The 138,418-nt window shown below is 44.5% G+C and overlaps 1 protein-coding gene across 1 annotated transcript; it reads right to left on the reverse strand.

Moving 5' to 3' along the window:
• Positions 1-69,817: 69,817 nt before the first annotated feature.
• Positions 69,818-113,928, reverse strand: spmip7 (sperm microtubule inner protein 7). The gene is made up of 9 exons (XM_078227806.1): positions 112,094-113,928; positions 100,075-100,172; positions 99,851-99,927; positions 85,524-85,662; positions 75,056-75,129; positions 73,056-73,097; positions 72,862-72,969; positions 71,857-71,964; positions 69,818-69,941 (listed from the first exon to the last, which is right to left on the reverse strand). The coding sequence occupies exons 1-9, from the start codon at positions 112,494-112,496 to the stop codon at positions 69,818-69,820; spliced, it is 1,173 nt and encodes a 390-aa protein (XP_078083932.1). The 5' UTR covers positions 112,497-113,928.
• Between the last annotated feature and the right edge of the window lie 24,490 nt (positions 113,929-138,418).

Below are 138,418 nucleotides of genomic sequence, written 5' to 3' on the forward strand. Positions count from 1 at the left end.
CTTGCTGTATAATCACAGCTCTGAAGCCTGACTGCCTGACACTGGATGAAATTACACAACACAGACAACTTCAGTCATTCTATAACAGGCAGGATCAAATTACACATGCCAGATTAACTGGTGGCTGTCTTGTTCTCCAAGCGGGCAAACAGGAAATCTGGTCCAACCCACCTGTGTTGCAAATAGACCCAGTCCAATTTTGGTATGTTTGCAAGCAGCCTTACAGATTTTTTACGAAGTGTGGGATTGAGAACATATCAGTTCAGATCTTCAAAGGAGCGACAATCATTGTCACATTGCTGTTCAGTTTAAATTTTCTCCCGGGTCAATGCTGTACTGCACTTCTTGCTGAGTTTCCTGAGCCCAGCTCTACAAGGAGTCCAAAACGCAGCATTCCTCAGAAAACTCCATCACAGCGGAGTAGAAACATAGACATGGAAAATAGGAACAAAAATTAAAATCACGTGAGATCTGGGGTGGGCTGGCTAGATGGATACACAGCTGGCTTGGTTAGAGAAGACAGATAGTAGCGGTGGAAGGATGTTTTTCAGAATGGAGATCTGTAGTTAGTGGTGTTCCGCAGGGATCAGTGTTGGGACCTCTGTTGTTTGTAGCATATATAAATGATCTGGAGGAAAATGTGGATGGTCCCATTAGTAAGTTTGCGGATGACACAAAGATTGATGGAGTTGCTGATAGTGCCGAGGATTGTCAGAGGATACAACAGGATATAGATAGATTGGAGACTTGGGCGCAGAAATGGCAGATGGAGTTTAATCCGGACAAATGTGAGGTGATGCATTTTGGAGGATCAAATTTAGGTGTGAATTATGCTGTAAATGACAGAACACTTAGGAACATCAACATACAGAGGGATCTGGGCATGCAGGTCCACAATTCCCTCAAAGTGGCAACATAGGTGGCCAAGGTGATTAAGAAGGTATATGGCATGCTTGCCTTTCATCAGCCAGGGTATTGAGTACAGGAGTTGGGAAATCATGTTGCAGCTATATAAAATCTTGGTTAGGCTGCATTTGGAGTATTGAGTGCCGTTCTGGTCACCACACTATCAGAAGGATGTGGAAGCTTTGGAGAGAGTGCAAAGAATGTTCACCAGGGTGGTGCCTGGTCTCGAGGATGTTGACTAAGAGGAACGGTTGAATAAACTAGGATTGTTGTCACTGGAAAGAAAGTGGCTGAGGGGAGAACTGATAGAGGTCTACTGAATTATGAGAGGCACAGACAGGGTGGATAGTCAGAGGCTTTTTCCAAGGGTGACAGTGTCAATTACAAGGGGCACAGGTTCAAGGTGAGAGGGGGAAAGTTTAAGGGAGATGTGTGGGAGAAGTTTTTCATGCAGAGAGTGGTGGGTGCCTGGAACACACTGCCAGAGGATGTGGTGGAAGCAGGCACATTAGCAACATTTAAGAGGCATCTGAATGGGTACATGAATAGGAAGGAAATAGGGCGATACGGACTGAGTAAGGCAGAAGGTTTTTTTTAGTTAGGGCATCATGATCAGCACAGGGCTAAAGGCCATGTGTCTGTGCTGTACTTTTCTTTGTTCTTTGTTCTTTGAACAGGAGTTGGCCATTCAGCTCTTCAACCCTCTCTGCCATTCAACACGATGGCTGATCCTCTATTTCAACACCGTACTCCCGGCTATCCCCATACCTCTTGACTTCTTTAGTGTTTAAAAATCTATTTCCCTCTTAAATATATTCAGTGATTTGGCCTCCAGAAATGTTGGAACCACTCAGCAGGTCAGGCAGCATCTGTGAAGAAGCAGAGATAACATTCGTCAAAGTGTCACGGACTTGAAACTGGAGCAATGCTGCTCTTCATCCCACTTTCAAAGATTTCCAGCCATAACCCTGGCTCCCCATCCCCATTCCTTCAGATCCCTTTTTCCTTAAAAATTGCCATTCCCCTTACAATCACTACTCCCCTTTCCAAACACCTTCCCCCCCCCCTCAATCACCACTTGCATCATAATCATCGATCCCCAAGCCCAATTACTGCTCCCCATTCTTAAGATGCTGTCCAAGTTGGGTTCCTCTGCCCTTAAGTCACGAAAATTATATCTTGTTGCCCAGCTTACCATTGAACTGCATAGAATGGTGTGAAATTAGTGTATATGCCTGGACGGTATTAACTAAACTTGCCACAGAAGGTTAAGCCTTGTCATTTTGAGATTTTTTAATTTCAGTTTATTCAACAATGTGATGATAGCTGTTATCAGAGAAGGCTGAGGGGCGACATGATTGAGGCATACAGAATTATGAGGGGTAGAGATAGAGTAGACAGGAGGAACCTGTTTCCATTGGTAAAGAGTTAAAAAACTAGGGGTCATTGATTCAAGTTAAGTGGCAGAAGGATTAGAGAGGACATGAGGAAAAACCTCTTTTACGGAGCAGGTGTTGGGTATCTGGAATTTGCTGCCATAATTGGTGGTGGAGGCAGATTCTAAAATCATTTAAAAAGTACCTGGAACTGCACCTTAAGTGCTGTAAGCTATAGGGCTATGGGGCATGGACAAAAGGGCCTGCATGGCCCCTTTCTGTGCTGCATCATTTCTATGGTTCTGTGGTTTTAACAATAGACTCCAGAAAGAGAGAGAGAGTGAGCAACTCTGCCAAAGGCAACAAAAGACCCCAGTGGAAGGCCAACAAGAACATAAACAGTTTTTAAAAAATTAATTTATGAGATGTGGGAATTGCTAGTTGGGCCAGCACTTATTGCCCATCCCATTGCCTCCGATTGCAGAGGACATGTGAGAGTCAATTGAATTGTTGAAAGAACAATTGATTGTCCTTCAAGGTGGAATGCAAAAGGAATGTGTGACCATTCAGCAACATGAAGAAATGTAGGCTGTCATAAACAGCAGAATGGAAGCACAACAGAAGACACTTGAGGTGACTCGACTGAATTACAGAAAAGCTTAAGATGAAGTAAGCAAGTTTCATAAAGAAAGGAAAACCTGTTGAAACACCTTCACATGCTACAGGAATTCATAAGATCAAAGTGTATTCCTCTGGAAGTTTACAAAGAAAAGCAAAAATAATTTAATATCACTGAACAAACTGCAAAACCAGTTGGCAGAGAAAACTCAGCAATGTTCCATATTCCAGGAGGAAGCCAAAAGCTACAAGAAACAACTTGAACAACTGAAGAGACAGTTGAACAACAAAGTGGAGGCATTGAGAGGAAAAGCCATGAAAATTTCCAAGCTGCGAGTGTATAATGCAGCCATGAGTTGCACAGTTATAGAACTGAAACAAGTTAAGACATTACTGGTGACATACCAGGCCAACAGTGAAAAATGAAGGAAAGGACAAAGTTCTGCCGCAGATAGAGAAAGAGACATAATTGAGATCAGAAAATGTGACTGAAGCGCAAGGTACCAGAAGAAGAAAAAGCACCGGATATCCCAGACACACTGAAAACCATTGTTGCACAAATGGATTCAGAAGCTTGCAATACAACCGGAGAATAAAACTGTGAACAGATGTTTCGTTTAAACTGTGGCACAAGTGGAAATGAAGGGGGCAATTTTACCATCACATTACGCCAATTTTTGCGATCGTGACCGGCGTCATTTTACGAGCGCCAGATATCTGGCGTGGTCAGCCTCCCATTGGAAATGGGCGAGAGGCAGGTTAATAAATATAACTATATTGAAATGAACATTTGCATCTGCTTATCGAGCCCAGCGCTCAATCGTCCGGACTCGCCTGCCTTTATGACCTCTCTGGGAAAGGTTCGGGTCAGCGAGGAAAAGACATGTTTCCCATGAACAGGGAGCAGTCGACTTGGCCTCGCCAGTGGAACCGGAGGCCATTGAGGAACCCTGGGGAGGCTGAGGGCAAGGGGGTTTCCCTTTGGGCAGTGCCAGTCTGGCAATGCCACCCTGGCACCTGGGTAATACCAGTCTGGCATTTGGGCAATACCCACTGGACAGTGCCAGAGGTGGGGCTAATGGGGGGAAGGGTAATGGTGGCAGAGCCAGTGGGGGTGGGGCCAATGGGGAAGGGCTAATGGGGGGGGGGTTTAATGGGGAGGGGGTCCACTGCCACTCTGCAGTCCGCAATCGGTGGGGGGGGGGCGGAGGGAGAGGGGGCCTGCTGCCACTCTGCGGTCTGCGAACGGGGAAGGGGAGGCAGCTGGTCCGTGATCGATCTGGACGGGGGGGGGGTGGGGTGGGGGGGGGGGGGGGGGGGGGGGGGGTTGGCGGGGGCTGTATCTCGGGCCACAGACACCTGCAATTGCAGGGGGAGGGAGCTGCTTCAAGCAGCCTGTGGTAGCCGGGGCCTGTCAGCTCTCTCTTTTCTGTCTGACCCCTGCTATTGTTAATGCGCATGTGCAGCATCAGAGGCTCCCTCTGTAGGCTTTCAGGCACATTAAGCCTGGCCCACCGGCTTCTCCAGCGTGAATCTGATGTGCTCAAAATTTTGCAGGCAGAATGCACATGGGGGAGGCTAAAAACGGGCCTAAAAGTCGGATCTGAAACTCTCCCAATTTCAAGTCAGCCCAGCACTTAGAATGAAAATGGTAAAATCGCCCCCGAAGGTTCCATTTGCAAAACATGTACATCCAGCGAGATGGAAAAGGAAAATGCAAGTCTAGGAATGAACAGAATGCATATTTCTGTCAGAAGGCACCAGACAAACCCACAGGGGGGAATTTTCCCATCACACCTGCCACAGGAATTGTAATGGGTGGAACGCAAAGGTCCGTTGACCTCGGGCAGGATTTTCCAGTTTCGGGGTGAGTGCGGCCAGAAAACCCCACCCAGTGTCCGAAGAAAGCAGATGAGTTGTTAATAAAGAGAAACACAACTCAAAGGAGCACAAAATGTGAATCAACTGGAGACAACCAAGTACCAGAAACACAGAGTACCACTATCATTCCTCCAAATGTGACAGATCGAGAGGTGGAAGAGATGTCAAGCCTTCAGATCATCTGAATTTGTACAGTCAGAGACTTGAGATTTTATGAGCAGGGATAGCAAGTAAAGATTGTATTGTAATACTGTGTTAGCAAGGTGGGAAGATTTTTTTAAGAGGAGAGCAGGCGATGTTGAGTTATATGCCTGTATGCCACTCTAATGTAAAGGTGCTTGGCAGAGCAAGGGTGGCATGTCAATCCTTGGTACCCTTACCATACATGGTAAGAGACTGAGATAACCTCTGCAAGTAGACAGCCAACTTGCATGAAAGCCACACCATGCATGACAATATCTGGGATCTATTCACCTGTTCTTGAGACTTATATATTTAATCATGAACCATTTATCTGGTGAACAGATAAACGGTTCATGTTTAAATATATAAGTTTCAAGATTTTCTCATTGAGTCATCTAAAGAACCCATAATACAACAGCAACAGCACCCATATTATGACACCAACTTTCTGAATTTGTTGGTGGCATGCTTTTGCATAGTATTTCTTTTTCAGCAATTTCACTTTTAATTCAATGATCAGGTGTTTTTTACTTGAGTTCAGAAAAAAGTACATCACCAAATTAGTGGCCAATATGATTGCCAGAATATTCAGAACTCAGAGTTCTTAAACTGGGGTAAAGAGTGTATGATGGCTGAAAGGCTAACTATGCTTCAATAGTCCAGTGATTGGACGTGAAAACAATCCCATTGAATCTAGGATACAACATACTGTCCCCAGTATTTTGAAGGTTCTGCTACTGCCATGGCTGAATTTATAGGTACGTTCCTGGAACAAAAATATAAAAAAAGTCACAACTATTCAACAGCCAGATGAAAACAGCAACTGTTGGAATTCCTTTTAGCAAATTGATCCACTGTAATTCTTCATTAAAAAAACTATTTTATTCTTTCCGATTCTGATGTACCAGTTCCAGCACTCATTGGTTTTATTTCATATTACCTATGCAGTTTTCATAGAACCATCATAGAAACCCTACAGTGCAGAAGGAGACCATTCGGCCCATCGAGTCTGCACTGACAACAATCACACCCCAGGCCCTATCCCCACAACTGCACAAATTTACCTCACTAATCCCTCTAACCTACACACCCCGGGACACTATGGACAATCTCGCATGACCAATCAACCTAACCCGCACATCTTTGGACTTTAACTTAGTGTAAACATGGACTTCTTATAATGTGTCCAATTAATACTTCACAATTGCACAGTTCAAAAGGCTTTGATGGGGAATGAGTGCTTTATTTACATTGGTGACTGTACGATTTCTAAAACGTTGCTCAAGTGAAATGACTTTGTTCATCCAGTAATGAGTTATTGTTCTGCTTTTCCAACTCTTCCAACTTCACACATGACATTTTACTTCCTTATCTAGTTTTTTCCATATGTTCTATTTGCTATTTTATCCTGAAGTTTTTACTTCTGCTTCCCTCTTCTTGTGACCTTTAGCTCATATTTGAATGTTGCCAAGGAACAGTAGCAGTAAGTTTAACGTATTATTCAATTCAATGTGGTTGCTTCCCCTAATTTTTTCTTCTGTTTCTTTGATGCATTATGGGCAGTGATTAAGCAATCTTTTCCCTTTTTAACCATCTCTTTGCTCTCTTGTAGTGAGCTGTTCCTTCCACTGAACGATATGTTTAAGAGGGATATCTTGCCAAAGCTTTTTGTCTGGCACTCACCAGGACAAAGGCAAGAATGCTGAATTTCAAATGATCACAATAATTTATACTACAGAGGAAAAGAGGCACTGACTTGGGTGTCGACACACATGCTTTGTTCAACATTTGTTAGCTTATTTGCAAACATGCTGTTGAAGGAAGTCATCGGCAATTGCGCCACATTTCTATATCATGGCAATATAGACACACCGCCATTTTCTGAATCTGTATTGATTAAACACAGACCTTTGCAACTCATGCAGTTGAGTTCAGTTTTAAGGGCACCATGAATGCCCAAATAGCTGATTCAACCATCGGATTGCCTCTAGGTCTAACGCTTGTCATTTTTGATGGAATGAGCCCTGACCTCCGATGCCATGCATATTAGTAGATGATACATTTGCGTTATTTGTATCTACAGCCGCATGTAAGGATTTTCCTATGCACCTAAATGCACTCAATCTCACTCACCAATTCACATTTGAGTTGGAGCAGTCTAATGTGCTCCCTTTCCTCAAAGTGCTGGTTGAGAAATTGCTAATGGCTTCTTCGCTACCACAAGCCAATTTTCATCAGCCAATAAATAATTATATTGGAATTTGTATATCTCCAGGTGCAATAAGACTGGTCTTATCACCAATCTTGTAAATAGGCCCCTGGTCCTTTGCTCACAATGCAAGTTCGATACAAAAATAGACTGAATAAAAGTTAATCTGCAGGACAGCGTTATCCTGATCAGATCATTGTTGACCTTGTATCGAGAAAACTCACACAAGAATCAAAAGTAACCACTTCCAGACCCAAAAAAGTGCCTGGCCTACATTAAATTACTTTGGAAAGACAAAGTAAAAGTCTGGTAAAATGAACAGTTTAATCTGAGTCCCCACTCCTGAGGTAAGCCAGTTAGTATTGTAATTTATTTGAATCCTGATCACAGATGATAGAAGAGTCTGGCTAAAGATAAGTATAAAGTTATTTTTGTTGAAGATGTAGAAGTGATCCTCCAGGACCCATGTGTTAAATTATGGGAAGCTGCCACCTTGGCAACCTTACCCTTTACCATTGTGACCATCCCTCCCGATCGGCAACTTATCATGATGGTGGCAAACCTGGTCGCATCTTCAGTCCTTAAATGGGTAACTTCACCAGAATGTCTGTTTGGTGACCTGCAGATCAAAAATTTGAACAGGTTAAGCAAGCTGTTTCATTTTTTAAAAATTCATTCTTGGGACATGGGCATTGTTGATGGTCAGCATAAGATCGTGGCTGATCTGATTGTAACTTCAATCCCACATTCTTGCCTACCCAATAACCTTCCATCCCCATGCTTATCTACCTCTGCCTTAAAGATATTCAAAAACTCTGCCTCATCCACTTTTTAAGATGTGGAGGTGCCGGCATTGGACTGGGGTGGGCACAGTAAGAAGTCTCACAACACCAGGTTAAAGTCCAACAGGTTTATTTGGAATTGCGAGCTTTCGGAGCGCTGCTCCTTTCTCAGGTGAGTCACCTGAGGAAGGAGCAGTGCTCCAGAAGCTCATGATTCCAAATAAACCTGTTGGACTTTAACCTGCTGTTGTGAGATTTCTTACTGTGTCCACTTTTTAAGGGAGAGAGTTCCAAAGTCTCCAATTCTGATGTAATATTGTGGCCCAACATCTCCTACAAGTCTTCCTTGAAGTTATGACATCATTCCTTGTTGTTAAGGAAGTGATGGATTTTAATTCCCTGCCAAGCAGAAAGTAGTTAAGCAATTAAAATCACCTGGGTTACTTGCCCTGTAGTTACGATTGCCAATTTTAACCTGCTCAACTAAGCAGATAAAATGGAAAAATCAGCCAAAGTGGAGAAGTCCTTTCTTTACAGATGTATTTCAGGTACATCAGGATTTGGTTGCAATTTTAACTCTGTTGCCTGAGATGGAAGCTGGATTGGCTTCTCCTGCCAGCGATGCCTTGGCAGCTAATCCCATTGTACATGAGATACATTGAGGATTTCCAGGCCATGGAATTTCCAACTACCAGCAAGGCAGGAAGTCATCCAGTGGGAATGCAATAGGCCCAGGAGTTAAAGTAGCTTGGACCTGATCTTTGCAGTAGTGGGTCAATTTCTAATTCAGTGCCATCCACTTGGCCAAAACCTTCCCAAATTCAAAATGAGACCTGAGGACAGCAATACTAAAAAGGTTCTATTTGGACTACCAGTCGGTCATCTATTCAGATGGCGAAGAAATGGCTGCCATTTTCAGACTGAGGACTCACTTAAATCTGGTAGGTGATCTGCAGACATTCTGGTGAAATTACCCATTTAAGGACTGAAGATGCTACCAGGTTTGCCACCATCATGATAAGTTGCAGATTGGGAGGGATGGTCACAATGGTAAAGGGTAAGGTTGCCAAGGTGGCAGCTTCCCATAATTTAACACATGGGCCCTGGAGGATCACTTCTACATCTTCAACAAAAATAACTTTATACTTACCTTTAGCCAGACTCTTCTATCATCTGTGAAACTGGTTGGAACTATGCAGTGACGGCTCCAACAAGGATCAACCTAAACTGCACATCAGAGTCTTGTCTTCCATATAGGATCCTGATTTTCATATTAAAAGGGACATGTAAGCCTAAGCTTATGTAGTGATCATGATTCAAATAAATTACAATACTAACTGGCTTACCTGAGGAGTGGGGACTCAGATTAAACTGTTCATTTTACCAGACATGGCCAAAAAATCAACCAGTATAAAATAATTAATGTTAAGATGATCGTGTTATTATCATTGGTAGGCACTATGTAGTTTGAAAAACTCAGAATGCTTTGAACTTGTAATTTATCAATAGAATGCTTAATACAAACATTTCATAACGGAACATGTATTATGAATCTTAATTATGCACTTGTTTCCTTGATGCGTGTTAATATTATAATAGTAATTCAAGTGGGCTAACCTTTATTTTTACGTATTTGACCTACCATAGTGTAAATTTCATTTGTCCAATCTTTTATCAAAACTTAAGAGGTACAGTCCATTATTAACTAAAATTTGTGATTTAAATTAGCAGAAATTTCAATAGCTCTAAAGCAATTTAGGAGTTTGACTATGCAAATTGTGATATCAGTTAATTATAATTCTTACTGCAATTTAAAGACTGATGTCCAATAATTAATTCTAGCACCTGAATTAAACGGGCCAGGAAACTAAGTTTGCATTTTTTATGGATTCTAGAAAGTCACAAGTATTGTGTTTGCAAACCAAAACCTTGCTAAATTTCAATTCTATGAATAGTTACTTTTGTCAATTATTAATTGGAGAGTATGCATTGTCTCCAGATGTGTTGGAAGCTATTTTTATAATAAGACACCAACTGAATTTTTACAGTGACTGTTTGACATTAGTCCAGCAATTTCTCAGAATATACAATTCAATAAAAGTTCCAGCACTAATTGCAATAATGGAGCATGAATGTAGCAAATGTCTTAGCGGTGTGCTGTGGGGCCAAATTGTACATACAGGAATTTGTTTATGATTTGGCAAAATGTAATTCTCAGCTAATGTTTAGATTTTTATCGGCATGGACAGTCTATTTAAATTATGCATTAATGTAGAACACAAATAGCTGAATGTTTTCCAAGTTGGAAGCTATTTGGAATCCAAAAATATAATTCCCTACAATCTTAGAAACGTTATCACCTTGAAATTTATTATAATGTATAATATTTGAGTAAATTAAATTTTCACTTACACATTAATGCATCAATTTTGTTATGGTAATTATGTGCTGGATGTGATATGTCACTAGTAGAGAAGGATGCATGCTTGCCATTAAGCCCCTATCTCACGAAAGTTATTAGAAAATTAAGACGAATGAGTAAAATCAAAGGTTCTTCTGGTTAGCTAATAGAAAGCAATCATAGATAAGTTGCTGATAGTATTGTAAATTGTAATAAGCATTTAATGACTAGTCATATAATAGGGACAGTCAATTACAGAGCACAAGAGGGCACAGATGAGTTTGATTCAAACTGGAAATTGAGCCTTATTCAAAGAAAGTTATTTTAAATACACAAAGGACCTTAATAAATGCATAAAGTGCCTCAAAATGTGGACTCCAGTTATCTCTTAAATACATATTTGGCTATTACTAAAATGAAAGTTATCAGCCTTAATGTTTTTATTGGGTTTTGCCTTTTAAAAAATTGGTATCCAAAAAGCAACTTTGCAGCATCAAAGATGTCGCATTAAACATGGAAGTTAGAAAACTCCAAGAGCATAAACTTGGACTCATTATCAGTGTCTGATGTGTGCACACTCACTTCTACTGTGTGTCCCACTGCTCACCATCTTGGTGAGGGTGTTAGGGTGTGCACAGCCTGACAGGAGTAAGTGGAGCATACAGGCAGAACATGACATCAATCAGTGTGTAATATTGATTTGATGTCAGCAGCGGCATTTTGGAACACAGTGCTCCTTACAATGCTCATTCTCTTAACCTCTCATGGCTGAATGAGCGTGAAGCAGGAGCAAAAGCCCCAGCAACACTATTTAATGGGATCATCAACTGTGTACAGGTTAATTGCTGCTGTCTCTACAGTTATACAAGTGTTTGATGCTTCCTATAGTTCTGTCAAGTTGCAAAAGTCTACCGCTATTTTTTATATTTATTTGTTCTCAGGGTGTGGGTGTCGCCAGCCAGGCCAACATTTAATGCCCATCCCCAAATGCCTTTGAGAAGGTGTGGGTGAGTTGCCTTCTTGAATTGCTGCAAACAATATGATGTAGATACACTCATAGTGCTGTTCAGAAGGGAGTTCCAGTATTTTGACACAGAGGCAGTGAAAAAAGAGGATATATTTCCAAGTCAAAATAGTGTGTGCTTTGGAGTGAAACTTGCAGGTGGTGGTGTTCCCATTCAGCAGTTGCCCTTGATCTTCTTGCTGAAAAAAGAGACATGCTTTTCATCTTTCATTCATCCGGACAGATGCAAGAATGCCAAATTTCAAAGGAAGCAACAATTTATTTGGCATGAGAGAAGGGTGCTGATTGGTTGAGACGTTTTCAAGGCGAATGCTCCAGGAAGCTATTGTCCCCGTGTCTTTGTTTAATTCAAAATGTTCCTTTTGCTTACCATCTTCCTTTTGCTTGCAGAGGCAGGTTCTTTTTATGAATACATGTAGCTTCTAGTAAGCGTAAATGAGTCACATCGTGAGCCTTACTCATAATCATAAATTGGATTGTTACTGTAATTCTTAGTGCACTTGGGATTGTTCAGTAAGTGCTATCCAGTCATGAATCACATCTACCATTCAGCATAAGGTTCTGATTTCTACAAGCATGGGCACCTTTTCTCCTAATAGTAACTAAAACAAAAGCATGGTGAGCAACAATTCCCTGGTGCATTCTCTATGGAAACACTTCAACCAACTAGAGTCAACGGCCGGAATTCTCCCCCAAAAAATCTAAATGTGGGATTTTATGACCTCACTTGGGCGAGGATCGTAAAATCCTGCCTGAGGCCAATGGAGAATTCCATTCTGCGAGCCTTGCCCGCCCCAGCCAGCCTAAGTGTCAAATTTGTGTGAAAACTGGAGTAAATCACGTTGGTTTTTTCAGCGTGTTTCCCGAAATGAATCTCCCAGACTCTGTGCACTTCAGAGGCCACTAGCGAGGTTATCATTAAAAACCAGGGGACAGGGCCTATTCCCACTGAAGAGGCTGAAATCGGTACGATGAGCGGGTCCCCGTGCATGCGCATATCTCTGGGAGATCACTAAAAATACCTCACAGCTGGCCTCAATCCCCTACAAACGTTGTTGGCCTTATCGTTGGCCTCACTGCACCAACCCCCCTCCCCACACGTCCCCCATGGACATTGCTGGCCCCTCACCTCCTCCCCACAATAGACATCGCTGGCCTCTCACCCCCCACCCTCCCACCCCCCCACGGACAGCGCTGGCCTCCCCTTCCCCCACTGACCCAGACATTGCTACCCCTGCCAGCCCCCCCCCGCCCCACTTCACACATACTGGCCTCACTGCTGCCTTGGACAGAAATCGCGCTGTGCTGCCACGCACACCCCCTGCCTGCGAGCATTCTCCTTTGCTGAGTGAGAGCCTTGAGCATTGCACCCCCTGGACAAAGTACTTTGTTGAATGAGAGCCAATCAGCAGTTTGGGAGATGGCTCACCCTTCTTTGAAACCAGGTTCGCTTTACATTTCTCGCAATGAAATTTTACTAACGGGCCCATGACTGGCCCAAACTGACTGCACCTGGACTCCCCTAACAAGCCAGAACTGTGTATAAGCGGCAATAATGGATACACAGCCAGTCACGTCAGGAAGATGGCTGGAAAGCAGCCTACCCCTTACTGCTTTGTGGGCCCAGGTGGCACTGTTCATTCAGAGAAAAGATAAGAGTAAGACTTGAGTGGCACAAGGGGCAGGATCCCAGGGTGCCTTACAGCGAGTCATCATCATCCGCCAGCCTTCATCAAAGGATCACTACCAGTGTCAGCCCAGGCCCATTAACCAGCTGTGATATTTCTCGGGGCGGGGTGGTGGCATGAGAGAAGGTGGGGAAGGAACATGTGGGTTGAGGGGCTAGTTTGGGGTTGTGGGGTGGTGGTGGCTGCTGCAGTGGCTCCTGGGGTGTGGTGGAAGTGTGTTCGGAACAGCTCCCACATTGCAGAGCACCAGCTATGTGAAGCGGGCCTTCCTCACTGCCCTGTCCTGCCGGGCACTTGGCATTGCTGCATGCCCTCCATCCTCTGGCTCCCCATATGGTAGGACATCCACTTCGGCCTGTCATTACTCCTCCTCCTCCTGTTCCTCCTCCTCCTCCTGCAACTGGTCTCCCCGCTGCTGCACAAAGTTGTGCAGAGAGCAGCAGACAATTATGATGCGTGAGGCAAGCACAGGGTCATACTGAAGGGCACCCCCAGAGCAGTCCAGGCAGTGGAACCGCAGCTTCAGCAAGCCTGTGCACCGCTCCACTACAGACCGGGTGGCAGAGTGGGCCTCATTGTAGCGGGTCTCCACCTTGGTCTCAGGCCTCCGCACTGGTGTCATCAGCCATGACCTCAGCGGGTAGCCCTTGCCCCCCATGAGCCAGTCATTCCAGCAGCCTGGGTTGGTCTTCAAAGAGCCCAGGGATGTCAGGACATAGCTGTCATGGAGACTCCCTGGATGGCGTGCACAGACCTGCATGATGATCATCCGGTGGTCACAGACCCGCTGGATGTTCAGGGAGCGGAACCCATTGAGGTTGATGAATGGCTGCCCCTCACCTCGCGGGACCATAGGGTGATGTGTGTCCCATCCACTGCCCCCTGGACATGGGGCATCCCTGCATTGGCGGCAAAGCCTGCAGCCCGGGCCTCCTGCTGAATCTGCCCAACATCAAAGTGTATGTACTGGCCTGCCCGGGCGAACGAGGCATCCGTGACCTGGTGAACACATCTGTGGACGGAGGCCTGAGAGATTCCACAGAGGTTGTCACTGGGTGTCTGAAACAACCCTGTTGCATAGAAGTTAACTTCTAACTTCTACTGGCAGCGGGTAGTCGCACCTCCCCTCAGGTGCCAGGTGTGTGAGCACCTCACACAGGTGCCGGACTGTGTCCTTAGATAGGCGGAGCCGATGATGGCACATAACCTCTGACAGCCGCTCGAATGAATGCCTGGTCCAGTATTGCCTTTGCCTCTGCATCCCCCTTCTCCTGGCCACCCTTTGGGTAGACTGCTCTCCCACCTCGTGGCCATCAGAGGCAGGCCCTCCTTCCTGAGGGCCTGCCATTGGCTGCTCTTGCGGTGGCCTCCCCACACCCTCCACCTCCTGAACAGCCTCCTCCTCCTCAGTCGCCACCACAATGGCCAGCTCTAAATCAATAAGTCCAAGATCCATTCTGCACAGTGGGGGTTAGAGAGAGGGATAGATTGATAGATTCATGTCATTGCTTGCAATGACATGGCAGGGACAGACTCCTAATTATCAGAAGATGGTTCCCATTCACCACAGAGTACATGCAGTCTGAGTGTCTGTGTTAATCAGAGCACCCCTCCTTGGAGCACCAGCTGCCTGAACTGATGAGCCCTCAAGTAGCACATGGTGCACTTCCCCCCCTCCCTGAAACTCCAGCAGTCAGTGCTGTCCCTCACCACACCCCACAGGCAGAACAAAGTAACAGTACGGTGGTTGCAGAGAGCAGCCAGGCCAGCACTCCGTAAGGGCCCCACCCAAGAGGAACAGCACAGTGGCTGCAGAGAGTAAGTAGCTTAGCCAGCACTCCTTTAAGGGACCTATCCACCCCACAGGGCCAGGGCACAGCACCTAAAGATCTCCAGGAAGCTCCCCACAGCAAACAGCAAATCTCCAGGCCCTGCTTCCAACCTCCCCAGCACTTCGACAGCTGCAGCCCCATGAAACTTGCCTCCTTACTCCTGTTCAACACTGCCACGCCAGCTCCCGACTTTTATACAGCAGTTGTAAACCAGGCCAGAGTGACATCACGCCAGAGAGGTGGGAGACGCTAACGGGGGCGGAGATTGTTGTCACAGACCCTCCAATCAGGTGGTAAGGTATGTAAGTGCATCCAAATGTCCGTTATGCTGATTTTCAGCGTGGTTCAGTTGGCACTAAAAAACTTGGGTTGGGAGATGAAGTGGGATGGGAGAGTCGCCCCCAACAGCCTTTTCTCAAGTAGTATAAATTTTTGCTTCCTTTGAAATTGGGCATTCTTGCATCTGTCCTGATGACTGCAAGATGAAAAGCTTCAGCAGCATACGTTTTTTTCTCAGCAATTCCACTATACTTCATGCTTTCAGCACTTGCGATGAAATCCTATGGCCCCTCCCACAGACAGGATTGTCTGAAGTCAATAGACCTTTGACTGTTGACTGGCTTGGTGCATCTTCCAGCCTTGCCGCCACCTGTGTTGGGGCCATAAAATTCCAGCCTGGGATGAGTTGTCACTCATAAAACCGTCCACAAATTGGAAGGTCTCTGAGAATAAGTCACAAATTTCAGGAATATGAAAATGTATCAGATAACAAAGGATCTGAACAGCACTGAAACAGATAACCAAAATGACCCATGAATGACATTGCAGATTATCACTCCTATCCTAATTGTGGATTACAGGCTAGTGAAAATTCAGAGTGGCTTCTTGAACAAAAATAAATTGAAATACTCAATAATTTGAGTTAGGTAATGTAAGAAACACAAGTTGGGAACTTTGTGCTAAAATATTCCAATTATCAGACAATTCATAAGCAGCAACTTTGTATCAACAGGACTACATCATTGTATATCATAATTACATAATAACGGTGAGCACAGGAAACTAATTGACACACATTGTTAGTAACACAGAAAATAAAACAGATATATATTTAATGTAAAATAGAGGATTGGTCAGAGGCGCCTGTGGGAACATTTTGACAGAGAGACGGCCGGCAAGACGCATGTTTTGCCTGCTGGATGTGTGCCCTGCCCGCAATGGTGGTCCATTCTACCACCACATTCTACTGCCTGCATGTGGTGGTAGAATGGACACCAGCAGATGGAAGGAGATGGGGTTGGCCAAAGAAGAGCCAGCAAAGTACACTTACGGAGGATCTTCAAGAGCAGCACACCAGCTTGGCTGGAGCGAAAGTGACTATGATGGTCTTTTTTAAAATTCAATCGTCGGACATGGGTGTCGCTGTCTGGCCAGCATTTATTGCCCATCCCTAGTTGCCCTTGAGAAGTTGGGGCTGGCGGTGGAATGTCTTGCATGAGACAGGAGGAACCCAGTCTAAGTAATTAATATTTGATCTAAAATATGGGTGAGACTGGCTGTAAACATAACTGAGGGCTAAAGATAAAAGTTTTTTTCAATGTTTGTATGGAAATGTTCACCACTCGGTGTGCCTGTCAGTTGGAAAGCTCTTGTGCTTAGTGGGATTTGTGACAACCAAAAGGAAAATCTGATTGTTAGGATGGAAATGATGCACAACCGATGTTAATAAAAAGCAATGACAAATGAAAATTAAGTTAGCATGACTGCTGCGGGCTTGAACCATATTTGTTATCAACAATCTGATTTCCTGCTGGGATAAATGGCAGCAGCAACCAGGAGATATCAGCTACGCACAATACAAGGCTTCAGAAATAAATATCTTTGTGGAAGATATTTAGTTAGCAGAGCTGAAATGGTCTTACTGGTCAAAAACTAACCAGATGTGCGCTGGAATTCTCCCATCCTGCTCGCCACTGGAATTCTAGTGGGTGGGTGGGGTGGGGGGGCGGGGTGGCGGGGGGGTGGCGCGGCGGGGGGGGGGAGGAGGAGGAGGGGGGGGTGTTGGGGGGGGGGGTGAACGATGTAAAGGTCCATTGACATTGGGCAGGAATCTCCAGTTTTCTGGCGAGCGCGGATGGAGAATCTCGTCCGTGGTGTCTGGAGATAGTGGAGAGTTAATTGTGGAGAGAACCTTTTGATTTCCCTGCTCTTTGATGGGAATGATTATACAATAACAAATAGACAAATAAGTAAATATCGAAGCTTCTAGTTTATGACGTTTTCTCCTCGTAGTAACTAAAATAAATACTTGTGATTAGTTTTGCATTAGTTATCAAAGCTAATTGAGGGAAAAGAATTTGCAGAGCCACAGGATGGAGAATGGGACTGATTGGATTGCCCACAGAGAGCCAGCATGGATTCTGTGAACCAAACCAACTTCTTCTGTGCTGTAATATCTCATATCACTTTTATGATGTGATAAAATCATGGTAACATAATGGGCAGAATTTTTCCAAATATTGACAAAGGCTGATAGTGGGCGGCACGGTGGCACAGTGGTTAGCACTGCTGCCTCACAGTGCCAAGGACCCAGGTTCAATTCCGGCCTTGGTTGACTGGCTGTATGAAATTTGTACATTCTGCCTGTGTCTGCGTGGATTCCCTCCAAATGCTCCAATTTCCTCCTGCAGTCCAAAGATGTGTAGGTTGGGGGGTTGGGTTGAATGGCCATGCTAAATTTCCCATTATTGTCCTAAGGTGCGTAGTTTAGGTGGATTAGCTATGGTAAATGCATGGGATTACGGGATAGGGCAGTGGGGAGGTTGTGGGGGGTAAGATGCTCTTTTGGAGAATTGGTGCAGACTCGAAAGGCCAGAGCACAACAGTTAATGAGGAACTCCCACACAACCTCTCCTCTGGTACTACCTGGGCGCTGCTCCATGGTACAAAATGGGCACTGCTCAGCTGCTTATTGGATGGGCAGCGTTGGGTACAGTTTGTACCAGAGCGCAGTGCCCAGGTAGTACCATGGGCAGCGACAAAGGGTGACTCTCCCCCTCTCGTGCGATGGATTCTCCTGAACTTCTGTGGAAGGTCTGCTCACCAGGTACACACCTTGGGAGACCAGACGTACTGCATTCCAGCACGCCCTCACGTTGATGTGAATGGAGTTTCTAACGGGAATGAGTGGGGTGGGGGTGGGGGGGGGGGGGGGCATCGAGGCCTAATAATGAGATGTTAATGTATGGAACAACATTGACATCCCATTACATCATTGGTGGAGGATGGGGACAATCGCGTCACACTTTTACATCGGTGTGAAATGTGAGTTGGGTCTTCTGAGATTTTCCGCTTCCAACACTAAACCCACCCCAAAAAAATGGGAATGGAAAATCCTGGCCTATATATTTGCATAATAATTGAGACAATCATTTTGATTAAGTTTGATTCTCACTCTATACCAAAGACCATTCCTGGTGGCACTCCTGAGATGGAAGAACTGCCAGCCCTCTAATTGGCTGACAGCTCTTGGGTGCGGCGCCTTATCCTTCAAAGTTCCAGTTAAATTTCTGGTCAATGGTAACACCCAAGATGTTTATTGTGGAAGGAGTCTGGGGGTTCAGTGATAACAATGCCATTGAGCATCACGGTGAGATAATCTCTTGTTGAAGCTGGTCATTGCCTGGCGCTTGTGTGGCATGAATGTTATTTATTGCTTATCTGGACAAGCCTGAATGCTTTCCAGGTCTTGTTGCATGGGGATACAGACTGCTTCAGTATCTGAGGAGTTACAAATCATATTGAACACAGTGAAATCATCAGCAAACATCCTTACTTCTGAGATTATGATTGAAGGGAGGCTATTTATGAATCAGTTGAAGATGGTTGAACCTCAGACATTACCCTGAGTAACTTCTGCAGTGATGTCCTGGGGCTGGGATGATTGACCTCCAACCACCATACCCACCTTCCTTTGTTCTAGGTGTAAAACCAACCAGCTTCTTAGCTCACATGTAGCCCTGTATTGAACATTCAACAGGTTTGTGCCTCAATTGTAGGTGTGCCTGGTGCTACTCTCGCATGGCTTTCTATACCGTTTGATCCCCAGGCTTGATGGTAATGAAAGAGTGACGTTGCAGATTGTGGTGGAGTACAATTCTGCTGCTGCTGATGGTCCACAGTCTCTCATGGATTCCCTATTTTGAACTGTTAGATGTGATCTGAATCTACCCCATTTAGCATCACAGTGGTGCAACACAACATTTGAAATCCTCAAATCAAGGATAGGATTTTATCTCCACAAGTACTGTGCAGTGCAATCAATATTGTGATGGACAGATACATCAGCTACAGGTAGATTGGTGAGGATGACACAAAGAAGGCTTTCCTGGCAGATTTGTCATTCTGAACTCAGCCAACTCAACCTGTAGTGGTTATTCTGAATCAGTCTTGGTGGTGGACATTGAAATCCCCGACCAAGAGTACATTCTGTATGTTGGCTACCCCAATTCTTTCCAAGTGATGTTTAACATGGAGGAGTACTGATGCATCAGTTGAGGGATGATGGTGGGTGGTAACCAACAGGAGGTTTTCTTGCCCACATTTAACCTGATGCCATTTGACATCTGGGAATGTGGAGTCATTTTTATGACCCCCAGGGCAATTCCCTCCCAACTGTATATCAACGTGCTGTTCACTACCTTAGTCTAGGTCATCTATCTAGGGCGGCACGGTAGCACAGTGGTTAGCACTGCTGCTTCACAGCTCCAGGGTCCCGGGTTCGATTCCCGGCTCGGGTCACTGTCTGTGAGGAGTTTGCACATTCTCCTCGTGTCTGCGTGGGTTTCCTCCGGGTGCTCCGGTTTCCTCCCACAGTCCAAAGATGTGCGGGTTAGGTTGATTGGCCAGGTTAAAAATTGCCCCTTAGAGTCCTAAGATGCGTAAGTGAGAGGGATTAGCGGGTAAATATGTGGGGCTAGGGACTGGGTGGGATTGTGGTCGGTGCAGACTCGATGGGCCGAATGGCCTCCTTCTGCACTGTAGGGTTTCTATGATTCTTTCTATGATCTATCATCTGTCCTGCAGTTGGGACAGAACATACCTAGTAATGGTAATGGAGGTTTCTGGACATTTGCTCTAAGGTATGCTTTAGGATATATGACAATGTTGCTGCTTGACTGGTCTGTGGGATAGCTTTCCTAATTTTGGCACAAGGCTCAGGAGGTTAGTGGGGAGGACTTTACAGGGTCGAATGTGACATTCAGTGCCTAGGTTGATGCCAGATAGACCATTGTTTTTATTCTTATTTGACTTTGCTGTCACATTTAATACAATTGAATGGCTTGATAGGACATTTCAGATGGCAGTTAAGAGCCAATCACATTGTGTGAGTCTGGAGTCACATATATAGGTCAGACCAGGTAAGTATGGCAGATTTCCATCCCAAAACAACATTGGTGAACCAGGTGGGTTTTTACAATTGGTAGCTTCATAAACACTGATACTGAGCGTGGCTTTTTATTCCAGATGTTATTTTTAAATAATTGATTTTAAATTCCCCTAACTGTCATAGTGGGAACTGAACTTATCTTTCTGGAGAATTAGTCCAGGTTTTTGAATTACTGGTCTGTTATGCAACCATTCTAGTCTCTGCCCTTGATCTCCTACTGACCCTTTGTGGTCAACTCACAACCCTTCAAACCAAGCGATGGGATTTTCCAGCCGTGCTCGCCCCAAAGCCGGAAAATTCCAGCCGAGGGTCAATGGACCTTTGCATGATTCCTATGGCAGGAGGGATGGGAAAATTCCGCCCAAGGTGTTTAGATAAATCATCCTGTCATGATCTCTGGCCCCAACAGTTTCCTACATTCCAACAGTGACTACACTTCAGAAGTACTTAATTGGCTGTAAAGCGCTTTGAGATACCTGATGGTCTTGGTGCTATATAAATGTAAGTCTTTCCATTTTTTTTGGCAAGAATCTCCGAGGTTGCAGCCTCATTTTCAACATTTAGCATTTGACAGGGACCCAAGTCTGTCAAACAGGCTGGCTTCTACATGGCGTTAGGGAAGGGTGGTGGGGAAGTGGAAACCAGTTAATGATACACGCATGCATAAATCTCCACAGAGTTTAGAGAAAGCTGGACTTTTAGGTTCAGATCCCCTGTCACATCCCACAACTTGGATATCCCACAACAGCAGAAGTTAAGGATCTTTTAGTCAAAGTACCATTTTCCAGCAAAAAATATATGTTTTGCTGAGCTGCATTGTTGGTCAGTATCAACATCTAACATGTAACTCGATTAAAAAAAGACAAGGTTTGGTCACTATATAAATATGTACTCTATAATCTAAAGGCCCCGGTTTCAGTTTCTGTTTTGCACTAAGCCGGTCATTCACATCCAGAGCGACAATTGGACAACTGGACCAAGTGGAAGGGAAAATCAGTTGGAAATCTGCTTCTGATCCAGTGATACTTCATTGATGGAAGGAGCACTCTTGTGGATGCTGGATGAGAATAGGACTGGCCTGGCCGTGAGCCACTCTGTCCTCCCCTCCCCACTGAGTAGCCTCTCAGTTCTCACTATCTGAGCTCACATCTGTAAATGGACAACTTAGTTTGTGATTTCAGGAGAGCAAGTGAGAAGAGTAGAAGGGGTGGAGAAAATGTATAGAACATGAAACAAGAATTTATTTTCAAGAATAAAATATTTTGTAACAACAACATTTCCAAAGTAGAGGTTTTGGAGAACTTACCATTCCAAATATGCTCCAAACGCCATGCTTTGGTTTAAGTGTCCAAACAACTACTAGGGAATTGGATATTACTGTGGTAAAACTCATGGACTTGCTGAGAGAACAATGAATGGCAATATCACCAGCAAAGGAAGTTAATTGCTACATCTTTTCCTAAAAATATAAATAGGTCAACTGTGGAGCTGACTTGGCTAGAATGAACAGTTCAGTTTCATGAAAATGTGGCTCACTTTGTAACTTGTGTTCAGTCACCTTTTTCCACTTTTAACTGCTAGAGCACTGTGCGCACCAGATTGAGTTACATAAGTGTGGTATTTCATTTCTAGATATCACTGTGATACATTGTAATAATTTAAATCAACTTCCCATTACTAGGTGGACAGTTACTGACAATAGCTAATTCTTAATCATTGCTAGAAGTACCTTAGAGTCATATGGTGGAATTTTCCCAGAAATTCCACAGGAATCGTAGAAGGCGGGACAGGACCATGCACAGGCCCGTTGACCTCGGGTGGGATTTTCTGGTTTTAAGGTGAGCGCAGCCAGAAAATCCTGCCCAAAGTTTTACAGCACAGAAAGAGACCTTTTGGCCCATCGTGTCTGTGCCAGCCATCAAGCACCTATCTATTCTAATCCTATTTTCCAGCACTTGGTCCGCAGCCTTGTATGCTATGGCGTTTCAAGTGCTCATCTAAATGCTTCTTAAATGTTGTGAGGTTTCCTGCCTCCACCACTCTTTCAGGCAGTGAGCTCCAGATTCCCACCCCCCTCTGGATGAAAAGGTTTTTCCTCACATCCTTTCTAAATCTCCTGCCTATCACCTTAAATCTATGCCCCCTGGTTAGTGACCCCTCTACGAAGGGAAAAAGTTTCTTCCTATTTATATCCCTCATGATTTTGTTCACCTCTTTGAGGTCCCCAGTGCTTTTTCATGCCCCTCTTTGCTCTCCTAATTTCTTTTTTAAGTACCTTCTGCACTACCTATACTTCCTTAGGACATCCACTGTTTTGAGCCCCATGAATCTGCTATTAGCATCCCTTTTTTTCCTTATCCAATGCTGTACATCCCTTGACATCCAGGTTCCCTGGACTTTTTTGGTCCCACTCTTTACCCTTACAGGAATGTGTTGGCTTTGTACTCTCTCTATTTCCTTTTTTTAATGATTCCCACTGCTCTGATGTGGAATTTCCACAAATAGCTGCTCCCATTCAACTTTGGTCAGATCCTGCCTTTTCCTAATGAAACCAAACTAAAATAATGCCGTTGAGTGGAAAGATTGGGGTTGAATTTTATGGTCCCGTTACTGTGGGGGCGTGGCTGGAAAAAGCGGCGAGCTGTTCAAAAGTCCATTGACTTTGCCGGGACTGGAAAATCATGTGGTTGGGAGGGATCGCCCTTGGGGTATATTGTCATTTTCAGAGAGAAAGATCAAATGAGTGGAAGTGGGTTGGCTGCTTATTAAACATTCTACCAAGCAAAGGAAAAAAAGGTGATGTATAACGCTTGGCTGATTGGCAACCCCGAGAAAGATAAAATTACCCTCACCTAAGTCAGAAATGGAAGGTGGAACTTCGTACTGCCAGCACAGTGACTTGTGTTTTGAGAATGCAGATTATAATCAGGCAAGAACTGTCTGTGATCTTCCAACTATTTAATGATCAGAAAATTGCGCAGGGCAAATACCAAAATTTCCAAGATGCACTTCTGATCAAGTTCCCCACCGAGGGCACAAAATTGCCCAGCTTGACATACATCTTCTGGTGTCGACTCAGAAGAATACATGCAAATTACATACCGTTTTAACTTTAATGTTATTTCCCAGTCACTTATAAATATGAAACCAATTCCCCATTTTTTTAACAAAAATTTGCATTCTTATAATCAGCTCAAACATATTTCTCAGAAATGGAAGCGTTTTGCGTGAACGTATTACTTTTGAGTGAGGTGTCTATTGTTACATAGGAAAATGCAACAACCACTTTGCAGGTGGCAAAATCCCACTAACAACAATGAAGGGAAGGACCTATTAATGTGCTTTTGGTTGTCTTGGTCGAAAGAGGTATGGCCACGTTACTTGGAGGGCTCCCTACCTTTCTTCAAGGAAATCTTTAACAGGCAACGAGGTCCTCTATTTAACGTTGCCTCTGAAGAGTGACAACTCTGACACTGCAACACTCATTCAGTGCCACACTGAAGTGTCAGCCTAGCTTATGTGCCTAAATCCTGCACTTTTAGCATACAATCAATCTACAAAAGATTCTATCACAGCAAACCGACACTGGTACTGATTGTATGTTAGGTGGAATAACAGGGGCCAATATTGTAATGCAGTGTTGTTACAATGGGGGCACCTCACCTTTGGTTACTGTGTGCACCTAGCAGCATTGAATATTTAGTTAAGTAAGCCGCATTTCTTTTTACTGCATCTCACTTCAAAAGATATGAAATATTAACTGCACATCTCCAGAATACAGTATCGAACATCTTGCCAAATAAAAATTTGCAGCAAAGAATATTCCTTTTCAGAGGTGACGAGAATCTCCCTCTGAAGTGCAGTGTGATAGAAACCCTAATGCAGATAGCAGAAACAGTGAATTTTATTTCATGGTGACCTGATCCTGGGAGTAATTGAAGAAGACATTCGCTTCTCTCTGCAAGATTATGAGGGAACTGTGCTTACATTTTGCTTAATTTTACAATCTTGTCTTAGTTATCTTATCAACACTTCTCTGTTAGTTTGGTGAAGCGTCACAGAGACAAAATGCTGAGCAGGTTCATTCAAATGCATTAGGCATGCCTATGTTTTATCATTTCACTCTATATTGCTGCCATGCCAATGTGCTGTTTTTCCAACTGTTCCATTTCATTGGTCCTTTGCAGGATGAGGTTGTGTAAGGTGTAATTACATTATAATTATCTTGAATACCTGCCCTCCTGTAAATCCTGTCCTTTCTCCTCCAGGACGAACAGATAGAGAGGGATGGCCACCCAAATACCTAGAAATTTTATTTGGACAGAGCTCGATTAGAATTAATTTGACTAACACCCAAAGGTGAGAGGTGAAGTGAAGTTTTAATGAGGTCTGAATAACTGCAATAGTGAAATCCAAAGACACCAAGGAATAAAGCAATGAAATCTCCAGGACAGCTGACAACTGCTTGATGCAAATACAAAGCGGACTTTCTTTAAGAAACAGAAACAAGACCAAATGAGCTCAGCAAGCTTTAAAATTTCAATGGATTCTTAGATTTCTTTATGGAACTACGATGTCATTTAGCTATTTTCTGGGACTTAATAAGACGAGCAAATATCCCAATCTTAGTAACACAGGCACTTCCTAACACATATCTTGGACCATAGCCCTTTCCAGACTTCAACGCCAACAATATTGGTCACCTAATCCCAATACACAGTTCTATTATGTATATATGTATCACATCTTAAATTATTTGAAAATAATTCTGTATAATAAATTGGGGGCAATTTTGACTTTGGCAACATTGTCTCTGCTTAGTTTGTAGTTTTCAGGATACTACAATTCCTTCAATGCTTTGGGATTGGAATGGAAAAAGGAAAAGAGCTAACAATGTGCCTGTACCATTTTTGGGACATGCAAGTAGCTAATTGAGATAGAGGTAAGCTGGACACAAATTTGGGGCTGCCTCCTCATTTACTGGATTGTAGCATCGATCTAAGTGGGGCAATGCTGCTGGCTCTCTGAACACTCAGCAGGAGGGCAGAGCAGCATTTGCTAACAGTATATGGTACATCCAGCCTTTCCTCTTAAAGACAGTCTGTCCCTCTTCAAGGAAAAATGCACTGAATTATGGGAGGTGGCTGCTGAATACTATTGTAATTGTAAACAAGGCAAATGGATCAGGGCAGAGATTAGTGCTGGGCCCCTCTTGCAGCTGAATGCTTGATCTTTGGTGAGTGTCAAACAAAGACATACAATGAACCCACACAGTCCAAATTTGGAAGTTTGAGCATTGTGTCAGTTGGTAGGTCTGACTGATGTCATGACAGCACCAGGATAGACATCTCTGGTCGGAGAAAGGGGTTCCCACATAGCGTTCTTCTCAGCATGTGGTATGCAGGCTGCATCAAAACAGCTGGAGGTGGAGCATACTCATGCCCCATTGTGTCCTTTCCAGCCGCACTCTAGTTCTGAATTTTGTGCCCAATATTCCTGCATCATTAACCATTGGCCACTAAGATAGGGTCAAAATCAGCTCTAATTTCCCAGTGGATGAAATACTGCTTGCTTCTTAAGGGGACAAAGGCCCTCCATTCATTAAGTTTACCATCTAATTAACATGAGCATTAATACTCACACTTTAAGGAGCACATAGTATCTTCCAGTATCCACATGTAAGGATGAAAGATATAATACAGCTGAATGAAATATCTATGAAAGGTCAGTATCTCAGGAAATTTTGGCACAGCAGGGATTATGTCAGCGACATTTGTCCTTTGGACAAGAATTGCAGAAATAATCCAGAATCTAGTCTTAACGTCTCTCGACATAAACTACCAGTCATAATGAAAATCACCACAATATTTAACTTCTACACCGTAGGGTGCTTTAAATCACCCATATGAGTCATTTGTGCTATCATTCTTTTATTGTGGATCTTTACATAAAGTTTGTAGAAATGGCCTTTTCTGCAAGGAAATAGCTACATAGACTTTGGAATTGAGCATCAGAAAGAAAATGCTTTTTGCCTCCTATAATTATAACTTTGCTAGGGTACACAATATAAAAGATTGTATGCATTTAACTATTTGTGCACTAGTGCACTAGTGTATACTTCAATGCTATACACTGATAGGAAGAGCTATTACTTCAAAAACATCCAAATAAATGCAACTGTTACATAAAAATCATGATGTGAATTATATAGTTTGCAAGGAAGTCACATGACTCAAAGACTTGCAATATGTGTGCCTTTGGAAGGAAATCATTTGAATTCTGAGAGGCAGTGATGACATGTTTCAAATGTGTGGATTCACATCCGTGGACTCACTTTCCCCAATCCTCTCCTCAGCAATGCCCCAAGAGCATATAAAAACTTTAATGTTCAAACTTTCACTACCTATATCAACCAAGACACCAAACATGACAAACGCACACCCAGCCCCTTCGACACTGCAAAGTCCTCCTCACTAACATCTAGGAACATGTACCAAAACTGGGAGAACAGTTCCATTATCTCACCAAGGAAGAGCTTGACATAGTCATACTCACAGAATCATACTTGACAGCCAATGTGCCAGATTCCTCCACCAGTGCTCCTGATTATGCCTTGTACCATTGGCAGATCAGAGCCACCAGAAAGGCTGGCACAGTATCATGCAGTAGCTCTGGAAGTCCTCAACATTGACTCTGGGGCTAAGAAGCATCAGGTCAAAAAATGGAAAGGAAACCTCCTGCTGAGTACTACATATAGTGCTCTCTTAGGCGATGAATCAGTGCGCTTCCATGTTGGTCATCACTTGCAAGAATCAATGAGGGTTGTGGGGTGGGTGGCTTGATAGCACCACTGCTGATGTAACCAGACAAGTCCTGAAGGGCATAGCTGCCTGACTGGGTCTGTGACAAGTGGTGAGAGAATAGCATGAGAATAAACCTATTTGACCTTGTCCTCTCCACCACCACACAGTCCTTATGGACATGAAGCCCCATCTTCACACTGAGGACAGCCTGCATTGTGTTGTGTGTCACTACCACAGTGATAAATCGCATAGATTCAGAATGTAACAAGAAGCTTCAAACTGAACATCCATGAGATGCTGTGGATGGAGCAGAATTGTACTCCATCACAAACTCTGACTTCGTGACCTGGTATTTTGCTCACCGTTCCATTACAATCAAGCCTTGAGATTAATCCTGGTTCATTGAGGAATGTTGAACAGCATGCCAGGAGCAGCACCAGGTAATTTAAAAAAAGTATTAACCACATGAAACTTCAACACAGGACTAGATGCATGCTAATCAATGGAAGCAACAAGCTCTAGCAGCAGACTAGACAAGAACCAACAAGAGACACAACCAACAAATCAAATCAAAACTCTGCAGTCCTTGCACATCCAGTTGTGAAATGTGGTGGGCACTTAAGCAATTAACTGGGGGAGGAGGCTCCTTAAACATCCCAGCCCTCAATAATGGCAGAGCCCATCATGTAAATGGAAAATAAATGATAACCATTTACAGCTAGAAGTGCTAACTGGGTGATCGATCTTGGCCTGTTCCTAAGATCTCCACTATCCATGATTTCAGTCCTCAGCCAATTTGATTCATTCCCTATGATATTAAGAAACGACTGGAGGCACCGGTTCTAGTAAAGTCACTGGGATCTGGCAATATTCTCGCTGTCGTGCTGAAGACTTATACTCTAGAACTAGCTGACCCCTAGCCAAACGGTTCCTGTTCAGCTACAACAGTAGCAGGAGCAGCATGCGATAACTGGGCTAAGTGATCCCACATCAGATCAAAGTTCTACAATCATGAATGGTGCTGGACAGTTAGACAATTAATTGGAGAAGGAGGTTCCAAAATGTCTGCATTCACAATGTTTGGGGGATCCCAGCGTAACATTTACAACAATCTTCAATCAGATCCATCTTGGCCTCATCCTGAGTTCCCAGCATCACGAGATGCCACTCTTTTGCCAATTTGATTCACTCCACATTATATTAAGAAACAGCTGAAGGCACTGGATGTGGGAAAAAATCTATGAACCTTGATAACATCCCAGCTGTAGTACCGAAGACTTGTGCTCTAGAACTTGCCACACCCCTTGCCAAATCGTTCCAGTACGGCTACAACGCTGACATCTACCCAGCAATGTGAATTGCCCAGGTACGTCCTGTCAACAAAACACAGGAGAAATCCAATCTGGCCAATTACCATCCCATCAGTCTTCGTTCAACCATCAGCAAAAATGGGAAGGTGTCATTGACAGTGCTATCAAGTGGCATTTACTTATGAATAATCTGATCACAGATTTGGGTTTCACGAGGACTGCTGGGACCAAAGTTGTTGGGAGCAAGGGTGAGGGTAATAGGAGGAGGGTAGAAGGTACAAGAATTAATCACAAGTGTCACACACAATATATTAGGCCTCATGTCAAACACAATGGGGGTGATTCACCCAGCCCACCCAGCACAACGGGTTGGGAGACATCAGCAGAGGCCATTTTGCGGGCTCCCCGCTGAGCGCCATGGCTTCTGCACGTCTCCGCAGCTAAGATTTTTGGAGTAATTGGCTTCGCACCAGAAATCAATATTTAAATTGCGATTAGCATTTCATTAGCAGGTCTAGGACTGAAGTCTCTGAGCCTGCGAGCATCTCCCTCCGCCCCTCCCCGCCCCCCCCCCACCCCCCCCACCCCCAACCAGGAGTGGTTCCTTCCAGTGGGGTTTACAACAGCTCCCCACTAATGGGGAACAGGTGGCCGGACCCTGCTGGAGAGAACAGAGGACGTGGAGGCCCTCCCAGGAGGTCAGGGGTAAGGGGAATGCCCCTTGGGTAGTGCTAGCTTGGCAGTGCCAGCCTGGCCACCTTGGCACTGCCTACTGGGCATTGGTCAGTGCCAAGGGGGTGGGGCCAGAGGAGGCAGGGCCATGGGGGTGGGGCCTGTAGGGACGATTGATGGGGGTGGGGGATCCTGCTGCCACTCATGACCACAGGCTTCATTCCTAAATCACCCAGCCACTACTGCCCTGCATTCAGGGGTTGGTTTAGCTCAGTTGGCTGGACAGCTGGTTAGTGATATAGAATAGTGCCAACAGCACAGGTTCAATTCCTGTACCAGCTGAGGTTATTCATTAAGGCCCCACCTTCTCAACTTTGCCCCTTGCCTGAGGTGTGGTTATCCTCAGGTTAAATCACCACCGGTCACAGCATATGGTTGTCTGGGACTATGGCGACTACTTTGCTGCACTGAACTCATGACTAGAGCAATAGGATGTAGATCAGAGCACATATGGATTGAATGTTCGAGCTGGCTTTGCAAGCAGTTGCTTTCTCCCCATGGATGAAGCCATGCGTTTAAATGCCTGATGCATGGCAGCATCATGTAAATTATTTTAAATCATTATTTTGGAAACTGAGTTTGTGTCTTTATATGCCCTGTTTGTGAACAGAACTCCCACTTGATGAAGGAACAGCGCTCCGAAAGCTAGTGGCTTGTGCTACCAAATAAACCTGTTGGACTTTAACCTGGTGTTGTGAGACTCCTTACTGTGTTTACCCCAGTCCAACGCTAGCATCTCCACATCAATAAAATCTCCTCCAGTGAGTGAAATAAAAAAACCAAACCAGCCACTAAGATTCTAGATTTAGATAAGGCTGATTCCAATAAAATGAACTCGAGTCGGTTCACTGTAAACTGGGTGGATCTGTTCCACCGAAGATCAGTGAGAGGTCAGCAAAAAAGAATTTAATATGATACGAAACCAGTTCGTAAGGGCAATATCTTTATCTCCCAAAAAGAAGACAGCCATCCACAACTGGTATAGGTGACACCATAACCACAGACATCAAAAGGACATTGACAGGCTGGTGGAATGGGTGGACACATGGCAGATGAAATTTAATGCAGATGAACATGCAGTGGTACAATTTGGTAGGAAGATGAGAAGAGGCAATACAAAATAAAGGATGCAATTCTAAAGGATGTGGAAGAGAAGAATCTGGAGGTATATGTGCAGAGGTCATTGAAGGTGGAAGGGCAAGATGAGAGAGTGGTTGAAAAGGCAGAGGTTTCCTTCACTTTATGGAGGCATAGAATACAAAAGCAAGAAAGTTATGATCAACCTTTACAAAACACTGGTTTGGACACGGTTGGAGTATTGTATCCAATTCTGGGCATCACACTTCAGGAAGGATGTGAAGCTTTGAGAGAGGATGCAGAAAAGTTTTATGAGAATGGTTCCGGGGATGAGGGACTCATGTGGATAGAAAGCAGTTAAGAATTCAGCATGTTGCCATGTGTCTGGAGTCACATGTAAGCCACATTGTGAAAGGATGATGGATTTCCTTCCCTGAAGAAGATTAAATGCACAAGGTAGGTTTTTTTAATGACAATTTGGTAGTTTCGTGGTCATCCTTACTTATACCAGCTCCTTATTCCTCTTATTTAATTAATTGAATTTAAATTCTCCAGCTGCCTTAAATTAATGTCCCTGGATCGTAGTGAGCCTCTCGATTACTAGTCCACTAATATAATCCCTAAACTACCTATAACAAAACATAGTACAACTGTATGAATATATTCAAAAACTGAACAGCTCTCTGGGTAGAGAATTCCAAAGATTCCCAAAACTCTCTGAGTGAAGAAATTTCTTTCCACTTCAGTCTGAAACGACTGACCCCTTATCCTGAGGGGATTACCCCCCAGATACTCCAACAGAGATGCAGCCTTTTAGCATTTGCCCTGCCAAGCCCTCTAAGAATTGTATACATTTCAATCAGATTGTTCCTCTGAGCTCCAGAGAATATTCTACTCAATCTTTTATTTTCTTTATTCTTTAATGGAATGTGAATGCCTCTGGCAAAGCCCAGAGTTATTGCCCTTGAACTGAATAATTCAGATGACAGTTAAGAGTCAACCAAATTGTTGTGGGTCTGGAGTCACGTGTAGGCCAGAGCTGGTAAGGATGACAGATTTTCTTCCCTGAAGAACATTAGTGAACCTGATCGGTTTCTACGGCAATCGGTGGTAGTTTCATGGTCACCATTGCTGAGACTAGTTTTATATTCCAGCTTTATTAACTGAATTCAAATTCCACCAGCTGCCATTGTGGGGTTTTGACCCATGTTCCCCAAAGCATTAGCCTGGGCCTCTGTATTAGCAGTCCAGTGACAAAGAACAAAAACAAAGAACAAAAGAACAAAGAAAATTACAGCACAGGAACAGGCCCTTCGGCCCTCCAAGCCTGCACCGACCATGCTGCCCGACTGAACTAAAGCCCCCTACACTTCTGGGGACCATATCCCTCTATTCCCATCCTATTCATGTATTTGTCAAGTCGCCCCTTAAAAGTCACTATCGTATCTGCTTCCAATACCTCCCCCGGCAGCGAGTTCCAGGCACCCACCATCCTCTGTGTAAAAAAACTTGTCTCGTACATCTCCTCTAAACCTTACCCCTCTCACCGTAAACCTATGCTCCCTAGTATTTGATGTTCCCACAATGCAACCACCCCCCAAATCTCTTTGCATAGGACAACTCTCTTATCCCAGGAATGAATATGGTGAACCTTTGTTCCCACCCTAGGTAACAAATCCAAAGGTGGAATTTTGCACTCTGTGCACGGAGTGCTGGCTGAGGTGAGAAAGCTGGTGTGCAGCTCTCCAGCTCCAGAGCCAAGCTTTCTCTTCAAATCTTTTGGCACTCTGTGCACAGAAAATCTGGGGCGTAGCTTTCGCCATCACGCTGGTGGGTTGGATCCTGACAGAGCCGGCAATGCTGTCTCCACAGAAATCATTGTGTCCTTTTTAAAGAGCGCCTTGATCAGCGCTGAAAAAAATACTTCCCGCATCCTCATAGTTAGGGGGAACCACCCCCACCACCCCTACCCCCCCCCCCCCCCCCCGCCCACAGACACTGGGGCAATCTCCCCTCGCCCCCTTGCCCCACAAGAACTGGACCAACTCCACAGAAGAACCAGGTCAACCCCCCACCCCATGCAAACACAGGGACAAACACTCTCCACACATAAAGAGAAACCCACCCAATGGACCCCCACAGAGGGCCTGCCCCAGCATTGTCAGGTTAGCACTGCCAAGGGGCAGCGCCAGGGTGTCACAGGGCAGTGCTAGGACACTGCCCCAGCATGTCCCTCTCCCGCTAGGGGTTATATTTACCTTTGCATCCCCAATGGAGTCCCCTCGACTGCTTCACGTTTTTAAACACTTGTTGTAAAACTCGTTGATGTGGCGTCATGTTGGCAAAGTGGGAATTCTTTATTTTGGGGGATGATATGGCAGGAAACCCCTCTAAATGCATTCAAACTTATTAAAATGGATTTAAACACGGTCTGGAACCTCGTTAGGTCACTGGCGAGGGAATTAGATCTTGCCACCCTGATTCTCATTCCCACGGTCTCACGCCATTTTCCACGGATGTTGCCATTTTACGCCGTGGTGAATGCCAGCAGAGAATTCCCCATCTCCTCCCCCCCTCCAAAATTGTATACTCCAGTTCTGGCCTAATTGAGGCCCTATATATTTGCAGCAAGATTTTCTCACTTTTATACTTCAAGCCCCTTGCAATATTTACTTCCTGATTGCTTGTTATCCTTCTGGACTCACACAGGAAGGAGAGCCAGTTGAGTGAAGGTGGAAGTGGAACCATGATCCAGAGAGGCTCATGAGAAAATGACAGAAAATAAATGATGCAAATACTGGAAATAGTTTCAAAGAATTCTTGGTTGAAAGCAAGCTAGTTAATATGGAAAACATACAATTGTTGGGAAACTGACACTTGCCAGGCTTTTGTAGCCTTTTGGCATAAAGCCAGATAGATTGGAGAAAACAGTTTGAATGTCCTGTGGGCAGCTCTGAATAGACATGGGGATTTTTAAAGACTAAAATAAAGAATTATTTTCATAGAGTCATTAAATTATGGAGAATTTCAGGTTAGCACATCAGTACTCATATGGAGAACAATGTATTCAGAATTGGGGGTTCCAACATAACCTGAACGCAAATTCCACTTTTGATTACAATGGAAGCAACAAGAGAATTAACCACAACCTCACAAAAAAATCTCCTTGGCACAACTAAGAGTGAACAGATGATGCATGAGCACTCTGTGATTAAGTAAATCAATAGAGTTAGTATTCAGCCATTCAACCAAAAATTGATTTACACCCAGGCGTTGTGAAATCTGTAAAAGAGCATTGGATTTTGAAACCTGATAATCTGTAATTTTTAAACAGTGTCGTGGACGACTCAAAGGAATGAAAAAAATGCTCAGAAAATGAAACAAATAATATTCTTGAGTTCAAGTTTATTTTATTAGAGTCACAAGTAGGCTCACATTAACACTGCAATGAAGTTACTGTGAAAATCCCCCAGTCGCCACACTCCGGCACCTGTTCGGGTACACTGAGAGAGAATTTAGCATGGCCAATGCGCCTAACTAGCACAACTTTCAGATTTTTTGATAAATTGATACAGCAGAATTTTATGTATGTGAAATGATCTTGCTCTAACCATCCATTGTATTCTCAAAAGTGCCAGCTTCCTGTCAAATTTACAAGGAAACAGGCCGGCTTCTGTCAAAAAGGAAAGAACCACTCAGGCCTCAATTACATTCTACTTGACTGAGACAGTTTTCATCTTCAGATATGCTCCACATAAGCAATTTTTGGAATATTATGAGTAAGATTGAAAATTTACAGAGCCACTTTTTTCTTAAGTTTTTATCAGGCTCATTTCCCTGAAATGACTGTGATCTGCCCATTTTCTTTTCTCTGAAAGGAACTTCTGATGTTCATTTTCAGCCAGGAGAATTGCACAAACCTGTATGAAACCACAGCAGCCGTGACTGTCAGGGAAGTGGTTTTGACTTGCCAGTGTATGTACAAAAGTGCAATGACAAGTCACTCAGCCAAAAATGAGACCAGACTCTCACAGATAGCGAGCGACCTGTGGAATATATACATATATATATATATATCTATATAGTTAGGAAAGCAAACTTAAAAATGTTTACGATATAGCTTTTAAATTTTATTTTCTGCTGTTCCATCATATGAATTACATACCTAAGGTGACAAATATATTGACATTATAAATAATGTTTTTTTAACATGTGTGAATTATAACATAAAATTAATACAATAGATTCAGGAGCTCTTGGTGTGAACTTGAAGTAAAAGAGCAGTAAAGGTTGTGAGTAGTAGAATCCCTATAGTACAGAAGGAGGTCATTCAGCCCATCGTGTCTGTCCTGACCACAATCCCACCCAGACCCTATTCCCGTAACCCCACACATTTAACCTGCTAATCCCACTGACACTAAGGTCAATTTAGCATGGCCTATCAACCTAACCCGCACATGTTTGGACTGTGGGAGGAAACTGGAGCACGTGGAGGAAACCCACGCAGATATGTGGAGAAAGTGCAAACTCCACACAAACCGAGGCCAGAATTGAACTTGGGTCCCTGGCGCTGTGCTAACCACTATGCCACTGTGCCGTGAAAGCACTCAAAGAGGAGACAATTTCCCTACAATCCAGTTAAAATAATTTATCCTATCTATGGGAGAGATGAACAGTACCATAAATACACCATGAGCTATGGGTGGCACGGTGGCACAATGGTTAGCACTGCTGCCTCATAGCGCAGGGACCTGGGTTCAATTCCCGGCTTGGGTCACTGTCTGTGTGGAGTTTGCGCGTTCTCCCTGTGTCTGCGTGGGTTTCCTCCGGGTGTTCCGGTTTCCTCCCTCAGTCTGAAAGATGTGCTGGTTAGGTGCATTGACCTGAACAGGTGCCGGAGTGCGGCGACTAGGGGAATTTCACAGTAGCTTCATTGCAGTGTTAATGTAAGCCTTACTTGTGACAAATAAATAAACTTTAACTTTAAGCTAGGATTCACAACTATTGGCAATACCAAAATACAGGTGTGATTACTATGTGCCTAATACTTTATACGATTGAATATTTCCTCAGAATAGGCCAGAAATCTTATTTTCATTATTGGCACAGAATGGGCAATTCAAATTTTTAACAAACATTTTAAAGATCAGCCAATAATCTTTTGCTGAAAAGTACTATGCACGATGAACATAAACAAAGGCAGATGCATGGCAAATCAGACATGGGTTTTAAATAATCTTTCTGCAAGGGAGGTTAAGAAATGATCAGTCTAGATTTCAAGCCCTTAGCTGTGAGACAAACTGTTTAGAATTCTTCTAAATTCCCCATTTGTTTTCATTATCTTATATTGAAGATTTCTAATTCATTCTTCCCCATGTGTCTTCTCGATCAAAAGCTTTTATATTTTTAAAGATACCAATTTTCAAGAAAAAAAAGAGACCTGGGGGCAATTCTCCGACCATGCCTTGTCGTTAGTAGATTGAGCCCCTCCCGGAGAATAGCATGAGGGCCTAGAAATCCAATTTGCATCCGGCATCAAACGTTTTGTGCATATCCCAGCCACTTCCTAATGGTGCAAACCAATCAGGGCACGAGTCCAATTAGTATATGTAATATAGCATTTCAATATGCATAGCCTGTTCAAATCCCAGTGTACGGAATTCACAGGCCATCAGACGCAGTGCAATAAGGGTGAAAATCACTACTGGTCTCCACTAGCAGAGACCTGGTGTGATTGTCACCCCTGGAGGGTTCAGAGGTGACTGTAACCCCAGATGGTCGGAGGCATGGCTGGGCAGTACCCATCAGGCAGTGCCCACCTGGTGGGGCCACCTGGCACACTGCAGTGCTCAACTGGCATACCGACAATGTCAGCAGTGGCCACCAAACTGCCCGGCAGTGCCAATTGGGTACCGCCAAAGTACCTGGGGCAGTGCCGAGGGGGTGGGGCCTGAGTAGGGATCATGATGGGGGCCATGCAGGGGTGATGGGGGGGGGGGTGGTTCTGAAGGGGGGGGGTCGTGCAGGGTTGGATCATGAAGGCAGTCATGATGCGGGAGCATGTCCGGGGTCAGGCTGGGGGACCCATTGGGAGGGCCTTGATACTGACGATGCGAGTCGGGGAGCGGGTGGGGGAACATGTCATCGATTGGGGAGCGTCCCGATGTCTGTGGGGGGAAGAAGTGCACTGTGCACTGTGAGATTGGGGCGTCCCTGCAAAACAGTGCTCAAAAGCTCTAAAGCCAGGCTCACCGGTGTGTTTAGGGTCCGACTCTGAGAGTTCCAACATGGAACTCACAACTCTCCAAAAAAGTGACTGAGTGTACAGGGATTGTGGTGTGGAGTGTGCTTGAGAGACCAGCGTGGTTTATTTACGCAGTTATGACACTTAGGCCGGAATGTTACGGCCGTTCACACAGGAGGGATTTTCGCATCCTGCTGCAATGAACAGAGATTTGGCTGGGTGCAAATTCTCTGACCTCACTGCAGCGGGAGCATGGCATGAACGGCCGGTAAGAGCGCTCCCGCACAAATTTTTTGGGAGAATTCCTCCCCTCTCAATCTGTTCATCCTTCCCTGGTAGATATAATCTTTTATTTCTGCTTAATACAATATGGTGACCAAAACTGTACACAGTATTCCAAGTGTGTCAAATCAAGGTTAGGTATGAGATTAACATAACTTCTTCCCTTTTCAATTGAATGATTCTAGAAATAAACCCAAATGAATGGTTTGCTTTCTTTATGGCCTTATCAACATGTGTGACTACTTTTGGTAATTTGTGTATTTGTACTCCCAGATCCCTCTGCTCCTCCAGCCCATTTAGATTCTTATTTTCCAAGTAATGTGTGATTAAGTACTTCATATGTATCTATTTTGAAATTAATTTGCCAATTATGTGCCCATTTTGCATGTTTATTAATGTCTTCGTGTAATTTGTTGCAGTGCTTGTCAGTATTGTTTATCCCATCCCCAAATGTGTCCTCTGCGAATTAAAAAATTGTATTTTTGATTTCAAATGCTAAATTGTTATTATAAAAAATGTGAACAACAGTGGTGCCAGCACTCATCCTTGTGGAAACCCACATTTCATTCTCTGCCACTGCAAATAACTACTCTTTACCACTTCTCCCTATTTTCTCTCTTGCAGACCACTTGCTATCCATTCGCAATTTGTCCCCTAACTCCACATTCTCTGACCTTATATGAGTCTATTATATGGCAGTTTTTCAAAGGCTTTATGGAAATCTAGATGAATTAGATCTGTTGCATTGTCCTTATCTGGTTCTGCTCCTTTCTTAAAGAATTCAATGAGGTTGGTCAAGCAAGACCTTCCACCCAGGCCCTATCCCCATAACCCCACGTATTTATCCTGCTAATTCCCCTGACATTAAAGGGCAATTTAGCATGGCTAATCAACCTAACCCACACATCTTTGGAGTGTAGGAGGAAACCAGAGCACCTGGAGGAAACCCTTTGTCTTTGAGATATTTTTCTGTTTCATTCTTCTATTATTTTCCGGCTACTGAAGTTAAACTGGCCTATATTTCACTAAGCATGCTCCATCTTCCTTTTTAAATATAAATATACTTTCATTCTTTGCAGACATGGAGTCCACATTTGTTTCTTTGGTAATCTTTGTGGTGACATCAGCTGGTAAGTTCTTGATGAGCTTGCATACACAGGAAGACTACATGTTGGTTGTCATCAACTCCTCACTGGAACTCACTATAGGTTAAGCCATGCGAGAACACAGACAGAACACTTTTCACCACAACAATGGCCCTAGTCTACTCTGTTTCAAAATACTCCTCTGCCTCTTGGTCCTGCAACTGTCACACAAAGATTGTGGACATACAGTTAAATGCTACCATGAGGACAGTGTCAGTGGTGCTCAAATGAATAGCTTTTGACTCGGCGCCACAATGCCCCACCTGCCATTTGCCACAACATCGTTGTGCTCAACATGATGGAAAATGTCATGAACAACATCAACCTTCCCATTCACAAAGATCTTAAAATACTGCCAAGAAATCACCTAAAATCACACTGGCTAAGTGGGAGACAGCTGCTAATATTTATACAGCTGATAGCAATACACCATCCACACTGGATAGAATGGTGGTACATGTGGCCTGAAAAAACAAAACCTCATCACAGAGCCCAGAGTAGATGTCCCTGAATTTGACCTCACTCGAAGACAGTGGACAACACTCAACCCAAAGGGCATAGATCATGGACAATTTACTGTCTGCTCCATAGTTGGAAGATGAGGGATGACCCAAAGTGTGATTGTGACCATGAATGCTACACCATGAACACATCACATAAATCTGCCCATTAAAATCTCTTGCAGATGACATCTTATTTCTCTACTCGGCACCTCATGAGACCTCGACTAGATAACCAAAGTTGACATCACATTATCAGCTTTTCCTTAAACGAAAGTAATGGTAACAAATATAATGTCAGTTCTCTCTCTGTCAGCCCTCTGGTACCACACTTTTTTCGTGATGAATTAATAAAAATGTGTACTGGGGCCACTGCTTTGTATTCCTTATACTATTTAAAATGTGTGGATGCAAAGCATCCAGACCAGGGCTTTTAGCCTCATTGAGTTTGATTAGTATATCTCCTTTATATTTTAAAGGTGTTATTTCATTTGTAACGTCACTTTCTGACACAACATCAATCTGATTTGTCTCCCTGCAAAGAAATGAAGTAAAATAATTATTAAACATTGCTGCCATTTTACTATTGTTGCTATGTGCGATTTTATTTTGTCCATCTCTTATTGACTATTTCCTTTGGAATCTTTTTTTATTTATGTGTCTGTAGAATATTTTGGTTTTGTTTCATGTTCCTTGATAATTGACATTTATAGTTCCTTTTTGCGTGTTTTTTTTTACTTCTCTCCTAATCGCTTTGGATTTTCCCTTGTCATGTTCCCCCTTTTTGTCCCTGCATTTAGTGTATGCATCTTTACTCACTGTTAGGTTGGGATATTCTAGCATGCCATGGCAGAACCCGTTGTGGAGAATCTGAAGGACCAGCCAAAAGTCCACTGAGTTTCAGTGGGACCGGACAATCCCAGTGATGGGCAGGGTTGGAATATCCCACCCTTAATTTTTCCCTGTCTTTATATATCCATGGTGTCTCAATACTATCTAGTTTGTTCTTGTTTGTTTAAGGAGAGGATGTTTTCCTAGATTCAGTTGAGCAATGCTTTAAAGGTTTCCTATTGCTGTTCTACAGTACTGATAGCTGGTATATAGTATCCATTTTATATTCTCAAGCTCTATTCTCAGACACTCAAAATTGAATTATCTCCAATCTATTACCTGATCTTTGTCATGTCTATGACTTTCTCAATTATTATCTCAAAGTGTGTTATATTATGGTCACTATTGGCTATATGTCCTCCTATTTTGTCTTCTCTTATCTGCTCAGGTTCATTCCCCAGTACTAGGTCCAGTAGTGAATCTTCTTTTGTTGAGTTGCTTACATAGCGAATTAGAAAAGAAACAGATTTTTTAAAAATATGGGAGCTCCATTCCCTCATCCCCTTTACCTGCCTCTTCTGGACAATTAATATGCTTATTCTATGATTTTCTTTAACTCATTTCTCTAATGTGTTCATATATTTCTCCCTTCTTCCTTCTTCCTTACACAATTGGGTACTCTGTAGTTTGCCCCTATTAGTGTTATCGCTCCTTTATTATTTTTTGCCTTGATCTACCTTGATTCTATTTCTGTCTTACTGATGACTGTGTCCCTTTTTTCTATAGCCAATCTGCTGTCTTTAATAAGAATGTTGGCACAGTGGTTGGCACTGCTGCCTCACAGTGCCAGGGAGCTGGGTTGGATTCCTGGCTTGGGTCACTGTCTGTCTGGAGTCTGCATGTTCTCCCCGTGTCTGCATGGGTTTCTTCCGGGTGCTCCGGTCTCCTCCCACAGTCCGAAGGACATGCTGGTTAAGTGCATTGGCCATGCTAAATTCCCCTCAGTGTACCCAATCAGTTGCTGGAGCATGGCGACTAGGGGATTTTCACAGTAACCTCATTGCAGAGTTAATGCATGCCTACTTGTGACACTAATAAACAAAATAAACTATAGCTACTTCACATCTACTATTTCCCTTTATCTTTTTGAAATATGCTGCATCCTTCAATGATTAATTCCCAGTCCTGATTTTCTGCAGACAGTACTTGGTTATCCTTTCTCTATCTAGTTCCTTGCAATTGTGATGTTAGTGTACTTTTAAGAGATTCTTTAAAAAATTATTTTCTCTGCAGCTCTCAGCTCTTTGTGTTGCTGAGTTGTGTATAGAAACCCTTTATTGCTCCTTCAGTGGTTTTATTGAGGTTGTTTTATGTTTGTATTGTTAGGAGGAAGGTTATGGGTTCTGACAGTTTTTTTTCCTTCCTAGTGAACTTAAGGTTTCATTTTCTGTTTTTGGTTGGCAACAGTTTTGAGTTTTAGAAAGGAGTGGACATCAGACTGAAAGCAGTGTCTGTCTCCCTGGTGTTGGAAGTGCTGCTGCTTCACTGAAAGCAAGGCTTCTTGCTTTCCTGGATTAGAGAATCTGCTGTTGGTGGCTTGACCAGAATCTCTCCCTTGTGTTTTGCGAAACTGTTCTGACTTCAAACTGTTCTGAGTGCACCCAGTGAGCTGCTAACAGTTACAAGGCTGAGAAGTCAGGATTTTCAATTCTCCAACTAAAGGACTCGGTTCCAGTAACACGTGAGCATTAGTCTTTGCTGTATTAAACCTGTTTAAAGGGTTTGTTTTGTCTAAGGGAAGTTTAGGTTGATTGGAACATCTTAGATATATTTGTTAAGGGTTATACATTATTGTGGCTGTTTTGTTTTTGCTTGTAATTGATAAAAATTATTGCTAATTTTCTTACTATACGTGTTAACTATATTCTTAAATAAATTTTGATTGATAAAAGCTCCCTAGTGGGTCTTTTGAATCATACCTGAGATGAAACATATCAAGCCTATCCTAGCCAAATTCAAGATGCAAAACTCATGAACCAGGTGGGTTCCAGAAAACACTTTGGAGTTTCTGACCTGAATTATAACACAATGTCAAGAACAGAATCTACTAAATTAAGTTCAAAAGCAAGAAAGGTATGATCATGCGACTGGAAGATTCTATAGGCCTCTAAATACTGAGAAAGAGAGATAGAGGAGCAAATTTGCAAGAAAATCACAGAGAAATGCAGCAACTATAGACTGGGGACTTCAATTATTCAAATGTAGATTGGGAAAATATTAGAGAAAAGTGAAAGAAAGGGAGGAATTTCTGAAATATGTTCAATAGTACTTCCTTCTCAGTGGGAGGAGAAATTGCGGGGTCTGGTGCTGGGGAATGAAGTGGGCCAAGTGTCTGTGGGGAACACTTGGATAAGAGTGATCATCATATCAGGAGGTTCTGAAGGTGTCTGTAGCCCTGAATTTCTACATGACAGGGAGCCTCTGGACAAATGTCTAGCATGTCCCAATCAGCCACACATCACTGTGTCAAAGCAATGAATGATCTCCAGTTCAGGAGAGTCAACCTGTACATAAAATTTACAACCAATGCAAACAGTCAGCCTGAGAGAGTCAGAGGCTTCAGCTCCAAAGATGAATTACCCCAGGTGCAAGGTCTCATCGACAGCATGCATGTGGGCATTAGGGCTCCTGCCAGTGACAATCATTAACAGGAAGCAATTTCATTCCCTCAATGTCCATCTCATCTGCAGGGTAAGCCTGGAACAGTCATGATTATATGTTCCAGCACTGCCAGACACCCCAGCTTTGTGTAGCCAACAACCCTCTGATATCACCAACCCCCCCGCCCCCCCCCCCCCCCCCCCCCACCCAAACCAACACCTACACCTACCTCCAGACCTCGTATTCTTGCAAGGGTGGGATCTTACCAATAAAGGTTACCCACTGCAGAGCTGGCTAATGACGAAGGTGAGGAGAGAAACGTTATAACACAAGCCATGCAATGACAAGAGTGACTATTGATCTCTTCAAAGTTATATTCAGGTGCCTGAAGCAATCTGGTGGTGCTCTTCAATATTCCCCAGGTCTCCCAGATAGTGGAGTTCTGTTGTGTGTTACACAAGCTGGCATTGCAGAGGGATAAGGCACAGGCTGTGGAGTGCAAGACATCTTCGAACATCCACAATGTGCTAACTGACAGTTGAAGGGTGGCTAGAGGCTAAAGAGGGGGTGATCTGAGGCAGATTAGGGAGTTATCCGAGGCGGACGACTGGGTGATCAAAGACAGTTGAGGTGTTACAGGATTCTGCTGGTCGGGAAAGATGAGGGGGTGGCCTAAGGCTGAAGAGGGATTATCAAAAGCATCTTAGGTATACAATTCAAAAAGCTTTCAGGCAAAATTCAAGTAAGTTTCTCCTGCTGAATGCAGCCTCCTTAAGGCAACAACTCCAAAGAGCCAACAGGTGCTGTCCTTTAAAAATAAGGCGCTGGCTTTGTTTGGCCGATGTGGGATTGTGATGGAAGTGGAAGTTGGAGAAGGAGAGTCTACTTCTGCTTTTGCCCCCATGACCCACTGGATACTGTTAAATTCTAGCCACTTTGTGCATACTGTGCACGCAACTTAACTCCTTTTATCAGCAATTCCTCTTGCAGTATTTTTAACTAGCTGTTTACCAAAGTGTTTTACAGCCAATGAAGCATTTTCTGAATTATTGAATTATAGCCACTGTTGTGATGTAAGAAGCACATGAAAATGATATGGAGGAAAATAACAAAATCCAGAGCCTGTAGACACTTAAAAATATTAATTTCACCTCACATAATAGACATATGATACAAAATAATGATTCTGCATTTAATTTTGTACATTTGCTCTTAAAATGTCTCTGAATGATAATATAGATATTGATATGTTGAAAAATAGGTTACCATATTTCTTCAGAGTACATTGCCAGTCTCGGTGAAGCAAATCAGGAACTGTTCAAAGTGAGAGACAAAATATTTATGGAATGGGTAAATGAGCCAGTTTTCGAGAAAATTGAACCATTCTTTACCTGCAAGAATGGATTGAGTTGTCAGGATGGCATCATACTCTGGGGGGCAAGAGTAGTTATTCCTGTACCAGGCAGAGAGTTGTTTCTAACTGAGTCACACAGCACTCATCCTAGCATCTGTAAGATGAGGATGCTTGCCAGGAGTTATGTGCAGTGCCCTGGTATTGATGCTGATATCGAGAAGCTAGTCAAGAACTGTCAACAATGCTAACTGTAATAAAGTTTGCCTGCTGCAGCCCCACTGCACTCTTGGAAATGACCTGGCCGTCCATGGACACAAATCCATATTAATTATATTGTAAAAGTAACTTAGTGTGGAATTAGAAACAAAAACAGAAAATGCTGGAAAATCTCAGCAGGTCTGACAGCATCTGTGGAGAGAGAACAGAGCTAATGTTTCAAGTCTGGATGACCCTTTGTCAGAGCTGAAGACAATTGAAAATAGGATGAGATTTATAGCTTTGTGGTGATGACGTTTGGGAGCTGGTTGGCTGAATGGAGGACCAATGATGAGTGGAGACAAGGGAGAGATTGACAAAGATGTCATGGGCAAAAAGGCAAAGGGAATGTACCAAGTTCTAAATTCTCATCACTTTGATTCAAAAGATATTTCTTGAAATGCTTATTGTATTTTCTAGCGATTAGCTTATATTTATGACCTCCAGTTTTCGACTTCCCATGAGTTCTCCATCAAACAGAATCATGTTATGGTATGGAAGGAGGCTATTCGGCTCTTCATGTCTGTATCAGCTCCTCGAATGAGCATTATGACTTAGTACCATTCTTCTGCCTTTTGCCCATATCCCTACATTTTGTTTCTATTCAAATAATCATCTAATGCCCTCTTGAATCCCTCAACTGAATCTGCCTCTGCCACATTTCCAGGCAGTGCATTCCAGACCCGAATCACTCGCTATGTGAAAAAGTTTATCCTCACATTGCATTTGCTTTTTTTGCAAATCACTTTATATCTGTGCCCTCTTGTTCTAGATCCTTTTACAAATAGGAACAGTTTCTCCCTAACTTCTCTATCCAGCCCCCTCATGATTTTGAACACCTCTATCAGATCTCCTCTTTGTCTTCTTCTCCCCAAGGAGAACAGTCCCAATCTCTCCAATCTATCTTCATAACTGAAGTTTCTCATCCCTGGAACCATTCTTGTAAACCTCTTCTGCACTCTATCTAATGTGTTCTTATCCTTCCTATAGTGTGGCACCCAGAACTGTACACAATACTTCAAATGAGTTCTAATTAGTCTGCTAGACAATTTCAGCATAACCTCTTTGCTCTTGTACTCTATGGCCCTATTAATAAAGCTAGGATACTAAACGCTTTATTCTTTGCTGTATCCAGTTGTCCTCCCACCTTCAATGATCAATGCACATATACAACCAGATCCCTTTGCTCCTGCACACCCTTTGGAGCCGTACTCTTTATTTTATATTTTCTATCCATGTTCTTCCTACCAAAATGAATCACCTCACGTTTCTCCACATTGAAATTCATCTGCCTCCTATCTGCCCACTCCACCAACTTATCCATGTTCTTTTGAAATTCTACACTGTCCTTCTCACTGTTTACAATAAACTTTGAAATTATCCCCTGCTCACCAGGACCTAGCTCATTAATATATATCAGGAAAAGCAAGGGTCCCAGTACTGACCTCTGGGAAAATTCACTACAAACTTACCTCCAACCTTAAAAATATTCATTAAAATATCTGTTCCTTGCTGTTTTCTGTCAATCAGCCAACTTTGTTTCCACTTTGCAAGCTATAACTTTTCTCACAAGTCTGTTGTGTGGTAATGTATTGAATGCCTTTTGGAAGTCCTTGTATACCACATCAACAGCATTACCCTCATCAACCCTTTGTGTTACCTGTTAAAAAGAAACTTCAGCAAGTTCATGCTGGCTCTTTCTAATCAACCCACATTTTTCATGTGATTATTAATTCTATCTAAAAACACCTTCATATTTCTAAAGACCTTTATTAAGTCAACTCTCAGGTGTCTTTCTTCCAGAGGAAAGAAACTTGACCTGTTCGGTTTTCCTGTAGATAATTGTACCTACGCAGCTCTGGTATCATCTTGTAAATCTTTACAGTGCTATTTCCACTGTTTCTATATATGGAGATCAGAATTGAGTGCAGTATTCAGAGTGTGGTCTCACCAAGGTTCTAAGTACATTTAACATTGCTGTTTTTGAATTCTATTCCTGTGCAAGTGTTTCCCAGTGTCATATTTGCAGTTTTTATGGCTTTGTAATTCTGGGTTGCTATTATTAATGATTTGTGAATCTGTAGTCCCAGATCTCGTTGAGGCTCAAGCCCATTTAGACATTTAGGGCTTGATTATCTGGCAGGCCTCAGGACCTTGGAATGACATTAACCCAACAAAATTCGGTGGTCTTATGCCTCTGAAACACCTGTGCTGAGAATAAATGCAGTTGCAGACATGATGGGATAGGGAATCGCTGCCTCTAATGTAGGATGTAGATTACAAAGTGTAATGTCACATATCTTCCGTACATGATTAAAATGTCACTGTTGGGTGTGAATTCAGGACTGTGATGATTTTCACACTGATGGATGGACACAGCCATTCAGATGCTTGGATCACTCAAAATTATTCCTGATCTCTGTTCATCCTGTAGCCCTGTTCTTCAATGATATCCACATGCTCTTCCAAATTGTGTACCTGGGTGTACTTACCCAAGCTTTATGTGCATTTTGATTGGCCTTTTCCCTTCCTCTGTTGCTTCACTTCTACCAAATGATGTATTCTGGCTACTGTGACCAAACCCATTCATTCAAATTAATGTTACAATTCTGTGTTGTGTCCAAGCGAAACTAAGATGTCTGTCTGAAGTGATTGTTCTCCACATCCAGGAGTTTGAATGAAAATCCTCTTCAATGCCTTACAGGTGGACAGTTGAGTAACAAAGTAAGAATTTTGAGTGCATAATGAAGGAAAGATCACTGCTGGACATTGACAGTTAACGTGTATTAACTGCAACACAGAGTCATTTCTTTCTGTGCATAAATGTACTTAAACCACAGTGTGAAATTTCAATAGTACTTGCACCTTCTAAAAGGCATCTTGGACATATATTGGCATTTTCTTTCTCGTCTTCCCCGTTTAGAAACGTAGAAACATAGAAAAACTACAGCACAAACAGGCCCTTCGGCCCACAAGTTGTGCCGAACACATCCCTACTTCTAGACCTACCTATAACCCTCCATCCTATTAAGCTCCATGTACTCATCCAGGAGTCTCTTAAAAGACCCTATTGAGTTTGCCTCCACCACCCCTGACGGCAGCCGATTCCACTCGCCCACCACCCTCTGTGTGAAAAACTTACCTCTAACATCTCCCCTGTACCTACCCCCCAGCACCTTAAACCTGTGTCCTCTCGTAGCAGACATTTCCACCCTGGGAAAAAGCCTCTGAGAGTCCACCCGATCTATACCTCTCAACATCTTATACACCTCTATTAGAAAGATCCTAGGAAAGATCCTAACCACTCGCTGTGTGGATCTGTCTCCACCCGTCTCTCTGACAGCACATTCCAGATCCTAACCACTCTCTGTGTGAATCTGTCTCCACCACACTCCCAGACAGTACATTTCAGATCCCAACCACTCGCTGTGTGAATCTGTCTCCACCACATTCTCAGACAGTACATTCCAGAGTCTAACCACTCGCTGTGTGAATCTGTCTCCACCGCACTCTCAGACAGTACATACCATAGAACCATAGAAAATTACAGCTCAGAAACAGGCCTTTTGGCCCTTCTTGTCTGTGCCGAACCATTTTTTGCCTAGTCCCACTGACCTGCACTTGGACCATATCCCTCCACACCCCTCTCATCCATGAGCCCGTCCAAGTTTTTCTTAAATGTTAAAAGTGACCCCGCATTTACCACTTTATCCGGCAGCTCATTCCACACTCCCACCATTCTCTGCGTGAAGAAGCCCCCACTCATATTCCCTTTAAACTTTTCTCCTTTCACCCTGAACCCATGCCCTCTGGTTTTTTTCTCCCCTAGCCTCAGCGGAAAAAGCCTGCTTGCATTCACTCTATCTATACCCATCAAAATCTTATACACCTCTATCAAATCTCCCCTCAATCTTCTACGCTCCAGGGAATAAAGTCCCAACCTATTCAATCTCTCTCTGTAACTCAGCTTCTCAAGTCCTGGCAACATCCTTGTGAACCTTCTCTGACTCTTCCAACCTTATTTACATCCTTCCTGTAACTAGGTGACCAAAACTGTACACAATACTCCAAATTCGGCCTCACCAATGCCTTATATAACCTTAGCATAACACTCCAATTTTTATACTCGATACTCCGATTTATAAAGGCCAATGTACCAAAGGCACTCTTTACGACCCTATCCACGTGTGACATCACTTTTAGGGAATTCTGTACCTGTATTCCCAGATCCCTCTGTTCAACTGCACTCTTCAGAGTCCTACCATTTACCCTGTAAGTTCTTCTTTGGTTTGTCCTTCCAAAGTGCAATATCTCACACTTGTCTGTGTTAAATTCCATTTGCCATTTTTCAGCCCATTTTGCTAGTTGGTCCAAATCCCTCTGCAAGCTTTGAAAACCTTCCTCACTGTCCACTACACCTCCAATCTTTGTATCATCAGCAAACTTGCTGATCCAATTTACCACATTATCATCCAGATCATTGATATAGATGACAAACAACAATGGACCCAACACCGATCCCTGCGGCACACCACTAGTCACAGGCCTCCACTCAGAGAAGCAATCCTCCACAACCACCCTCTGGCTTCTTCCATTGATAAGAAGTCTCACAACACCAGATTAAAGTCCAACAGGTTTATTTGGTAGCAAATACCATAAGCTTTTGGAGCACTGCTCCTTCGTCAGATGGAGTGGAAATGTCCATTCACTGGCTCTTCCATTGAGCCAGTGTCTAATCCAATTTACTACCTCCCCATGTATACCTAGCGACTGAACCTTCCTAACTAACCTCCCATGAGGGACCTTGTCAAAGGCCTTGCTTAATCTGAGAGGCCTGAAATAGAAATAATTTTGTTTCTTTATCAGTATTTCTAAAGATGGCTGTACATTTCTCCAATGATTAATGCTATATTTCCTTACAAGAACCATTCATAGTCAGATGAATGCAGGGTAGATCAGTTAGCTGCTGGTTGCTGCATCACCTGAGCAGAAGGATACCATGCTATGTCAGGGAGCATCAAAAAAGAAATAACTGTATTCAGGCCGAGTAATTACTGGGTTTTGTGGATAGGCTTGCTTTTAAAAATTTAATTCGGTACAAGTTTTAATAGTTGGCCTCAGACGGCCATTTCCTCACAACACGAAAGCAGCAAACTAGGTCATAGGATTCAGCTCCGTAGCACCATTAGTGCAACACTCCAGAAGATCTGAACCCACATTTGTTGGCCAGAATGTTTTCAGCTACTTCTGTTGCAGCCCACTTGGTAGGCCCTGACTGATGGGGCATTAGCATGAGTGTACTATGTATGCATTGGAAGCATGCAGAGTGGACAGTGGATTGTGACATCAAACAATCCCTAATGCACACAATTTGCCACTGTGAATCACACAAATCCAATCACCAGCCTCACCCCCAGCATAAGGAACCTTCCATTAATGTTAGTTACAGATCCAATTATCCAGCTTTCAGGTGAGGTGCTTCTGACTTGTTTTCTGTTGGTTTGTATGCTGTTGGAACTTAGTAAGCATTTGGATTTTCAAGGGAGTGGTGCTGGATCTTAACAAGAATGTCCAAGAAAGTCTACTTCAGGAATGGGAACAATCATTGAAGTTCTTCTTGGACTGCGGCATGGTCTGGAAATGGAGAAATGGCAGCAAGGTGGGAAGCAGTGCACAAGAAGAGAAGGTGGGCTCTCCACCCATGGTGTTTATGGGGCATTTCTCCTACTTACACCTCTGCCCTGAGCCGTGTCTGTGCCATCTGCATTTCACCAAGGAGGTACTGACTGAACTTTGCCACCTCCTACAACCCAGCCTTCAGTCTCACAGCAGAGTGACGATGGTGCTGCCAGTGGCTGCCAAGATCACTGTGGCTCCATAATACTTCAGAAGTGGATTCTTCCAGGTGGAGGCAGTTGACATCAGCAACATCTCAAAGTTTTTAAAAAATTCATTCGGAGGATTTGGGCGTCGCTGGCTGGCCAACATTTATTGCTCATCCCTAGTTGCCCTTGAGAAGGTGGTGATGAGCTGCCTTCTTGAAAAGCTGCACTCCACATGTTGTGAGTTGACCCATAATGTCATTAGGAAGAGAATTCTAGGATTTTGACCCAGCTACTCCAAAGGAACGGTGATATATTTCCAAGTCAGGATGGTGAGTGGCTGGGAAGGGAACTTGCAGGTCGTGCTGTTCCATGTACCTGCTGTCCTTGTCCTTCTAGATCGAAGTGGTCGTGAGTTTGGAAGATGTTGTCTAAGGATCTTTGGTCAATTTCTACGATGCTTCTTGTAGATAGTACACACTGCTGTTACTGAGCATTGGTGGTGGAGAGAGTGGATATTTGTGGATGTGGTGTCAATCAAGTGGGCTGCTTTATCCTGGATGGTGTCAAACTTCTTGTGTGTTGCTGGAGCTGCACTCTTCAAGGCAAATGAGGAGTATTCCATCACACTCCTGACTTGTGCCTTGTCGATGGTGGACAGGCTTTGGGGAGTCAGGAGGTGAGTTACTCACCGTGATATTCCTAATCTCTGCCCTGTCTCTTATTGCTCTGCATCACTAGAAAGGTTTACTGTTCATCACTGGAAAGCGAGATTAGTGAAGCCTTCTATTGCAGAGGGGACTTCATTGCCTTCTTGCTGATCAGAAAGAAGTAGAAGGAGAGAGCACCATGAAGTCAAGTCTGGGGCTGATGTAGGGTGCAATCGACTCCACACGTTAACAGGGAGGTGCTCTGTAACCATACAGACGGCCAATCTAGCAACAGGTGGTGTGTGACCATATATTCCTCTTGGTGAAAGCCTGCTTTCTTGGCAGCAGCCACAGTGTGTTTATCCTGTGCCGGTCAGCCAGACCTGCCATGTTTAGTCCCTATCAAATAACCGGAGGTTGGCTGCTGGGTAACAAGACATATTCTTTATACACCTGGATATACACTGTGATGAAGATGTGCTTATGTCAAATATTGATTTTTAATTCAAAGGTACTTTTAAAAAGACATATTTTTGAGGCAGATGTAAGCAATGGTTCAATGAGAAGTGCAGTGGCAGCACCAGGTATACTAATAATGCAGTATGAATCTGGTGAAGCTACACAGGACTATATGGAGATGTTGGCCGCGATTCTCCCATTGCGACCTGCAACTTTTCTGTCGGGTCGCGGTGGGAGATGCGTGTCTGTGGCCTTGAACAGGGATTTGCGCATGCGCCGGGAACGCATGTGCATCTCCCAGAGCCGGCGAACAGTCGTCAGTCAGACCATGCTAGAAACCGGTGGGAAGACAGGTAGGTAATTTAAATCTATTTTTAATCTGTTTTAAATATGCATATTAGTTAATTATCGAGACTTTTCAGATCCCGATTGAATCTCCCATCCCGCCAGGAGTACTTTATTCCGGCAGGGTTCAGACGAGCTCCCCACATTTGGGGAACGAGTGGGAGACCCCGCCAGAGTGAAGGGGGGGCAATCAGGGCCTCCCAGAAGGTCAGGCAGTGGGGGAGGGGTGCCCCCTGGGCATGGGCACCCTGGCAGTACCAGTGTGTGCACCCTGGCACTGCCCAAGGGGCAAAGTGCTCATGCCCAGGGGCGCCTTGGCACTGCCCACCGGGCATTGGGCAGTGCCAAGGTGGGAGGGGCCTATTGTGAGCAGGGCCTAGGGGCCTAGGGATATGGTGGGCATGGGGGGGTCTTGCTGCCGCTCTGCAGACAGGATGGAGGGAGGGCAGCAATTGGAGCGGGGTGGGGGGGGGGGGGAGGGCTGGTCTGCCGGGGGGGGGGGCTGCCTCCGGGGGGGGGGGGGTGGTGGTCAGTGGGGGGGGTCTACCGGGATGACGGGGGTGGGGGGATCGCCACTGCTGGGGAGAGTGGGTTGTACATCGGGCGCTCCGGGACTGGACTGGGAATTGCTGTGGGGGCCATGATCAGGCCGTGGGGGGGCTGGAGGGGCAGCACTGCGGGGGTCCCGGGCTGGCCAGTGATTGGGCTGGGCAGCAAATGGGAGGTTGATAGTTTGGGTCCACTGCACATGCTCAGAGGTCTGGAGCTGTCAAACTCCGGCGCGAATCGGCCTACCCCCCACCGGGTTTTTAATGATATTCCCGATTGTGACCTCTTCAGCGCACAGAGCGCGGAGATTCGGGTGAGAAGCTGAACTGACAAAACAGTCGGATTTAGAACAGTTTTAGAACAATTCAGCACTTTTAGGAGAACCGCGGCCATTGTTTCCTCTTGTGAGGGAACTAGGGGTCACTATTTAAAAACAAGGGGTCACCCATTTAAAACGGAGGTGAGGCGATATATTTTCACTTGTGAGTCTCTGGAACTCCCTTCCTCAAAACGTAGTGGAAGCAGAGGGGGCGATCTTGAGCCCATCCCTGCTGTTCGTGCAAATGCTGGTGGGGATTCAAGCATATCATTTGTGGCCATCTTCAGTCAGGTCCTCCTTGGCCTCCTCCTGAGGCTCTGGGCATCACAGATACCAATCTTCAGCAAATTCGATTCACTCCATGTGATATCAAAAAATGACTGAATGCACTGGAAACAGCAAAGACTATGGACACTGACAGAATCATGCCTTGTAGTACTGAAAACTTGTGCTCTCGAACTTGCCTCGCCTCAAACCAAGCTGTACCAGTACAGCTACAACACCGGCGTCCACCCGGCAATGTGAAAAACTGCCCAGGTATGTCCTGTACACAAAAAGCTAGTCAACCCAGCCAGTTACCGTTTCATTAGTATACTCTTGATTATCAGCAGTGATGGTATCTGTCATCGACAGTGCTCTCAAGTGAGACTTGCTCAGCAATAACCTTTTCACTGATGTTCAGTTTGACTTTTTGAATTCTGCCAGGGCCACATGGCTCCAGAGCTCATTACAACTTGTCCAAAAATAGGCAAAAGTGCTTAATCTGAGAGTTGAGGTGAAAATGACTACCCTTCACATCAAAGCAGCATTTGACTTGAGTGTAGCATCAAGGAACACAAAATTGATGCAATGGAAATTGGGGGAAAACTTTCAATTTTGGAGCAATGTCCAGCACAAAGGAAGGTCATTATGGGAATTAGAGACCAAACATCTCAGCCCCAGGAAATTGCTGCAAGAATTACTCAGGGTGGGGTTCTAAGCCTAAAGAACTTTCAGCTTTTAAAAATATATTTGTTCATCAGATGTGGACATGCTGGAAAGACAGCTTTTATTGCACGTCCCACATTGAACCACTTTATCAGTGAATTTCCCCTCAACATAAGCTCAGGAGATGTACACTGATGATTGCAGTGTTCAGTATCATTCACAACAGATACTGTAGCAATGCCCACATGCAACAAAGCTCCAACTGATAAGTGACAAGAATCATTTGGGCAAAAATGAACATCTCCAATAAGAGGGAATCTAACATCTTCCCTTGACTTTCAACAATATTACCATCATTAAATGCCCCAAAATTACCATTCACCAGAAATTTAACTGAACCAGCCATATAAACACTGAGATAACAACAGCAGATCAGAGGCTGGGTATTTTGCAGCATGTGCATACATCTCCATGACTCCCCAAATCATCAAGGCACAATCAGAAACCAATTGCTGAGGTGAACATTGCTCCAATAACACCCAAAAAGCTCAACATCATCCAGGATAAAGCAGGTTTCTTAATTAACACCCCACCCACCACCTTAAGCATCCACTCCCTCCATCACCGCTCCACAATGGCAGTGGTATGTACCAGCTACAAGATGCACTGCAGCAACTTGCCAAGCCTCCTTCAACTGCACTTTCCAAACCTGCAACTTCTACCACCAAGACGGATAAGGAAAACAGATGTATGGAAACCTCATGACTTGCAAGATGCCCTCCAAAACATAAGAGTTGAAATATGTCACTGTTCCTTTTGCTGTTGCTGGGTCCATATGCTGGAACTTCCTTCCTAGCAGCACTGTGGGTGCACCAACATAAGATAGACTGCAGTGGTTCAGGAGGGCAGTTCACCACCACTTTCTGAAGGGCAATTGAGAATGAGCAACAAATGCTGGCCTTGCCAGCAATGCTCTCATTCCATCAATAAAAAATAAGGGGGATAACTGTCCATTGCTTGGAGTCATACCTAGCACGGAAGAACTTGGCTGTGGTTATTGAAGATTGATCATCTCAGCTCCAGGTTGTAGGATTTCCTCAGGGTAGTTTCCTATGCCAAACGTGGCATAGGAAACTAGAGAATGGAGAGTCTGGCAGGGGATAGTGTGAATATTGTTAGCAAACAAATGGCTTGGTTCCTGATGTAGGAAGGAGGCAAAACTGAGGAAAGCTATGAACTGAAGTCTGCTATCTGTCTTTTTCTGCACTTGACAAGCTTTCAATTTTCGTTTGATCAACAGGACTATTGCTAATTTGATTTGGATGGAGGAATGCTTGGAGCAGGATGTAGAGGAGAAGTGTCAACAGCAACATCTCAAAGACAGCAAGGAAATAGAGGGTAAAAGTGAGACATCAGTTGTGCAGAGACTTGATCAGATCCAATTTACCACATTATCATCCAGATCATTGATATAGATGACAAACAACAATGGACTGCATTCAACATTGTGCACCAAACCTCAGGAAAGATATACTGGTCTTGGAGGGAATAGCACAGATTCAATAGAATCTTGGCTTCAAGCAGGGGTAGACAATTCACTTTACATGGTTTGCCTGGTCTAATATCCTGGCACTTGCCATGGTTTATTGTCAGCCAAACATTGAGGTACAAATTGATCAGGGTTTTGTCTGGTTTCACCATGCAAGAGGCAATTGCCGGGTGTGAAATTCTGCACCTAATCCATGCCATGTTGATTGATGTACCTGGCAGCTATCTGTAATCAGTGTTGGTTCAATTTAAATATTGAAAAAGGGCTTCCGTCAGCACCCCTTTACAAAATGCTTGTAAAGTTAAGTGGATCATACATCTTAAAGGGACTGCTGGAGGCCTGAGGAAGTGATGGAAAAGGTTTGTAACTTCCTTTAATGTGGAGCATGGAGGAGCGTGAGTGAGCTACAGCTGGTCCAAATCAGCTCTCCCGTTTCACCTTTTCTGCTCTCAGTGTTTGTGATGTAAAATCATAGCACGCTGTCTCTCTGTAAGCTGTGCCTAAGTCTCTGTACTCTTTGCTCCCCATTTATCCACAGTAATGTCCCTGGGTTTCCTTGTTAATTTGCAGATCTGATGTTAATGTAGTGTAATGGTGCCTCCAGCAGCAAGTGGTGATTTTGGGGTAGGGAACCAAGCAGAGGAATTGATCAGCTCCGATGGACCTGTCGCTGCAGGGAGCAGTGTCCTTGGCAAACTGAGGGGGAGAGCCTGATGCCTCGATATAAGGGAGAAATCAGGAAGGACAGAGCCAGGACTTGTGAGTGGCAGTGTGGCCTAAGTCTAGGACAGTTTGAAGCCCCCGAGTGTGGCTAAGGAGCCAGGAAGGGAATTGGAAATCTAGTCAAAGCAACTCACAGCATCCCTGAGTGAAAAGTCTCAAAAGAGAGAGTGAGAGAACAGGACTGCAGCCAGGAACTGGGCTGCAGAACAAGCCTGAACAAGCCTGGTGAGTGACTGTGTTGGGGAGCCAAGGCCCCAAATAGGACAAAGAACTGGAATATTGGCAGCGAATATTCTCTGTAAATAGTTTGTTTCTTGGAGTCACGCTTTCTCTTGTGTGTTGATACCGCTTTGATGCCAGTGGAATAAACGAACCTTGTTTTATAACCTCTATTCTGTGTGCTTAAATCTCATGTTACATTAACATATGACTGGATCTAATCTGATCTGATCTGATTATGAGGACAAGGGGAGTGGGGGCAGGGTGTGGGGGAGAGAAGGAAATTTCAAAAACAACCTGTGGAATTTCTCTCACCAAATAACTAAATATAAGTAACACATTTTCTTTTTTCAGTCCTGAAATTCATCTCAAACGTGATGGGGCAGAACTTCATATAAACATGACGACTAAATTCATTACATTTGATGCAGGGGGGTGTGCCAATGATGGGTGGGGAGGGTGAGGGCAGCATTGGTGGACAAGTGTCAGTGCTAATTTTAATCTTTAGCCACAATGGGGCCTGTATTTAGTCTGATTTGGAAGGTGCTGAAATTTGGACATTTCCCAATATCCTCCATTGGGGAAAAGATGCTTTTAAAAACTTTTCTGCAGAAATATACACGGAGTGGTAAGGTTGGCACAGTTCTGTCGATGGTGGACTACACTGGGTGCTTCCACTGCAGGAAGAAGAAGGAAGGGCTCAATATCACTACTGGGGTTATTAAAGTCTCCTGGATATCAGTTACAGTTTAATGTAGGATGCTGAGGTGAGAATGTTTCAACATAGTGGCTCAGGAGGACAGGTCAAGTGCTTCAGTTTTATTTCAGTTTCAGACAGACAGGAGCCTGTTCCACCATTTAACTTGATCATACACGGCTGATCTTCCATCTCAATGTCATCTTCCTGCACCATCCCCATATCCCTTCATGCCTTTGGTATTTAGAAATCTATCGACATCTGCTTTGAACCTACTCAATGACTGAACCTCCAACGCCCTCTGGAGTAGAGAATTCCAAAGATTTACCATCCTCTGACTGAAGAAATTCCTCTTGATCTCAGTCCTAACGTGCTTCCCACTTATTCTAGGACTGTGTCACCTGGTTCTGGACCCCTCCACCATCCCCCATCCCCAACCAGGGCAAACCAGCTCAGGAAGCCATGACCTCATTTTATGGTGTCAGTGATCAGGAGGTGAGTTGGGAAGTTCAAGAGTGGAAGGTCCTTGCTGTTGGGGAGCGGTACATCCATTAGGTATAGGGTGCCTGAATAGGAGGGTCCCCCTGAGCCTACCACCAGGCTGCCAGGCTGATAAACTTGATTTGGAATGTTTATTCTGTGGTGGCTTTTACTTTTAAATTGAAAGTTATAGTGATCAGTATCAGAGGGAGGGTAGTATTTGGGACTGTTGGCGAAAGAAGAATTGGCATTGCAGTTAGGGTATCTCACTCAATGATGAGCACTTTGTGGATACCAGGTCAGAATCTGACAGTCTTAGTTGCCTTCTCTCTTCTTCCATTCCTTTCCTTCCGCATACTCCTGTTCCTCAGCCTCTCACAGTAGAGCTGGTTCTAAAGGCGGACTTCTCATGAAGGCACGGTTGTGAAGCAATCATCTGACCACCATGAGTCTTGATGCCTGCTCTTATCAGTACTACATGGCTCCTACTGAGCAGTCAAGAAAGATGCCTGGATGGACCCGCACATACAAATGTATGAATTAGGAACACGAGTAGGCCACTTGAGCCTATTCCACCATTCAATACGATCATAGATGATCTGATTTCCAAATCTCCACAATCCACCTTCCCCCAGTAACCTTTGACTCCTTTGTTAGTCAAAAATCCACTTACCTCTGCCTTAAAAAATATTCCCTGCTACTACCACTCTCTGGAGCAGAATTCCAAAGACTCATGGCTCTCTGAGAGAAAAAAAATCTTTTCATCTCTTATCCTAAATGGGAGATTGTGCATCATGTCATAAGAACATAAGAACTAGGAGCAGGAATAGGCCATCTGGTCCCTTGAGCCTGCTCTGCCATTCAATAAGATGATGGCTGATCTTTTTGTGGACTCAGCTCCACTTACCCGCCCGCTCACCATAACCCTTAATTCCTTTACTGTTCAAAAATTTATCTATCCTTGCCTTAAAAACATTCAATGAGGTAGCCTCAACTGCTTCACTGGGAAGGGAATTCCACAGATTCACAACCCTTTGTGTGAAGAAGTTCCTCCTCAATTCAGTCCTAAATCTGCTCCCCCTTATTTTGAGGCCATGCCCCCTAGTTCTAGTTTCACCCGCCAGTGAAAACAACTTCCCTGCTTCCCTTCATAATATATGTTTCTACAAGATCTCCCCTCATTCTTCTCAATTCCAATGAGTATAGCCCTAGCCTACTCAGTCTGTCCTCATAAGCCAACTCTCTCAACTCCAGAATTAACCTAATGAATCTCCTCTGTACCCCCTCCAGTGCCAGTATATCCTTTCTCAAGTCAGGAGACTGAAACTGTACACAGTACTCCAGGTGTGGCCTCACCAGCACCTTATACAGCTGCAACATAACCTCGCTGTTTTTAAACTCCATCCCTCTAGCAATGAAGGACAAAATTCCATTTGCCTTCTTAATTACCTGCTGCACCTGCAAACCAACTCCTTGTGATTCTTGCAGGTCCCTCTGCATAGCAGCATGCTGCAATTTTTTACCATTTAAATAATAGTCCATTTTGCTGTTATTCCTACCAAAATGGATGACCTCACATTTACCAACATTGTACTCCATCTGCCAGACCCTCGCCCACTCACTTAGACTATCTACATCTCTTTGCAGACTTTCAGCGTCCTCTGCACACTTTGCTCTGCCACTCATCTTAGTAATATCTGCGAATTTTGACACACTACACTTGATCCCCAACTCCAAATCATCTATGTAAATCGTAAACAATTGCAGTCCCAACACTGATCCCTGAGGCACACCACTAGCCACTGATTGCCAACCTGGAAAACACCCATTTACCCCCACTCTTTGCTTTCTGTTAGTTAACCAATCCTCAATCCATGCTAATACATTACCCGTAACACTGTGCACCTTTATCTTATGCAGCAGCCTTTGGTGCGGCACCTTGTCAAATGCTTTCTGGAAATCCAGGTACACCACATCCACAGGTTCCCCATTGTCCACTGTGCATGTAATGTTCTCAAAGAATTCCACCAAATTAGTCAAACATAACCTGCCCTTCATGAACCCATTCTGCATCTTACCAATGGGACAATTTATATCTAGATGTCTCGCTATTTCTTCCTTGATAGATTCAAGCATTCTCCCTACTACAGAAGTTAAGCTAACCAGCCTATAGTTACCCGCTTTTGTCTACCTCCTTTTTTAAACAGTGGCGTCACATTTGTTGTTTTCCAATCTGCGAGAACCACCCAGGAGTCCAGCGACTTTTGGTAAATTACCACTAGTGCATTTGTTATTTCCCCACCATCTCTTTTAGTACCCTGGGATGCATTCCATCAAGGCCAGGAGACTTGTTTATCTTTAGCCCCATTCGCTTGCCCAATACTACCTCTTTCACCTCACCTGCCATAGCCTTCCTGTCATCAATTTTTGGCATGTTATTTGTGTCTTCCACTGTGAAGACCGACACAAAATACCTGATGAATGCCTCAGCCATTTTCTCATTTCCAGTTATTACATCACCCTTCTCATCCTCTAAAGGACCAATGTTTACTTTAGCCACTCTATTTCGTTTTATATATTTGTAGAAACATTTGCTATCTGTTTTTATATTCTGAGCCAGTTTCCTCTCATAATCCATCTTACTTTTCTTTATAGCTTTTTCCGTGGCTTTCTGCTGACCTTTAAAGATTTCCCAATCCTCTAGGTTCCCACTAATCTTCACCACTTTGTATGCATTTTCTTTCAATTTGATACCCTTCTTTATTTCCTTAGATATCCATGGCTGATTATCTCTTTTTCTACAGTCCTTCCTTATCACTGGTATATACTTTTGCTGAGAACTGTGAAAAATTGCTTTGAAAGTCCTCCACTGTTCCTCAATTGTCCCATCATAAAGCTTTTGCTCCCAGTCTATCTTAGCCAATGCCTCCCTCATCCCTTTGTAGTCTCCTTTGTTTAAGCACAGGACACTGGTATTGGATTTTACTTTCTCACGCTCCATCTGTATTTTAAAGTCAACCATACTGTGATCGCTTCTTCTGAGAGGATCCCTAACTGTAAGATCATTAATTATTCCTGTCTCATTACACAGGTGTGGAGATGCCAGCGTTGGACCGGGGTAAACACAGTAAGAAGTCTAACAACACCAGGTTAAAGTTCAACAGGTTTATTTGGTAGCAAAAGCCACTAGCTTTCAGAACAGGCTGTTCCTTCGTCAGGTGGGTGGGAGTTCTGATCACAAACAGGGCACAAAGACACAAACTCAATTTGTGGATACATTCTATGAACTCCTCCTCAAAGTTGCCTTGACCGACCTGGTTTGACCAATTGAACTGTAGATTAAAATCCCCCATGATAATTGTTGTACCATTTTTACATGCATCAGTTATTTCTTTGTTTATTTCTCGCCCCACCATGATGTTATTATTTGGTGGCCTATAGACTACGCCTATCAGCGACTTTTTCTCCTTACTATTTCTAATTTCCACCCAAATGGATTCAACCTTTTTTTCCATAGAACCTATATCATCTCTCACTACCACCCTGATGTCATCCTTAAATATCAGAACTACACCACCTCCCTTACCATGTCATGAGGCCTCCAAGTGCTGGGTTCTCCCTGGGTGCGGCCTCTCCTTGCTGTTGGAGTCTGTGCTTCTCCGGTGCAGTTATTAGTAGAATTGTGAGCTCCACTGGCTCCATCCCGAGATCTCTCAGGACTCTGCAAGTGATGAGGCAGAGAGAGAGAGAAAGAGAGAGAGAGAGAGAGACACACAGGCAGGTTGGTGTCCCAGCGAGTTACTTTCAGGCCTTCTTAAGAGCCCTTGCCCTTCCAGTCCTGGAAGCTGTCAGACCCACATCTTATCCAGCAGCCAGAGCTGACTCACATGCCTGTTGCCCTTTCAACTTCATCTGCCGTGGTCAATGCCCTTCATAGTTCCTTGTATGGTCCTATCTGATTCATCCCTCTCTTAATATCAACATCACAGGGGATTCTGACAGACTGTTTCAATGGTTCCCCCATCCCTCATATGCAGGGTCAACTGGATGTCTATGTATACATTGAGGTCTATTGGATTCTCTATGGCAGGCGCTGTGGGCAGCTGACATTGTTCAGGCTTAGCTTATGATGGCCAATTAGTTTGATGAGCATGACACTCAGGGATGTTAGAGGGCATGATTACTCTGAGGCAGAGATGGGAGTACTAATAGGGACTGTTCATCCTGGGATCTCATTGCTGTCAGGTAGTGGCATTTAAGACCCCTGAGCAGCCATTGCATAATCTCTAAATGCTTCCACACCTTCCACCCCCCGCCACCACCCCCCCTCCCCCCACCCCCCAAACTCGTTACAATCCTGCCTTCCCTTTTGGGGTCCCATCCAACCAGCCCCTTAGGATGGCCACCTTCCATCTCATCACACCCTTCCCCCCATCTCATGACCCTGCACCCAAAGATGCCACTTACTCTGATGCCACTAACGGATGATTAACTCAATGCTCATTTAACTTTACGAACAACACAGGCAGCAGACTGACACAGTGACACCCCCCCTACCCACCCCCCCCACCACCCCCCCCCCACTCTGTCACTGGCACTGTCCACAGCCCCCCTCACAGTCTCTGCACTCCCCTACTTGTCAACCTTCACTGACCCTTCCTCACACATAAGGGGAACCTCCCCCCTCCATGACATGCAAGTTCACCCGCACTGAATGGGGAAGAAATCTAGCGTAAATCCTATTATGACCCTCTCGCGAGATTTAGCAGCCTTGACAGGATTTGCATCCGTGGCTAATGGGCCCACTAAATTTCAACCATTCTGTCAAGCTTTTTGTCTTGCACTCATCAGGACAAGTATACCAATATCAGGGAAAATAAGGCAGTTGTTTCCCCCACATCGATATACCTTAGAGCCGAATTGCCTCCTCCTGCTCCTATTTTCTGTACATTAGATTTTATGCAAATACAATAAAAGCAATAATTTATCTGTGGCTAACAGTACAAAATTTATTGGCTATGATCAGGGTTTTTCATGGAGTCAGGAGATGTGAACATATCTCGCAAAGGATCAAGGTACTTTCCAAATCAACAGCTTTATACTGATTAAGGAAGACATCTGGAATATTCATACCTGTTTCCAACATAGTTCCTCACATCCTGGTTTGAGTTCATAGGAAAGAGTTTGGATGTGGCAGGTGCTGAGTTCTGAAAGACTTCCAAAGCCTGGGAGGGGTGGGGGGGGGGGGGGGGGGGGGGGGGGTGGGGGGGGGGGGGGTGGTAGTGTGCGGTGGAAGGTGGCAATCTTACTGGCGACCAACGTAACGAGCCGGTAAGATCGGGCGAGAGGCGAAAACCTGGCTTTGTGCCTGGTTTCTCACCTCTCATGATGATAACATCCGCATGGTGCCGACGTAATCAGCCTTGCGCCCGGGAAGGGGATGAGGCTGGTTTAATTATTTATCACCTCATTTCAATAATATTACTTGCCTTCATGACTTTGCCGGTGGAGGTCCTCATTGGCAAAGACCATGCATGGTCCCCAGCAATGGCCAGACATGATGGCCTTGTCAGTGGGACTTGAAGCTATCTAAGCCCCCCCGGGTGGCTGGGGGCAGGGGCGGGCCCAAAAAATGGGCGCGATTCTCTCCCGCTTTCACGCTCTTTTGGCACTTGGAATTTTTTTGGTAAGATCACCTCCCGGAAATTAAACCAATCTCTTCCTCCAATGTCCTTCCTCAAATATAGGCTCCTCAGTACACACGACTGCAAGGTCTCCAGGACCATTGTTCTTTTTCGGTCTATGTTGCAGCAAAATAAAGAATGGCTTCAATGCAGCAAGGTTGTAAATGCCACAGAGTTTATTGGGGCACAACTCCAAGAATTATCTTCTCGCTTTTTCCTGTCAAAAAGCCTCACGGAATTATGGAATGGTATCAGGATATAAGTTAACCATTATTTTCGGAAACTTGTGCACTTCATAATGGCGCATGGTGTTCTCAACAAGATTGAATAAAAATCATGTTTGTGTTCTGAGATGCATAAATATAAGTTTGCTACTCAAAACAAATCTCCCAATTAAACACAGCATTTTAAGAACTCAAGATAGAAAATGCCGGATAATCTCAATCGGTCTGGCAGCATCTGTAAGGAGAGAAAAGAGCTGACGTTTCGAGTCCAGATGACCCTTTGTCAAAGCTCACCTGGACTTGAAACGTCAGCTCTTTTTGCTCCTTACAGATGCTGCCAGACCTGCTGAGATTTTCCAGCATTTCCTGTTTTAGTTTCAGATTCCAGCATCCGCAGTAATTTGCTTTTATACTGCATTTAAAGAAGTGGATTAAAATAATTGTGATAAAGGAAACAATGGCAGACTGTTTGTATGCTTATCATTTGTTTACAACCCAATTGTGGAAAGTTTTCTTGTGTCATTGTTTTTCAATATTTGACTGCGACTATCAAAAGAAGAATTGAAACCAAATCCCAAATTTCATTACGCAAAGAGAGCACAAGTGATATGCTGTGGCATGACAAATATTAGGAATGTCAACACTTTCTGCAAGTAGACCAATTTGCTTTTGGTGTTCTGCAGTTATGCGTACAAAACATTTCAGAGATGGTGTTGGCTTTTGGGTGGATCTAACATCACTCAGCACACAAATCATCCAGATAACACATGATTGAAAATATTTATTATCAATCCAAATTATGGCTCTTCTACATTTTCACTACCAGGAAGTAACATAATCAGAGCTTAAAGTACATCTTGAAATGGTGCCATAGACATAAATCTTCATGGATGAGGACAAAAGCACTTGGCAGTAAAGTAATAAACTTTTCTTTGGTATCGAGTATGAACCATTGCCACTGCTGGTGAAGTTCACTCAGTGATGCTTTTTCACATGTTTAGTGCACTAAATTCCATTAATTTTCAAGTTTTACCCATTTTGATGTCCAACTGTGCACTTGGGGAATTGATAATATCGTAATTAGATACTCTTGTTGCCTCCTGAAGTCTGCATCCAACTATAGCCCAGGCTGATAGGATGAATGAGCAAGCGTGAGAATACTGTATGAAATTATTTTGGGTAGTTTCAGTGCGCATTAGCCAGAGCGTAAATGTACCCAGTGTAACACATAATGACAGTTCCATGTGGAAATGAAAGAGGGACGGTTAGCATGGCAAATGAAAACATTGACCCATGCTAGTTCTTTTGTATAGGATCCATGGAATATTTCACCCTGGCAACTCACCTCTCTGTGTACACATATTGTCAATATTTGCCATATAATGTAAACTGCCTGTGTAAACTTGTCATACCCTAATTGCATATTTCCACCAGTGGAGCTGCTGCAGTAATAATGCTGGCAGGAGGATGTAATTACTATGTGATAAGTTTGCATCAGTCATATCCATTATAAATGTGGGGTGAGATTCTCCGGCCTCCCAGCCGCGTGTTTCCCGCTGGCGGGAGGTGCTGCATTGTTTGCTAGCAGTGGGATTCTCTGGTCCCACTGCTGTCAATGGGAAATCCCGCAGGTGGGGGTGCAGCTCAAGCACAGGATATAGGAGATGGAAATGGAAATGGAATGCTGTACCAATTATTGCCCACCCTCCAATCCTGTTTCACCTTGGCCTAGACCTCCTGGATCATATCTTAGGTCCTTTGAAAATGATCCAGGTGTCTGGACCATTTTCGGGTGCTGACCTTGCTGGTGGGATGGTTGCACGGCATCACAATCCAACGGGAGTTGGCTAACTAAGAGGTTGTCTCCATGTTCACCATCCAGTTAAGTATGGCAGGGGGATTCACAAGGCCCATTCAGAGGACCCGCAGCACCGGGCAGCTAGCAGCCCCACCGAGAGAGGTAGGCGCTGTTGAGGTGGTTGGGGAACATGGGAATCAAGAGGGAAAATTGAAGCCAGCAAATGAGAGTAATTAGAGGAAACTAGCATTGGTGATTGATTGGAACTGTGGCTATTTGTGTGGTTGGGGTCAACTCTAATGCATCATCATGGGAGGCACAGCATGGTGGCACAGTGGTTAGCACTGCTACCTCACAGCACCAGGGACCCAGGTTCAATTCTGGCCTTGGGTGACTGTGTGGAGTTTGCACGTTCTCCCCGTGTCTGCGTGGGTTTTCTCCATGTGCTCCCAGTTTCCTCCCACAATCCAAAGATGTGCAGGTTAGACGGAATGGCCATGCTAAATTACAAACATAAAAACAAAGAAACCCTACAGTGCAGAAGGAGGCCATTTGGCCCATTGAGTCTGCACCGACAACAATCCCATCCAGGCCCTATCCCAACCCCACACATTTACCCCACTAATCCCTCTAACCTACACGTCCCGGGACTCTATGGGCAATTTAGCAAGGCCAATCAACCTAACCTACACATCTTTGGAATTGTCCCTTTGTGTCCAAAGGTGTGTAGGTTAGGTGGATCAACCATGGCAAATGCACAGTGTTATGGGGAAAGGCGGGAGAATGCTCTTTCGGATAGTCGGTTCAGACTCGCTGGGTTGAATGGCCTCCTTCTGCATTTAGGGGTTCTATGGTTCTATTTTTTAAACTAGTGCACAAGACCATGGAAGCTTCAACAGTGCTGAATGTAAATTGCACATAAATTTCTGGAATCTTTTGCATGAATTACACTGACTTGAAGTTAACTGCTTTCAAAAATCCAGTCCAACTGAGGGGAAGCTCTACTGTAATACATTTGAGAAAATATATTCAAACATTCAACATCTGAACTAAATTTTAAGCATATAATGAAAATTAACGTTTAGTATTTTCTTCGTAATACTTTCCCCAATGGCGCATTTCTCATCTTTTAAAAGTAACTCCATTATTTTAATTTTCCTATTATGCTGTTTTGAACAGTTTCTTAATTAACCCTAAATAACCTTTTTCCTAAAGCTATAATGGCTCTTGAAATGAATAACAAAGACATTGAATTTTTCAAAATGCCAAAAGCTTGGTTCCTCTGTTGATTTACCAAATTACCTTAGATTTCCCTTTCCTTTTGATTTCAAAAAGAGAAAAAAAGAGTAAGACTCTCATAATATTACATTCTTAGACACTGTCATTACCATCAGAGAAGCTGATGAAAAATACAATCCAAAGAAAACAGGAATTGGATAAACTCTGCAAGGGTTTGGTGTAATGGGCGGCATGGTGGTACAGTGGTTAGCACTGCTGCTTCACAGTACCAGGGACCTGGGTTCGAGTCCCGGCTTGGGTCACTGTCTGTGTGGAGTTTGCACGTTCTCCCCGTGTCTGCGTGGGTTTTATCCGGGTGCTCTGGTTTCCTCCCACATTCTGAAAGACATATTGGTTAGGTGCATTGACCCGAACAAGCGCTGGAGTGTGGCGACTAGGGTATTTTCACAGTAACTTTATTAAAGGCGGCATGGTAGCACAGTGGTTAGCACTGCTGCTTCACAGCTCCAGGGTCCCGGGTTCGATTCCCGGCTCGGGTCACTGTCTGTGTGGAGTTTGCACATTCTCCTCGTGTCTGCGTGGGTTTCCTCCGGGTGCTCCGGTTTCCTCCCACAGTCCAAAGATGTGTGGGTTAGGTTGATTGGCCAGGTTAAAAAAAATTGCCCCTTAGAGTCCTGGGATGCGTAGGTTCGAGGGATTAGTGGGTAAAATATGTGGGGTAGGGCCTGCGTGGGATTGTGGTCGGTGCAGACTCGATGGGCCGAATGGCCTCCTTCTGCACTGTAGGGTTTCTATTCTATTCTATCTTATTACTTGATGTGGAGATGCCGGCGTTGGACTGGGGCAAGCACAGTAAGAAGTCTCACAACACCAGGTTAAAGTCCAACAGGTGTATTTGGTATCACGTGCTGCTCCAACAGGTGAGTGGAGAGTTGGGTTCACAAACAGGACATATATAGACACAGGCTCAATTGCAAGATAATGGTTATACTTAATCAAGTCTTTACAGTTACAGACAATGCGAGCGGAGGGAAGGTTAATCACAGGTGACAGAGGTGTGAATTGTCTCAAGCCAGGACAGTTAGTAGGATTTTGCAAGCCCAGGCCAAATGGTGAGGGTTACACGTAGTGTGACATGAACCCAAGCTCCCGGTTGAGGCTGTCTTCATGTGCGTGGAACTTGGCTATCAGTTTCTGCTCGGTGATTCTGCGTTGTCGTGTGTCGTGAAGGCCGCCTTGGAGAACGCTTGCCCGAAGATCGTAGGTTGAATGCCCGTGACTGCTGAAGTGTTCACACTACATGTAAACTCCACTATTTGGCCTGGGCTTGCAAAATCTTACTAACTGTCCTGGCTTGAGACAATTCACACCTCTCTAACCTACGCTTATCCCTCTCTCCACTCGCATTGTCTGCATCTGTAAAGTCTTGATTACCTATAAAGACTCACATTCCAACCATTAACTTGCAATTGTGTCTATATATGCCCTGTTTGTGAACCCAACACTCCATTCATCTGACGAAGGGGCAGTGCTCCAAAAGCTCGTGATACCAAATAAACCTGTTGGACTTTAACCTGGTGTTGTGAGAGTTCTTACTGTGCCCACCCCAAATCAACGCCGGCATCTCCACATCATGGCTACCACTGACACCTCAAACTGCCGGCTCAAAGTGGAGAGGATCTCCAAGACAATCACACATATGGATACAGACATCAAGGGCCTGATTCACCCATCATGACCCGCACCTTTTCTGGCAGGTCCAGTCAGGCGAAATGCGTCGTTGGCCTTTTTCTGGGATTTGTGCATGTGCCGGGAATGCACGCGCATCTCCCAGAGCCGGAAAACAGTCGCAGTCCAGACCATGCTGGAAACTGGCAGGAAGACAGGTAGGTTTTTAAAATCTTTTTTTAAATGTAGTTTAAATATGTTTTGCCCATCATTATCGGGAACTTGCTGATCCCGATTGAATCTCCCACCCCCGCCAAGAATACTTTACTCGGGGAACAAGCGGGAGACCCCGCCGGAATGAAGGGGGAGCAATTGAGGCTCCCCAGGGGGTCGGGCGGTGGGGGTGGTGGTGCCCCCTGGGCATGGGCACCCTGGCAGTGCCAGCCTATGCCCCCTGGCACTGCCCCAGGGGCAAAGTGCCCATGCCCAAGGGGCATCTTGGCACTGCCCACCGGGCATCAGGCAGTGCCAAGGGAGGGCAGCGCTTGGGCTGGGGGGAGAGCTGGGGGGGTAATGATTTGCCAGGGGGGCCTGTCTCCCGGGGGGGGTGTCTGACTCCGGGGGGAGTCAGCAAGGGGGGGGGGGGGGTTGGGGAGGGCTCTGCCGGGGTGAGGGGAGTGGGAGGATCTCCTCTGCCGGGGGGGTGGGCTGGATATCGGGGTGCTCCGGGACGGGACGGGGGTCGGGTCTGGCCTGGGAATTGTCATGGGGGCTGCGATCGGGCCGTGGGGGGGCTGGAGGGGCAGCACTGTGGGGGTCCCAGGCTGGTCAGCGATTGAGCTGGCCAGCAAATGGGGAGACTGACAGCTTGGGGCCACTGCGCATGCGCAGCCTTCAGGAGAACAGCGACCACGACACCACACAACCCTGCCATGGCAACCTCTACAAGACGTGCCGGATCATCGACACGGATGCCAACATCTCACATGAGAACACCATCCACCTGGTACACAGTACAGACTCATGCAACTCGGCCAACATTGTCTACCTGATACGCTACGGGAAAGGATGTCCCGAGGCATGGTACATCGGCGAGACAATGCAGATGCTGTGACAATGGATGAATGGACACCGCTTGACAATCACCAGGCAAGAGTGTTCCCTTCCTATTGGGGAACACTTCAGCAGTCCAGGGCATTCAGCCTCCGATCTTCAGGTAAGAGTTCTCCAAGGCAGCCTTCAAGACACATGACAACACAGAATTGCCGAGCAGAAACTGATAACCAAGTTTCGCACACATGAGGATGGCCTCAACCGGGACCTTGAAGGCCGCCTTGGAGAACTCTTACCTGAAGATCGGAGGCTGAATGCCCTGGACTGCTGAAGTGTTCCCCAATAGGAAGGGAACACTCTTGCCTGGTGATTGTCAAGCGGTGTCCATTCTCACATTCCGTGTAACACCGCCCCCCCCCCCATTTGGCCTGGGCTTGCAAAATCTTACTAACTGTTCTGGCTTGAGACAATTCACACCTCTTTTACCTGTGATTAACCCTCTCTCCACTCGCATTGTCTGTACCTGTAAAGACTTGATTACCTGTAAAGACTCACATTCCAACCATTATCTTGCAATTGAGTCTGTGTCTATATATGCTCTGTTTGTGAACCCAACTCTCCACTAACCTGATGAAGGAGCAGCGCTCTGAAAGCTCGTGATACAAATTAACCTGTTGGACTTTAACCTGGTGTTGTGAGACTTCTTACTGGTCCTATTACTTGCCATTGGTAATAGTAGGAGGGTACAAAGACCCGGATTCTCCCACCTCATCCGCGGCTGGTATTCTCCAGTCCCATTGCTGTGAATGGAGATTTGGCTAAGTATCAAATTCTCCATTCTCGCTGGCATTGGAGGCGGGGCACCCGACATCGGAGCATTCCGGCCAAAGTCTCCCTGATGAGAATGAATTATCTTAAGAAAATATGATTAAACTGGTTTGAGTTATTTACAGTAAGGATCAGTAAGAGCATATCTAACGTTGAGGAACCGCTAAGAGAACACAAAGTGGTCTTTGAGCAAGGAGGACCATATGATAAAATTAGTCATCAGTACAAAATTACCATAGAATCCCTACTGTGGTGGAAGGAGGCCATTCAGCCCATCGAACATGCACCGACTCTCCAAAAGATCATCTTACCCACGCCCCTTCCCACCCCGCCCTATCTCCATAACCCCACATATCTACCATGGCTAATCCACCTAAACTACACAGTTTTGGACACTAAATATCATAAGACAGCTGATCATGCAAATGCAGATGTACTTTTGAGATTTCCCATGATGGCTGATACACAAGTGACACGCCAGCCCAGCCAGTGTGTGCCAGAGAAATTAGTGAAGAGGTGGAGGATGTGCTGCTCAGTAAAGTGCTAATCTGACTCATGCTGATTATGTTGGGGTGCGGGGGTGGGGAGAATTGCAAATGGGGTTTTCCCCAGCACAAATCACGTTTGGCCCCCTCATGATATTCGCCAGACATAATGCGATTTGCGCGGGGTGCGTGGGGCTGGAGAATTGCCCCCATGTTCATCATTAGACTTAATTTGAGTTTGTTATTGAATTCAAATTTCACATCTGCCACGGTGGGATTTGAACCTAGGTCACCAGAGCATCATCCTTTGTCTCTGGATTACTAGCCCAGTGACAATATCACTACACCACTGACTCCCCTATGCTGCCGAATGTTCACTGCCCATAACCTGGCAGAAGTCAACGCCTTCAGGAGGAATCTGGGGAAAAATGATGGGGCTAAAAAGGCAATGCCTAGAAAGTAATTTCTTCATCCAGACTTAAAAACAACAAAATTCACCTGCAATCGCAATTTTCGCACAGACCTTGCATGTAAATATAATTATATATTTATTTACTTATAAAAGAAGTGCTTTGGATATTTTGGTGTTAAAGGGGTTATAAGGTGGAACTGTTGTAATCATCTTGGAAAAGGGTGACTGGCGCTTATATTTTAACTGCTTTTCAGATCCACGTGGAATTCTGGAAGAAAAAAAATGTCACGTTATAATTATGATGAAACTTTATACAACATTTTAGCTCTTCCCCCTGCACTTTCACTAGTATTTATTAGTACTTGCTCTGTAAGCCAGGAACCTGGGCAGGCCAAATATAAACAGAACAAAAATAAATGCACATTTCCATGAAGATACTCTGACTAATTCTGTTTGACAGTGTGCACTTTGGTCATTTGGGCTGGCGGTAAGACCTAACCATGGAAAAAAGGCAAAAACTGACTTGTCTCAAAATAACATTTAGGTAGGATTGTTTCAGAAGTTTTAAAAAATTAGTATTTTAAATAAGACTGGATTCTTAGGATGGGTCTGATTTAAATTAATTCAAGTTAAATCAACCATTCATGGTTGATCAATGGGTCCATTGCCTTTGATATTTATGATGTGGAGATGCTGGCGTTGGAGTGAAGTAAACACAGTAAGAAGTCTCACAACACCAGGTTAAAGTCCAACAGGTTTATTTGGTAGCACAAGCCACAAGCATTCAGAGCACTGTCCCTTCGTCAGGTAAGTGGGAGCTCTGTTCACAAACAGGGCATATATAGACACAAACTCAATTTACAAAATAATGGTTGAAATGTGAGTCTTTACAGGTAATCAAGTCTTAAAGGTACAGACAATGTGAGTGGAGAGAGGGTTAAGCACAGGTTAGAGAGATGTGTATTGTCTCCAGCCAGGACAGTTAGTGAGATTTTGCAAGCTGTGACATGAACCCAAGATCCCGGTTGACGCCGTCCTCATGTGTGCAGAACTTGGCTATCAGTTTCTGCTCAGCGATTCTGCGTTGTCGTGTGTCGTGAAGGCCGCCTTGGAGGATGCTTACCTGAAGATCAGAGGCTGTACCAAGATGTGCCGGATTGCTTGAGAATACCATCTACCAGGTACACGGTATATACTCTTGCAACTCAGCCAATGTTGCCTACCTGATACGCTGCAGGAAAGGATGTCCCGAGGCATGGTACATTGGGGAGACCATGCAGACGCTACGACAATGGATGAATGAACATCGCTTGACAATCCCCAGGCAAGAGTGTTCTCTTCCTGTTGGGGAACACTTCAGTAGTCATTCAGCCTCAACAGGGATCTTGGGTTCATGTCACACTATCTGTAACCCCCACGACTTGCCTGGGCTTGCAAAATCTCACTAACGGTCCTGGCTGGAGACAATACACATCTCTTTAACCTGTGCTTAACGCTCTCTCCACTGATGTTGCCTGTATCTTTAAGACTTGATTACCTGTAAAGACTCGCATTTCAACCATTATCTTGTAAATTGAGTTTGTGTCTATGTATGCCCTGTTTGTGAACACAACTCCCACTCACCTGATGAAGGGGCAGTGCTCCGAAAGCTTGTGGCTTGTGCTACCAAATAAACCTGTTGGACTTTAACCTGGTGTTGTGAGACTTCTTACTTTGATATATAGGCAGCCCTGTATAAATGATGTTCAGCTTTACCATCAGCAGATGGCGATGTTGGTCTTTGGAAAACGAATGTGTCGGTACACACAGCCCCAGCATACCCACTTCAAGGCAATGGCCATGTGGATTTAAAGTTAGCTTTAGTTATGGTGCGTGTACCATACTTAGCATTGACAAGGGGGTGGGACATGTTGCTATTTGAAAAGTGATGGTACTTTTCAAGGCAGTGAGAAGCCCTTCAACAGCAGCTGGCTCCAGAATCCTGGCCTCTCAGCACTCTGGTGTTTCCAATGCTTATGGAGCTCCGCAAAAACCTTTAAATTAGTCGATCAGCAAGTTCAGCCTAGAGTGCCACGTCCCATTGCAAAACCAGCTCCTTTCATTATTTTTGTTGCACTCCTGGCACTGTATCGTTTGCCCCTACGCGAATGACGAACAGCATAAATGAAGTTTTAACTACTTACCCACACACTCGTTCTGGAGGTGGGTGGAAGAGTCTTGTAAAATTGGATTTATTACTTTCTGTGCCAGTCCACTGTGTTTTACCCGTGTAACCTGGTATATTTGGGCAACTGAAGAAAGGGAAGTAAAATGGACAATAAACTGCATTTCTGCTAGAAGAGTAAACTGAAACAAAATCATAGAATCATAGAATAGAATCCCTACAGTGCAGAAGGAGGCCATTCGGCCCATCGAGTCTGCACCGAATGAAATCAAATGAAACTGATGGAAATACACTGCAACCTCTCCAGTCTGGAATTCTATTGTTCGGAAACACCAGTTGTCCAGAAATGTTTTGAGCACAGCCAAGCATTCCCTGAATGTCACAGCATAATTTCTATTCTATGCTCTTTATTAATTTTAGTTCTGTACTATGGGAGGAGAATCATGGAAGATACAGTATTTGAATAAGAAAGCTAATTTTTATGTTGCCTTTATAGCGTTTTAGCACTGTCTTTTGTTTCAGGTAAATATCGATCTCTATGGGGGTGTTTTCTGGTTCTTACACATGTGGTTAGGCCTCTTAAAGTCATTCCATAATCCAGAAAACTCCAAAATCCAGACAAGACTTGGTCCCAAGCACTGCAGACTAGAGAATTTGCTGTGCAGTTCTTTAAATTAAAAAAAAGCAGATTTGTAAGAATTTTAAGCATGATGCTATTAAAAGCACATCCTTCAACAAATATGAAGGAAACAATGGCGATAAATACTAGAATTCCATTCATAATTTAAAGTTATAATTTCTACTGTTTTACTTTTAAAAGTTTTCTAATTTTTTTATGAAATGCTTCAATCCCTTAAACTGAACTGTGTCCTGACAAATGGAACTATCACTTAAACAAATGCTGCATATACCTTTGCAATTATTAAGTTTGTTTTTAGTGCCTAAAGGATTTAACAGTAAATTGGCACAGCGCAATAAAAACAGCCTTTCCATTGCTTAAACAGGACATTTTTTGCATACATACTGAGTTGTGTCTGTGTGCCGTGGCTTTTCAGTTCGGGGTACATTGTAGGGGGTAAATTCAGTGCAGGGGTTATCTATATCCTCTAGATTATTGCCACCAGTAGAACCACTGTCAGAGATAAAGTGAAAGAGATGTTACTTTCAGCACACCATCCTGAAAATAACCTGCAATCATTGTGCAACTAGGTGCCTCACCTGTACAGTGGAATTTGATGAATTCTGGGAAAAAGACTTGTGCTGTAAAAGATTGCACCATGGTTATTTCTGCAGAATTACATAAATATCAGACTCTCCATTTATCTATATCTACACATCTAACCACAGGGGATTTTCACAGTAACTTCACTGCAGTGTTAATGTAATAACAGTAAGAAGTTTAACAACACCAGGTTAAAGTCCAACAGGTTTATTTGGTAGCAAAAGCCACACAAGCTTTCGAGGCTCTGAGCCCCTTCTTCAGGTGAGTGGGAATTCTGTTCACAAACAGAACTTATAAGACACAGACTCAATTTACATGAATAATGGTTGGAATGCGAATACTTACAACTAATCCAGTCTTTAAGAAACAAAACAATGGGAGTGGAGAGAGCATCAAGACAGGCTAAAAAGATGTGTATTGTCTCCAGACAAGACAGCCAGTGAAACTCTGCAGGTCCACGCAACTGTGGGAGTTACAAATAGTGTGACATAAATTCTGATTCTAGGATCGCATGATAAAGACTCAGGAGGAAAAAAGCAGAAATATTTATGTGAAATAGTGTGACATAAACCCAATATCCCGGTTGAGGCCGTCCTTGTGTGTGCGGAACCTGGCTATCAGTTTCTGCTCCGCGACTCTGCGCTGTCGTGTGTCGCGAAGGCCGCCTTGGAGAACGCTTACCCGAATATCAGAGGCCGAATGCCCGTGACCGCTGAAGTGCTCCCCAACAGGAAGAGAACAGTCTTGCCTGGTGATTGTCGAGCGGTGTTCATTCATCCGTTGTCGCAGCGTCTGCATAGTTTCCCCAATGTACCATGCCTCGGGACATCCTTTCTTGCAGCGTATCAGGTAGACAACGTTGGCCGAGTTGCAAGAGTATGTACCGTGTACCTGGTGGATGGTGTTCTCACGTGAGATGATGGCATCTGTGTCGATGATCCGGCACGTCTTGCAGAGGTTGCTGTGGCAGGGTTGTGTGGTGTCTTGGTCACTGTTCTCCTGAAGGCTGGGTAGTTTGCTGCGGACAATGGTCTGTTTGAGGTTGTGCGGTTGTTTGAAGGCAAGAAGTGGGGGTGTGGGGATGGCCTTGGCGAGATGTTCGTCTTCATCAATGACATGTTGAAGGCTCCGGAGGAGATGCCGTAGCTTCTCCGCTCCGGGGAAGTACTGGACAACGAAGGGTACTCTGTCCACTGTGTCCCGTGTTTGTCTTTTGAGGAGGTCGGTGCGGTTTTTCGCTGTGGCGCGTTGGAACTGTTGATCAATGAGTCTAGCGCCATATCCTGTTCTTATGAGGGCATCTTTCAGCGTCTGGAGGTGTCTGTTGCGATCCTCCTCATCGTGGACCTGCAGAGTTTCACTGGCTGTCTTGTCTGGAGACAATACATCTTTCAGCGTCTGGAGGTGTCTGTTGCGATCCTCCTCATCGTGGACCTGCAGAGTTTCACTGGCTGTCTTGTCTGGAGACAATACACATCTTTTTAGCCTGTCTTGATGCTCTCTCCACTCCCATTGTTTTGTTTCTTAAAGACTGGATTAGTTGTAAGTATTCGCATTCCAACCATTATTCATGTAAATTGAGTCTGTGTCTTATAAGTTCTGTTTGTGAACAGAATTCCCACTCACCTGAAGAAGGGGCTCAGAGCCTCGAAAGCTTGTGTGGCTTTTGCTACCAAATAAACCTGTTGGACTTTAACCTGGTGTTGTTAAACTTCTTACTGTGTTTACCCCAGTCCAACGCCGGCATCTCCACATCGTGTTAATGTAAGCCTACTTGTGACAATAATAAATAAGCCTTAAACTTTAAACAGTAGTAAGGTTCCTTTGTTCTGCTCGGTTTAAGTACATACATTCTATTGACACACATAGCATCCTATACAAAAAAGGTAAACATCGTTTTCTTGTAAATACTTGCCAGAATCATGGACAAGAGATTAGTTTGACAATTGAAGTAGAGGGTTTTAATTTAATAGATGCCATTAAGAGAATTACTCACAAGTTGATTGGTTTAGCTGCAGCAGTGAAGGGTCGAGACTGAGTTTTGTCCCAGTGTCCTTGTCCACCCACAGCCTAGGAGAAAATGAAATAATAAATTTCCATGCTCATAGATAACCTTATTAGCAATTTACATCTTACTATAGCAGGGTAATGCACAATGAAGATTCCTCAGCAACAAGCTTAGTCACGCAGATCAGTAGCAAATACTCTGAATTGAGCAGCCCAATTAATTTTGTTAAGTAAAAAACAAAATTGGGTTCAGTTTAATTCTTGTACAGCTAAACAATTCAAAATGTACCAGATCAATACATTGAAAGTTGGCAAACAGGTCTTCAGCTCCTAACTCAATCCAGGCCAGCTCTTGCATGTACTTTTGGAAAAATGGACAATTATCCTGAGGTGGTTTTTCCTCCTCAATCAATAGGCATCCCCCACATAAGGTGGAAACTTGATTATTTAATCAGAAATCACAGGATAAGCTTAAAATCTGCATCATGCCATCAGACAGTGCGGCAATATATTCTTGTATAAAGCTTCAGGACCTTCATTGATTCAAGGTAATTGCTAGCAACTTCTTTCTAAAGTCCCGAACTGAACCGAAACAAGCCGAATATATGTATGCACCTGTGTGTGCATGTGCACGTGTGTGCATGTGTGTGTGCGTGCATGTGTGTGTGCACGCATGTGTGTGTGTGTGCATGCATGTGTGCATATGCATGTAAAGGAGGTGTAAACAATGCCTAAATTAGAAGAAGGCAGGTCAACTATTTACACCACCTTCATTCCAGCATCCCTTACGTGTTGTAGGAACGATACCAGATCAGCAGAAAACTAGCATAAGTGAGGACCCTGACAAGGGCTCTAATCCCTAACTGCTGCAAGTTAAATTAAATAGCAATGTTTGATAAATATACTCAGAGAACTGTACAGCTTTCTTATAGGTACTGTCAAGAGAAGCAAGATGAAGGAATCCACAAACAATTGATGTAAAAACTGAGATAAACGGAACTGAACTCCAGGGATTCTGATCATTCAGATAGTGACACTGAAATACAGACACTTAGCTCGCCTCTCCTGTGCGGCATATACTTATCATCAAAGACAAACAATTGCTACAATTTTGTGAACTCGTGAGTTGAGGGAACAGAAAGTCCTGGCGGACTCTGCTCAGTGATTTCACATGTGTGGTCATGGTCTCATGCTGCTCAATGCACTGCACCCCACCCAGCACTCTCACAGCACTCACCCAGCACTCACTCATCAGTAGTCTATAGTTCAGGGCCCATAGAGCTATCCCACCTCACGCATCTTCCACTATGACAGTCTCACACCTATCTCTCAATGTCTGCATGTAGCTTCAGCTATTTAGCTGTGGCAGGAACATCAACCAAATGCAGTACAACACAATCACTGGCCTTCTTCCCACTCTCGGAAGAAAAGGTTGTCCACAACAGGAAAGGCCAAAGTAGAATTAGTGTAGACAGCCTATCAGAGGAAATGGTGCTACAATTCATAGGTAGTCATGACCACACTTGCATGACCACACTTGCTACCAAATAAACCTGTTGGACTTTAACCTGGTGTTGTGAGACTTCTTACTGTACAATTCATAGGGCCAGCTTCAATAAAGCATAGAACATCTGGAACTGCTGCAAGTCCCAGCATAACTTGCTATGTACTACTGTAATCTTTGTTATGATGTGCTGCTGTTAAGGAATTCCAAACACATTTTAACACAGCAGTATGCCCAAGTCAGGATGGTTTATAACTTGAAGGGAAATGATCAGGAATAGTATTCACATATTGCTGCTGTTTCTGTGCCTCTTGGTAGTTAGGGTCTTGGATTGTTTAAGTAAATCTGGTGAACTGCTGCAGTATATCCTGTAATACTTTCTGAAGCCACTGTGTGCTGTTGTTGATCAGTGGGTAGATCACGATTTCAGTGGTAGATGTGCTATTTAAGCAAAATGTTTTGTCCTTGGCTTCTTAAGTGTTGTCGCTCCGAGGGCGATCTTGAGCCCATGCTCGCTGTCTGCGGGAATGGTGGTGCGGCTCAAGGTTCGGCGAAACCCGAAAGTTGCAAATCTCGTCGGTGAGATCGCGACTTCCGATTTTCACTGCCCCTCGCTGGTGACGTAATGACGTTCACACCCATGGTGCCGGCTCAGATCATGGGGGGTGGTGGAATTGCGGGAGCCCCTGAGATCTCTGTCATGGGCTGGGGGAGAGGCCATTGTTTGTTCTGATCAGGCTCCCCGATCTCAGTGCAGCTGGGCTTTGGCAGTGTGGTGAGGTGTCCCCCCCGTCCCCGTCCCCCCACTTTATGGTGTGAAACACGCCTATCTGTTTTTTTTGGGGGGGGATGTGTGGTAAGATCTGGAGAGAAAACCGGCCTATCTCTCTGGAGAGAAATACGTTTTTTCTCTCGCCGGAACCAACATTCTGCCATTTTCTGGTAAGATTTTCCCCTACTTTTACCCAAGGGAAATTTTTATGCACTTGACATCATGTATTCTCACAATCTGTAAATTTTAGGAACAAATTGGTGATGCCAGAGAAAGGATGAAAATACGAATAGCTAAAATTAAAAGGCAATGAGATGGACACATCAAAGTTACACTTTGAAGAAGTTAATCATATTAACAATTAATCAAACAGAATCACTTCCTCATATTAAATCACATCAAATCTTTTGGGATTGTTAATAAGTATTCAACACACCTATTGTGGTTTTAGGAAGCTGGTCTTTGAAGGATAATAGGCATAATAATTTATCATTCACTTTGACTTATAACAGAAAGGCAACCACACTATGCTTGTAGAAGCTAACAAGAATAAGATATATGCTGACCTAAGTAGTGATTAACTCCAGAATTCAATTAAGAAATTATCATAGAAACCCTACAGTACAGAAAGAGGCCATAACTGTATTATGTTTTGGAAACAAACACTGTGGTTAGAAACTTGGGTCTGGATGTTTAAGTTCTGCCTGAGGTAGGAACAGAGCTGGGCGGTTACTGAAAATATCATCGCCATCTGGAATGCATGTTTCCTGTCGCTATTCCTACCACCGGTGAGACTCATCAGGTTTCGACTCAGGCTATCCTTGAGAATCTGCCTGATTAATAATCACAGAATTGTTACAGCATAGCTCATTCTGCCCAAACCAACTCTTTGAATGAGCATCGTGACTTAGCGCCATTCCCCTGCCTTTTCCCATACCGCTGCACATTGTGCTTCTATTCAAATAATCATCTAAATGCTTTGATTGAACCTGCATCCATCACACTTCCAGGCAATGCATTTCAAACCCGAACCACTCACTGTGCAAAAAGGTTTTACTTTTGCAAATCGCTTTAAATCTGTGCAACCATGTTCCCTCTCTATTCTGTCCAGCACTCTCCTGATTTTGAGCACCTCTATCAACCCTCCTTATATCTTTCTCCTCTCCAAGGAAAATATGTCCCAACATTTCCAATCTATCCTCATAACTGAAGTTTCTCATCCCTGCAACCGTTCCTATAAACCTCTTCTGCACTCTCTCCAATGTGTTCACATCCTTCCTGTAGTGTGGCACCCAGAACTGTACACAGTACTCCAGCTGAGGTCTAACTAGTGTTTTGTATAAGTTCAGCGTAACCTCCTTGTTCTTATACCTATGCCCTTATTAATAAAGCCCACGATACTATATGCTTTATCAACTATTTTCTCTATCTGTCCTGCCACCTTCAATTATCTATGCACATATATACACAGGTCCCTCTGCTCCTGCATCCCATAAGAATTTCATCCCTTATTTTATATTGTCTCTCCATGTTCTTTCCACCAAAATGCATCACCCCACACTTCTCCACATTGAACCTCATCTGCCCCCTATCTTCCCACCCCACCAACTTTTCTACGTCCTTTTGAAGTTCTACACTATCCTCCTCACAGTTTACAATGCTTCCAGGTTTTAGGTCATCTGTAAACTTTGAAATTGTCGCCTGCACACCAAACTTTAGACCCTTAATATATATCAGAAAAAGCAAGGGTCCCGATACCAACCCTGGGGAACAACTTACATAAGAACATAAGAAATAGGAGCAGGAGTAGGCCATCTAGCCCCTCAAGCCTACTACGCCATTCAATAAGATCATGGCTGATCTGATAGTGGGTTCAGTTCCACTTACCCGCTCGCTCCCCATAACCCTTAATTCCCTTAATGGTTAAAAATCTATCTATCTGTGACTTAAACACATTTAACGAGGTAGCTTCTACTGCTTCATTGGGCAGAGAATTCCAAAGATTCACTACCCTCTGGGAGAAGACGTTCCTCCTCAACTCTGTTCTAAATTGACTCCCCCGTATTTTGAGGCTATGCCCCCTAGTTCTTGTTTCCATTGTAAGTGGAAATAACCTCCCTGCTTCTACCCTGTCCAGCCCCTTCATTATCTTATATGTCTCTATGAGATCTCCCCTCAACCTTCTAAACTCCAATGAGTGCAGGCCCAGTCTACTCAATCTCTCCTCATAAGCTAACCCCCTCATCTCTGGAATCAACCTGGTGAACCTTCTCTGTACCCCCTCCAAAGCTAATATATCCTTTGTTAAATAAGGGGACCAAAATTGTACACAGTACTCTAGGCTTCTTCCAGCCTGAAAAAGATCCATTGACTCTTACTGTCTGCTTTCTATTATTCAGTCATTTTTGTATCCACTTTGCTACTGTTTCTTTTATTCCAGAAGCTGTCATTTTTCCCACAAGTCTGATGTGTGACACTGCACCGAATGCCTTTTGAAAGAACAATTAAATTATTTAGAGCTCATTGATAGTTCCTCGAGATCCACCTTGAGATTTTCAATCAGGGAAGCGAAACGACAGTGGGAGACGGTCATGGCCGCCCCACAAAAACAGGTGGGTCCCATTAGAGAGAGAACGGTTAAAAAGGGCACTCAGCTATTGGCGCACAGCCTTTGGGTATGCACAGGTTGTGGGGAGAGTGTTGACTATGTGATCCTGGCATTACAAGGGCATAAGAGGAGGGGGTAAGACATCCAGACACAATTGGGAAACCACCAGATTGCAAGCAGGAAATCAGTTGGCAATAGGAGCATGACGCTCAGGTTTCACATCCAAGTGGCAGTGAGGAGCAACATCCTTCACAGGAAGGGCATGAGGAGTGGGACAAGGGGCACGAAGGTCATGGAGGCCATATTGTCAGCATGGGATCTACTATCCGGTCATGTCAAAGAACCACTGCCACAGGGGACTCTGGCTTTCCAGCCAAATGATCTCAGAGCTTTAAAGTTTAAAGCTTATTTATTAGTGTCACAAGTAGGCTTACATTAACACTCGGCTAACAATAGTTATTGTGAAATCCCCAAGACACCACACACCGGCACCTGTTCGGGTACACTGAGGAAGAAGTTAGCATGGTCAATGCACTTAACCAGCACATCCTTTGGACTGTGGGAGGAAACTGAAGCACCCGGTGGGAACCCACGCAGACATGGGGTGAACATGCAGACTCCACACAGACAGTGACCCTGGCTGGGAATCGAACCCAGTTCCCTGGTGCTGTGAGACAGCAGTGCCAACCACTGTGCCACCTGTGTCTCGTCACAGAATCCCTAACCCATTGCAGCAATGTTTGTCACGCCCTACAAGTGGCTATCAAGTCACTGTGACCTCGAACTTCTTGGTCTCTGGGTTTTTCCAAGGATCACCTGCAGACTTTGGAGGGATGTCGCTATTGGCTGCACATCACTGCATCCCATAGAAAACTGATGACTGGATTGTACACTTTAAGCCCAGGTGGGGAGGGTTTGAATGGCTCCCCTCTTTTCCTTTTCCTTGCTTGAATGCAACAGGTTTTGTGGTTTGGAAAAGGATATACTTGCCAATTGAGTGAGTGCTGTTTATGTGCGATGATCAGAAAAGAACCAATAAGACAAGTTTCCTTGAGTTTAACAAAGAAAGAGGTCAGCTTTCTGGCTGTTGTTGACTGGCTGTGCAGAGTCTATATGTTCTCCCCGTGTCTACGTGGGTTTCCTCCAGGTGCTCCAGTTTCCTCCCACAGTCCAAAGATGCGGATTAGGTGGATTGGCCATGTTAAATGGGCAGGGTTACGGAGATAGAGTGGAGTGGGGTTGGCCTGGGTAAGATGCTTGATGGGCCGAATGCCCTCCTTCTGCACTGTAGGGATTCTATAGTTCTTTGGTTTGTTATATTTAAATGAATCCAAGTAAAATAATAAAATACTCTCTCACTTATGCACACACACAGACTCAAAGTTCACACACAAAAATACAGATTACAGGGTGGAGAAGGAGGGGCTGCAATCTCATTTCAGAGGACAGTTAAGGGGTTGTGGGTCTGGAGTGTCACAGATAGGAACTGCAGATTTCCTGCCCTTTGAACTTAAATAAATGAGGTTGGCTTTTACAACAATCAGTGAAGGCCGTCATGTTCATCATTACTGAGAAAAGCTTTATATTGCTGATTCAGGAACTGAATTTAAATTCCACCAGCCGCCACAGTGGGATTTGAACCCATGTCCCCAGAGTATTAGCCTGGGCCTCTGAATTACTACTATGCTGCTATTGCTCTCAGCGGCATAAGAAGTTGTATGCAGGCCCGCAACAGCATTCTGTCTCTGATTTTTGCTGACTAGGTCAGTAGGTGCTTGGACACACATTCCTTCCATGTTCAGGAGCAGCAAGCACGCTTAGGCTCCTCAATTGAAGCGTCTGCTTGAGGTTGAATACCCAGAGGCCAGGATCAGATGTTGAACCCAATTTTCAGAGTGATGAAGATAATTGAACATTTTCCTGCACTGGACATGATGAAGGGGATAGATAGAGTGAACGTTCAAAGACTATTTCCTCGGGTGGATGGAGCTATTACAAGGGGGCATAACTATAGGGTTCGTGGTGGGAGATACAGGACGGATATCAGAGGTAGGTTCTTTACGCAGAGAGTGGTTGGGGTGTGGAATGGACTGCCTGCAGTGATAGTGGAGTCAGACACTTTAGAAACATTTAAGCGGTTATTGGATAGGCACATGGAGCACACCAGGATGATAGGGAGTGGGATAGCTTGATCTTGGTTTCAGATAAAGCTCGGCACAACATCGTGGGCCGAAGGGCCTGTTCTGTGCTGTACTGTTCTATGTTCTATGTTCTATGGACCAGTTCTTTCTGACCACACTCTGTCTGCTGACATTTTCTGTTGCTCCTTTCCGTGCTGACTGGGTTTGGGAAGGTGCCTTTCTCCTATCATCGCTTTGTTTGCAGCAAACATAATGTGATTGAATTTTACATTCAGTTTGAGGGAGAGAAGAGTGACTCTGAGACTAGTATTTTAAACTTGAATAAGGGTAATTATGAGGGCATAAAAGTGGAGCTAGCTAAATTGAACCAGCAAATTATGTTAACGGATAAGTTAATGGAGATGCAGTGGCAAACATTTAAGGGGATATTTCAGAATGCACAGAATCGATACATTCCAAGGAGAAAGAAAGTTTCCAAGGAGAGGGCCCACTGTTCTTTGGGTGTTAACTTGAGCTTCAAGGTCTGTGAGAATGTCACCAAAATATATTGCAAAAATTCAAAATCTCAGAACTTGAGAAGGCAAAGGAGGTAATATGGGTGAGAGTAGAATTCCAGGAGTTTGAGAGAATAGTCACACTTATAAGTGATTAGGAGCAGACAGTGGAGAAAGCTGAATATCTGGGAAGTGGGGAACAGTAAGATGGAAATGTTAAAATGGAAAGATTCAGTAAAACTTACACTCTCAAATAGTTTTAGCTCTCTCGGGTAAATCGGAACTCTGGGGAGTGCCATCACATCAGTATAAGAGTCACTAACAAATAAGAAATCATTCAGGCAAATGGACCAGATACAGTCCTCAGATAACTCACCTGGCACTGAATACTAAACTCACAGGCACAAATTTTATTATCCAAATGGATTGAGAAAATCAATTTGAAGATAGTTCATGAGGTGATACATTGAGCACAGGTCAGCAGGAACGTAAATTGGAAGAGGAGGAAAAAGAGGTTCCTTCCAAAGAGGGAGAAAGTAATGTTAGATCTAGTTCTGAGGCATAATGTGGGGCAAGTGAAACATGAAATAACTCATGATACTGACATTGGAGGCAGTCCAGAGGAGGTTCACAAGGCTGATCTCAGGTACAGAAGGATTCTCTTATGAGAGGTTGAGATTTATTCATTGGAGTTTAGAACAGTGAGAAGCGACCTTGTTGAGACATAAAGAATTCTCAGGGGGCTTGACAAGGTAGATGTTGAGAGGTCGTTTCCCCTTGTGGGAAACATTTCCCCTTCTAGGACCAGAGGACATAATCTCAGAATAAGGGGTCACCCGTTTAAGACAGAGATGAGGAGAAATTTCTTCTCTCAGGGGGTAGTGAATCTGTGGAATTCTTTACTGCAGAGGGCTGTACAGACTGGGTCATTAAGTCTGAGATAGATTTTTAATCAGTAAAGTAATCAAGGATTATGGAGATAAGGCGATAAGTGGAGTTGAGGCGGAGCAGACTCGATGGGCCAAACGGCCTATTTCTGCTCCTACATCTTATGGTCTTATGGTCTAAATATGGAAAATGACAATCAAATGTAAAAATACTGAAGTGGTGGAGGATTAATTTCAGTGAGTTGTAAAGGGATCCAGCCCAGGGGAGATTGGAATATGAAGTTGGTAAGCAAAACAGTAATTGAACAATGGGAGATCTTCAAAGAGGAGATGGTTTGGGTGAAGATGAGATACAGATCCACGAGGGGAAAGGAAGAATATCCAAAGCTAGAGCTTAGCTGACTAAAGATATAAAGATTAGAATGAAATATGAAAAGAATGCTAATGACAAATGTAAGATTCATGATACAACAGAGAACCAAGCTAAATACAGAAAGTACAAACGGAATAAGAGGGTCAAAGAGAAAATGCAAGAATAGGTTAGCAGATAACATAAAAGGAATCCAAAGCCTTTTACAAACATATACATAATAGAAGGATATTCAAAGGAAGAATGGGACAATTCGGGAACAAGAAGCCGGATTTCGTGTGGAAACAGAGGGGAAGCATGACTGAGGTACTAAACAGTGCTTTGCTTTTATCTTTATTAGAGAAGGGAATATATTAATAATAATTGGAAGTCCTTCCAAGTGAGGAGGACACTTCACAGAGTCCTGGGGTGGAATTCTCCCATCTGGGACTAAGTCCCACGGCAGGGGGGGAATGAGGAGTGTTTGCTGTTGCAAAGGCTGGCAGGAAACCACACCATTTCTTCTGTCCCCAACCTCATTAATTATGCACCTGGGGGTTTAGTGCCATATTCTGGGCAGGGTGGGCATGCTGCAAGTCCCAACATCATATATGGGCACCTCACTTAAAGGTGCCCAACATCAGGGTGCCCAACATCACTGATTCACGGCTGAAGAAAGAAGATGGACCTCCTGAAAGAGAAGATGGATCTCCAATAAGACTTTGAGGCTGGAAGATGAACTTCCTCGATGACACAGAATCTGGAAGATCCACCTGGAGATGCTCCCCCACCCATTGCTGTGATATCCAGGATCCAGGGTTGCTGGCGGCCTCAATGCTGAACTCCGGAGGCAGCCACAGCCATTTTTCAGTTCAGTACCACCTTCTGCACACCACACTGTTCCAGATGTGTTCAGGAGTGGCATGTTTCTCTGTTGGTATCACAGGGAATCAGGAATGGGTGGAAGATTTTGGCTGGGCCTTCACCGCATCCCATTAGCAGGGTGGAAATCAGTTTCCCAATCTGCCAAGGCAGGTACCAGTGGAAGATCGCATGGGAAATTCACACCGGTGTAAAACTGATTTTTGGCTTCCTGCTGAATTCTAACTTCACTTATCTTTGCCAACCTGAAATTACCTTGGTGAGAAGATGTTCAATGCAATGGTAGCTTTCACCGTTTCTTACCTTGGATTGGCCAAAAGGTAATCTTCTAATAGGGCACAAAGATCCCTTGCACTTACAAAGCAAAATAGAGTCATTAAATCCATTACTGCCCAACTGAGGTTAACAGTGTTCCAAAGAGTCACCAATCCTTGGACACTAGTTAATGCCAGATATATTCTCTCTTCTTCCTGCACTGCCTAACCTCTCTGACATCCAAATGCATTTTGTCCTCCAAATAATCTCGATATCATAGGATTCTAAAATGTAACCTGCATTGCAGACTGCAAGTGCAAATGTCTCACAAAATTAAGTTAGTTTTTTAAGATACTCGCCTCTAAGCAGAAGACAAAAATCTTTATCAGTACACTCTGGATAACTCGCATAAACTCTCCTCAGAACTATGCTGTAAAAACACTACCACTGTAAAAAAGGCCCTACATCTGCTTTTATAAAGTGAAAAACAATTTATGTGAATATGTTTTAAAGGTTTCTACAGTAAAGCTTTAATACATATATAAACAAACGTGTAAATACTTACTTGCCACATATGAGGGCTTGGATCGTATCGTTTTAGAGTTGCATGTCGTGATATGGGGTCAGCTATTTTGTCCTGTGTTGTATCTGCTGGTTTGATTTTAGGTGCCAACTTACAATCCCAGTTAACATCTTCATAACTCCTATACATTTAGGAAAAATATACGTTACAGTCTAAGAGATAGGAATAGATAAACCTCGTCAATTGAGAAACAGTAAATGGCAACAAGTGCAACTGATTTCAAATTAGGAACTGCAGGATATTCTGATGGTTTTTGAAAATATCAATAAAACAGATTTTTGTGGTACACATCGGGCCTGATTTTACCATTTTCATTCTAAGTGCTGAATCTGGACGCAATTCAGATCCGACCTGGAAATCTGCTTTCAGGCGCCCCCATTAGCACTTTGCCTGAAAAAAAAATCGCGGGTCTGATTCGCACTGTGGGCGGGGCTTAGCGTGCCTGAAATGATCGGAGCTTTGAACTGCGCATGCGCGGTTAGAAAAAAATTTGAAAAAGCGCGTCCGTGTCAGATCACTCCCGGACCACAAAAAGCAGAGAAAGCGGCCCAGGAGTGAAAAGTGGGATCGATGGCCCCCACAGACATCACTGTCCCTCTTATCCACCCACCCCACCCCCCTGCTACCCAGACCGATCGCAACCCCCCTGCCCCCTTCCCCCCACCGATCACCCACAGAGTGGCAGCGGACCCCTCTGCCCCCCCATCAGAGATCCATCTGCCCCCCCCCCCCACAGCAGTGAGCGACCAGGCCCCCATCCCCTACCCCCACCAAAGATACATCTTACCTGCCTCCCTCCTCCCCCCCCCGGCCCCCCCCCCCGAGAGAACGATCACCCCCTCCTCCCCCAGAGAATGATCTGGCCTCACTCCGCCTCCCCCCAACCCCAAAGAACGATCTGGCCTCACTCCCCCCCCCCCCCCCCCGCCACCCCCCAGAGAATGATCTGACCTCACTTCCCTCCCCCTCCAGAGAATAATCTGGCCTCACTCCCCCCACCCCCAGAGAACAATCTGGCCTCACTCCCCCCACCCCCAGAGAACGATCTGGCCTCACTCCCCCCACCCCCAGAGAACGATCTGGCCTCACTCCTCCAACCCCAGAGAACGATCTGGCCTCACTCCCCCCACCCCCAGAGAACAATCTGGCCTCACTCCACCCACCCCCAGAGAACGATCTGGCCTCACTTCCCCCACCCCCAGAGAACAATCTGGCCTCACTCCCCCCACCCCCAGAGAACGATCTGGCCTCACTTCCCCCACCCCCCCCTCCAGAGAATAATCTGGCCTCACTCAGGAACATCTGACCCGCCTTCTGCTCCCTCCCCACCCCCTCACCAGAGAATGATCTGGCCTGTCTCCCTCACCCTGCCCCCCCGAAGCCAGACAACGATCAGATCTCTCCCCCCCACCCCACCAGACAACGATCGGCCATACTCCCCTCCCACCACCAGACAACAATCGGCCTCCCCCCCCCCCCCCCCCCACACCCCCAGAGAATGATCTGGCCTCATTCCCCTCCCCCCTCCCCAACCAGAGAATGATCTGGCTCACCTCCCTCCCCCCACCACTAATCTGAGTCAGAGAGCCGTTGGAAGTGCTGAACTCGCCTCTTCAGCAGTTGGAGCACCCGATTTAGACTTTTATTCAGCAGGTCCATTTTGGCGCGGGTCCGGATCGGCGAACGCAGCGGTAAAGGGGGAAATGCTGATAAAATTGGGCGGGCAGTTCATTAATTAAATTTAAATGCATGCAAATGCATTTAAATCGCCATTGCAGCCGTTTTGGGCACGAATCGGATCGCGGCCATTCCCGGGTCTCAGTAAAGTGGCAATCTGCACAGACGCGGGCGCGGATCGCGTTAATGGCCTCACACCCGACTTTACCACGTTTTTGCGCCACAATGCAATGGTAAAATAGAGTCCATAGTGCGTTAAAGTAATTTCTGGTATATGTTTATAATGTAGCAAATAAAGAATGATCAATTACTAAATATAAAGCAAGTGATATTGAAAACTTAAAACTCCATAATTTATCACAAAATAGAAAGTTATAAGTGTTATACTCGAGTAAAGATTGATCTTGTGTAAAAGTCGACCGCTGACTTTTGGCCAAAAATCCAAAATCCCTGTACTTCAGCAATGAAGACAAACTTGCAAAGTTACGCATTCATAGAATCATAGAATAGCACACTATCGAAGACAACTGTTCATCTCCTTGTGTCTGCACACGTGGAAAAGTATTCTCAAGGCTACTACTTAACTGGTGTGCATTGCATTCCCAGCAATCCCATCCTATAAAATGGCAGCATGGTTTAAAAAGGAATGGCAGATACACAGCCTGGATCAAACTTTGCGTCATTGAGATTGCAAAGCAGACAAATAACTGTGCAGTAGCGAGAGAATTCAAGATATCTGAGAACATTGGAATTTGGACGAAGCTCTCTACACAGCCTATGCAGATGCCTAAGGATAAATGTGCAAACAGAGGAAAGTCTAGTATGGAACCACAATTGGAAAATGAAGGTGCAAAATATGTCAATGAAAATGATTAGAATGGACTCTCAGTTTATCGTGGATCTATCTGAATCGTCATCATGGAACAAACAAGAAAATTAGGAATTGCAGATTTCAAAGTCAGCCCTGATAGTGTATCAGGTTTGTGAAGAGAAACCATTTTGTGCTGTGACAAAAGACTAACATTTGACTGCATCGCCCAGCAGAACCTGATGACAGGTTTCTAGTATTTCAGTGGTTTATCATCAATTGACAAAAGAGTGGCCTGTATTGAGAACATGAATGAAACTCCCATGAATTTTTACATGTCAGCCAGTCAAATGGTGAGCTGAAAGCTGGGGAGAAAACTGGCCATGAAAAGAGTAGATTCATCATTGTCCTGTTGTGTACGTCCAATGGGACAAAGCTTAAGCCAATGCTGATATTCAAGAGAAAACCATCTCAATACAGCAATTCCGAAAAGGAATCCACAGTCACAATAAAGAATGGATGGATGACGGTGGCTGGAAAATATAGCTGAGGAAAGTTTGGAGCTTTCGACCAGAAAGATCTCGTACATAAACTAAAAGCTCTTCTCATCTGGGGCATGTTCAGACCACACCTCGTCAATAATGTTGTTGCTGAACTTAGATCATAAAGCAGTGTTATTGCAGTGATTCCCAGTGGTCTGACCAACTTTGTTCAGATATTGGATGTCCCTCTAAACAAGCCCTTCAAGGACAGTGTGAGGAAACAAGTGGAATGACTGGATGATCAAAGGGGAGAAGATATTCACCAAGGGAGATGGCATTCTGCTCCAACCTTAGCAACCTTGTGTGAATGGGTTGTAGAGATCTAGGGTGAAATCAGAATGGAGATTCTTATCAAATCATTCAAGAAATAGGGGCTATCCAATGCACCTGATAGCACAGAAGACAATTATTTGTGGAATGATATGGCTGATGATGACATGATTGCTGATGAAGGTGAATATGATGATGCCACTTAAGAAGCAGTTTGGGGCATGTTATATGGTTCTAAAGACAGGGAGGAGAGTGATTTTGATGAATTTTAATTCACATTCACTGCATATTCAGTTGATAAGTAATATTCTTTTCTGTACTCTGAAAAAACTGAATGCAAATTTTTGAACTTGTATATATAGCTTCCATTTATGATTAATTTGAGAAATTTGATTAATTTAGTGTACGCAGATTAATGTCTGCCTCCATGGAGATTATTATTTTATAAATAACTCAATAATAAAAATATTTTTAGGCTCCTTTTACACTCTTTTTGGGGACAGGATTGACAGGAACAATCTCTGGCCTGACAATTCTGCGATAGCGAAATTATGGGAGACAGTAAATTAAAACCCCCCCTCACCGCATCCCCCCCCCCACACCCCCTCCCCCGCCCCCCCCCCCCCAACCCTCCGCCCCACCCCACCCCCCACCCCCCTGTGGCTGGCCAGAAAGCTCCAGCCACAGTCTCAGAAATTTGACTTTTACATAAACATATATAGTAATATGATCTTCCAACTGGTACAGCTACAAGTGAGGATGGGATGAAGAGTCAGTCTGTGATGATTTAGGCATTTAAAAATGTACTTGAACTCCTGTTCTTCTTTGAATTATTTCAGATCTGAAAATTATATTTCTGATGCACATTTTTTGAATGTTACCTTGATTGGTGCATCTGAATTGATCATCTTATTGATTACTAATGGTTAAGGTCTGTTAATCTGTGATTCCTTGATGATAATATTTAGAATTATGCTTTGTCCAGCCAAGTCCAGTAGGATCAGAAGAGTGAAAATGTAAAAAGCATTGCAACGGACTTGCAAAACCAAGGAAGTGTTGACTGAACTGGTTAAGAATGGTCTTCTTAAACAGTAAAATTACTGTGGGGCTAAAGAGTTCTGGAAACAGTTGCAGGGATCACGATGCATGCTTCATCAGTGCCATTCAATGTAAACCAGGCAGCATGGCAATTTTGTGCTTCCTGGTCATTTGAATTATTTCTGTATGAAGCCATGTTAACCGTGGCTGCCCACATTATTATCAATAAAACTGTAACATCGTAGCACTGCTTAAAGCTAGCTTAAACTGCTGAACACAAGCTTGCAATTAAGCAAGGCACACTTCCCTTCCTTCTTGCAGGACAAAGTGCTGAAAAACTGGAAGTAGCAATATTGAACCTACATATCCTCAACTCATGCAGGAGACAATACGGGCCAGAATTAGGATGCTCACTGAAGCTGTAACCAGTGGCAAGGATGAAACCATCGAGGATGAACGTATCTTCACATCAAATCTTCCTTCTCACACCCACTTCCTTTCACCCTACAATCTATTCTGATTCCAATCTGCAGATGGTGTAAGCATACAACATTACTTTCCCTCTTCCCTATACCACAACGTTACCCCCTTTGGCGTTTTCCAAATGGTGCAACCTGGGCTCAGGCAGGGACCCAACAAGGGAGGAATACTGAAGACACAGCACATTTGACTTCACAATCAAATCTACCGGCCTAGCTGACACTGTGTTTCTGAGAGGATAGATGAAGGGTCCGATTCTACCACCGTGTTGCACCCGTTTTTGGGCGGGAAAACTTGGTAAAGCCGAGCATGAGGCGAGTAACGCGACCCACGCCCGCCTCCGTGCCGGTTTCATCTTTACCAAGGCCCAAAAATAGCCACGATCAGGACCACGTCCAAAACGGGTGCGACGGCCATGTAAATGCATTTGCATGCATTTAAATTGACTTAATCGGATGCGATTCGGGGACTCACTGATATTTTTTCAGGCAGAGTGCGTATGGGGCCGCGTCAGAATGGGTCTAAAAGTCAGATCTGAAACACTCCCAGTTTCAAGTCAGCCCAGCACTTAGAATGAAAATGGTAAAACAGGACTCTAAAGGTGGGATCTACTCAAGGTCAGAGGTTGGGAATGAGTGGGCTACAAAAGAGCAAGGGGAAAGGTTAGTGCAAGTACCAGCTCATCAGCAGGCAAGACTGCACTCAGATTCTGGTGCGGAGATGCCGGCGTTGGACTGGGGTAAACACAGTAAGAAGTTTAACAACACCAGGTTAAAGTCCAACAGGTTTATTTGGTAGCAAAAGCCACACAAGCTTTTGGAGCTCCAAGGCTTGGAGCTCCGAAAGCTTGTGTGGCTTTTGCTACCAAATAAACCTGTTGGACTTTAACCTGGTGTTGTTAAACTTCTTACTCAGATTCTGGAACAGAGGACTCAGATGAGCACTTTAATGGGTCAAAGTACAGGAGAAGGCCGATGACCATGCACAACCAAGAGTTTGGTGCATTGGGAAGCTTGCCAGACAGTCTGCAATCAACATCAAGGAGCATGGAGGAGCCCAGCACCCAACATGACACACGGCTGTGCACCCAGTTTGGAACTCATCCCTTCCAGCAAGAAAATGGTGGTCAATAGTTTGCATTCTTGTGGACGCAAATACAATACATTGATGGCTGATGTTGCAGCTTCCATTGCAGCACAAGCAGCAGCCGCCCAACATCTGAGTGCTACAATGGAAGCTCAGATTGCTGCCATGCAACTTCAGCTTACTGCCACATGAGCTCAGACTGCTGCATGGATGAGGATTACAGTGTCCTCCAACAGGTTACTAGGATTGCTGAGGCTCCGTCTCAAGGGAGGGGAGTGGTTCCACCAACAAAAATGTGCTATCCTCAGTCAGGAAGGCAGCATTCAGCAGCACTCTCAGTGCTTTGCCATTGCTTGCAAATCAGCCGGCCCAGGCAGGTGCCATTCACATTGAAATGGTCCAGTCCACAACTGCGCCTTCTAGACACAGTGTTGTTAGGAGGGCAACCAGAAGGCTACCTGCAGTCTCCTTCACTAAAGGTCAGCAGCTTTCCATTGGCCACATGCTGCAGCCACTAGGGTAGCATTACATGGCATTACCTGTCGTAGATGCAGTTGTTCATGACAGCATTGGTTGCATTGACCACCGTACAGTCCTTGTGGAGATGGTGTCTCACGTTCAAACTGAGGATACCCTCCATCATGATGTCTAGCACTACCAAATGGGGTAGATTTAGAACAGATTGACTAGGTCAAAACTGGGCATCGGCTGCCGCAGAATTGTACTCAACTGCAATCTGTAATGTCATGACTTTGTATATTTTTCACTCCACCATTATCACTAAGCTAGGGATCCACCTTGGTACAGTGAGGAGAGCATGACCGGGATAGCACCAGCTGTTTCTTAAAATGAGGTACCGAGCTGATGAAGCAACAACACAGGATTACCTGATTGCTAAACAGCAGAAGGAGAACATGATAAACAATGTAAAATGATTCAATGGCCAACTAACTGGATTAAAACTCGGTAGTCCTGCCACATAACATCCAGTCATGAATGCCAGTGAGCAAAAGGAACAACTCACTGGAGGAGGAGGTTCCACAGACCTTCCCATCCTCAGTGATAGGGGAGCCCAGCACATCAGTGCACAAGATAAGGCTGGACCATTTGCAACCTTCTTCAGCCAGAGTACTGAGGGGATGATCCAGTTCAACCTCCTCCTGAGGCCCTCAGCAGCACAGATGCCAGTTTTCGGCCAATTTGGTGAATTCCATGTGATAGTAATGGATCTATGGGATTGAAGATTTGTGCTCCAGAACTAGCATTCCTGCTTTCCACTGGCTATTCCAGTACAGCGACAATACAACCATGTGGAAAATCTCCAGTTATTTCCTGTCCATAAAAAGCAAGACAAATCCAACTAGCAAGTAGGGCCTCAAAGATAGGAATCACCGGATTACCCTCTAGTATCATATGCCTGAGTATAGAAAGAGGTTAGAGCAGCAGAATACGCAGCTGGAGAGATGATGCAGACGAGAGGGTTTTAGATTATTGGAACCTTGGGACTGGCCCTGGGGAAGATGGGGTCTGTAAAAGCCAGATGTATTGCACCTAAACAGAGCCAAGACTAATTTCCTTGTGGAGGGATTTGCGAGTGCTACTAGGGAGGGTTTAGAACAAAGAACAAAGAACAAAGAAAATTACAGGACAGGAACAGGCCCTTCGGCCCTCCAAGCCTGCACCGACCATGCTGCCCGACTTAACTAAAACCCCCTATGGTTACGGGGACCATATCCCTCTATTCCCATCTCATTCATGTACTTGTCAAGATGCCCCTTAAAAGTCACTACTGTATCCACTTCCACTGTGTCCCCCGAAAACAAGTTCCAGGCACCCACCACTCTCTGTGTAAAAAATCTGCCTCATACATCTCTTTTAAAACTTGCCCCTCGCACCTTAAACCTATGCCCCTTAGTAATTGACTCTTCCACCCTGGGAAAAAGCTTCTGACTATCCTCTCTGTCCATGCAGCTGTTTCTTAAAATGAGGTACCGAGCTGATGAAGCAGGTATCCACAAGCTGATGAAGGACACCCAGATCCCTCCTACAGCAGAGTTCTGCAACCTCTCCATTTAAATAATATACTTTTTTTTTTTTCTATGCCTCTCATAATCTTGTAGACTTCTATCAGGTCTCCTCTCAACCTCCGTCGCTCCTGTGAGAACAAACCAAGTTTCTCCAACCTCTCCTCATAGCTAATGCCCTCCATACCAGGCAACATCCTGGTAAATCTTTTCTGTACCCTCCCCAAAGCCTCCACATCCTTCTGGTAGTGTGGCGACCAGAATTGAACGCTATATTCCAAGTGCGGCCTCACTAAGGTTCTATAAAGTGTCAACATGACTTGCCAATTTTTAAACTCAATACCCTGGCCGATGAAGCCAAGCATGCCGTATGCCTTCTTGACTACTTTCTCCACCTGCATTGCCACTTTCAGTGACCTGTGTACCTGTACACCCAGATCCCTTTGCCTATCAATACTCCTAAGGGTTCTGCCATTTACTGTATATTTCCTATCTGTATTAGACCTTCCAAAATGCATTACCTCACATTTGTCCAGATTAAACTCCATCTGCATCTCTCCGCCCAAGTCTCCAACTGACCTATATCCTGCTGTATCCTCTGATGGTCCTCATCGCTATCTGCAAATCCACCAACCTTTGTGTCGTCCGCAAACTTACTAATCAATCCAGTTACATTTTCCTCCAAATCATTTATATATATTACAAACAGCAAAGGTCCCAGCACTGATCCCTGAGGAACACCACTTGTCACAGCCCTCCATTCAGAAACACACCCTTCCACTGCTACCCTCTGTCTTCTTTGACCGAGCCAATTTTGTATCCACCTTGCCAGCTCACCTCTGATCCCATGCGACTTCACCTTCTGCACCAGTCTGCCATGAGGGACCTTGTCAAAGGCCTTACCGAAGTCCATGTAGACAACATCCACTGCCCTACCCTCATCAATCATCTTCGTCACTTCCTCGAAAAACTCGATCAAGTTCATGAGACATGACCTCCCCTTCACAAAACCATGTTGCCTCTCACTAATACGTCCACTTATTTCCAAGGGGGAATAAATCCTGTCTCGAAGAGTCCTCTCCAATAATTTCCCTACCATTAATGTAAGGCTCACCGGTCTGTAATTACTTGGATTATTCTTGCTACCCTTCTTAAACAAAGGAACAACATTGGCTATTCTCCAATCCTCTGGGACCTCCCCTGTAGCCAGTGAGGATACAAAGATTTCTCTCAAGGCCCCAGCAATTTCCTCTCTTGCCTCTCTCAGTATTCTGGGGTATATCCCACCAAGCCCTGGAGACTTGTCTACCTTGCTGTTTCTCAAGAACCCTAACACCTCCTCCTTTTTGACCTCAACATGACTCAAACTATCTACACATCCTTTCCCAGACGCATCATCCACCAAGTCCTTCTCTTTGGTGAATACTGACGCAAAGTTTAAACTAACTTGACAAGGGCATGGGAACCAGAAGGTAATATTAGAGATGAAAAACAAGGTGCACAGGGAATTGGTAGTGTCAGATGTCACTAGAGTCAGAAATAGTAAATTATTAGGTGGGGTCAGACTAAGAGGGAATGTAATGAGGACTGGAATTCCCTGGCCATTCACGCCGGCGAGATTCTCTGGCCCCGCTGCAGTGAACGGAGATTTAGCTGAGCGCAGCAGCGGCAGGGCGTGAACAGCCGGAGAATTCCGGCTGAGGTCTATGTTAAGTTTACTGTACCTGTATGTGAATGTGCAAAATGTGGTAAAATAGATGGGTGAGCTGCAGACGCACACAGCCACTTCAAAACATGATTTGGTGGCAATATGGAAGACCTTGTTTTTTGTTGTTTCATGGGATGTGGGTGTCACTGCCTGGGCCGGCATTTATTGCCCAATCCTAATTGCCCTATCAACTGAGTGGCCTGCTAGGCCATTCCAGAGGGCAGTTAAGAGTCAATCACATTGTTGTGGGTCTGGAGTCACATGTAGGCCAGACCAGGTAAGGACAGCATGTTTCCTTCCCTACAGGACATTAGTGATGGATATTTTAGGACAACTGACAATGGTTTCATGGTCATCGTTAGACTTTTAATTCCAGATTTCACTGAATTCAAATTGCACCATCTGCTGTGGTGGGATTTGAACCCAGAGCATTACCCTGGGTCTCTGGATTATTAGTCCAGTGTCAGTACCACTATGCCACTGCCTCCCTGGCCCAATAAAGGATAAGGCAGGTTATAAATATTCCTGGATACAAAATGTTCAGGAAAAATAAAGAAATAAAGAAAAGAGGTTGTACATTGATTTAAGAGAATGTTACAGCACTGGAGAAATGTCTGAGAGGGGTCAAGAGCAGAATCAATTTAGTTTGAGCTGAGAAATGATATCTGTATCATTATGCTGCTGGATGTATTAGTTGGAAAGATATAGAAGAACACATTTGCAAGCAAATTACAGAGATGTAGAAGAAGTATCGAAGGATTCTAATGGGGCGCTTCAATTATCCTAATATTGATTAGGATAGTAATAGTGTATACGGCAGAGAAGGTAAAGAGATTCCAAAATGCCTTGGAGGCAGCAGGATCTGGTTAAAGTTCTGGTGAATTATGATCCTTAGAATGTTGACAGTGGAATATTTGGCAATGATAATGTTGAATGTCAAAAGGAGACCAATTCTTTCTTGTTGGAGATGGTCATTTACAAGCATTTGTGTGGCACAAATGTTACTTGTCACTTCTCAGCCCAAACCTGAATGTTGTCCAGGTCTTACAGGCCTACCTTCCAGGTAGGCATGAGCTGCTTAAGTATCTGATGAATTGCAAATGGAACTGAACACTGTGCATCAGCGAACATCTGATCTTATGATGGAAGCAATGCCATTGATGAAGCAGCTGAAGATGGTTGGGTCTAGGACACTACTCGAGGAACATAGACATAGAATTTTACAGTGCAGGAGGTGGCCATTCAGCCCATCGAGTCTGCACCAACCATGATCCCACCCAGGCCCTATCCCCATAACCCCATGCAATTACCCTAGCTAGTCCCCCTGAGACTAAGGGGCAATTTAGCATGGCCAATCCACCTAGCCCCCACATCTTTGGACTGTGAGAGGAAACCGGAGCACCTGGAGGAAACCCATGCAGACACAGGGAGAATGTGCAAATAAACTCCACACAGACAGTGATCCAAGCCGGGAATCAAACCCAATGGTGCTGTGAGGCAGCAGTGCTAACCACTGTGCACCGTGCCACCCATACTCCTGAAGTGATGTCCTGGAGCTGAGATGATTGGCTTCCAGCAAAACACAACCATTTTCCTTTATACTGGGTATGTCTCCAAACAGCGGGATGTATCCCCCTCTCCCATTCCAATTTGCTAGGAATCCTTGATACCACACACATAAATGCTGCCTTGATATCAAGAACAGTCACTTTCTCCTCACATCTTGAATTCAACTCTTTGGACATGTTTCGACTAAGGCTGTAATAAGGCCAGGAGCTGAGTGACATTGCCAGGATCCGAACAGAGCAGGTTATTGTAATGTAAGTGCTGTTTGATAGCACTGTCGATGATAGAAAGTAGACTGGCAATTGAAGGGTTAATTTTATTCTGCTTTTATATACGGGACAAACCTGGGCAATTTGCTTGATTGTCAAGTAGCTGACAGGGTACTGGAACAGCTTGGCTAATGGTGCAGATAGTTCTGGAGCACAAGCCTTCAGCACCACAACCAGGATGTGTCAGGGCCCATAGCCTTGGCTGATTCTTGAGATCACACGGAGAGAATTGAATTACCTAAGGACTGGTATCTGTGATGCTGGAAACATCTGAAGGAGGCTCAGATAAATCAAGCACTCAGCGCTTCTGGCTGAAGATGGTTGCAAACGCTTCAATCTTTTCTTTTGTGTCATTGAGGATGGAGTGCCTGTGGAGCCTCTTCCTCTTTACCTGTAAGTAACCTGAATTTCAGGATGGGATTTTCAAACCATGCTCGCCCCGAAACCAGAAAATCCCACCCGAGGTTAATGGACCTTTCCATAGCGCCTCTCGTCCGCTACGATTCCTGTGGTGGCAAAACGTGAAAATACATCCAAAAATCTTTGAACATGACTTTTAAAAATGATATGAGCCACTTACTACTTTCATAGAAACATAGAAACTAGAAGTAGGAGCAGCCATTCGGCCTTTCACACCTACTCCACCATTCATCTGGATCATGGCGGATCATCAAATTCAATATCCTGATCCCCACTTCCTCCCCATATCTCTTTAGCTCCAAGAGCTATATCTAATCTCTTCCTGAAATCACGCAATGTTTTGGCTTCAACTGCTTTCTGTGGGAGAGCATTCCACCATTTGAATGTAATTTGAAGAGCCTTTCCTCCCCAGCATAATCAGTGGAAACTCACATTGTCCACGTGGGGATCATAGAATCCCTACAGTGCAGAAGGAGGCCATTTGGCCCATTGAGTCTGCACCGACCACAATCCCAACCAAGCCCGTGACCCCACATATTTACCCTGCTAATCCCCTGATACTAGGGTCAATTTAGCATGGCCAATCCGCCTAACCTGCACATCTTTGGACTGTGGGAGGAAACCGGAGCACCCGGAGGAAACCCACACAGACACGGGGAGAATGTGCAAACTCCACACAGACAGTGACCCGAGGCCGGAATTGAACCTGGGTCCCTGGCGCTGTGAGGCAGTAGGTGCCACTGTGCCACCCTGGATTTGACCAGTTTTGTGGACATTGGCGACATCCATCTTGAACCAACATAAAAGCTTGTGGAAAACATAGTGTTTTTGGCTGTAACTAAAGTTTAAAATTTCCCAATTGTCTGGTTTGACCGTTTCTGTCCAGATTGCACTGATATTATTGGTGTAAACGGTTGACGAAGGAAGGACCGTGGATGTCATCTATATGGATTTCAGTAAGGCATTTGACAAAGTCCCTCATGGCAGGTTAATTAAGAAGGTTAAGCTCATGGGATACAAGGAGAGGTGGCTAGATGGGTAGAAAACTGGCTTGGCCACAGGAGACAGAGGGTAGCAGTCGAAGGGTCTTTTTCCGGCTGGAGGTCTGTGACCAGTGGTGTTCCGCAGGGCTCTGTACTGGGACCTCTGCTATTTGTGATATATATAAATGATTTGGAAGAAGGTGTAACTGGTGTTATCAGCAAGTTTGCGGATGACACGAAGATGGCTGGACTTGCGGATAGCGATTATCATTGTCGGACAATACAGCAGGATATAGATAGGCTGGAAAATTGGGCGGAGAAATGGCAGATGGAATTTAATCCGGATAAATGCGAAGTGATGCATCTTGGAAGAACTAATGTAGGGGGGAGTTATACAATAAATGGCAGAGCCATCAAGAGTATAGAAACACAGAGGGACCTAGGTGTGCAAGTCCACAAATCCTTGAAGGTGGCAGCACAGGTGGAGAAGGTGGTGAAGAAGGCATATGGTATGCTTGCCTTTATAGGACGAGGTATAGAGTATAAAAGCTGGAGTCTGATGTTGCAGCTGTATAGAACGCTGGTTAGGCCACATTTGGAATACTGCATCCAGTTCTGGTCGCCGCACTATCAGAAGGACGTGGATGTTTTAGAGAGAGTGCAGAGAAGGTTTACCAGGATGTTGCCTGGTATGGAGGGTCTTAGCTATGAGGGGAGATTGGGTCAACTGGGCTTGTTCTCCCTGGAAAGACGGAGAATGAGGGGAGACCTAATAGAGGTGTACAAAATTATGAAGGGTATAGATAGGGTGAACAGTGGGAAGCTTTTTCCCAGGTCGGAGGTGACGATCACGAGGGGTCACGGGCTCAAGGTGAGAGGGGCAAGGTATAACTCAGATATCAGAGGGACGTTTTTTACACAGAGAGTGGTGGGGGCCTGGAATGCGTGCCAAGTAGGGTAGTGGAGGCAGACACGCTGGCATCGTTTAAGACTTACCTGGATAGTCACATGAGCAGTCTGGGAATGGAGGGATACAAACGAATGGTCTAGTTGGATCAAGGAGCAGCACAGGCTAGGAGGGCCGAAGGGCCTGTTCCCTGAGCTGTACTGTTCTTTTTTCTTTGTTAAAGGAAACTCTGGTACTACCTTTATGACAGCTGGTCTGTTAAAACTGAAAAGCTGATGTGTAGTAATCATATTTCATGGAGCATATTCTGAATTGGTGTTATTTGTCTGTCAAAACTGGAGAGGGACTAAAAGCATTTCTATAAACTCTATTCTGAAAAAGCAATTTGCCACAATGTTGCTACACATTTCTGAACAAAAGCAAATATGTAAACTAAACAGTCAGACAATCCTATAGAATAAAATGTCAAATTTGGCAGAGAAGTTTCAACAACATTTACCATCATGGATAAATAGAATGACATCTGCTCACCTCTGGGTGGTTGTTGTGTACATATATTTTCTTGCTGTTGCATCTCGCGCACTTTCACTTGTTGCATCATCTAAAGTCTATGATACAATATAGATACTGCACATTTTACAATATAAAAGACAAAGATTAAAAACTGCATAATTAATTGTAGATTGACATTCAAACACAAAATGAAACGACACATTAAAGTATCTGTGTTCCAATACTGTATTGACTTGTCATACCTGAACTGAAGGATCCATATTGAAGTTAAAGTTATGGGTTTTGAGGGAATCTGGAATTGAGTGTGGTGATGGTGTCACTCTGACAGGACTTGTCCAACCTAAAAAATATATTTATTTTGCTTCAATCAGTAATTCTCCACTGAATGTGTTGCTACTGCATTCAGTTCTCCATCTCTACGTTCTGGCATTGATGGAAGCAGAGAAGCGTTAAACAGAGAAGTTAATTGAGAATAGAAGCTATTGAAAGCTACTTGCCGATCAAATCGTTAAAAAATGATTCACAACCATTAACCAGCACATTAATATTCCTGCTAAGGGAACATGGAACCAGAAACCATCATCCCAATCATCACACTCTTTGACAGGCTACATGCAATTTACTCTGTTATGGAAGCGGCTTAACCATCTGAGAGGTTCATTATAACCAATCCCCGATTCCCAAGCGTAATCAAATAAAACTCCACAATATTCACAAATCCACTATTTAACCCTGCATCCTGCAATCAATTAAATCTGTTTGCATCTTCTCCTCTCAGCCCCACCCCTGGCCTGAGCAAAATTGTTACTGCTTATGCTTATCAATGGAACCCATTCTGGATAAGTGAAACACTCAGCAAGTCAAACAGCACCCTGTGGAGACAGAGTTAACGTTGCAGATCAATCATCTTTCATCAGTATGGCAAGATATTGAAAGAAACAGATTTTAAGCCAGCAGAGCTGTGGAAAAGGGGTCAGAAAAGGAATAAAAGGGTATGAGACAGGATAGAGGGCATGAGTGATTAAACTGCAGAAGTGAAGATGGTGCAAGGCAAAATAATATAGAATCATAGAATCACTACAGGTCGGAAGGAGGTCATTCGGCCCATTGAGTCTGTACCAACCACAATCCCACCCAGGCCCTATTCCCATAGCCCCACACATTTACCCTGCTAATTCCCCTGACACTAGGGGCAATTTAGCCTGGTCAACCAACCTAACCCGCACATCTTTGGATTGTGAGGGTAAACCGGAGCACCAAGAGGAAACCCACACAGACATGGGGAGAATGTGCAAACGCCACACAGACAGTGACCCAAGCCGGGAATTGAACCCAAGTCCCTGGAGCTGTGTGGCAGCAGTGCTAACCACTGTGCCACCGTGCTGCCCATGATAATAAGACAAGTACAGAAACATAGATGTAAATGGCTACAACAGAACAACATGGCAAAGGTAAGTAAGGAAAAACTGGGAAAGTGAAGACATGATGGATGGGACAACTAGACTTCAGGATTGTGGATCACCCCAGTGGCTCTAGAAGGGACCCCAATCCAAAATTCAAGCCAGGACTGGAAGTTTAAATATTTAAAGTTCAACAGTTACCAAGGGAGAAGTATTAAGAGTGCTGCCATTCATTTCAGTTCTATGTTCTATGTTTTGACTTGCATGCAATTCAGAGCAACCATGGTCAGACCATCAACAAAGTCATTTCTAAGAACATACTGAGAACAAAATGGGAGGAATTTCACTGAGGTTGAGTGTGTGGGTTTGGGTTCAGGTGAGAATTGAAATCCTGGGAAAACACAAGGGCTTTGGGAAACCAGCTGCAACCGGTTTTGGTTTGGGTTTAGAGTCTAAATGGGGTTTCTTTGGGTCTGTCTCTTACTCTAAGAATGATACCACAGACTATTATTTGTAAAAAACATTCTTGTGCAGAAAACAGTCTTTTCAGACAATGCCATACAGGAGGAGGAACATATGCAGGACAAGAGGAAAATTATACAGGTAATGTGCCACTAGCTGTGCATGTTGTTGCTTGGATGTCCTAAGGTTGACTCAGATTCCAACAGTCCACCATCTAAAAACAGCAAGTAAAAGCCATTTTTGTTCCCCCCAGATCAATGTTACTGTCACAGAGCAGCCTGCAAACAACCAAATCTCCCTTCACAGCTTCTCATTACTCAGCATCAAATCATGTCTTCCCATTCATTATCACATATCAGAAGTAGCCATTTACGAGGCAGCAAGGATAGGCAAGATAGAAGAGTGGGGTACAAAAAAATAATATTTATGTGGCTCACATATAAGACAGAAATTCACGCTATAGCATTCTGTCCTGCTGTCCAGCGAGGGCAGGGGTTCCCAATGAAGGGCACTCCACATGGGGGTCCTCCCCTATGTCATCAGGAGCTGGTGTGGAGGATGTGCATGCAGCGGTCCAGTGCAGTATATTTTCTGTGGCCTTGAGGCATCCGTGTTCCATATTTAAATAGGGGGTGGGGTCAGAGGTTGCAGCCCTGATTTAATTATTTCAAGGGCAAATTTTGATTGCACTTCAGTCTCATGTCACTGATCTTTGGTCACCCAGTATGGAGGACCTTGTGGTAAGCCTGCTCCAAGGCTTGATCAAGATGGCCATTAACGGGCACTGGATGGTCGAGGCTGCTGTCTTCCTCTCTTCCACAGCCAGGTGACTCTGGAGAGGAATCTTGTGGGGCCCTAGAGTATGCTTGAGGCCTTTCGTGACCAGTGGACATCATGGGGGGCTGAGTGCATCGTCAGCCCTGGAAATGAGATTTTATTGTGATTAGTAAAGTTTCCTTTGGAAGTTTTATTTTTGTAACAATGCTCCATCAGGACTGTCACCCATTATTCATTTATTTTTTATGATTTCTTCAAAAGAGCATATAAAGCAGGAACTTAACAATCCAGCAATGTGTAACCTACCCATTAGCAGACATGAATTTAACCTTCCCTTTTTCTCGTAATTCTATGAAGTGGAACCTCTGTGGCTTTAGCAGAGGTGGACGGTTCAGATCCCTGCTCTGACGATGCTCTTGACCGATATCTTCTGGGTTTAGGAGCCCTGTGGGCCTCGCCAAAGGCTGCTTCACCCCCAACTGTGCAGGGGTAGACTCGACCACTGACGCATGAGCCAGCATGTGGTATGTGCCTCGTGGGTGGGTGAGTTAGGGAGTTTTGGGGGGTAATATTCAGAAGTCGAAACTTTGTGTGCTGCCTCCATCTCTAATCCCCCTTTCAGCAGCAATCCTCACACTTTCCTCTTAGCAAAGAGCGGGAGAGTATTTGCTACAGAACCCTGGGGCACTGAGTGGCCAAGGCCAAGGTATCAGTCATTCTATTCAAGGTGATGCATAGTGTGTGAGTCATTGATGAATGCCTACAAGTTATTACCACATTTGAGGCCATTCTTTCCATAGGCATAGACATTACCTCAAAGGACTGTGACATAAGAAATAGAAGCATCTTGAAATAGCTGCTCCAGTTTCTCTGAAAGTGTGCACTGTGTGACTTGTATGCCTGCCAGTACATCGGACACCCTCTGCTACTGCTTCCAAAGTAGCCAGCTCATCAACAGCCCAAGAGATAAAGCATCTGTGTCCAACTGAGCAGAGCTTGGAATATTTTCCACGCAGACCCTCTACTGGTGTCCCTGTTTTCACCATCTGCTCATGCTCACTTGTGAGCATTAACTGCCAACCATTTTCCTTACTGGTCCCACTAAACTGAGCGGGTGCATGGTCTGCACCTGTCGTGTGATGGCGCATCTTGAGAGGGAATGAGTTCCTCTGAGGGGTCAATGGCAGTAGCCATGTGAAGGGCCTATGGGGGAATTAAAGGCATAAATGATTATCATCAATGGTGGCAAATTTGATGTTATCGCTATGCACACTATTATATTTCACACCCTGGTGAAATCAATCAACATGATTGAGTGGTGTACACCATGTGAAACATAGAAACATAGAAAACCTACAGCACAAAACAGGTCCTTCGGCCCCACAAGTTGTGCCGAACATATCCCTACCTTTTAGGCCTACCTATAACCCTCCATCCTATGAAGTCCCATGTACTCATCCAGGGTCTCTTAAAAGACCCTATTGAGTTTGCCTCCACCACCACTGATGGCAGCCGATTCCACTCGCCCACCACCCTCTGTGTGAAAAACGTCCCCCTAACATTTCCCCTGTACCTACCCCCCAGCAGCCTTGCATGGGGGACCTTATCGAACGCCTTGCTAAAATCCATATAAACCACATCTGCCGCTTTCCCTTCGTCAATGTGTTTAGTCACATTTTCGAAGAACTCCACCAGGCTCGTAAGGCACAATCTGCCTTTGACAAAGCCATGCTGAGTATTCTTGAGCATACTAAACCTCTCTAAATGCCCATAAATCCTGTCCCTCAGGATCTTCTCCATCAGCTTACCAACCACTGAGGTTAGACTCACCGGTCGGTAATTTCCTGGGCTATCCCTATTCCCCTTCTTGAAAATAGGAACCACATCCGCAATCCTCCAATCCTCCGGCACCTCTCCCATCTCCATTGATGACGCAAAGATCATCACCAGAGGCTCTGCAATCTCTTCCCTCGCCTCTCACAGTAACCCGGAAGTCCCATCCAGACCCGGCGACTTATCTATCTTGATGCCATTCAAAGATTCCAGCACAACCTCTTTCTTAAAGTCCACATACTCAATCTTTTCAGTCCACCGCACGCCCGCAGTACATCCACCCAGGTCCTGCTCCTCTGTGAAAACCGAGGCAAAATACTCATTAAGCACCTCTGCCATTTCTACTGGTTCCGTACCGACTTTCCCGCGTTCACCTTTTATAGGCCCTATTCCTTCACGTCTCATCCTTTTACTCTTCACATATTTATAGAACGCCTTAGGGTTTTCCTTAATCCTACCTGCCAAGGCCTTCACGTGACCCCTTCTGGCTCTCCTAATTTCCTTCTTTAGTCCCTTCCTACAAGCCGTATACTCATCTAGATCCCTATCTTCGCCAAGCTCTCTGAACCTTTTGTACGCTTTACTTTTCTTCTCAACTAGGTCCTGCACAGCTTTCATGCACCACGGTTCCTTTAACCTACCAACTCCTCCCTGTCTGCTCGGAACATTGTCCTGTAGAACTCTAGACAGACATTCCTTGAAAAACTGCCACCTCTCTTCAGTACATTTCCCCGAGAATACCTCCTTCCAATTTACTCCTCTAATTTTCTGCCTTATATCTTCATGTGGCTAAAAGAGTTTTCATTCTGCCACCAGGAAGCTGCAACTGCCTCAGCTCCCCTTCTCCAACATACAGGCATGCTGAGACTCCACTGATTTCTAACGCCTTCACCTCTGCACTTGGTAGCTGTGAGATATGGAGAAGATCCATCTCAGGTTAGTGCTCGCCCTAGTCATCTGTGCTCTCTTCTCCTGTAAGGAGGGAAAAAAAGACCACTGATTGAGAGTGATGGTGTGAGTTGAATGAACATATGGAAAGTATTTGCTGAGAGTGACTATGATGGAAAGGATGACAATGAAGACCAATGGTAGACAAACAGGTGAGGATGTGAGAAAGTGCACAGATAGAGAATGATGGGCATATTTCCATTGTAAGTAGGGTTAAGGAGTAATGTGCAGGTTAGAGATATTGGATTGAGGAGTGTTACAGAAATTTCAAACAATCAGGGATTTAAGACACTAATAAATTTACTAGCACTAAGTGAAATGACTCCAGATCAGACTTACAGACTAACAGGGGTACAGTCTGCATTAAGACACATATAATCACAGGAAGGGATTTAAACAAGTAAGAGATTTGAACAAGTATTTCTGATCTAAAAGTGTATTTTGGATTTTAAAATGTATTTCAGGTGTATTTTTAAAATGGTCTGTGCATTTTAGCCAACAGCAAGCTGCCTGACAGCATGATGGGATGAAGACTTAGTGAGACGAACCACATTCTTTGGAACAATGAAACCACAGAATGTTTATATTTTTATCAGCGTAAGTTACGGACAGTATGGGTTCCCAAAGTCATAGTATCAATTTGCACTGATAAAACAGTGCTTCTTAGACATGGGAATATAAACTATCTGACTTGCTGACTTGACTATTGACGTAATTGAGGGCTGGTGAGAACAGCACTTTTGAACTCCATAGCTAAGCGACAGGGATTGCTAAGCAACAGGGGGAAGAAGCATCTGGATTCTACAGACCAATGAAATCCCATGATGTCGAGGGTAGAATATAATTGGCTAAGGCATATGACAACTGTTAATAATGATTGATTTATACTAGTGATGACTCGTTCATCACTAACAAGAAGGCAGGAAAAGTGAACTTGAAAAATGTATAATTGTCCTGTCTGATGCATTGTAAGTTCAGAATGGTATTGGAATGCTCAAGGCCTTCTCTTCAGAGAGGTGTTGGTCTGCCCAATGCTATCTCTCCCAGCGATCGTTGGTCAAATAAAGATACGTCTTTAACCAGGATACTGACTTTGCGAGTCTTTGTATTAGCTGAAGTTTCAGCATTATTTAGTCTCTGAAAAAAAACCCAACAAGGAGGTTGAGGTGATATGCACAGGATGCAACTTAATGCACCATTAATCTCAACTTTTCTGCCCTGCTTGGGCCTTTGAACTTCAGGAATATAGCATCGCACCTCTGCTGGTGACCAGCTCCACTCCAACCAACCATGCCAACTTTCCCCCATCACCAGAGAACAGTGTATCACCCTGGCTCCTCACAGCTCCCAGAAGCACGTCCAGGGAGGCATCACTGAACCAAGGCACGGCACAGCCTTTGACATCTCATTCACCTCATTTCTTCTCTTTGGCTCCCAAATCCAAACTCATTCAAATTGCACATTTGGAGTGTCCCTTTGAATTCTGAAGTTGAAGCTGTGCCATGGGAGTTGTCATTACTTCCACTGACACTAATTGGTCAGGAATCCTGGACATTTCGTGGTAATGTAGTGACTGAGTTAAAATGCCGCTGACAAATGCACTGCACTGACTTCTGGGTTTTCCTCAAAATACTGGAGCACCTCGTTCCCAACATGTCGTGATCTTAAAATTCAGCCTTATGTGTGTTAAAAGTGGCTTTGATTCCTGTGTGTGCAATGAAAGGCTGTTTCTGCTGCAGTTAGAATGAGAATGCCTCTTTGCAGATTAGCATCAACAGTGCTTTTGTTTCCTTGCTTAACTGTTTCTCTTTTGTACATTCTTGCAAATTAGTGAGACAAATGCAAATTTTGGAAAATGATAGCCAACTATTCTAAATATTTGATGACTGGGTTTTTTGTTTTCCCAACCTTCAAGTTACAAAGAATAGCGGAAGTCACATTGAGACATGTTCCTCACAAAGCAAATGTATTTTTGTTGAAGTTTTACAATAACTTGACTGGATAGGGTGGTGTTAAAAATGAATGAAAAGAGTAACATGATATTCCCTGTTGAGCATTTTGTGTTACTTCATTCTCAGTTGCCTGGTCCCTGTTGTTCAATTCTGTGGAGCTAGTTTTATGGTGAACATCCTGGCACTACAAATTCACCTCCAGAATTCAACATGGATTCAATCTGTGATTTCCCCACTCACCCCATCTCCACAGCCCTCCCATTTCTTTTTGAGATGCTGGTGGGCTTTCAGAATATTGTCGACACTGGTGCCCCGCAAGGCTGTGTCCTCAGCCCCTTACTATACTCCTTATACACCAATGTCTGTGTGGCCAAATTCTGCTTAACTCCATTTCAAGTTTGTTGATGACGCCACCGTAGTGGGCTGGATCTCAAACAATGACGAGACGGAGTACAGGAAAGAGATAGAGAATCTGGTGAAATGGTGTGACAACAATAATCTCTCCCTCAATGTCAGCAAAACAAAGGAGATAGTCATCGACTTCAGAAAAAGTAGAGGAGAACATGCCCCTGTCTCTATCAACGGTGATGAAATGGAAATGGTCGACAGCTTCATGTTTTTAGGTGTCCAGATCACCAACATGGACCTCCATGCTGACGCTATAGTTAAGAAAGCCCACCAATGCCTCTACTTTTTCAGGAGGCTAGAGTTGTAGTTCTCACTACAACTCTCACCAATTTTTACAGATGCACCATAGAAAACATTATTTCCGGTTGTATCACAGCCTGTTCTGACCAAGACCGCAAGAACCTACAAAGGGTTGTGAACGTAGGTCAGTCCATCACGCAAACCAGCCTCCCATTCACTGATTCCGTCTACACTTCCTGCTGTCTTGGAAAAGCAGGCAGCATAATCAAGGACCCCACGCACCCCGGACATTCTCTTTTCCACCTTGTTTCATTGGGAAAAAGATACAAAAGTCTACGATCATGTACCAACCGACTCAAGAACACCTTCTTCCCTGCTGCCATCAGACTTTTGAATGGACCTACCATCTAAGCTGATCTTTCTCTATACCCTAGCTATGATACTAATGATACATTCTACACCCCCTCCTTTCTTTCTCCCCTATGTACTCTATGAACGGTATGTTTTGCCTGTATAGCATGCAAGAAACAATACTTTTCACAGTATCCCAATACATGTGACAATAATAAATTAAACCAAAATATCAAACTGGAACTGTGGCAAAGGTACTTTCACAATATTTTTAGGGGGTAGTTCCAGAACTTTGCCTCAGGGACAATGAAGGAATAACGATATATGTCAAAGTCGGATTGGTGTATGACTTGGGAGGGGAACATGGATGTAATAGGGCTCTTATCCATCCAGGTGGGGGGAGATCATGTTTTGGGAGGTTCTGCTGAAGAAATCTTGGCGACTTGCTACAGTGATTCCTGTCGATAGTACACACTGCAGCCACAGCATGCCCGTGGTGGAGTGAGTGGATGTTTAAATTAGTGGATATAATATTGATCAGGCGGGGCTACTTTTTCTGGATGGTGCCACATTTCTTGAGTGTTGTCGCGCTGAGCCCATCCAGGCAAATGGAGAATATTCTATTCCAGCCCTGATTTATACCCCGAAATGGTGAGAGAATCTAGGGAGTCAGAAGGTGAATCACTCTTCACAGAATAGCCTTGGACCTACTATAATAGCTATTTATCTGGCTAGTCTAGTTGAGGTTCTGCATGACTGTTGATAGTAAATGACACTAAATAGTGATACTGGTCGGGGGGGTTAGAGGCACATCGGAGTGGGGGTGGGGGGGGGCGGGGGGGGGGGGGGGCAGGGACAGGGTGGTGAGTGTTTTAGAGTAAAAAAGTGATACATTACTGAAGCACTCCCAAACTGAAAAACCCTCATTTCTGTTGAGCCAGTGGTGACAGAGTCCCACCTTTACTCTTGCTTTCCCTGGATGAAGCCATAACAATAAAGGGGCCAAAACACTTGGTGCAGACAGAATTTCTCCTTTTCTGCCTCCAGAAAGAGCGGCCTCATTTGTCCTAAGTTAAAGATGTAGAAATAAAGACTTCCAGATGCAATTAACTGTGCATGATACTGAACTCATTTTTTTTAACCAAAACCCTCACAATATATAAACAAAAACAAAATATTGCAAGTATGAACACTAATGTTGTCCCATTGTTTAAGAAGGGGAACAGAGACTTCCCCGGGAATTATAGACCGGTGAGTCTCACTTCTGTTGTCGGCAAGATGTTGGAAAAAATTATAAGGGATAGGATTTATAGTTATTTGGAGAGTAATGAATTGATAGGTGATAGTCAGCATGGTTTTGTGGCAGGTAGGTCGTGCCTTACTAACCTTATTGAGTTTTTTGAGAAAGTGACCAAGGAGGTGGATGGGGGCAAGGCAGTGGACGTGGTATATATGGATTTTAGTAAGGCGTTTGATAAGGTTCACCATGGTAGGCTTCTGCAGAAAATGCAGATGTATGGGATTGGGGGTGATCTAGGAAATTGGATCAGGAATTGGCTAGCGGATAGGAAACAGAGGGTGGTGGTTGATAGTAAATATTCATCATGGAGTGCGGTTACAAGTGGTGTACCTCAGGGATCTGTTTTGGGGCCACTGCTGTTTGTAATATTTATTAATGATCTGGATGAGGGTATAGTTGGGTGGATTAGCAAATTTGCTGATGACACCAAAGTCGGTGGTGTGGTAGACAGTGAGGAAGGGTGTCGTAGTTTGCAGGAAGACTTAGACAGGTTGCAAAGTTGGGCCGAGAGGTGGCGGATGGAGTTTAATGCGGAGAAGTGTGAGGTAATTCACTTTGGTAGGAATAACAGATGTGTTGAGTATAGGGCTAACGGGAGGACTTTGAATAGTGTGGAGGAGCAGAGGGATCTAGGTGTATGTGTGCATAGATCCCTGAAAGTTGGGAATCAAGTAGATAAGGTTGTTAAGAAGGCATATGGTGTCTTGGCGTTTATTGGTAGGGGGATTGAATTTAGGAGTCGTAGCGTTATGTTGCAACTGTACACAACTCTGGTGCGGCCGCACTTGGAGTACTGTGTGCAGTTCTGGTCCCCACATTACAGGAAGGATGTGGAGGCTTTGGAGAGGGTGCAGAGGAGGTTTACCAGGATGTTGCCTGGTATGGAGGGGAGATCCTATGAGGAGAGGCTGAGGGATTTGGGATTGTTTTCGCTGGAAAGGCGGCGGCTAAGAGGGGATCTTATTGAAACATATAAGATGATTAGAGGTTTAGATAGGGTGGATAGTGATAGCCTTTTTCCTCTGATGGAGAAATCCAGCACGAGGGGGCATGGCTTTAAATTGAGGGGGGGTAGTTATAGAACCGATGTCAGGGGTAGGTTCTTTACCCAGAGGGTGGTGAGGGATTGGAATGCCCTGCCAGCATCAGTAGTAAATGCGCCTAGTTTGGGGGCGTTTAAGAGATCCGTAGATAGGTTCATGGACGAAAAGAAATTGGTTTAGGTTGGAGGGTCACAGTTTTTTTTTTTTAACTGGTCGGTGCAACATCGTGGGCCGAAGGGCCTGTTCTGCGCTGTAATGTTCTATGTTCTATGTTCTAATGTGGGGAACATGCAGTATCACCAGGTTCAATGGTTCAAGATTCACAGTGACTGAGACAATGGTCATTCATGAAGATAAACACTACCCACATTTCACATACAAGACACTGCCCTCACCATACTGCTTCAGCCTTCACAAGGCCCTGCTCTTCACCCCTCCCCCCCCCCCCCCCCCCCCCCGCCGCCCCGCATAAAGCTCTCGCCTCCAGTAACAGCTTCCAGCCCTGGCACTAACTCCTGTTACCCAGATCTCAGCGTCCAGCCTCAATCTAATTTTCACCATTTAGTCCCATCCCCATCCTGAACACCTGCTTGCCCCTTTCCGTTACCCAGTCCCCATTATCAAGTCCCTGCCCCACCCCCATTTTCCAGTCCCTGTCCTTGACTCAAAATTCAGTCCCCCCCCCTGTCACCATTATCAGTCCTTCCCCATCTCCATTATCCAGTCCTTCCCCATTACCCAGTTCCGGTTATCAAGTCCCTGCACCACCTCCCTGTCCTTGTCTCAATCTCCAATTCCTCCCTGTCACTATTTTCCAGTCTCTCGCCCACATTTATTATCCAGACTCTTCCCATCCCCACTGCCCAGTCCTTGTCCTATCTCCATTATCCAGTCCCTTCCCATCCTAATTATCCAGTCCATCTCCACTATCCAGTCCCTCATCATCTCCATTATCCAGTCTATCCCCATCCTCATTATCCAGTCCATCTCCACTATCCACAGGGGTGGCACGGTAGCACAGTGGTTAGCACTGCTGCTTCACAGCTCCAGGGACCTGGGTTCGATTCCCGGCTTGGGTCACTGTGTGGAGTTTGCACATTCTCCTCGTGTCTGCGTGGGTTTCCTCCGGATGCTCCGGTTTCCTCCCACAGTCCAAAGATGTGCAGGTTAGGTTAATTGGCCATGCTAAAAATTGCCCTTAGTGTCCTGAGATGCGTAGGTTAGAGGGATTAGTGGGTAAAATATGTAGGGATATGAGAGAAGGGCCTGGGTGGGATTGTGGTCGGTGCAGACTTGATGGGCTGAATGGCCTCTTTCTGTACTGTAAGGTTTCTATGATTTCTATCCAGTCCCTCATCATCTCCATTATCCAGTCTATCCCCATCTCCATTATCCAGTCTATCCCCATCCTCATTATCCAGTCCATTTCCACTATCCAGTCCCTCATCATCCCCATTATCCAATCCATCCCCATTATCCAGACCCTCCCCACTCTCCCGTCCCTCCCAATCCCCATTATCCAGTCCCTCTCCAGCCCCACTCTGTACCTCCCACCCTGGCTCGGATGGCTGCCGCAGACACGGATTTGGAGTTCCAGCGGCCGCTGTGCCTCTGCTGCTGGAAGTCGAAGGGGATGGCGGTGTGAGCTCTGCACTCGCCGCCGGGCTCTCGGTAAAAGGCCAGGTTGGGGATCCTCTTGGTGCCGCTCTCGGCGCTCTGGCCCGGGCTCATGAAGCCGGTGCTGATGTCCAGAGGCTGCACCTCATGTCGGTGCGGGGCCAGCGGGTAAAACGCGTCCGGAGCCCAGGAGTTGGGGCTCCAGCGGGCGAACGCGGGGTTGTCCTGCTCCTGGAAACTGGTGAAGAAGTGCCGGTCCTCGGGTCCCCGCACATAGGGAATGACCGTCTGACCCATGGCCGCCGGCCGGGCCAGGCTGACAGCGGGAGCCATGAGCGCAGCTTGCCCCCTTTTCAAAGTTCAGGGTCCGGCCACTCACACCGATCCGAGCCGCTCTCTCTGCTCCCCCAGCCGGAGCCCAGGAGCAGAGTCCAGCAGCCGGGGCCAGGAGTCGCGTCCTGTCGCTGCTCGGCAACCGAGATCATAGAGGCCGGAGCCGAGATCATAAAGGAGCCGGGATCATGGGGGAATGAATGAGCCTCCAGCCGACACTGGCAAGGTGAAGGAGACACTAGAAAGGACAGCGTCTCCAGGGTAACACACAGCACCAGAGGAACCTGAACCTGAACCATCTGACTCAACACTCAGGATGCTCTCCACCTACTGAAATCCTCAGGCAGCTCTTGGCAAGGGCCAGGAGTAAGGGTGACCAGAGGTACTGCTAGAATATGACCAGTTACACCGTACACATATTCCCCACCACAAAATACTGGCTAACTTCCACTGTCTGTTTGGCCACTGAAAATGTTCCCACTTCTAATGTAGCCGTGCTTACTCTAACTGCTTACTTTTTTCATCCTGTATTAGCTGGCATTTGGCAACAGAGCCATGGGGGGGGGGGGGGGCACAACAGCTACCTAGAGCTACTTGGCAACACCATGGTGCATAACACAACTCAATGAAGTATGTAGATGCACTTCAATTACATCTCATCAAATGGTTGTATAGTCAGTTGGACATTGGGAACTTAAGCAGTATTCTCTGAAATCCACTTACGGTAGACATGGAAGTCCACCCAACCGCGCTTGCCTCAAGACCGGAAAATCCTGCCCGAGGTCAATAGACTTTTGCATGGTCCTGTCCCTCCCGCTACGATTCCCATGGCAGACGGGCCGGGAAAATTCCACCCTGGGTATTTTTGTGCATGTTTCTCAGTCCGGGAGCAGCCTATGGCTTCATGCAGCAAAACCTGGACATTTGGTTAGGTTGATAATTGGCAAGTAAGATTCATGGTACATGTGCCAGGCAATGACCATTCCCAACAAATAATCTAACCACCCTCCTCCCCTTTGATATTAAATGACGTTACCTTTGCTGAATCCCCCACCATTAATATTCTGGGGGTTAGTGTGTTGACCATAAACATAATTGGATCAGCCAAATAAATACTGTGACTACAAGAGTAAGTCAAACATTTGGGGCCTGATTTTACCATTTTCATTCTAAGTGCTGAATCTGGGCGCAATTCAGATCCGACTTGGAAGTCTGCTTTCAGGCGCCCCCATATGCACTTAGCTTGAAAAAAAAACACGAGTCTGAATCGCGGGGCTTAGCGTGCCCAAAACGATCGGAGCTCTGAACTGTGCATGTGCAGCTAGAAAAAAATTTGAAAAACCACGCCCATGTCAGATCGTTCCCGGGCCGCAGAAACCGGAGAAAGCTGCCCGGGAGCGAAAAGCGGGAGCGATGGCCCCCACCGACATCACTGTCCCCCTTATCCACCCATCCCCCCGCTACCCAGACCAATCGCAACCCCCTGCCCCCTTCCCCCCCCACCGATCACCTGCAGAGTGGCAGCAGACCCCCCTGTCCCCCCCATTTCTCCCCCCCCCACCAGAGATACACCTTACCCACCTCCCTCCTTCCCGCCACCCCCAGAGAACAATCTGGCCTCACTCCCTCTCCCCACTCCCCCAGAGAATGATCTGGCCTCACTCCCCCTCCCCCCCCCCCCACCCCTGCCACAGAGAATGATCTGGCCTCACTCCCCCGCCCCCCCCCCCCCCAACAGGTACATCTAACCCGCCTCCTCCTCCCTCCTCACCCCCCCCCACCAGAGAATGATCTGGCCCGCCTTCCTGCCCCCAGAACCAGACAACGATCGGCCCTCCCCCCCACCCCCCCCCCCCCCCCCCGCCAACCAGACAATGATCGGGTCCTCCCGCCTCCCTTCCCTCCACCACCCCCGATCTGAGTCAGAGAGCCATTGGAAGCTTACCTCTTCAGCAGCTGGAGCGCCCGAAACAGACTTTTATTCAGCAGGTTCATTTCGGCGCGATTCCGGATTGACGAACGTGGTGGTAAAGGGGGAAATGCCGATAACGTTGGGCGGGCAGTTCATTAATTCAATTTAAATGTATGCAAGTGCATTTAAATCGCCGTTGCACCTGTTTCGGGCGCGAATCAGATCACGGCCATTCCCGGGTCTCGGTAAAGTGGCCATCTGCGTGGACATGGGCGCGGATCGCGTTAATGGCCTTACACCCGATTTTACCACGTTTTCAATGATAAAATCGGGCCCTGGGTGTTCTGCAGTGAGTAACTCACCTCCTGACTCCCCAAAGTCTGTCCACCATCTACCATTCAGGAGTGTGATGGAATACTGTCCACTGCCCTGCATGCATACAGCTCTAACAACACCCAAGAAGCTTGACACCTTCCAGGGCAAAGCAGCCCACTTGATCAGCTCCAAATTCATCATCTTAAATATTCACTCGTTCCAGCTTTGCTGCATAGTAGTGGCAGCAGTATGTACTGTCTACAAGATGTACTGCAGCAATTTGCCAACGCTGCTTTGACAATACCTTCCAAACTATCAACATCTACAAACCAGAAGGATAAGGACAACAGAACATGGGAATATACGTCACACTATCCTGACTTGGAATCATATTTGCTGTTTCTTTACTGTTGCTGGGTCAAAACAACTCTTTTCCGACAGTAAGTATAGCTCCTAGGGGAGAGGGACGTGGCCGGCAGTGAGGGAGAGGGGTAGATGGCATGGAAGGGATGGATTGGCCTGGTAGTGAGGAGGGGGGGACAACATGAGGAGGAAAGCATAGGCATGGAGGGGGAGGAAATGGGAAGGGATGACATAGGAGGGGGGGAATGATAAGAGTTGATATGGGAGGGATGAAAGAAATGGAAGGGTAGGCATGAGAGCCATAGAACCCCTACAGTACAGAAGGAGACCATTTGGCCCATCGTGTCTGTACCGACTCTCCAAAGGAGCATCTTACACAGGTCTACCCCCCCCCCCCCCCCATCCCCGTAATCCCACGTATTTATCATGGCTAATCCATCTAACCCACACATCTTTGGACACTAAGGGGCAAATTAGTATGGCCAATCCACCTAACCTGTACATCATTGGACTGTGGGAAGAAACTGGAGGACCCGGAGAAAACCCGCGCACACACGGGGTGAACATGCAAACTCCACACGGACAGTCACAAAAGGCTGGAATTGAAAGGATGGGATGGGTTTAAAGAAGTACTGTTGGAATAAAAATCGTCATTTCATCTCAAATATTTTATGGGCATTTGCTTGTCTTTTATTAAAATATTGGTTAGATTTTAATTTGAACAATTCTTAAAGATATTTAAAATGTTGCAGATAGACCCAATGTATTATGTAATACAGTATTAATGTAGCAAAAAGGACATTAAAGCAGTTTTCAGGAGATTATTATGAATGAAAGACTGATAATATTTAGTCACACGTTGTATTTGTAGCCATTCTGTAATTAAGCAGACAGGTAAATAATCTCACCAGAAATTACCCATTGACAGTTTATACCAGAGTTACGGGATTTAAGCCACAAGCAGTTTGAATAACACCAAATTCTTAAACACATTGTCAAGTGTTATCATTCCTGTGAAAATCAATGAGCCAAAAGAATCACATCTTACTGAATGACCCCAACAAGGAGCCAATGGACAAGGTTTCACTTTTTACAGCTTTCACTTTAACAATCAAACCAAGCTCAACATAGTCTTAATCAACAGGCAAATCAAGATCCATATGTATGATCAATTTCACATTTATGAGCAAATCCAATGAAGCTGGAGTTTGTGGATTTACTAGGCAGCCCATTCAGCATACATGACAACAATTTCAGCCACAAAGTTCTTCAAAGTTCTGGGCTGGAAATTTCCTGTCCCGCCCATCACAGGGATCGTAGCAGGTGAGACAGAAAATTCAGTGAATTGTTTAAAAGTCTGTTGAGCTCGGGCAGGAATTTCCGATCTTGGGGTGCACGCAGCTGGAAAATCCCACCCCGATCTTCCTCAGGCAATGTTCCAGTTCCTTGTCTTCAAAGATTTCGCAATCAATCCTCATCCAACAGCCATTCTCATCAATCCAAGTCCGTACGTGCAATCGTCAACAAAATGGCACATAAAGAACAGTACAGCACAGGAAACAGGCCCTTCGGCCCTCCAAAACATCTCTCCAGAACTTCCTCAGCTCTGCTTATGACAGTCTTTATGGCATGGCTGCACAAGTTACACCCTTATCTGAAGCCACAGTGACAACCCTACGTTCCCTGTACTCAAGTTTGGTCAGTCAATTACTTAAAGTAACAGAACTGTAGCAACCTTATGTTTGCCTTTTGGCAACCCCCGGAGCCAACCTTCATTGCCTTCAGCCTGTCCTGTGCTGCATCACTGGGCCCAGATGTGAGCTCAGATATATCCATGTCTTTGTAGGTTTCAACTGGCTTCAGTTTACCTAGAAACCTGAAGTTCAGTTTCTCTAAAAACCTGATTATTCACTTTCCTGTTCAGTTGGGATCTTACTCAAAAAATATGAGCTCTGAAACCAGGGTCAGTGCACTTAACAGAACATTCAACAGCTGTCCACGGGGGTGGTGCCAGAGGACTGGAGAGTGGCGAATGTTGTTCCTCTGTTTAAGAAAGGGAATAGAAATGACCCTGGTAATTATAGGCCGGTTAGTCTTACTTCGGTGGTCGGTAAGTTGATGGAAAAGGTCCTTAGGGATAGGATTTACGACCATTTAGAAAGATACAGATTAATCCGGGATAGTCAGCACGGATTTGTGAAGGGCAAGTCTTGCCTCACAAATTTGATAGAATTATTTGAGGAGGTAACTAAGTGTGTAGATGAAGGTAGTGCAGTTGATGTCATAAACATGGATTTTAGTAAGGCATTTGATAAAGTCCCCCATGGTCGGCTTATGAAGAAAGTAAGGATGTGTGGGATAGAGGGAAGTTTGGCCGATTGGATAGGTAACTGGCTATCTAACAGAAGACAGAGGGTGGTGGTGGATGGAAAATTTTCGGACTGGAAACCGGTTACCAGCAGAGTGCCACAAGGATCAGTGCTTGGTCCTCTGCTATTTGTAATTTTTATAAATGACTTGGAGGAGGGGGCTGAAGGGTGGATCAGTAAATTTGCTGATGACACCAAGATTGGTGGAGTAGTGGATAAGTGGAGGGCTGTTGTAGGCTGCAAAGAGATATAGATAGGATGCAGAGCTGGGCTGAAAAATGGCAAATGGAGTTTAACCCTGACAAATGCGAGGTGATTCATTTTGGTAGGACAAATTTAAATGTGGATTACAGGGTCAAAGGTAGGGTTCTGAAGAATGTGGAGGAACAGAGAGATCTTGGGGTTCATATCCATAGATCTCTGAAGGTTGCCACTCAAGTGGATAGAGCCGTGAAGAAGGCCTATAGTGTGTTGGCGTTCATTAACAGGGGGTTTGAGTTTAAGAGCCGTGGGGTTATGCTGCAACTGTACAGGACCTTGGTGAGACCGCATTTGGAATATTGTGTGCAGTTCTGGTCACCTCACTACAAGAAGGATGTGGAGACACTGGAAAAAGTGCAGAGGAGATTTACCAGGATGCTGCCTGGTTTGGAGGGTAGGTCTTATGAGGAAAGGTTGAGGGAACTTGGGCTTTTCTCTTTGGAGCGGAGGAGGTTGAGAGGAGACTTGATAGAGGTTTATAAGATGATGAGGGGGATAGATAGAGTGAACGTTCAAAGACTATTTCCTCGGGTGAATGGAGCGGTAACTAGGGGGCATAACTATAGTGTTCATGGTGGGAGATATAGGAAGGATGTCCGAGGTAGGTTTTTTACTCAGAGAGTGGTTGGGGTGTGGAACGGACTGCCTGCAGGGATAGTGGAGTCAGAAACTTTAGGAACATTTAAGAAGCTATTGGATAGGCACATGGAGTACTTCGGGATGATAGGGAGGAAATAACTTGATCTGGGTTTCAGACAAAGCTCGGCACAACATCGTGGGCCGAAGGGCCTGTTTTGTGCTGTACTGTTCTATGTTCTATGTTCTAACTGTTCAGACAACAGTTTGCACATGCTTCCCACTGTTCCCACAAACTGTGGATTTCTTCATACAATGCAGTGGTTAACCTTGGAAGATGTATTATTCGAACATAAATGCAATTCTGAGAAATAGTAACTTATTAATGTTACAATTCTTTAGGAATAGTCTTCCCTTGCACACATTGTCAAATAAATGATCTTTTAACCCACTTCTTCTATGCCTGAGGCTTCTGCTTAACAATAATACAATGAATACTCCTGTGCATTTTAAACAACAAATCCCCAGGTTATTTTTCTTGTCTAATAGAAAAGAACTGTAGCGCATAACTTAAATTAATCAGAGTTCCAACTCTGCAAGTACAAATGTTTGAAACTCACATGGCTGGAAGTTAAAAATGTGAATACACGAGACAATATTAAGCATTCAATTAATGATGCTGAGAAACCCTCAAAGTTTCACAGAACAATAAAATTCCATGTGGTATATGACATCTTGAATTTTGCCAAATTATGTTTGGATCAGGTTTTTATAATCTTGGATAAAATGGGCGACAGATAATTAGATTCACAGCACAATTGGCATTAGAGGCAGAAAATGAATTGTGGAATTCAGAAAACCCAAGGATCACTAAGATAAGATATAAACACGCTTCCTGAGATCGATTATGTGGGATTTGAATGACATGCAACCTAAAGCAGAAACAATGTAAGGGAGGTTGAAATGGCACAAATGCCTACTTTGTAAGGCATCTCCCTATAAAGCAATGTGCTAATTATTCCTCTTACCTCACTGAGGGTGTACACAAGCATCTGTTTCTTGGATTATGTGGAAACAAAGAGGCATTTTGGGGTTCAGGTTATTAAAAGCCATGCATCAAGTGGATAATGTTATTCAAAATGTTCATTTTCACTGGGCTTTACGGCATAAGATTTGGATTCTAAAGTATGAGAAATGAATATGGAACTTTATTAAGATCACAGTTGGAGTACTGTGGACGGTTTTAGGCTCCATCTTACTCGGAAGCTATTGAGGCAGCAAAGGTTCAGCACAAATCCACTCAGATGCTGCTTCGGATGCAGAAGTGCAAATACGAATAATGACTTGAAAAACCATGACCCGTTTTCATTAAAATATAAGATTTTAAGGGATGATCTGATCAAATGCTTGAATATTTTGAACGTTTAGAACAGAGAAAAGAAAGACTAGATCAAATTCTCATAGTGTTGGCTAGTCTCCGGAGGTCCTTAAAATGGCGGTGAGAACCAATTCTGGGATTGCCACCCCCATTCCTAGTAATGGCAACTTTCCTGATCTGACTGGGTCCATTCCAAGGCTAAGGATCTCAAAGCATGCCCACCTACCCCAACCTCCATCCCCTCTTAATCTTGTCCAAATAAACATACAAATATTATAAAAACAAATAGAAAAGAATAAAATATTATAAACTCCTAAAGATTTCAATCAAAGCAAATACTCCCCTATTGCCTGTCTAAACAGATCCTCTCTGAGCTATTTCATGAGTCTTGGAGCTCAGTCAATCATTAATAATGAGGCTATCTGGAGAAATAGCTGTCTCGCCATCTGTTTCTATTGAATCTGTTCACAGATGATTTCTTTATGAATGCTTGGCTGAAATCTTAGATACCATCAGGGGTCTGTTGAGGCAGGTGGAAGCAGAGTGTGTGCTTTAATTTGACATCTTCATAAGGTTATAATGCATTATTCTTTCTTTGATCTTTTATTCAATGTTTGTATGTTTATGCAGACAATATTAAGAAGTGTGAAGGGAAGTAAAGATTGTGCTATTGATACCATAATGGCTATGTATGACCATTACCATTGGGTGTAAGAGCAGTAGTTTTTCAAAAGAGATTCTTGAATGAGTGTTTTTCATGAGCATTTTAAGAATTGCCACTTATTATTTAGCTCATTGGTTCTTTACATGATGTTAGGCAGTCCCTCAAAAGTTGAGGATGACTTACTTTCACACTTAAAATGAGTTCCCAAGGGACTGAGAAGTCCAATGCATGGCGTACAGTCTCTGCCATAGGTGGGGCAGACAATGGTTGGAGGAACAGATGAGTGGGGTTGTCACCCTGCTCCTTTCAAGCGTTGGTGTTCAACTACTTCCCAGATGCTTTTCCTTCACTTCAGGTGGTCTTGGGCCAGGGATTCTCAGTTGTCGGTGGGCATATTGCCATTTTTCAAGGAGACTTTGAGGGTGTCCTTGAAGCATTTCCTCTGCCCTCGCTTGAAAGTCTGAGTATAGCACTTGTTTTGGGAGTCTCATGTCAGGCATGTGGAAGAAATGGCCTGCCCAGCAGAGCTGATTGAGCATGGGCAATGCTTTGATGCAAGGTCTGTTGGTCTGAGCGAGAACACTGACATTGGTGCATCTATCCTGCCAATGAATTTGCAGGATCTTGTGGACGCAGCACTGGTGGTATTTCTCCAGGGTTTTGAGGTGCCTGCTGTACATAGTTCATGTCTCTGAGCCTATACGATTTGATTTATTATTGTCACATGTATTGGTATACAGTGAAAAGTATTGTTTCTTGCGCATGAGACAAAACATACCGTACATAGGGAAGGAGAGAGTGCAGAATGTAGTGTTACTGTCATAGCTAGGCTGTAGAGAAAAATCAACTTAATACAAGGTAGGTCCATTCAAAAGTCTGATGGCAGCAGGGAAGAAGCTGTTTTTGAGTCAGTTGGTTCATGACCACAGACTTTTGTATCTTTTTCCTGATGGAAGAAAATGGAAGACAGTACATCCGGGACACATGGGGTCCTTGATTATGCTGGCTGCTTTTCCGAGGCAGCGGGAAGGGTAGACAGTGTCAATGGATGGGAGGCTGGTTTGAGTGATGGACTGGGCTTTGTTCATGACCCTTTGTAGTTTATTGCAGTCTTGGACAGAGCAGGAGCCATTACAAGCTGTGATACAACCAGAAAGAATGCTTTCTATGGTGCATCTATAGAAGTTGGTGAGAGTTGTAGTAGATGTGCCAAATTCCCTTAGTCTTCTGAGAAAGTAAAGGCATTGGTGGGCTTTTTTAACTATAGCATTGGCATGGAGGGACCAGGACAGGTTGTTGGTGATCTGAACACCTTCAAACTTGAAGCTCTTGATAATTTCTACTTCATCCCCATTGATGTAGACAGGGGCATGTCCTCTACTATGCTTCCTGAAATCGATGACTATCTCCAACCAAAAGAGAAAATGCTGGAAAATCTCAGCAGGTCTGGCAGCATCTGTAAGGAGAGAAAAGAGCTGGCATTTCGAGTCCAGATGACCCTTTGTCAAAGTCATGTCAAAGCTAAAGTCAAAGATGACTATCTCCTTCGTTTTGTTGACATTGAGGGAGAGATTATCATCATTGCATCAGTTCACCGGATTCTCTATCTCTTTCCTGTACTCCCTCTCATCATTGTTTGAGATCTGACCCACAATGATGGTGTCATCAGCAAACATGAAAATCGAGTTGGAGGGAAATTTGACCACGCAGTCAGAGGTGCATTGGAGGGCAGGTGTCACTCCTGCTCTGTAGATCATGAGCCTGATGACAGGACTGAGGTCCTGGTCTACAAAGCACTCTTCATTAGGCACTTGAAGGCTACTTTGGCACAGTAAAGACAATGTTGAATCTTGTCATCGATATCTGCGCTGGTTGACAGTAGGCTCCCAAGGTATGGAAAATGGTCCACATTGTCCAAAGCCTCATTGTGGATTTTGATAACGGGGGCAATGCTTTGTTGCAGCGGCAGGTTGGTAGAGGACCTTTGTTTTATGGTGGTTTAGTGGAAGGCTCATGTTCTTGTTTACCATGAAGGTAGTGACAATGGATTGGAGCTCGGCCTCTGAGTGTGCACAGGCCCCAAGCATCGTCTGCATACCGTCGTGCAAAGACAGAATGGGATACTTTGGATCTGGCATGCAGGCGGGAGAGGTTGAACAGATTCCTGTTTGTTCTGTCGTTTAGCTTCTTCCAACGGGGAGCTTCCTGAGGATGAGAAGGAGGTTTTCAGCAATGAAGATTGAGAAGTACATTGGGGCAATGACACAGCCTTGCTTGACCCCAGTCCAAACATGAATTGGATGTGTGGTGGATCCACTGGTCAGAATCATGGCTCACATGTCATCATGGAGCTAGCAAAGGGTGGGGACAAACATTGGGGGCAGGCAAAATGGAGGAGGATGTCCCATAACCCCACAGGGAGAAGGCGATTAAGGAGAACTCTAATGATGACCTTCCCTGTAGCTGACAGCAGGGAAATTCCTTTGTAGTTGCTGCAATCGGACTTGTCAGATTTATTGAAGATTCCAGCATTTCTGAGATCCCCTGACACATTCTCCTCCTTCCAGAGAAGGGTAATGGGGGCATGCATTTGCGCCAACAGTGCTTCCCCACCATGTTTTGCACTTCCTTGGGGATTCCCTCTGCTCCTGATGTCTTTAGCTGTCAGGTGACCTTTTCTATCTTGTGCTGGGTTGGGATTGTGCTGAGATGGTGGTGGGTAGCATGCCACAAGATGGAGTAGAGGACACTCGCATTTGAGGACAGAGTCTCTGATAAGAAGGCCTTCGAAGTGCTGTTTCCAGCAGGTGCTGACTGCCTTTCTGATCCAGATGAGCACCTCTCCATTCTTGGCTAGCAGTGCAGTGAGGCCTTGAGCTGTAGGTGGTCTTGACTGCGCTAAAGATACCTTGTACATCATGATTGTTGGCTAACTGTTGGATCTTCTGCACTTTCTTCACTCAACATCTGTTCTTTAGGTCACGGTCTTTCGCTGGACCTCAGCCTTCAGCCGATGCTTTCTTGCTCTCGATTTGGGTTACTGTTTCAGGTTGAGAAAAGCCTTGCGCTTACAGCTTATCAGCTCCTGGGTCACCTGGTCATTTCATCAAACCAGTATTGGTGTTTCTCAGTCGAATGACCAAGCGTCTCTTCACAGGTGCTGATTACAGAGGCCTGGAGGATCGACCAGGCATTGAGGACACTTTGAATCTCTGGGCCACTGAGAATCGTCAGGTTGGCAGTGAGGCACTGGCTGAATAGGGCTCTCTTACTTGGGTCATTGAATGCCTCAGCGTTGATTTTCTTGCGACATTGTTTCTGTTGTCATTGCTGCTTTGAGGTTAGATTGATATTGATCACTGAGCAGATTAAATGGTGGTCCATCCAGCAGTTGTAGCTCCGTCATGGCATGGATGATACGCATGTCCTTGCGGTTCCTCGCTCGGTGATGGTGTAGTCGAGCAGGTACCAGTGCTTGAAGCAAGTGTGTCGCTTGGATTTGTCTTTCTGATGGAACATGGTGCTGGTTACGACAAGGCCGTATTCTAGGCATTTTGTCAGGAGCAGGGTATCATTAGTGTTGAATTTTCCTCCCTCGTCTCTGCTAATTACACCAGAGGTCTGTGTCTTTTTCAACTCTGGTGTTGAAGTTACCAAAAAGAATTAGCTTGTCACCCATTGGAACTCGGGCTGAGAATTGTTCGAGGCTGGACTAAAATTTCTCTTTGGACTTGTCCATAGTTTCCGTTGTTGGGGCGCATGCACGAAGGACTGTAACGCACTGATTCTGGGCTAGGATGAGCTGAAAGGTCATGAGGTGTTTGTTTCATCCACAAGGGTAAACTAGTTTGTTTCTAATGATGAATCTAACCCCATGGAGACAGCGATCTTCTCCTGGTTTACCTTTCCAGAGGAAGGTATAGCTGCCACCTTGTTCCTTGAGCTGGCTTTTCCCTGTCCATTGGGTCTCGCTTAGGGCGGCAATGTCAGTGTTGAAATGTCTGAGCTCCTGGGCAACAGTAACAGTGCACCATTCTGGTCTGTTGCTGTTGGAGTTGTCCACGAGAGTCCTTATATTTAGGTCTCGAACTTCATTTCAATGGGTAGAAGATTCCTATGCATGAGCTCTTTCATGTTGGGCTGTTGTTGCACAATAGCTACCACACAGGCCTAATGGAGCAAGGCCTTGTTCCAGTGGCAAGGGAGTCCAAGACAACTGGAGACCAGGCTCCGCTGTCTGGACCGAGGACATACAAGCACTCATACTCTTACTGTCCTCCTTTCTCCATCCCAAAGAACCCCTCTCCCTGGGATTCATAAAGTGCAGTGGTGGCCTCATGGGTTCATGAGGGTGACACTGATCTCTTGCAGAAATAGCTACATCGCTTCTCTCTTGCTGTGAATGACCCCGTTGCACCTTTCTTACTGTTAATGGCCCTAGAGCTCCTAGTTAGTGATTACTACCTCCAGATCCTCTTTTCACCTGTTCTTGTACATACATAATGCATACTAGGTGAATGGCATGAAGGAGACCTGGCGGGCATGGAAGGAGCATGGGAGGGAATGGAGATGGCATGGGGGAATGGTCAGGGAATGGATAGCATGGAAAGGGCACGAGAGCATGGAGGCGACATGAGTCATGGAAAGGGATGGAGCTGGAATGGGAACATGGACAGTGACTGGGGTTAAGGGTTGAGGACTAAAGGGCTTCTCAGTCCTTTGTACTACTGGGCTAAACTCCCAGAGACCCGAGGAGTGGTTTCTAACCAGCACGCCTCACCACTTGCCCGCCTCTGTGACCACATCTGACCATATCTGGAGTTAATGGGCCTGACTCAATCCCAATGCTCCCCTTAAGAAGGAAAATAATACATGTGAGGGTCAAATAGGGAGACTTCCTAACTCAGGCTCCCTGCCTTGTTAGTGAAAATCAGGCCCACATTTCCAGTAATTGAGGGAAATGAAACGAGAGAATATAGATATAAAATTAAATGTAAGAGATTTAGGACTGAGAGCAAAAGATTTTTTTTTGCATTGAGGGTTGTGAAGCTGATTGAATCAGTAACAATGTGCATTCTTCGTAACAGATTAGATAATCATGTAACACTTATTGAATCAGATAATTAGTGGATTGAAAGTGGAGTAAAGAGACATGAGGGCAGTGTGTACGCACCAGACTCGCATGATTGCTCATGTGGAGAAAAATTGCCAACATGAATTAATTAGGGAAAAATGGCAGTTACTAATGTTTTAATTTCTATGTATTTCTCTCCTCCTCTCATCTTAAACTTCAACATGTCCAACAGAAGAAAATGACTTTCTCAGCTTTGGTCAAAAGTTTTTTTGAGCGTGGCTGAAGCTGAACCTGCTCAATTGCTCAGATCAAAACTTCAGACTTTGGACTTCTCCTGCTCTGTAGTTCTGCCAAGTGATTTCCCTGAAGTAGAAAACATCTTTAATGAGCTAAAACAGGTGCAAACACAGCAGCTCCAAATTGAATAGATTGACGCGATTTATAGAAATCTCCCAATGCCATCCCTGCCTTAGGCAAACAGCACAACCAGAGCTACAGCTGAATACAGAGAGCCAAGAACCCTTACTTCAAAATCAATGTTTGCGTACAAAGATGTGAATTTTTATTAGATTTTTAACATTATTATTAGAGCATTATTTTTAGAGATATTTAAGTGTGCTTTGGCAGCTAGTCATTTTGACAAAAATCGTTCAATACTATCCTTTGTATGATGGGAGGCAGATTTTTCACCATGGACGAAGGTCAACAGAAGTTTGAGTGACAGGACTTCCATTCACTCCAGTGGTATACTGCAGGCATAGTCAATTTCCCCAGAGTTAGGGTTACTTAACTAAATTCAGTCGGGTTCAGGTACGGTTGCTTCTTCCTTCAATTAACCTGGAGAGAGGGGAACGAAAATTGTAAGGCAAACTCTTTCACCCATTACAGCAAAATAGGGCTGGTTACCTTTGGGTCAGCTGAAATAGGGGGGGCCCTATTTTACCATTTTGATTCTAAGTGTTGGGCGGGCTTGAAACTGGGAATGTTTCAAATTCGCCTTTTAGACCCGTTCTCAGGCGTCCCCATTCGCGCTCTGCCTGAAAAAATAGCAGCGGTCCTGAATCACGCTGCACAAGCCTGTGGGTGGGGCTTATTGTGGACCCTCTGCCCCCTACCCCTGCCCCCCACTCCCCCTGCCCACCATCAGAGAGCCATCTGACCCACCTCCCTATCCCACCAGAGAGCCATCTGACCCTCCCTCCCCCCTCCACCAGAGAGCCATCTGACCCGCCTCCCTCTCCCCCCCACCAGCGAGCCATCTGACGCCTCCCCTCACCACTGATCTGAGTCAGAGAGCTGCTGGAAACGCGGAACTTACCTCCTCAGAAGCTGGAGCGTCCGAGTCAGACCTTTGCAGATCGTGTCTGTTTCGCGCTGAATCTGGATGGGCGAATGCAGTGGTAAAGGGGGAAGTGCCAGTAAGTTGGAAGTACAGCCCATTAAGTCAATTTAAATGCACGCAAATACACTTAAATTGACCTCACGCCCGTTTCGGGCACGGTCCAGACAGCGGCCATTTTCAGCCATTGGTAAAGGGGGAATGGGCGCAGAGGCGGGCACGGATCGTGCTACTCGCCTCATGCCCGACTTTACCAAGTTTTCGTGCCCGAAAACGGGTGTAACTTGATGGCAAAATTGGGCCCAGAGCCTTGGAACTTTATTTCAGATCAAAAAGTTGACTTGATTAGAGAACAGCAATGCTGTCACCAGAAATTCATTATATTCCTGTTGCTATGGTACAAAAGACAGAAGATACACCTTGTAATTTCTGAAATGTGTGGTTTATTTTAATATGGCCATCTATATGTAAGTAGATGTATAGAATGACTGTGCTCACTTCTGGTAGGAAATCTGAGACAGGTGAAAAATGGTGAAGAGTGGGTAGTTTTTATCTTCCTGCTTATCCCTGATATACCCAAAATCAAACAGAGAGAAAATCTCCCCTTAAGTCATCACAGTGTTAATATTGGACATCATTGAAAGAAAAGCTGTAATAATTCTAATTAAAAGTGATACATTGACACTGGTGCATTATTAAGCACCTCAATGCACTTGTAGTGTGTATTTATGTACAATAGTTTGATTTAGTTGAAAACACATTTGACAGTGTTGAGCAGTTAATATTGAGATCATAAATTAATTACTGTGTAGTTGAAATTTGATTTTTAATATTGTATTCCATCCCCCTTGAGATAAAGGCCAACATTCCATTAGTCGTTTCTGATTACATTTTGTAGCTAACATGTAGTGATTTCAGTAAATTATTTTGTCCTTTTTTTTACAATGTAAAAATGTAAATCACTTAACAAGTCTGCTATTTCCTTATTTTCCCCATTATAGTTTCACCCGCATCTGCCTTTAATGAACCCACATTCTTCTGCACGATTCAATTTCCCTCAATATATTTATCAGAAAATCTTTTGCTGTTAGTTTTGATATCTCTTGCATTTTTTTCATATTCCCTTTTTGAACTCTATCTTATTTTCTTTGTATTGTTTTTAAAAGCTCTCCCAGTGTGTTGTGCTGCACTTTTTTATTGTATTTGTATAGTATTTTCTTTTAGTTGATACTGTCTCTTGCTTTATTTGTTGACTACTGTTGCTTAACTACACAACTGGAGCTTTGTCTTTCACTTGAATGTACTGGTTTTGTATTATACTAATCGTCCTTTGGATCCTTGGTAGGTTTACCCATTAACAGCTCAATCCAGTTTACTGTAATTTAATCTTTCTTTAGCCATTCGAAGTTTATTGTACCTGAATTCCAAACCATGGTTTGTACCTCTTTCTTTACCTTCTCAAATTAATATCAACTGTAGTCATATTATGCTCACATTGTTAACTATTTCTAGTTTGTTACTCATCACCAAAACTTACAGAGGGTGCTCAAAATTGTTTTGTTCAAGAAAATTATCCTGAATATGTTCAAGAAATCAATTGCCTTTGTTGCTTGTATTTCTGTCAAGTCAGCATGAAAATTAAAATCTTCCGTTTTATTATGTTGTTTTTGCCAGATGCTACCCTGATTACCATATTTACACACCTCCCCATCCCCCACCTCCCTTGCATAACATCTCTACAATCAGAAGTTCTATCAACAGCTCCAACCCTACTCCTGATGTCTACCTTGCAGTAATTCAATGCTTTGTGAAGAGTGAATTGGCTGGAGGCAGACTCCAACTCAGCAGGAAGGTCTACTCAGAGAACTGCTGACCATCTGATTGTGCCAGATCAATCATGTATATATACACAAGTCATATATAAACTATTCCAGTGGGAGCAGTAGCCACTGCTGAGGCTACCTCGAGTCTCACTAAACAAAGTACCATCAGCTCAGGATGAAGAGTATGCTTTGAGGGTTGGTGGGGTTGCGGGTCTGTATTGCAACTGCCAGGAATAGAGGGACCATCAGGGGGAGGAGCAGACCTTGGGGAACTCATGTTTGGGCCCGATCAGGTTAATCTGTTGGACTCCCCCATGCATCTTTGACCTCTCACTCTAGACTAAAAATTGCTGCTGGGTGGGAAGTGGCTATTAAGTGGCCACTGAAGTGCCTATGTGTAAGGGCAGGCATGCCGCCCTAGGCCCACCCCCTCCCTCCCTCCCTCACCCTGCCACAAAGTCACTGCCAGGTGGAGTGCACATAAACAGTGGCAAGGATGCTGCCAGAATTTGACAGGTCCTCATCTGCAAACTTGTTGACAGGGGATTGTAAAATTCTGTCCATACATAGCCCTTTCATTGCCTTAATGAAATCTCTGTTGTAATTGAACAGTTTATTAAAAATGCAATACCCTTCTCTGACTTTTCTAAAGATACAATGGCTTGGAATATTTAATTTCCACTGGTGGTTAGCTTTGAACCAGATAGATCTGGGTAATGATTACTACGTTAAATTAGTGCAAGTAATTGTCCCATTATGTCAATGTGTCCTGTTGGTCTTTCTTTGCCTCAGGTCAGGTGAGTTGTGGGGGGGGAGGGGGGTGGGGGAGTAGAATGTTACCCTAAAAAACAGAGTAGGTTTGGCTCTTGTGTGGTTAAATTTTGAAAAATCTGTTTCGTAATTCAAACTTGCCTCCGTCTGACCACTTGCAGCTTTTAATGTGACAGCTTGGAGGCTGCGTTTCCCCATTATCATTCCAGTTTTCAACTCTAACGCTGGTCGCCTGAGTTTCCCAATTGTCAGAAGACTCCCCCATGTCCTCCAATCTCACTATGAGTCCTCTGATCCCACCCATCAACAAGCCTTTGACTGCCACCACCACCATTGGGCATCTGACTTCCTTCTCTCCTGGAGTTGGCAGTCTTCCTGACAGACAACCCTAAGACCGCCACAAATGGTACATCCCCGTCCCTCAATGATTATGCTCTATGTGGACTAAGCTGGTCATGTGACCTTTCGCGATCAAAGCCTCTCTGTGCAATCTTTCACCATTTTGTTCAGTTAAAGAGCATATAATATGCAACAAATGTGTGTCTCTTCACAACACAAATTGCAAAACCCCAGTGAGGCCAGCAACTTACATCAAAATTTGATTCTTTACGGTATATGGATAGAAATTCTGGGGGCGATTCTCCCATCACGACCTGCAAATTTTCTGGCGGGTCGGGTCGGGAAATGCATGTGCCGGCCATTTCACGGGATTCGTGCATGTGTTCCCGACGCATGCGTGTCTCCCAGAGCCAGAGAGCAGGCACAATTGGCACCAAGCTGGAAACCAGTGGGAAGAGAATTAAGTGATTTTAATCTGTTTTAAATGTATTTTGAATCTATTTTAAATGTCATTATTGGGCCCAGCACAAAGCTTGCCGGGCCTCATAGCATCTCCCACCCCGCCAGGAGTACTTCACTCTGGCGGAGTTCAGACTAGGTCCCCAAGTTCGGGGAACTAGCGGGAGACCCCACCAGAATGAAGGGGGGACAATCAGAGCCCCCCAAGGGGTCAGGCGGTGGGGTGGTGGTGCCTCCGGGCAGCACCAGCCTGTGCCCCCGGCACTGCCCAAGGGGCAAAGTGTCTATGCCCAGGGGGCACCTTGGCACTGCCCAGTAGGCATCTGGCAGTGCCAAGAGGACAGGGCCTATTGTGGGTGAGGCCTAGGGGGCGATCAGGGGGGGTGGGGGTCCCGCTGCCACTCTGCATGGGGATTAGTCTGGGCTGGAGGAGGCCAGTGATCGGGGTGGGCTGCGAGGGTTGCTCTGCTGGGGGGAACTGCTCTGCCAGGTTGGGGGGGGGATCTGCTGTGGTTGAGGGGGTGGGGGGATTGCCACTGCTGGGGGGGGGGGGAGGGGGGGTGTCTGGGGGCGCTCCAGGACGGAGGGGGGACGGTCGGGGCAGGCCCAGGAATTGTCGTGGGAGCCGCGATCGGGCTGTGGTGGTGTCGGGAGGGGCAGAACTGTGGGGCCAGCAAACAGGGAGACTGACAGATCGGGGCCACTGCGCATGCACAGAGTTCCGGAACTGTCAGACTCTGGCGCGAATAGGCCCCACTCCTCCCAGGTTTTTAATGATATTCACGATTGGGACCTCTGCATTACAGAGTGTGGAGATTCGGGTCTGAAGTTGCACTGAAAAAACAGTCATGATCTAAACCAGTTTTCTCGCCAATTCAGCACTTTTGGGAGAATCGCCCCCTCTATTTCTAAACAAGTTTTCTAAGGAAGATTGTTCAAATAATAATTAGCAGCACGCATCAAAAGATTGTGATGGAATTTAACCATATAAATTTTATATTAATGTTATGAAACTATTTTCAATTTAATCATCTTCCATGATTTTCATCTTAAAATGCTTTTTTTTCCTAAAGTTGAATTTAATTGTTTGACAGTAGAGAACTTGAGTATTTGCTGAGAAAATAAATGTTGTCAAAGTTTTTCATCTTATACTCATCAGGACAATCACAAGAATATATTATCAGGGGAAACAATAACTTTAAACTGTATGAGAGTGCTGATTGATTAACAAGTGCACTCTGATTGGTAGAGGTGTTGCCTTAGAGAATGCAACAGTTAATGGTGACTGACAATTAATTGCCAAGCATAGTTTGAAAATTTAAACAAGGCTGCTTGACTCTGATTGGTCAAAGCATTTCCCTGAGGATTGATCCAGAAAATGGCTGTCACTCCTAACGCAGTGACCAACATTAGATATGATTCAATGATTAAACAACATTTTCTAAATAATCCTCAGTGTGCTAAAAGTTACACTGACAATCAATTTAAGATTGTCAGCCAGGTTCACAGTGTGGCATATTTGCGTATATTAGAAGCTACATATATTAATGAACAGAGCCCTGTTCTTTGCAGCAGAAAGAATATGCACACACATTGTACCTGTTTCAGCTAAACAAAATAAGTGACAAACATTTGCTGGTTCATTCCTCAGGACAATTCTGTAAATACCATGAGCAATGCAGATATGTGACTATAATGGAAGACATCTTATTTTGTGATCACTGCTTGATGATTCCTAAGTCCATGCAAGAAGAGATCGTCCACAGGCTCCTTGGAGGCTGCTTAGGGATTGCAGAGTACATGCACTGTAATCCGTTTGCTAGCTGGGAGTCACACAGGCTATTCAAGATTTCATACTATCTTGTCACACCTTCCACATTAATAACCAGGCACCCACAGAACTCCAATTTGGTGCCATCCAATTTTCCACAATGACCTTGTGCTGTGGGTTATTGATCTAGATGACTGGATGTCATCAGACTTCATACCATTACAGTGGAGTTGGTGATCAGGGTGCAGCAGACCATCTTCTATACCCATGGCTTCCTGGTGAGATCATCTCAGATAATGGTCCACAATTTGCCAATGACCGCTTCTGGGAATTCTTTGCTCACAGTGGGACCATCCATATTACCAGTTCCCTCTTCATCCTCAAACCAATGGGGTGGCTGAGTGAGCAGTCAGGAACAGCAAGACCCTGATGTCCAAGAATCCAGATAGGCATTCAGCCCTGTCACCTCATTAAGCCACAGCTCTAGTTAATGGATTCTCTCCAGCTGAATTGCCCATGGGCTGACACCTGAAAATACATGTTCCTTTACTGGCCCAATTTAAAGGGGCAGTCACAACACATGAACCTGAAGGGTGGTGAAGGCTTCACAGATATGTAACCTCTAATTGGCACATTGGTGGAGGAACTGTCAGAACCAATGTAAAGTAAACAGTTTCAAGTAAAGGTGATGTAAATAGTTTGGATATAGTTAATATTTATTAAAAAAGCAGATGGTATACTTGGGGAAAAGTGTGGTGTAATAGGTCAATAAAACAGATAGGCTAATGGTTGATGTTAACTAAGATGTTTCTGTGACATTGGCAGTCATGTGTTAGAGACTCTGTATTACAGACAGGCAGCACTCAGAGGAGCCGTGCCTACTCAATAATCCGCCTTATACATATTGCGCATCGTGTAAATAAACTAGTTTTGAGTAAATACCTGACTCAATCCCTCTTCACAAGATGCATGACCTAGCACCTCCATCAAACAAACAGATTATATTAGTGATTTAATTATTATAAGCAAATATTGAGTTTTTTTACTTTTCATATTAATGTAATATTCATACAGTGAATTTCAGGAAATGGACAATTACACCTCAGTAATCTGATGAGATGTTGTGTCATTTCCACAAATTCTGATGTGGGACCAAAGCAATAAGATTTAGCGGATGGTTCCATTTGGGTACATTTATTGTGGAGGGCTAGTTAGCTCAGCTAGGTAAGAAGTCTCACAACACCAGGTTAAAGTCCAACAGGTTTATTTGGTAGCAAAAGCCTTTTGCTACCAAATAAACCTGTTGGACTTTAACTTGCTGTTGTGAGACTTCTTACTGTGTTTACCCCAGTCCAATGCCGGCATCTCCACATCATAGCTCAGCTAGCACACAGATCAGATTAACACTCTCAGCAGGGGTTTCGATTCCTGTTTCAGCTGAGATAGACTCAGGGCCTGCCTCCTTTCTCTACCCATAGTAAAAGAAATCACAGCTCCTTGTTATAGTTCAGCAAGTCATCATCAAAAATCTGTCTTCAGGCAAGGAACTGAAGAAGAAGAAATTTATTGTAATGTCGACTGGGTTGGCCTTATTTTAACCCCATTCCTCATTCACATTGTAACAATGTAATACAATGGACGTAACATATTTTTAAAAAGGTTCATCCTCAGTGAACCATATTTGCTTTCCAAGTCTATTTTGTTAATAAGCAGTGCTGAAAAGGCAAATGTATAATTGACAACACAGAGAGTGTATGGTTACAGTACACAGTGAATAAAAGCTGGCAATTTATTCCCTAGTTATTCATGTGGATAACTTTAGAGCTTGTGTATGAATCTGCCACAAGTTTTCTGTATGTCTGCCCAGACAACATTTGAGAGAATAATAGACTTGGAGACATTCCTGTGTCTCGTTACACATGAGACAAACAAAGCAAGTGCTTATGCTTGTTTCCATGGTTAGATTTTCCTGGAACAGGTCACCAGCCTGTCACCGAGGTTATAGCTGGAACTCTACATCAAGCATGGCTGACCAGGAGACTCTTCTGCTCTTATCACCTGCCAGAGACATATTGAAAGAATTTAGAGCTTGATAATTAACTTGCATCGGCCATGTTACAAACGCACCTTCCGTGGCCATCAGATCCTGGAATGGTTCGGAGGCAGGGATGATTCTCACAGCACCACAAGTCCTTGGGAGAATGACAAGGCATGATGCTAAAACAGGAATTTTATGTTCAGATATGGCATCCACAAAACTGGTTCCAGGCTTCTATACAAAATATTCATGTACCAAACTAGACTTTGGGCTGTGTACTTGGAAAGATCAGTATTGTGTTAATAATTTGTCACTTCATTCATATTTACTCAATTGGACCTTCTTGCTTTGGAGAACGCTTTCTCAAACAACGAAGCCTCTTTTTCTGAGCTCCCTGAATTCCCCACCTGTCCCAGTCCACATCTGATCCATTCAATTAGGACGAAACTGGTCCAACAACCTTCACTGACTGGCTGCTGCTTGACTGGAAGCAAAGTCTGTCAATCAGGCTGGAAACTGGAGTGTGCAGGGGAATCCTGACTTGCATTTTTTCTGTGGTTATCTGACAGCCCCCTTCCTCATTTTCCCCCCCTCTCCCCAATATCAATTTGGATGCTTTAACGAAGTGAAAATTCTGCACACTCAGTGGATTTTCCTTTCAATGCCCTAACGAGGTTAAATCTTTCCCCACAGCTATTCTTTTGGTTGGGGTGAAGACTGTGCCATCTGTCCAACAATCCCTATGATCCCAGTGTCTCAGAGATCTGAAATCTCCTTTCTATACCATCTTTCCAGCTGTGAGCTGACAATTTTAATGGTCAGAATTCTGCCTTCCTGCATGGAAAATTCCCCAGCCTGGTTACTAACTTGGCCTTTTCATAATGTCCCCTTCCATTCCCTGTACTGCATTACTTCTCCCCTGTAAAATACTTTCCTGGAACCTCAAACACAACGTTCTCCTCTAGTCGTCCACATCTCCACCACATCTGCAGACCTCCTAACGTTGCTTAACCACCACCCCCCAAACTCTCCAACAGTACCTCTTGTTGCCTTCCATCCCAAAGCTGGGTTATGTTTATTCAATATTGACATTTATTCTCAGAAGTTCAAAAATAATGACATCCAGAGGTAGAGTAAATATTGCATAGAATAGAATCATAGAGTCCATACAGTGCAGAAGAAGGCCAATCGGCCCATCAAGTCTGCACTGACCACAATCCCACCAAGGCCCTATCCCCTTAACCCCATGTATTTACCCTAGCTAGTCTCCCTGACACTAAAGAGCAATTTAGCATGACCAATCCACCTAACCCGCACATCTTTGGACTGTGGGAGGAAAACAGAGCACCCGGAAGAAACCCACGCAGACACAGGCAGAACGTGCAAACTCCACACAGACAGTGGCCCAAGCCGGGAATCGACCCCGGGTCCCTGATGCTGTGAGGCAGCAGTGCTAACCACTGTGCCACCGTGCTGCCCCATTGCCAAATTTGATTTGGCATTAATTGTTACAGTAGCTCAGATTGGCCTTAAGGTACTGTATATGTAATGTCAGGTCTCAGCTAACACTCCTCAGCTGTATAATGAGAATACAATTACTTACTGAATAAGAAATGCAAATCTTTCAACTAAATGTAAGCACATGCTACTTAGGTTAAAATGAGCTAGCATGAATCTAATCAAGCACTTAAAACATAGCATGGTAATTAACTTTTGCACAGTAAGTACTATTTGGCAGTTAATTAGTAATGTTGTTCGGAGGTGACAAGAATTCTAGTGTCAGAAATGGAAATGACCAAGTGATACACTTGAAGTGCTCTTCTGAAATCCTAGTTGAGTTGTACTCTTGGGGCCAGCCAGAAAGATCTGTATATTAGATCAAACATGCTACTCTTGGTTTGAGAGTTTTTGCTGCTGGATTTTGGTGTTAGAATATGATAAATTCAATTCACTAATGCCCCTGCCTTTATGGACATTGATAAAAGTACTTGCAAAAATAGATTAATAAGGTTTATATGCTAAACTATGACTATGCACTGTATAGAGATTGCAAGAAGTAACATGAATTGAAAGGTTTCAATAATAATGTTTTATTTGTTGAAATGAATACTCTGCGAAAATCCTTCCATTGAACTTTCCATCAAAGATCATAAGGAAATCTGGATGAAATTAGATTGACATAAGTTCCTGTAATAGTGAAAGAAGATTTTGGACTGGAACTGTCATCTTCTAGACCTGATGTGGAGATGCCGGTGTTGGACTTGGGTAAACACAGTAAGAAGTCTCACAACACCAGGTTAAAGTCCAACAGGTTTATTTGGTAGCACAAGCCACTAGCTTTCGGAGCGCTGCCCCTTCATCGTGTAAGTGGGAGTTCTGTTCACAAACAGGGCATATAAAGACACAAACTCAATTTACAGTTACCAAGAACAAAGAAAATTACAGCACAGGAACAGGCCCTTCGGCCCTCCAAGCCTGCACCAACCATGCTGCCCGACTTAACTAAAACCTCCTACCCTTCCGGGGACCATATCCCTCTATTCCCATCTCATTCATGTACTTGTCAAGATGCCCCTTAAAAGTCACTACCGTATCCGCTTCCACTACCTCCCCCGGCAACGAGTTCCAGGCACCCTCCGCTCTCTGTGTACAAATCTGCCTCGTACATCTCCTTTAAACCTTGCCCCTCGCACCTTAAACCTATGCCCCCGAGTAATTGACTCTTCCACCCTGGGAAAAAGCATCTGACTATCCACTCTGTCCATGCCTCTCATAATCTTGTAGACTTCTATCAGGTCTCCCCTCAACCCCCGTCGCTCCAGTGAGAACAAACCAAGTTTCTCCAACCTCTCCTCATAGCTAATGCCCTCCATACCAGGCAACATCCTGGTAAATCTTTTCTGTACCCTCTCCAAAGCCTCCACATCCTTCTGGTAGTGTGGCAACCGGAATTGAACACTATATTCCAAGTGCGGCCTAACTAATGTTCTATGAAGCTGCAACATGACTTGCCAATTTTTAAACTCAATACCCCGGCCGATGAAGGCAAGCATGCCGTATGCCTTCTTGACTACCTTTTCCACCTGCATTACCATCTTCTAGACCAACAGAAATTCAGAAATAATTGAACCTTTAGAGTTTTTCTCTGAATTGCTCACTCATAGACAGTTGCGTTTTATTCAGTGTAATTTCTGTGCTATTGTCATAGCCTCAGTAAGGCCTTAGAAGTACAAGCAGATATACTGAAACAAATCAAAAGCAAAATATGGCAGATGATGGAAATCTGAAATAAAAACAAAGATGTTAGAAATATTCACCTGAAGTCGCACTAGTTGAGCGAGAAATGTGAACATGACCGGGAAGTTATTCTGTTTCACAGCTGCAAACTGTATTTCCAACATTTTCCATTCTTTTAATATTTAGATGAATGGCTGGTGCAATTTGCTGACAAACTTCAGGATTTCTGTTTCTCCCATAAAGTCCCTTTTGAATGGGTAGAAAAAAAATGGACTGTGTTTTGTTGCACTGCTTGTGATATCTTTCAGCACTGCTTATGAGAGATGTTTTTTTACTTTTCTTTTATCTTACATTGATTTTTATAAAGTTGTGTTGTTACTTGTGGGAGCAATTTTTATTGACTGATTATAAGATGTTTGGTCGCATTACTTTTATACAGAGCAGGCAAAATATGGGAGGATGTACCTTGGCGTCATTGGCAGTGAGGTCACAGGCACTGCAACTGTATGTGCAGTGAATGCACCCTCTGCAATTGTGGAGTCAGCATTTCCAATGCACAGTTAACATCAACCAAAAAGTGGAGACTCGAGGGTGGCAGGTCTAAACCATAAATTAAATAAAGGCTTACAATGATTACAATTAGGAAGTCCCAAGGTGTTTTACAGCCAATGAAGTACTGTTTAAAGTCTGGTTACCACTGTAATGTTTGAAATCCTGCAGCCAATTTTGCACACATTAAGCTCTCACAATTGGTGACATGATACTGCGCAGAATATCTGATTTAGTGATATTGTTTGAGGGACAAATGAATACCAGGGAAAATTCCCCGGTCTTCAAAATAGCACTGTGGGAGCTGCCATGTGCATTTGTGAGAGCAGACTTCTGGGGATGAATCTCCGGGGCCACTAGCCTCAGCTGGGATTCCCGATGGCCCGTTGAATTGGGCATGAAAGCTAAAGTGGGATTCTCACTGGGCGCTAAACCTCCTGGCCATTGCTGGTGAGAACCTGCTTACCACTGCTTTAAATACATTTTAATACAATTAGCCGACTGGAAGCCTGATTCCGCGGGCTCCCGGGATACCCCCATCCTGCAGGAAATCCTGCAGGCGCCAATTAGTCCTGGTCCTGACAATTGGGGACCAGGCACTGTGGACTTCGATGGGGGCAATAAGGTAAGTACTGCCTCCAACTGTGCCCATGGATTCCTTTGCCGTTGTCAGGGACCTGGGGG

The sequence above is a fragment of the Mustelus asterias genome, chromosome 2, assembly GCF_964213995.1.
Source record: "Mustelus asterias chromosome 2, sMusAst1.hap1.1, whole genome shotgun sequence".
NCBI lineage: Eukaryota > Metazoa > Chordata > Chondrichthyes > Carcharhiniformes > Triakidae > Mustelus > Mustelus asterias.

Coding starts and splice junctions, on each gene's coding strand:
- spmip7 (XM_078227806.1), bottom strand. CDS start 112,496: ATGGCTCCCGCTGTCAGCCTGGCCCGGCCGGCGGCCATGGGTCAGACG. Junction 100,173..112,093: donor CATCCGAGCCAGGGTGGGAG/GTACAGAGTGGG, acceptor TATATTTTTTAG/GTTGGACAAGTCCTGTCAGA. Junction 69,942..71,856: donor CCTCCAGAACGAGTGTGTGG/GTAAGTAGTTAA, acceptor TTTTTCTTCCAG/AATTCCACGTGGATCTGAAA.